The sequence below is a fragment of the Myodes glareolus genome, chromosome 20 (genome assembly GCF_982192425.1).
Source record: "Myodes glareolus chromosome 20, mMyoGla1.1, whole genome shotgun sequence".
In the NCBI taxonomy this organism is placed as follows: domain Eukaryota; kingdom Metazoa; phylum Chordata; class Mammalia; order Rodentia; family Cricetidae; genus Myodes; species Myodes glareolus.
The window spans coordinates 62071649-62215827 of NC_142045.1; the positions used below are offsets into that span (position 1 = coordinate 62071649).

Genomic DNA, 144179 nt, shown 5'->3' on the forward strand with positions numbered 1-144179 from the left:
AGCCCTCAAAGTTCAGACATAATTATGCTTGAGTTCTAAGCCAACTTGATGGCCACAACAATTAATACATGGTCAATTAAAAGTTATCTTTGCTCCATTTTTTTTCTTTCTGCTATTGTTTTTTTTTATTTCCATGATAGGGAGGGTAGGAAAGAACTAGGCATCATGGTGAAAAATTTTGCTTCAGTATCACTCCTGGAATTACCTGGTTTAAGTTCCTTTGTGTACAATAGTTCTCATATATCACCTAGATATCCCCCATCCTGTTTCTTTCTCTGGAGGTACAATAAGCAACTCTGTGTGACAATTTCTGTAGTACAGTTGCCAGGCAGCAGAAAGAGAGCTACAGCAGGAGATGGGAGAGCTGGAAGAAGAAAGGAAGAGGAAAGCTAGCAGGAGGGGAGCAGGACTGAGGTAGTCGGGGGCAGGGCTCCAGAAACTACTTATCTAGAATTCCATCTCCTTGTCATCTTTTATGTTTCCAGCACAATAAAATGAAGCTGAATGGGGAAATAGAAATGTAAGAAACAGTGGGATATTGTTATTAGATGGGTGTCAGTGATATTCCTTATTTTGTTAAAAGGAGGTTTCAGAGAGATTTTGCTTTTTCTTCCAAACTTTGCTACTTTGTAAATACACTGTACATGTTTTCAGTGGATTGGCTTTGCTCTAAAGCAACAATGATTAGCACCTAATATTTCCCAGATATTCCAGTACTGTACTTGGGGAAGATTCAAGAAATACATAAATAACTGGAAAGGTTCTTCACCTTGCAGCTGTCAAATATGGATGAGAAAAGCACAGTCAAGTAGATCAATTTTTCCCACTTTTTTTGAATATACAGCGCTGGGAGAAGGCTTCGGACTTCCCATTCTGCATTTTCTTTAGCATTCAAAATTATGAGCCACTGTTAAATTTCTTCTGCTGCTCTTCTCAGCTTGACAACAATCCTACTCTAACCTAAAGTGTTTGTTCTGGCCTCCTAGCAAAGGGATGAGTGTAGGGGGTATACAGTTCTTCCAGCCTAGTGCATCTTGTATTATGCCAGTCTTCCATGCTTCATGGGACTATGTTGGACACTGTCCAATGGCAAAACAGAATGATTTCTACTTAGATGTTTGACTCTTGTTAATAAAATAGAACAATAACAGAAGGTTTACTGAACAGTGCATTTAAAGAGAACTTTGTGTGTATATGTATTTATATTCTTAGGCTCTGAAGTTTCTAGTTACTCCTCTCAAAAGCTGCAAACCAACCATCTGGAAGAGAAACATGGGACAAAACTTGCTAAGCATCAAGATGCTAAAAAACAACTCAACTTTGGATAATAGTTACTGTACTTTCATTTCACCCACTGCAGAGATGGAGGCCAAGGTGGAATTGGAAAGCCCAGCTTTGGAAATACAGTGTATGGCAGATGGTGATGCTTCTTCAACACCTTTTTTTTTCTGTGTTGTTGACTGTTTCACCCAAACTCAGCTCAGTGAGGTCTCAATAAAGAATAGTGGTCACTTTTTGCACATCCTGGGCAGAAGATGAAGTGTCACAAGGATGGTTTTCTTTTGCACATAGCGCAGAGAGAGGTAAAAAGAAATGAGGTCAACACATGCCTTAGTTCATTCTACCACAAAATCATGAGAGCCTGAGCCCAATTCTCTGGACCCATCTATAAGAGACCAGTCTGTGATGTTATTGTTTATACACTCAGGCACTGAGAAAACACAGATGGAAACCTGGGGCTTGTTACTTAGCTAGCCTAGCTGAATTGGAGAGTCCTAGGTAAAAGCAAGAAACCCTTTCTCAAAAAACAAAACAACCCCCCCCCAAAAAAAAACAAGGTGAAACAGGGCAGTGGTGGCACATACTATTACATATTATAACAGGAGGTATAAACAGGAAGATCTTTGTGAGTTTGAGGCTCACCTGGTCTACAGAGTAAGTTCTAGGACAGTCAGGGCTGTAACACAAAGAAACCCTGTTTGGGGGAAAAAAGAAAAAAAAACAAAGACAAAAACCAACTAAACAAAAAAATACCCCAATGTGGAGAGTTAACAACTGAGGAATATCTAAGATTGATCTCTTAACTACACACACACATACACACACACACACACACACACACACACACACACACACACAAACACACCACTCAAAGAAAGAGTACAGAAAGGGATTAATTAGATAAACATGCCTGAGAGTAAGAAAACAGGCAATATCTGTCCACCAGAAACTAGGGTTAAAGGCAAGGGCAGTCTTTTCTGAAGGGTAACACTTTTTCTTAAGAATCTGCAAAATATTTATAGACACTTGACAAATCCCTAGGAGGCACAGCTAGAGTAGGAACACTAGTGTTCTCTGAAATATTCTATGATTGGGCTTTTTGTCTTCTCAAATGGCAGGGGACACTAATCAGGGAGGCTTCTGGTTTGCCTGACAACACCAGTTAACTACAGTCTCCACAGTGCTTCCCTGGAAACTGGAGATGAAATATCACACTATTTTCTTCTCATGTGAAATTGTACTTTTAATAAAAGCAAGGAAAAATACTCTTGAATCTGTCTCATAATTGTGCCACAATGGAAATTTCCTGCAAAACCTTCAGTTATTACACAGTGTGTATTTAAACTCTTGAAATTTGGTTTTATCAAAACTATAATGGAGTTACTGAATTTGGGAGTTTGTTCAAAGTCTCATTTGAGCCGCAGTGTCTGCATACTAACCCCTAACTTATGTCCTAACAGTAGAAGCCAGACCGATGTACAAGACATGAGAGAGGTGAGTGTTACTCAGACCCATAACCTTCTGGCCATCATTTCCTCCAGCTGGTATTGGAGACGATACTTCATAGTAGAGGACACTTTATGATGGAGCTGACTTTAAGATGTGAATGCTTAACATTCATGGATTTTGCTTGAAATATCTATGAAGGTTCCATAGGATGTTTATCACCATAGGAGTGGGATTTGGAGAAGGCTGACCTGTGTATTTTGGGGTTTGGAAAGCCTATGGGTGAGAAGCATCTGATTTAGTGTATTTTTTTCCTACCTAGTGAGATAAAAAAAAATATTGTGGCAGACCATGAAGGAAGTAACATAAGGGGATATGTAGGAGAAGGCCACTTGTTTTTCCTGGCTGCCTGGCTAGCTTAGGCTTGAAATAACCACACACAGAAACTGTATTAATTAAATTACAGTTTGGCCCATTTGCTCTAACTTCTTATTGGCTAATTCTTACATATTAATTTAACCCAGTTCTATTAAACTGTGTATTGCTATGTAGCAGTGGCTTACTGGGTAAAATTCTCAGCGTCTGTCTAGAGCAGATCCATTGTGTCTCTCTGACTTTCCTTCTCCCAGCACTCAGTTCTGTCTTCTCCACCTACCTAAGTTTTGTCCCATCAACAGGCCAAGGCAGATTCTTTATTCATTAGCCAAGAAAAGCAACACACAGAGGTGACTCCCATATCACCTCCCCTTTTCTGTTTAAATGAAAAGGAATGTTTTAATGCTAACATAGTAAAATTACATATAACAGGTATCAAGCAAGAATTATAGTTACAATATTTCTATTTACTTTGTCTGTTACATAATTAAACAAAACTATAGCTATATCTATCTATCTATTCTTCACCTCCATCAAAGACTCCAGAAGGATATAATATTACCTAAGTAAACAGGATGTACATTTTAAGCCACTTCCAAAACTCTAAAATTGACAGAGACATCTTGCTATCTGGAGAGTCACCCAAAGTTCTTCTGTACCTTTGGGGCATTCATCTTCAGTCTACTGGCCCATAGTATCTAGAAGACTTTTCCATGAAACAGAAAATTTCAAAGGCTGCGTATATTGGCAGTTTGTCAGTCACTTTCTTCTGTATCCTGTAGAATGTCTCACAGAGTTTTTCATGAAGCAGGAACCCCAAAGGACAATCTCCCCTTTAGACAAGTTCAGCAGTCACATCTCTGTGGATCCTGCATGTCTAGTTTCAACCAACTCTATAAGGAGCCTCTTCATAACCATCTTCCTCTCAAAGTAATTGGTGCTGACAGGAGCAGATGTGTCTCAATGTCATTAAATGTCCTAGGTTCTTAAAACCTTTTACGTGTCATATTCTGTAGTCTTTGAAAGATATGAAGAATGCCTATCCATCTGAAATATATCTATGCACATCTAGAATATCCTTATTAACATGACTACAAGCTTGACTATTATAGATGATTATTTATTAACCTGTATTTCTTCATTATATACTACATTTTTAAATGAATTACACAATCACAATACCTTAATCAATAGCAGAAATATACATATAACAAAATTGACCTTAAGTTGTAATAATAAACCAAGATCCATAACAAGATTGACCTTAAATTGTATCAATAAACCAAGATCCATACCAATGCAAATGTCTATAACATATTCCTCTTTAAATGTAAACAAATATTTATAGACAATATTTGGGAATATGGGCATAGTTTTTTCCATACTGCTTTCTGCTGAATTGGGGCTCTAATAATCAGGCCTTTTATGGTGTATCCTATGTGCTAGGTTCATTTCAGTTACCAGTTGGGCAAAGAAATTTTTTAGAGTGTTCATGGCAACCTTTTGGGAGGACTTGGTTTATGAAACCATATTCGCCTGGAAGCAATCCACACATTCTCATCTTCTGTAAAAACCAAAGAAGAACCTATTTTCACAAGCAACATATCCTTAGACTCAAATTATGAAGTCAAGATACCTTTACAATATACAATGGTTTAGCTTAGCAGCCAATACTATGAAATGTCTCTCCGTACTTAGTCAAAACTTTAAAGAAAACAAAATAATATATATAATCCAGACTCTCTGTGAATTTTTCATCTCTATGTGGCTTATTTTTCTTTATTCCCTTTGATCTATAATTGTGTGTACTCTGTCGCTGTAAAGATTTTACCCTTTTTTAAAGCACTAACTTTATTTTATGACTCTCTATACTCTTTCTTCTCTCTCCCAAGCTTACATACATTTATCCAACATTGTGACCAATATAGAGTTCTTTCCATCTGAATTTGTCTTTATTGTATACCTGTAATTATTATTTTGATCAGAAACATTTTCTTAAAATGCTAAGCAGCATAATAAGTAAATAAATAAATATTTTTTTAAAAAATGCTAAGTGGCCCTGGGTGCTGACTCCTCCTCTCACCTCTCTCAGGTTTCAAATATGGTGGAGGTAGTTCACCTCACCTCTAGGACTGCCAGATGGGAGCCATACTCACGACCTAAACTCTGGATAGCATCATGCAGCCTATAAACCTTTTTTTTTTCCTGAATAAAAGCTAAATATCTCATGCAGTACACTGTGTGTCCTGGAAACATCTCTGTGTATGGTGGTAGGAATTTGCCATGCTCTCCAGCCTGTGCAAGCCTAGTAGACGTGATCCCACCACCTTCCCAGGCAGGGAGCGCTGAGCCACGAGCATGGTCACAGCCACTTTCCTCCCAACCCCGAGTGGGCACACAAACACCTACAAACGAAACTGAAATGTTTCATGGCTGGAGTTTGCACTGGCAGCCAGGAAGTCACATTTTAAAACCTCGCATCTTTTTTTCTACTAAAGCTGAATCAGGAAAACTCTCTTAAAGTAGCTGCAGCACACCGCCAGCAAACAAGAAGAAGCTGTGTTTAACTCTGTATTTTTGTGTCTAAAATTACTTTTCAATCTCTCAGATTTTAAGTGGATTTAGCTAGCATACATTGGAGTGCCAATCTGTAGGAGTAGACCACTTGTTTGTCCCAGGCAGCTGGCTAGCTTAGCCCCCAAATAACCACACAGTAAAAGCATCTATTACTAAGACAAGGGTCTGGTCTAGTGGAAATTACAACTGACTTGTATTTGTTTGTTGAAGTCAGTTGGTATAGACTTGCAAGTTTCATTTTTCTGGTACTGTTGAGGATGCCTAGGGCCTAGCCTCTTTCCAAACGATTGCAGGCAGTACTTCTAACACGGAGATTATATCTGACACAGCCTTTCTTGAAAGGTCTAGGTTGTTGAAAAGGTGTTAAAACAATTTATTATGAAGTTGTGTTTTTTATGTGCAGTAGTAATAAGAAAAGGTTTTTGATCCGAACCTTTCTTGGACAGAAGCCAGACATAATTTTCAAGCCAGATTTAAAAAAAATAAAATCTGTACCTTCCTTTGAAAAATGAAATCCAATCTCAACTGCTAAGAAAGGTGGAGTAACAGAAAAAGTAGATTCCTCTGAGCAGATACACACCTTCTCCATCCTGGGAGCATTGCCATTTTTCAAAGCTGGTTCATTTTTCATAGATTGCAGTAGTGATCTTAAAGTCAATAAATAGATCTGGTAAAAAGCCAGTTCATTCCCACCTCATTCTTTTCTTAGAAATAGCAGATATCCTTCGTGAGACCAACATACAGCAATGGTAGGCAGAGAAGACAGATGTACCATCTGAAAAGGAATGGATTTCAAAATGAATTCAAATGAAACATAGCTTTCAAAAGCTTCTTAAGTTATTCTTGTCACAGCACTAGAAAAGCAGTGTGTTCTCTCAGTCTTTCATTCTCAAAAGTTTTGCTTTTGTTTCTAAAAATACATGTACAAGAAACACTCAGGGAATCTAGACTAACTCACAAAGGAGTTTCAATGTCATTTAAAAAGATTTAGAGAGGATTCTAATCTGCCAAATTTTGAACTTGTTGGAGGAAATTAGTCATGATGGAAGGAAGGCAGATGAATTTCCATGGCTTTTCCTTTAATCCAATCAGCTACTAAATCATTGGCAAAGAAATGTGAGAAAGTAGCCATCTTGAGCATTATTAAATTTTGTTAAATTCTTGCCCTGTGCTAATTCATTTTTTTAACCTTAATTTTAAAACACCCCCTAAGAGGTGGATATTAGTGTATCTCTTAACAACAAAGGATGAACCCAGTGCCCCTTTTCTGGAGGCTACCTTGACTCTTCTCTTCAGAAGAATGTCAATACACCCTACCCATTAGGAGAACTCGGTGGCTAATAATGCACCACACATATTCTCCCCATATTGTTCTCCAAACTTCCCCATTAGAATGTACTTTGTATACAGAGTCTTTTGAGAAAAAGGAATGCATTGATTGTTGGGCAGTGTTTGTGCATGCCTTTAATTCCAGTACCTGGAAGGCAGAGGCAGGCAAATCTCTGTGACTTTGAGACCAACCTGGTCTCCTAGAGCTAAGTCCAGGGCAGGCATTAGCACTACACAGAGAAACTCTGTCCCAAAAATAACTTTAAAAAATGTGCATTTATCAGGATTTGATAGGAATCCTTACAAAATGTTTACAACATAATTTACAATGATAGTTTTAGGAACACATACTATAAATTTAAGAATTTTTGTTGAGAGAAAGGGAAGGAAATCAGGGGCACTGAGCTAGGTCATGACTTTAAAACATGATATTTTGAAACAGAAAAATTAAAACAAAACTAAGTAGGCCTCCATATTTCAAAGGTATATATGGATTATAAATTTCATGAACATTATGCATGTTTTAAAAAATATAATTCACTCCGAAAGACAATGAGTACAGTTTAGCACATTTAAGTTGGGTAAATCAATCTACATGTCAATTTACTATACCACAAAGGAACGTAAGAAAATCACTTGGGTGTTTAGCTTATGACTTGAAATGAAAATGAGTAGACCTAATCTAACCTTGCTCTCAAGAATGATCAAAAAGTATTTCATCTGAGTTTCTTGACTGTACTTTCCCAGGTATTATACAAAAATATACTTTAACATGTATCACCATTTATGAGAACTATGATGGCTAACATTGTCATCTTAGCAGGATCTAAAAATCATATAGGACACAAACTCCTGGGCATATTTGTGGGGGAGTTTCTAGATTAGGCTGAGATTAGAAGACCTACCCTATTTGTGCCTGACACTATCCCAGAAGGCTGAGATCCTGTACTAAATTAAGAAAGCAGAAAGCAATCCAAACACTAGCATCCATCTCTTCATTTCCTGGCTGTGAATGCTGTGTGCCCAGCTCTTTCACACTCTGGCTGCTATGTCTTACATATCTTGAAATACCTTCAATATGACCCAGAGTATTCCTCAAATTGTTCTTTTTTTCACATATTTTATCATAGTAATGAGGAAAGTCAGTAAGAGAAGTACTAAGTAACTGTGCTCTTGTTGTTAAATGAATTCTTAAAATTAGGAGCTAAATTCCATATTTTTTCTAATGCCCCACAATGTTTGAACATTTTAATGTTGATCATAGCCTAATGGCGAATCAATCCCACACCAATTAGATTTTAAAGGGGTATTTATTTTTTGGGGGTAAAACTTACATACACACAAACCGTCAGGAAAAGAGCCTAGTCGCTGGAGCAGGAGCTGGAACCAAGGGCTGGAACCAAGAGAGGCCGAGCCGAGACTTGAGGCTCTTTTTAAAAGAGAAATATACCACACCCCAGTGGGCTGGTATTTCAGCAGCTATTGGCTGAAGGAGTGGAAGGCGCTCCCGCAGCATTGTGGGCTCGTACTTCAGCAACTATTGGCTGAAGGAGCAAAAGGTACTCCCGCAGCATCTCCCCCTTTTGTTTAAGTAAGAGAGTTCTAAGCCTACTATGAAATTATATGCAGTAAGTAGAAACCTATAAAATTATATAAAATAAGTGCAAATATCCTATTCTAACTAGCTTAAGTCATGTATAATAAATAACTTGGCCAAGTCATGAGAGGAAAGTAGCTACATTTATCTAGTCTTCAACCCCATAGAAGATCCGAAAAGGGAAATAATGTTACCTGAGTAATTACGAAGTGCAATCAAAGAACTTCCAAAACATTCAAAAAATCACAGAGATAACTGGTTACCCGGGCAATCACCAAAGACCTGTTTGCAACGTTGGAGCAACCAACTTTGACTAAGGCCTAGAATAACTGACAGATTATTTTTAACAGGCAAGAGATTTTTCAAAACCATCTTACCCTGTCTTGGCAAGATTTAACAATTCTGTCTATCCATTTCTGGATTTTATCCATTTCTGGATTTTAACAGGCAAGAAATTTTTCAAAACTGTCTTACCCTGCCTTGGTAAGATTGGACAGTTCTGCTTATCCATTTCCGGATACCGTGTATTTGTCAGTAGTTGAGGTATGGACAGTTCCTTGCCAAGAGGCCGGTTTTGTCAAGAAGACAAGCTTCAAGTGGAGTGTCTTTGGTGCTCAACAATTTCTCGGGAATAGATCGGTGTTGCCAGGAATGATTGTGCCTCACTACACAGAACTCTAAGATTAAATTAAATGCCATTTTCTACAGCTCTTCGAAGAGGTTAAAGACTATTTATAGAGAATATAATCTCTATGTCTAAAGAACCTGATTATTCTAACCATAAATATGACAGACATAGATGACTATTGATCTACAACTCTTAACACATATTTAACTTAAAGACTAAGAGAATAAACAACTGTGCAATAAGTGAGGACAATGACCTCCAAATGTAAACAATAAATATCAATACCTAAACAATATATAAGTATCTTAATCAGAGGTAGAAATGTACACTGCAATATGGTATACATATATCAATACAATATATATCAATACATAAAAAATGTTTTAAACAGGTAGAAGCATGCATACATACACTATTCAATATAATTATCTTTGTATTCATATACAAAAATCTATGCCTATGTAATTATCTATAAACAATAACTCACAAATACCATTATCATCTATCCAATTATCCCTTTTTTTCCCAAAAAGATCCCTGAGCTTATAAAATTCCTTTCTCAACTCTCAACTGTATACTAATTATAATCAATTCCTAAATAGTCTTCCTAAACCTGAGGACAAACTTTGCTGAGAGAGGGGACATCATCCTCTAGAATTACTTCCAGCTGTCATGGGGGTGAGGTTCTTTCTGGAGGATCCTATGAAAGTAAAATGATGGTTAAATTTCAAGATCAATGTCTTTTAAAATTGCAAACAGTCTCTGAGTATTTTGTGGAGGTCTGACCAGAATTTTGTACAAGATATGCACCATTTCAGCTAACCAAGCTGGAATCATCTGTGCAGCTGATACCCGAAACAGGACTTGTAGCACTGTCAGTATCATGATGTCATATCAGCTGAGTGGAGTTGTTGTTATGGGGGTCCCATCTTCTTCCTGGAAACTTCAAATGTCAGGGCAGGAAAAATTCTTTGTTCATTGTGGAAAACTTAAACATTAATTATATAGATATATACAAACATATATTCAATGAAAGGTATGATAGACATATTCAATGAAAAAGATGATAGATATGAAGAAAAGCAAAGATGTTTTCTAAACTCGTATTTCTTTCTGTCTCATATCATGGCTCTTGACATAAGACAGAAATTCCAGAAACTCTGGGTTTTTCTCTTAACAACAGGCTTGGAATTAGAGAGGGACCGAGCCAAGAGTCCAACTCCAGAACCAGCTCTATAAATTCAGAAATATGATTTAGTATATTCCAGAGCTTCATACCCACAGAACCTATTCAGTTTTCTTGATAGTCCATATTGGGTAGTTGGACCAATCTGTCAGTATTTTTCCATCTGTCAGTATTCAAACATCCAGGGTCCCTTGAATTTTTCAAAGACGAGTGTTTTCCAGTGGAGACAAGAACAGAACCCTGCCCCCATTCTATGTTTTTCTTACCACCTGTATGGTCATCATCATTGTAGATGCTGTCATTTCTCTTTCCAAGGGGTTTCTTCTCTTCAAATCTAACCTTTACTAATTTTGATGGTATCCACAATTTTTCTTCTCCTGTGGAAACAAGAATAAAACCCCTTCCCCAAAGCAGCCCATCTCTTGACTTCCATTGAGAGGTCAGCACATCCTTGATATAAACTGGTTGATTTAGTTCAGCAGACTTTTCCATTATCCAATGTCTTTCTGCCTCTGTTGTTCCCTTCTCATTAGCGTTAAGAAAATTCAAGGTTAATAAGGCATTATGTAATCTAGTTCTGGGGGCATTTCCACCCCTTTCTGTTTATTTAACATATCATTTATAGTTCAATTTGACCTTTCTATGACTGCTTGACCTGTAGGATTGTATGGTATACCTGTAACATGCATAATTGTGACGCGCTTCCTGACCAGCAGGAAAGGACGATCACAAAATCAAGAATCCTTCTCAATCACAATTTATTAGAGCTCCTTGCTTGAAAGGGGGAATGGGGAACAGGGATGATGAGAGAGAGAGAGAAATCCAAAGACAGCCGCTTTTCTAGGGTGAGAGGCTCGAATGCTGATTGGTTGATGCCATTCTACTAGGACCCAAGGCCACGGGACAGGTCAGGAGACCGAGTCTCTTGAGATGCAAAATAAGGCTCTGAGCACACCGGCCTAAGGCGGCAACATCAAAGGATATGTATACCTCCAGGCTGTAGGAGTGCTGGCACTATCTGGCCAAGGCCACATCCTGGTGGCTCCCTACAGCTCCTCCTTTTATTGTCTTTTAGAGCAATAAGGCAAAACTATTTTCCAATCTGGTCCCCACCTCATGATGTGTGGACTGATTAAAGAAAAGAAAAGCAAGACACACCCTTCCCGTGCAATGGGACAATTACTTCCCTGGGAGTGCTAGGGCTGTGTCTGCACACCCTCCGCCTATGCATACCTTCCTCTGTGCCGTGGGACTATCTGGTCCCTAGAGGGTGCAAAGGCTATGCATGGCTAATTGCCTGTGAGCTCTTTTGAGGCTGAGAGCCAAACCTGGGGTGAGGATACACATTCCAAGACTGCCAAGGCTTGTGCCACAAAGACCTTGTCCCTCCTCACCTGGGCTAGCAGGTAGCACACCAATCAAAGACATACAGCACTTCCACCTAGACACAGCATGCCAAGGATATCTCTGCTCCCACCCATCCCCAAGGAGGGAGAAAGGCAGAATAGAGTCAGTCAGAAAATTGTTAAGAGATAAGAGGTTGCACAGGGTGCTGCTCAAGGTGATAACGTGAAACAGTTGCTCTTGACACCGCCCAGGGTGTCATCTCTGCTGTCTCCGCACGAATCTTCCACAGCAGGACACTCAGCATCCACTGGATCATCTTTCTTCTTTATTTCTCTTGTCAGTCTCGTTGGCACCCAGATTGGATCTTCACGATTCTGAGGGAAAATGCAAATTGCTCCCCTGGATCTGATAATTACCTGATCCGGTCCACACCATTTATTAATCAATACATCCTTCCACATGACCAAATCTCGTTCTGTAGAGCTTTCAAACAGGGCATGCCTGTCTGCTGCTGTTTTTCCAGCAATATTTTGAATTAAAAAATTAAGTGTAAAGAGTGCAAGAGAAATCCTTTCTCTGGGGGAAGCTGCTACAGCTATTCCCCCTTTTTGCTTTCGCAAAATTTCCTTTAAATTTCTATTTGCTCTTTCTACGATACCCTGGCTTTGAGGATTGTATGGTAGGCCAGTGGTATGTTCAACTTGTAATTGCTTGCAAAAGGCTTTAAAGCCCTGTGAGGCATATGCTGGGCCATTGTCGGTTTTTAAATGACTTGGCTTTCCCCAAGCTGCCCAGGCCTCTAAGCAATGCATTTTTACATGAGTTACCTTTTCCCCTGCCAGTGGGGTGGCATGAATTATTCCAGAGCATGTGTCCACCGACACATGAACATACTTTTGTCTGCCAAACTCCGAGATGTGAGTCACATCCATTTGCCAGAGTGAGTTTGGCTTTAACCCCCTGGGATTTACCCCAATATGTGGGGGATGTAACATGGTCACGCAGGAGGGACAGGCTTTTACTATCCTCCTGGCATTTTCCCTAGAGATCTTAAACTTTAAGCAAAGTGTATTCGCTGGAACATGATAAAGCTGATGGAAATCTCTAGCTAGCTGGAGTGAATCTGTAGCCACAAGGGCAAGTGCTCGAGTAGCACCATCAGCTTGAGCATTGGCCGCTGCCATAGGTCCTGGCAAGAGAGAATGGGCTCGAATATGAGCAACATAAAAGGGATTTTCTCTTTTTAAAATATGTTTTTGTATTTGTAAAAGAATATTAGACACTGTACTTGAGCTGCGAATTGAGGCTGCAACCTCAAGAGAGGCCACAGCATTGACCACATATTGTGAATCTGAAATTAAATTAAATGGCTCAAGAAATCTCTGAAACACCTCCAAAACCACCAAGCACTCAGTGACTTGGGGGGAATTAGGCCGAAATTGAAAGACCACAGGTTTAGCATTTCCTGCCACCAGAGCCCCTTTTCCGGTCTTTGAGCCATCTGTATAGATAGTTAAGGCTCCTTCTAATGGGTGGGGTGAGGTAATCCTGGGAAAATACACCAAATTTTTCTCCACAAAATTTATTAAGGGGTGCCTTGGCACATGATTGTCAATAACATCAGGGAATGCACAAAGCAGGATAGCCCAGCCATCTACTGTGGCTGTCAAAACTTCTACCTGTTCCCTCGTATAGGGAATTATCAACTTGTCAGGCATTCTCGCAAAGTGGGCTAAGCAAAGCTTTATTCCCATTAATGCTTGGCCAGCCACCAATTCTGGATAATATTGAACAGGTCTTGCTCCTATGGAATTTCCATGCATCCACCAGAGGGGTCCATCTTGCCATAACACTCCAGTGGGATAATTTTTTGTTTTGAGAATGCATAGCAAAATTGGTAAGGATGGATTCACTCGCTGTAATTGAGCTGTAGTAATAGCAGATTCTACCCTCTTAAGGGTCTGCATTGCAGCCGGGGTCATGGCTCTAGGTGAACAGATATCAGGATTGCCTTCTAAGATGGAAAACAAAGGCAAGAGCTCAGATCGAGGTATATTTAGATATCCTCTAATCCAATTTATATCTCCCAGCAACTGCTGGAAATCATTAAGAGTTTTAAGGTGATGGGTGCGAATAAGCACTTTCTGAGGCCTGATGCTTTCAGGGGTGATTATAGTCCCCAAAAATTTCACCATGGAAGATGTTTGTACTTTATTTGAGGCTATGTGGAGTCCTTGCTCCTCCAAAAGGGATGTAACCTTTTGGAAAACTTCCTTCAGGGTTTCCTGATGTGGGGCAGATAATAATAAATCATCCATGTAGTGAACAATTTTTACCGTAGGAAATTGTCTCCTAACAGGACTCAATGCTGCATCTACATATAACTGACATATGAGGGCGCTATTGGCCATTCCCTGAGGCAAAGTTTTCCATTGAAACCGAGCATTGGGTTGCTCATTGTTAACAGATGGAAGAGTAAATGCAAACCTTTCCCGGTCCTGAGGGCACAGGGGAATTGAAAAGAAACAGTCCTTGATGTCCAAGGAAATTACAGGCCAATTCTTTGGTATTGCTGAAAGCAATGGAAGACCCTGCTGGGCTGGGCCCATGACCTGCATCTGAGCATTGACTGCCCTAAGGTCATGCAGTAACCTCCAACCTCCAGAAGCCTTTTTAATCACAAAAATAGGCGTATTCCAACGCGATACAGAATGTTCTAAATGTCCTAGTTCTAACTGTTCTTGTACTAATTGCCTTGCAGCTTCCAGCTTTTCCAAGGAAAGGGGCCACTGAGGGACCCATACCGGCTTATCTACTAGCCAAGGGATGGGCATTGTTTTTTGTGTGGAAGCTACAGCTTCAGTGGCCCCTATGAAAAACCCAAGCCTTTTCTATCTAACTTGGAGACAGTCTCAATAGGATTCTGTCTACCTTGGAGACATTTACCAAGTCCCTTATTGGGAACATAGCCCTGACGTGTCATCATTTGCTTACTGGTATCAGAATAATCATTTGTAAGTCTCAATCTCATTTGAGACTGCACATCCCTGCCCCATAGGTTGATGGGCAAATCAACCACAAAAGGCTGAAAAGTCCCTCTCTGATCTTCTGTTCTCCAGACTAACTCCTTAGCACTTATATGCGGTGTTTGTGCATACCCCAGCCCTTGAAGGGACTGGGAGGCCTGTTGTAAGGGCCAGCGTTTTGGCCATGCTTGGGATCTGATGATACTTTTATCTGCTCCAGTATCCACCAGGCCTGAAAAAATCTTTCCTTCTATTTCTAAATTTAAGATTGGTCCCTGATCAAGCTCCAAGGATAAACAAGCCAAATCTACTCCCATGGGAGCAAGGCTTTTGTCCTTTAAGACAAGCCCCTCTGCTGGAAGCTTATTACGCCCTGAAGGCAGAACTAAGAGTTGAGCTATTCTGTCTCCTGGGGCGATGGAAACTACCCCGTATGGAGAATGGCAAAGAATTTTAATGCAGCCTTCATAGGCAGGGTCTATGACTCCAGGATGGACTATCAGGCCTTTCATAATTGAGGATGAATGTCCCAAGACTATGCCAACAGTATCTTTTTCTAATGGCCCAAACACGTCAGTTTCTATGACCTGAACTCCCATATCCTGAGTTAATAGCAGTTTGGAGGTGGCACAGAGGTCCAGCCCTCCGGAGCCTTTGGCTGCCCTTCTTGTTGGGACGATGGAGTCATCTCGGGGACTGCCATCGTGTTCTGAATTGCCCCAAATATTTTTGGGCCCTGGGTGCATGGGCCCCTCAATCCGTTTTTTGACAATGACTGAATAGGCATAGGAATAAGTTGTCCATTTATATCCCTCACTGATCTGCACTCATTAGCCCAAGGTTTCCCTTTCTTGCATCTGGGACAAATGTCTGGCTGCCTCTGCGATGTTGCAGCTGAGAGCCCTGAAGAATCTGAGGCATTATGACTATTGGGACATTGTTTTTTGAAATGCCCCAACTGTCCACATTTAAAGCATGCCTTTCCCTTATCTCCTCTGACACCTCTGGCAGCAGCAAGCACAGCAGCCGCCAGCCCTGCATTGGTTAGAGGCCCCCCAACTTCACGGCAGGCTTTGATCCAGGCTTCTAATCCCTTTCCCTTTACTGGACCTATTGCTCTTTGACATTCCTTGGTGCTCTGCTCAAATATTATTTGCTGTACAAAAGGCAATGAAATATCTAAATTCCCAAACATTCTTTCAGCTGCCTCTGTCATCCTAGCCACATAATCAGAGAATGGCTCTGCAGCACCTTGAATAATCTTGGTTAAGTTACCAGCTGTTTCACCTTTATTAGGGAGTGATTTCCATGCTCTATAATGAATCTCACTAACCTGCCTATAAACCTCCCAAGGATAATGATTCTGATTTCCAGCAAATGCCCCCTGTCCAAGAAGCATATCAGCCGTCCACTCTGGGTGGCCACTTTGTATGTTAATGCGCTCTTGGGTCTGAGCCTTGTCCTGGACTATAGATTTAAAATCCAGGAACTGCCCTGCTGGAAGAGCTGCTCTTGCAATCTCCTGCCAGTCTGTAGGAGTCAGCGCTGTTGTAACAATCCTTCTCAATAATGTGATTGTATAACTGGCATTTGCTCCATAATTTCTCGCAGCTTCAACCAAATCCTTCAGCTGTCTGTATGGGATTGGTTCATACCACCTATTGTAATTCTGTGGCTCCTCAAAAACAGGAAAGGCAGCAGCCAGTTGCGACCAAGTTTGCCTTCCTATGAAGCTGTGACCTTCTGTAGCTACCTGCTGGTACATGGGTGGAGGGGCGGATGGGGGGAGGGCAGCAGGAACTGGCGCCTCGTCTCTTCTGCCCTTTGTAGTAAACACATCAACATCGCCCCGCCTCCGGCTACCTTGCTGCTCTTTCTCGGATTTAGCAGCCGTTCCCTCTAGTTGTTCTTCCTCCTCTGATAAATCTAAATCTACAAATTCTTTCACTACTAAAGCTATGGGGCTTCTCTTCCCCTTTTCTCCTTTTTTTATTTCCGGATCCTTATCTTTTAATTTTTCCTTTTTCTTTCTAGGCCTACACTCTTGTTCCTCCTTCTGATCTGATTCTGAAAAGCTGTCCTGATGTTTCTGTAATGCCTTGCGACCCTGTTTTAATATCTCTATATTACGTTCTTCCTTCAAGCAGTCCCGCACCATCCTCCAAAAAGGAAGTGTGCCTCTCCCAATATTTCCTTCTGCTTGTTCCAAATCCCTGCCTAGCTTATTCCAAGATGGTAAAGTTAGGTCACCTGAAGCTGCAAACCAAGGTGAGACATCAACAATGTCTTTTACGATGTTAGCAACAGTGCTAGAAGAGATCTTTAAATCACGCTGTCGCAAAAGTGCCTGGATTGAGCGATAAATCTCCCTGGGGTTCGAGCTGGCTCCATAAGAATTGCCCATGGTGCGCACTTACCCCCTGGGCTAAAGAAAAAAACCTCCTTTTTACTTACAAGGAAGTCCTTTTAGAAAAATGCCGCTTGATCTACTGCGGACTTATTTTTACTTTTGACTAGAGCTGCAGTCACAGCAGCAACAAAGGCACTCACCACCTGGTTAATCACAGCGCAACCCAAAGCAACATAGAAGAAGGAATGCAAACATTACCACTCTGGACCAGCCTTAGCAATCAGCATACATCTGGAGGATTTCCTGACGTCAGTCACAGCTCTTTGCGTTGAGTTCTGAATTCTGCTCCCTCCTTGGCTTGTTCAAATCCGGCGTCCCGGGTTATCAGCACCAAAATGTGACGCGCTTCCTGACCAGCAGGAAAGGACGATCACAAAATCAAGAATCCTTCTCAATCACAATTTATTAGAGCTCCTTGCTTGAAAGGGGGAATGGGGAACAGGGATGACGAGAGAGAGAGAGAAATCCAAAGACAGCCGCTTTTCTAGGGTGAGAGGCTCGAATGCTGATTGGTTGATGCCATTCTACTAGGACCCAAGGCCACGGGACAGGTCAGGAGACCGAGTCTCTTGAGATGCAAAATAAGGCTCCGAGCACACCGGCCTAAGGCGGCAACATCAAAGGATATGTATACCTCCAGGCTGTAGGAGTGCTGGCACTATCTGGCCAAGGCCACATCCTGGCGGCTCCCTACACATAATATTATAATAAGCAAAAAAAAAAAACGTTTCATTTTCCTAGAGACATAAGCTGGATCATTATCTGTTTTTATTTGTGCAGGTATACCCATAATGGCCATAACTTCTAATAAATGTGTGATTACTGAGTCAGCTTTTTCTGAGCTTAAAGCAGTTGCCCACTGAAAGCCTGAATGTCAATCGTGTGATGTACATATTTTAATTTGCCAAATTCTGGAAAGTGGAACACATCCATCTGCCAAATTTCATTCCTTTTAATACCCTTTGGATTAGTCCCTGCAGGCAATGGTGTTTGGTTATAAAAGGAGAGAGTAGGGCATTTCTTTACAATCTCCTTAGCTTGTTGCCATGTAATAGAAAACTCTTTTTTCAAGCCTTTGCTATTGACATGATGTTTTTTATGAAATTCAGATGCCTGCAGTACACTACCAATCAATAATTGATCAATATCTGCATTACCTTGTGCTAGAGGACCTGGCAGAACCATATGGGATCAGATGTGTGTTATATACGTAGGACAGAGCCTGTTCCTGATCATGTCTTGTACCTGGATAAACAATGAGGTCAGCTCTGTATCATCAGGTATAAATTCAGCACTTTCAATATGCAAGATAAGTCTTTCTGCATATTGTGAGTCAGTAATTATATTAGGAGGTTCTTTAAAATCCCTAAGCACCATAAGGATGGCATATAATTCTGCCTTCTGGACATAATCATAAGGACTTTGTTCCACTTTACTCAATTCTTCTGATTTGTAACCTGCTTTCCCTGATTTGTTAGCATCAGTATAAAATGTACAGGCTCTGGTTGTTGGAGAATCATGGACGATTTGAGGAAGGATCCAAAAAGTTCTCTTTATAAAGTTAAATCTCTTGCTTTTTGGGTAATTGTTATTGATTTCTCCAAAAAAATTAGCACAAACTCTTTGCCATGGTTCATTGTCTTCCCACAACTTTTTTTTAAATCTCATCAGCAGTGAAAGGCGCTATAATTCCTGCTGGGTCTATACCTGCTAATTGACGAAGTCTCAATTTTCCTTTTATTATCAAATCAGAGACTTTTTCCACATAAGGTTTTAATTTTTTACTTGGTTAGTGTGGTAAAAATATCCATTCCAAGATAATATCATCTCTTTGCATCAAGATTCCTGTAGGAGAAATTCTGGAAGGCAATATGATGAGAATACAACTAAGCTTTGGATTTACCCTGTCCACATGAGCCTCCTGTAATTTTTCTTCAACCACTGTCAGTTCTTTTTCTGCTTCAGCTGTTAATTCTCTGGGACTGTTTAAGTCTTTTCACCACCCAAGGCCTTGTTTAAATGAATTATTAGATCAGGAGTTATCCCAACAGCCAGTCATAGGTTGGAGATGTCTCCTAATAATCTTTGAAAGTCATTAAGAGTTTGTAACCAGTCTCTCCTGATTTGTGCCTTTTGAGTCTTAATTCTTGTAAACCTATTTTATAACCTAAATAATTAACAGAATCTCCTCTCTAAATTTTTTCAGGAACAATTTGCAATCCCCATTTAGGTAACACTATTTTTACTTCTTCAAACAGCCTTTTTAAGGTATCTTTGTTTTGATCAGATAGCAGGATATCATCCATATAGTGGTATATTATGGACTTAGGAAATTGTTTGCGTATAATTTTCAATGGTTGGCTTACAAAATATTGGCACAGGGTGGGAAAGTTTAACATTCCCTGTGGGAGGATGGTCCACTGGTACCTCCTTGTAGACTGAGAGTTATTATAAGTAGGCACAGTGAAGGCAAATTTTCTCTCTCTTTTTCTTATAATGGTATAGTGAAGAAACAATCTTTCAGATCAATAACTATAAGAGGCCATCCCTTTGGTAACAGGGAGGGCAGAGGAATTCCAGATTGCAGAAAACCAATAGGCTGAATAACCTTGTTGATAGCTCTAAGATCTGTCACCATTCTCCATTTACCAGATTTTTTTCTTAACAACAAATACAGGAGAATTCCAAGGGCTGGTAGATTCTTCTATATGTCCAGCATCTAATTGCTCTTGTACCAGCTGTTCTAAACCCTGTAACTTTTCCTCAGCTAAAGGCCATTGTTTAGTCCATATTGGTTTCTCAGTCAACCATTGTAGAGGCATGGCTGTTGGTACCTCTGAAGGGCCATCAATTGTGCTGTGTCCTTGTATAGCTCTAATGTCTGGTTTCTGCCATCTGTAATATTTTGTAATATTTTCCTCAGAAATATAGGCTCTGGAAGCAGCAGGAATGTTAATTTGGGTATTCCATTGCTGCAATAGGTCATGGCCCCATAAATTCACTACAATATTGGTTACATATGGCCTTAGGTTTCCTATTTGTCCATCTGGACCTATACAATTGACCCATCTCATGCTTTGTCTTACTCAAGATAGGGTTCCAATTCCTAGGAACTGAATATCTACCTCCTGAAGAGGCCAATGAGGATGCCAAGATTCTGGAGTAATGATACTTACATCTGCACCTGTGTCCAGTAAGCCAGTAATAAATTTGTCATTTACACACACTCTTAGCTGTGGTCTTTGTTCATTTATAGAAGTCTACCAGAAAATTCGTTTACTTTGTCCTTTTAGATTTCTTGATTCATTCACCACATTTAACTCATCCTTCAGGCTGTTATTGCTTTTAACAGCAGGCATAGGTCATTCTAATTTCCCTGAAGAGGCATGTTCTCTGCTGTGACCGGAAATGACTGGTCCTCATTCGCCATGGGGGCCTGTGAGAGGCCCCTCATTGCGTTTCCCGATGGCAACGAGTTGCCCTGTTTATCTCTTGTTGACCTACACTCATTCATCCAATGCCTGCCCTTTCCACATCTCCTACATAAACCTGAAGGCTGATTCCTGCTATTCCTGTTATTCCTAGAAGAGGCATTATTCCTGGAATTCTATTGTCTGCAGTCCCTTTTCATGTGTCCCATTTTGCCACAATGAAAGCATTTTGTAATCTGATGTCTCCTTTTACCTTTGGAAATTGCTTCTTGTACCCATATTTCATTGCCATAATCAAATGTATCAACATTCATTGTATGTAATACCCATTGATCCAAAGGCGCTGATCTGATCTTTAAAGGCCCCAGGATCCTTTTGCATTCTACATTGGCATTCTCATAAGCCAAAGACTCAATTACTATATTTCTTGCTTCTGGATCAGGTATCCCTATTTGTACAGCCTTAGTTAGTCTTTGTAAGAAGTCACTAAAGGGTTCTCTCTGACCCTGTTTGACCCTGATATATGATTCTACTCTCTGACCTGAGTCTTGAACCCTGTCCCAGGCCCTTAGAGCTGCTGTGGCACATATGGATAAAATGTTTTCATCAGAAAGAGCTTGTTACTGAGGATCAGAGTTAAGACCTTCCCCTAGAATTTGATCTAGAGAAACCTCAATTTCTTTCGCTGATTCTTGTTGTTGTAAAAGTCTGGCCTCTTTTTTCAATAGGCATTTGAAATGCCATAAAGGTTCGTTCTCAAGGACAGCTGGCATTAATTGATTCCAATCATGAGGTGTGACCCTGCTGCTCAGAGCCCAGGATTTTAACATTTCTCTAACAAAGGATGAATGTACTCCATAATTCACAATTGCTTGCTTAAATTCTTTCAGATCACTCATACGTATAGGCTCCCATGTATGTTCTTTAATGACCTTAGGGTTTTTGGAGCCAGCTATTTTTTTGATGTTATTACTGGAAAGGCACATATAACTCTGTGTAAACTGAGAGTTGTCGGAGGTAAATGATGCCTTTCTACCTTTTGCTCCTGTTCATCAGAGTCTAGGATTTCCTCAGTCTTATTAATTCTGCTCACCATTGCCTTCTGTAAGTCCTGAATCTCCTGTCCAGTATTATGCTCCAAAGCCTTCATTAACGATTCTAAGGCATGGAGCTTGTCTGTCAGAGACACCATTTCTTTCTTGGACACAATCGCCTTCATTGATAATTCTAAGGCATGGAGCTTGTCCATTAGAGATACCATATTCTCCTTAAACATAATCCTCATGGCATGTACTGTGCCCTCTTGTATGGAAATCCTGTCAATTAATCTATCATACCCTTTAGATAAAGTCCAATTTTCAAATTCAATGGTTTTAATCCTCTCAGCTAATGTTTCAGTACTTACAGTCATGGACTGGAGGTTACGAGTCATTTTGGTTGTCCCCTCCTCCAGAGCAGTGAAGCTCCCTTCTAAAGAAGCAATATCAGACTGTACCTTCTTGATATTTTGGTCAGTCAACCAAGTCATATCAGACAAAGATCTAGTCTCCTCCTTGAAAACTCCAAACTCTGATCTAGTCTCCTCCTTGAAAATTCCAAACTCTTTTCTGAGGAGGTTGGTGTCAGTCTGAATTGTCCTTAAGGTTTTTATCTCTACCATCAGCATTGTGGATTCAATCTGTAAGGACTGTATCATTTTTATAAAATAGCCAAACACCAGAAAAGCGACAGATCTCAGAAATAACCAAGTAAGAGGAATATCAGAGACATCCTTCAGAATATCATCCATAGTGCAATTTAAAAAGCCATTGAACTTTTGGATAGTAATATTTTCTGACATTTTCAATCAAAAGAAATCGTACTTGTTTGTATGTATGTATTTATTTATTTATATTCAACCGAAAAGAAAGATCTTACCTGTAATGACCATTGCCTGCCAGTAGGTGATGGGGGCGCACCTGAATCCACGTCGCAATGAAGTCAATCCAGGAAGTAAGCTCTAAAATATATACACTCAAATCCAGAGGTTAAATTCACAGATCTTGTGCTCCGGCGCAGGTTGAGCGCTGGACTCAGCCGAGCGGCAGGAAAGACAGTGCCTGATAGGGGTAGCAGAAGCCAAAAAGTTCCCTCCCTGATCTGTCCGAGGTCGGGGTAAGTTCGGAGCCAGTAGCGGTGTGCAGCTCTGGTTGCTTGGCCCATACCACGAGGGGGGAAGAACCCACACGTTTGGGAGCCAGATAAAGGTGAATCAATCCCACACCAGTTAGGTTTTAAAGGGGTATTTATTTTGGGGGGGGGTAAAACTTACATACACACAAACCGTCAGGAAAGGAGCCTAGTCGCTGGAGCAGGAGCCGGAACCAAGAGATGCTGAGACGAGACTTGTGGCTCTTTTTAAAAGAGAAATATACCACACCCCAGTGGGCTGGTATTTCAGCGGCTATTGGCTGAAGGAGCGGAAGGTGCTCCCGCAGCAATAGCCACATTCTAAATTTCTTTAAAAGCTATATAAAATAATATATAAGGACAAATGAGTGGTCTTTTTCAAGTTTTCTGCCAAGGATGCATGAATATGTCAAACTTTCCTGGTTAAACAAGTATGACTAGAAATAGGACATCAGATGGAAGAGGAAAATGGCATTGATTCACCAATATGACAGCCCCTTGCCTGAAGGCTTCCATTAATAACACCTTGTAGTGCAAAGATGGTGCAGAGCCAGGATTCAGCAGATAGGTAGGATCTATTACCGATTCCAACACTAAGGAATTCAGAACCCTTGACTGTATGTTTTTTTTCTCTGTCTCTTGGATTCTTCACCTATGAGATGAGTCACAGTATATTTGTCTTAATTAGGGTTTCTGTTTCTGAAAAGAGACACAATGACCACAGTAACTCTATAAAGGAAAAGCATTTATTTGGGGTATTTTTAATTTTCAGAGGTTTATCCCTCTATCTTCATGGTGGAACATGGAAGGATTCAGGCAAACGGTGCTGGGGACTGAGCTAAAAGTCCACATTTTGACTTTCAGACATCAGAAAGTGGTCTGAAACACTGGGTGCGGCTTGAGCACATTTGAGACCTTAAAACCCACCTCCACAGTGACATACTTCCTCCAACAAGACCACGCCCACTCCAACAAAATCACACCTACTATTGCTGCTCCCTTTGGGGCCCATTTTCTTTCAAACCACAATGTTAATATAGAAGTAGAAATGCAGCTGAGCCAAAGTAACTAGGGTCAGCAGGGAAAGCAGGAATTTATGGAAAATCCACATCATGAACAAAAGTACTATACTGTTCAACAAGACAGAGATGTTGAAGCCCAAACAAGTGTAGTAAGTAGAAAGGGGGGGAGATGGATGTTGAAATATTCTAACATTTATCCATTAGCTAGAATAACCTCTAAAGAAAGTCAGATTTTTGCAAAGAACTGTCATCTTAGAAGTATTCTATTTTGTTTGTTTCATAACGTTAACCATATTTCAGGAAGTTAGGTTACAAAAGAAAAGTACAGAACAAGATAGCAGATAAATTCAAACTTTAATATGACATCATTTGTCAAAAGAATATATCTGACTTATATTGAAAGATTATATTTAAAAATGTATTGTTACAGTAGTTGTTGGAAAGATGACTCAACTTGGAAAGTATTTGCTGTACAAGAATGAAGGCCTGAATTCAACCCCTTGGTCACATAAAAATACAACTGTGGTATCATGAGTTTATAGTCTCAACCCTGGTGAGGCAGAGACAGGAGGCTTCCTAGGGTTCACTGGTCAATGAACCTAATCAAAATAGTGAGCTCCAGGACAAATGAGAAACCCAGTCTCAAAATATAAGCTGGAGAGTAGGAGGCTCAGTGTTGACATCCACAGAGCTCCACATTTGTACACACAGGTGGACACATATACACAAAATATTATTATACTAAAATGACAACTTCCAAAGCAGTGCCTGGGCAGATACATAGTACAAAATATAAAAGTTTACTTATGTTCAAAAAAAGTCTTGAAGAATTATAGACACTTATCCCCACTATGAGACTCCTTAGATCAGATGTTGAGATGGGGGAAGTTGTTCTAAATGATCTGCACACTTAATACACACCTCCATGCACACATACACAACACAGTGTTATAATAATTATATGCAATAAAAATATATTCATGCACCACCATGTATCATTTAAAGTAAGTTTTGAAGCAGAAGGAATGAGAAAATAAAGATGAGAGGAAGAACATGATGCATAGGATCAGGCAACAGTGGGATTTGATCTGACCTGCAATTGTTAGCTCTGTATATTTGAATAAGTTAATTAACTTTTCTCACCAAAGTTTTCTCATTTACAGAGCAAAGATAAAAATAGGTATCACACAATGTTTTCACAAGGATTAAACATGTATATAAAGCACCTGGCATATATTCAGAATGTAATAAATTGTTATCATTAAAGAAACAGGATAGATAATATAACCTAGGTTTTATTTTGTGTATCACTGAAGTGCTTCCTTTTTTGAATTCTTTATTATCTGCTACAAGCTCCTCTCCTTTAATTCTCCCCCATTTAAATAGGAAATTAGAAATTAGAGAAGAGGAAAGAAGTCAAAAGGAAGACCTGATGAAATGGATGTCCTGTTCTTGCAGATGCAACACTTTCTTTCATAGTTCTGTGTGTGTGTTGAGTACCACAGAGAACAAACACAATTAAAATGGTATTTTCTACTGAGAAATCTGGAATTCAATAGTTCAGTAGATGGAAGGACTCATAACAAAAATCAGGCAAATATTTGGTATCCTAGAATGTTTCCTAGACGCAGATTCCAAGATCCCAATGGGCAATTCCATTCCTCTTTCTTCTTTTGGTCCCTCCCTCCATTATCTCTTGGAGATGACCTTGGTATGAAAGAGAAGGTCTTTGAGCACGCAAAATCTCTTTTGTCTCTGGGGAAGTCTTGAAGGAAAATTGTTAACAATTTTGTGTGTAGCTATCAGTGGGTGGGACTTATCTCCTGAAAATAGGTGCCTTGTGACTAACAAGAAAGTAATACAATGAAAAATGTTTGAACTTCTTGAGAATTGTCTTTGAGTATTGTAAATCAAGAGATGCAGGTGGCTGAGGTTCCCTGTTCATAAAGAACAGGGGGATTTATAATGCTGAGCCTCATTGAAATGCCACTTACTGTTGGATTAGGCCTACATAGTATCTTTCACATTTCTTGTTGTTTCTAAATAGAAATTTGTTCTGGGACATTTGAATATAGAATTAAGGAACAATGCACACAATTTTCTCTGGGAAGATACTCTTGCTATATGAAGCCCATTCCATACAAGCAGGACATGCCTTGACTTTTGAGTTCTCCTGCCTTTTTTGGTTTGGAATCCTTGCATAGTGGACAGTTTGTTCAATTGTGTAAACTACTCTTTTCTTAAATGTCGAAAGTGTCAATCAATCTAGAGTGAATACTGTTTTTTTTCCATCTGTTTTCTTTTTATGCCTTCCTCTTCTGAGCTCAACATTAACCTGTTTCCCAAGGACTACTAATTTCAATTGCAGATAATTCTCTGAATTAGTCAGGTTATCATGTATATCTTCGAGATAAAGGAAGGGGTTAAAAAAAAAGCAGGAAAACCACTTTGTTATGCCAAAGTGTGGCTGACATTAAGCTGTTAAAATGAAATAAATGAATTTAAAATATATTTTTTAAATAGGGGAAGCTTCTTCTTCCTTTTAAATCTCATTAAAAAGCATTTGTATCAAAACATCCTATGGAGGATCAAGAGACACCGTTCAGCAATTAAGAGTGCTTGGTATATACTTGTGAGGCTTTTCAATAGGAACATCATAGACTCAAATTGGTAATGAATGAAGTAGAGCTCACAAGATTGCTCAAAAGGTGAAAGTTCTCTCTCTCTCTCTCTCTCTCTCTCTCTCTCTCTCTCTCTCTCTCTGACTATGAAGTCTTATCTAAGTAATAATGAATCCATTCTTCAAATCACTTATGGCCATGGTATTTTTTTAAAAAAAATGAAGCCTAGAAATTTATTTCCATAGAAACTCAGCATTTATAAATTAGTGTTTTAAATAAATAACAAAGGGGAAAACAATAATAATAGTTGCTTTTCCATTGCTGTAGAGTTGGATGTAATAGTCACAAAATATGATAATAATAACTACATTAATGGTTTAAGTTGATACATAAAGGTGGACTTTTATAAAATCAGTATCTTTATTTTTTACAAACTTGATTGTGTATTTCAGGCAGACTTTATGCCTACATATTCATGGTTAAGCCACAGCATAAATTCCAGGTTTTATACAAATTATTTCCATCTCATCCCTGTAGGAGTGTTATTCTGCCAGGACTATCATGATATATTTTTAATTAGACAAATATAGATTTATTATGAATTAATCACTGTTAAAACTAAGTTATATAAAGTATTTAATCACTTTTTTAGCATTGGTGCTGCTAAGTCATGATAATTAATACAAGCTAGGATCACTTTTCATTGCATGGTGATCTTATTTCTCAATTTTTGGTTGAAACCATACTTCACCACTGTCGAAATCTAAAATTTCTACTTGATACAACTTGGAGTCCCAAAGCCATGAAAAGTCAAATAAACAGAAGTATTTTTAGGTTTTTGGGCACCAAAGTCACGTGATTTAGTTAGGCTTTTAGTTGGAGTCATATTGTCAGCAGTAAAATTCATGTTATTATAGCTACAACTGATAATATTTAATGGGTACTGAGCACATAAATTGAGCAGAGAGTAAAAAAAATAAAGTCTTTTAAGGTCTACACAGTAGATTGATGGCACTAGATACTATAAAAAATTGTCTGCTTCCAAAGCAATTTGAAGTATCCCTTGTGTTCCAGACATCGTGTTACACATAATCACAAGTTTCCTAAAAATTATAAATAAAAACATCCCATGATTGAAGGAAACTTACTGAGTTATAAATATATTACAGAAATGTGATTTATTTAAAAAAATCTTCATTTGTTTGCCTATAAAAGTCTAGACAGATTTCATAATAAAAAATAAATTTGGCTGTAAAAAAGAATTCAGATTTTAGAAGAGAAAATACAGTTAACACCAACCTAATTTCACATAATTGTGTATGTTTATCATATGAGAATGAGATCTATGGTCTCTTACATATTGGTAGTGACCCAATGACATTAACAATTAAGCTGCTTCTCCAACCCTATTATTTTATATATACTTATATATATATATAATATATATAAGTATATATGATATAATATAATTATATATAAAATTATGTTACATAAATGTTTCTTCAAAACAGTAACAAAAGAATTTTGAATATTTCTTAAGCAGTAGACTTCTTGAATAAAGCAAGGAAAATAATTGTATTGCACATCTGCACCTTTTAATAAAGGAAAGTGCACACAGGGCAGGCACGACACATATTTAGATCCACATTTCTGAGTAAATTCAGTTTAAGATTCAAGGTTGTAAGTTTTTAACACACACATACACAGAGAGACACACCTTATCATTCTATACACTAAAGTAATTTTTTCATAGTACTTTTTTATAGTTTTTATTGCAGTATACATTTTTCTGTATACTATATTTATAGACAGGTCAACTTTATACACAAAAAATTTTGTTAAGATCACCCTTCCTTTGGATCTTGTTTTACAAAATATTTGATATTCATTGTATCAGAGAATTGGTGAGCAAAATCATGTATTTGAAATCTTTTATTAAATATGTGGCACAAGGCTGATTCTTTCAGTCATTCTACACAAATATGCTTTCATGTGTCTCTGCCTGCTGCAGTTGTCTTTAGGAATATAGTCTTTACTGTTGATATCTGAAGAAAGACCTTTTAGGGTACTATTGAAGTGGGGAGTCTACTGTTTTCAAAACCGTTTAATGGGTTTCCAATATTCTTATGTTTTATGTTTATTTATTAAATTTTATGTTATAGTTTTGACTATATGTATATATGTATACCACATTGTGCCTGGTGCCCAAAGAAGACCTCTTCTGTAATTGGGTCCACTGAAATTGTAGTTACAGATACTTGTGAGCCATTGACTGGATGCTGAGAATCAAATCCAGGACTTCTGAACGAGCAACAAATTGCCTTTAACTGCCAAGTCTTATTTTTTTTTTCACTTAAAACTATTAAAAAAGAACCAGCCAAGATCTCAGAATTACTGACTGGCATTCTTTCCAGTGATCTTGAGTAACTTTCATATTATAGCAATGAAGTTTAGGCCCAGAAGCATTTATGGCATCTTCTTTCTGAACTTGTAATGATCTTCAACTGAGCATGCTCAGAAGTGTGCATCCATGGACTGCCTGTCTTACATGAGTAGGTGCAGCTCTTCCTGTCAACTGCTTCTGATGGCTCTATTAGAGAAGGGCTTGTGCTGCAAATACCTCCAGTGCCCTCTGGCCACTACGTCTGTCTGTGTTTCTGTTTTTTTTTCTTGTCAAGCTCTTTGACTTGATACTCATTGCAGGAGAATCTGCTACAATTAGGCTACCCATTTACTTCTTCCAGTCTGGATATAGGAAATTCCTTCCAGATTTGCTGTCGTTTTCTGTGATCTTAAAGAATTATGAACATATGCACTTACAGGGTCCCTCCCCCACATGTTTTCAGCTTTGATAATCAGCTTTTCCCGTTGCCTCTGGGCCTGAGATCTTATTTATTTGAAAACTGTTCTTGGAAAGTTTTCTCCCCACTCCACATTAATGTGTCATTAATAGACCACAAGTCATTAAGACAGCCAGCCTATTATACAACACTAGATGATCACTGTTGTAACTATAGTAAAAATTTAATTATTCAAAGCTGGTCACATGGTGGCATTTACTAAGTGGAAAATTTAAATTGAAGAAGGTCTGTTTGTTGTTGTTTAGCATTTCTTTTTTAGGCAGCAGAAAACTTAAAATCTCAGAAATCCTCATGCCTTTGAACACAAAGTTGAATGTTTTAAAGAGGCGACAAGGTTGCGTTTGCTAAGGATGGTAGTAAAGACCTGAAATGAATTCAGTGCAAAGTGGACCAATGAACTATTTTTTTGTTTGTTTGTTTTTGTTGTTGTTATTCCTTACTGTAAACTTTTGTGTTGATACCAAGAATAAAAATATTTGTAACATCTATGGCCATTGGTCTTTGGAAATACGTTATACAAATTAAGGGTAATTACTGCACTAAGTTTTCAAACACATTTTCATGCATTAATGATGTCTCATTTTTTAGTCTATATTTGGCTCAATCACTGACACATCATCTGACATCAGCAAACTTGCTGTGGAGTCCCATTCCTCGTGGAAAGAAATGTTATACTGAGAGCCAAGAAAGCAAAAACTGTGGGAATAGTTTCAGTCTTAGGAAATCTATTCATAAGCTACCAGAAATAAATTATCATAAATTGCTAAATTAATAATACTAACTGGTAAAAAGATTACATTTTTATGTCCAAGGAACATACAAGAAGCTTAGAAATGAACAAGTGTTGTGGAATATTATTTTAAGATATGTTATATTTGTTTATGCTGTGGAACTTTTTTTTTAGTTTGGAAAAGATGTGTTGCATTATTTATGTTCAACTCTATGAAGCTGTGTTTCTTTGCCTGTCTAAGATACCCATTGGTCTAATAAAGAGCTGGACAACCCATACAAAGACAGGTAAAAGAATAAGGGACTGACAGGTAGAGATAATAAATAGGAGAAAAAGAGGGATCAGGAAGTAAGAAAGATCAAAAATCAGGATCAAGGATCAAGAAGAAGGAGAGGAGGAAACCAGGGGCCAGCCACTCAGTCACATAGAAAGAGGTAATAGTGAAAGTAAGGTTACAAAAGTAAAAAAAAAAAAGCACAGAAGGAAAAAGTAGACTCCATCCCCAATCCTCCCTCTCTCCCTTCTCTCTAACCATCTCCCCTTACTTCCACCCCCCAGCTCCCCGTTCACCCAAGTTTGCCTGGCAATCTTGTCTACTTCCAATATCCAGGAGGATAACTATATGAGTTTCTTCAGGTTCACCTTTTTATTTAGCTTCTCTAGGATCACGAATTATAGGTTCAAAGACCTTTAACTATGGCTAGAATCCACTTATGAGTGAGTACGTACCATATTCCTCATTTTGGGTCTGGGTTACCTCACTCAGTAAAGCGTTTTCTATTTCCACCCATTTGCATGTAAAATTCAAGATGTCATTGTTTTTTACCGCTCAGTAAAACTCTAATGTGTATATGTTCCACACCTTCTTTAACCATTCTTCTCTTGAGAGGAACCTAGGTTGTTTCCATGCTCTGGCTATTACTAATAGTGCTGCTTTGGACATACTTGAACAAATGCTTTCGTAGTATGATAGGGCATCTCTTGGGTATGGGATGCGGGGGGAGGAAGAATGGATATGGGAGCAGGGAAGTATATATCTCAACTAAGGGAGCCATTTTAGGGTTTGCAAGAGACTTGATTCTGGAGGGGTTCCCAGGCCCAAGGAGAGGTCCCCAGATTGTTCCCTGGGCAGCAGAGAAGAGGGTGCTTGAACTGGCCTTGGCCCATAACCATAATGATGAATATTTTGCTTATCACCATAGAACCTTCATCTGACGATGGATGGAGATAGAGACAGAGACCCACATTGGAACACTGGACTTAACTCCCTAGGTCCAAATGAGAAGCAGAAGGAGGGAGAATGTGAGCAAGAAAGGCTGGACCAGAGGGATCCTTCATCTGACGACAGATGGAGATAGAGACGGAGTCCCACATTGGAGCAGTGGACTGAGCCCCCAAGGTCCAAATGAGGAGCAGAAGGAGGGAGAACATGAAAATGGAAATCAGGACCGCGAGGGGTGCGTTCACCCTCTGATACAAGGGGACTGATCTAATGAGAGATCACCAAGGCCAGTTGGACTGAGACTGAACTAGCATGTTCAGAGACCGGAGTCTCTGAATGTGACTGACATGGGGGCTGACTGAGAAGCCATTGACAAAGGCACTGGGTCTTGTTTTGTCTGAATGTACTGGCTTTTTGGGATCCTAGTCTGTTTGGATGCTCACCTTCCTAGACCTGGAGGGAGAGGGGAGGTACTTGAACTTCCCACAGGGCAGGAAACCCTGACTGTTCTTAAGACTGGAGAGGGAGGAGGAGAGGGAGTGGGGGGCAGGAGGAGAGGGAGTGGGGGGAATGGGAGGATATGGGGAGGAGGGGAGGAAGTGGAAATTTTTATAAACAAATAAATAAATTAATTAAAAAAAGAAAAAGTAGATGGCATAATTTTAATTAAGAAAAACTGGCTAGAAACAAGTCAAGCTAAGGCTAGGCATTCAAAAGAAATAATAGGACTCCGTGTATATGAAAGACTAAAGAGAAAAAAATTTAAAATTTTTAAAAATTTTAAAATTTAAAAAATATCAGGAATATCATCATATAACCTTCATCCTGCGATGGATGGAGATAGAGACAGAGACCCACATTGGAGCATTGGACTGAACTTCCATGGTCCAGATGAAGAGCAGAAAGAGGGAGAGGATGAGAAAGGAAGTCAGGACCAGGACCGCTAGGGGTGAGTCCACCCACTGAAACTGTGTGACTGATCTAAGCGGAGCTCACCAAGTCCAGCTGGACTGGGACTGAACGAGCATGTGATCAAACCGGACTCTCTGAATGTGGCAGGCAATTGGGGTTAACTGAGAAGCCAATGATAATGGCACTGGGGTTTGATTCTATGGAAGCCTAGTCTGCTTTGATGTATACCTTTCCTAGACCTGGATGGAGGGGGAAGGGCCTTGGACTTCCTACAGGGCAGGGTACCCTGACTTCTCTTAGGACTGGAGAGGGATGGAGAGGAGGAGTGAGGGGAGTAGGAGGGAAATAGGAGGACGTGGAAATTTTTAATAAATAAATAAATAAAAGAAAGAAAAAACCTAACCAGTAATAAACAAGTAATAGAAAGTTATAGTTAGACTTTATCTCTGAAGCTTTATTTCAGAAATTCAATGACAAGAAATGAGGAAAGTCAAGCTCCAAGAATAAGCAGGAAAGTTGTTTTGATATTGTTGTTGTCTGGGGCGGGTGATTACTGCTGTCATGAGGCTGTTTTCAGATGTCTACAGTCATGAACTGCACAAAGCATTGTTCCTGATGCTGCTGACAAACTCTAGCAAGAGGTCATAGACATCGTGTTCGTATGCTATAATTCTACTGCTGGGAATAAGTGAAAAGAAAATTTTATGTGGGTTTTTTTCTTTATTTTTTCCTTTGACATTACTTATTTTTCTTATTTCTAAGACATCACCTGAATACTACTTTACTGAAGAAGGGTTGTTTACCATTTCACCCAAATTATTTTAAACTGAAACCTTTTAACAATAGAGCTTCTCTAAATCTGAAAGCTGTTCCCATCTAAAAGACCTGAAATTTCTTCTCAGTTATTAGTTCTGTATGTTTGATTTTGTCAGGATAGTCAACACAACTTCAAGCCATGCTAAGCAACTTTCTTGGGAGCTTTTGTTTTTGTATTCACTTAATGAAGCCTTGTAAGACACCTCTACTCTGTTTCATAGTTTTTAAATAAACAAACAAAAATTACCCAGAGTATATTCATTTCAAAGTAATTAAGAAAAGACAATTAGTATTAATGGAAAATTTTACACTGGGGTAATATTGAATTCTTAACAAAATGTACTTTGATAATAAACCTAAATGGAAATTTGCTCAGCAAATATCTACTGCACTGGGTAGGTTTTCATGATGATTATTCTTATTTGGATGATGTAATTTTTATGCAGTTTTGTTTACCTGCATATTTACTTAATTTCTTTTTGTCTGTTTGGCTTAGGTGTGGGTAATTTATAATTATACCAAATGATCTGCCACTTGGGTAGACTGGGCTCTGAGCTTTGTGGTAGACACTGAGAGGAGTAAGAGTGAATTTGGAATGCTGTTTTCTTGATTCGCAGACACAGTCATCTCACTCAACTGTTTCACCCAGCCATTGAACATACACATTTATTCCACAGGTGAGCAATTCAAGGCCAGAGGCAGCAGACATAGAAATGAGAGGAGTGGATTTTCTGTCCTGTGATTTAGAATGGATTCTACATTTACATGCACGTGCATATCAAACAATCGTCTTTGTTTATTTCTTCAGGGGATCCATTTTAATGTTGCTCAGGGATCTTGAGAGCTTACATAAGTAGTTAAAGACTCCTAAATCTCATTTGATTGCATTTAAGATTGTTTTCCTCCTTTCTTTTTTGTTTGGTTTTGTTTTCAGAATTTGTTTCCCATTACTTTGGAAAGAGAAAAAAAATTCAAGTTTATTGTTTACTGTCTTAAAGAAACTATTTAGCTATTTCCTGATAATGAATGTACTGTTTAGTAAATTAAAATACTGACTGGAAGAAACATTTCTGAAGGAATGTGTTATTTTTAATGTAAACCTCAGATTTCTTACAGCAATCTTCAAGGGAAGGAAGTAACTGGCGCACTTTTATATGTGCTGCTGTATTCTGAAGGGAATTTTTTTATTTACAGTTTATAAATATGAGACTTGCTAGAATGCATTTCTAAGACACTGTATATAAACCACTTACTTCTAATAACAAGCAAATGATGCTGCCCTTCATCCCAATTTCACAGGCCAGGGAACAGAATTAAGAAGAAATATTCTTAAAGTCTGCCTGGCTCTAAATAAAGCCTGATACTTTGAGCAATCACTCCATGAGGTTTTTGAAAAAAAAAAATTGCTTGGAAATGGTTAAAGAACCACCCTGCCAATCTGAAAATTCACTTATTTTCTCTGCACATGTGAGGATCACAGTATTTTTATTTATTTATTTATTTATTTATTTATTTATTTATTTATTTATTTTTACCAATTCTGTCCTTATAGAGGGGGAAGTATCACACAGGAATTAGCTCTTTTGTTCACATTTGGACTAAATTTGCATCTTAATTTCAGTTTTCTTTATTCTGGTATTGATCTAGATGAAATTTCTTAATTTTTCCAAGCATCTCTTTTTTTCATCTATGAAATGAGAAATGACAATTCTTATCTTCCTGTTTGTTTAAAAGATATGCTTAGATATTGCACGCAAAATATTTATTAGGATGCCTTCAATATGAGGAGCCTTTACTAGGAGTTAGATGATATAATTTTTTTGTCTGGGTGTGCCTTCTGACTCCAATAGCATACTTGTTATTGTCAATTACTGACTCTAAATTCTTTCGTTAGTCTGTGGTTCAGAGCTCTTTTCAAGACTAGGTCTTGATGCCAATAAGGTGGTCACCACATGCCTGAACAGAGGCACCTCACAGGAGTCACACTCTCCATCCAGTGCTCCAGTGCTCCCTGGGTTCTTTGCTGACTTCAGTCTCGCCCTTTCTTTTCCTACTCTCCCATGATACAGAATAGTTATTCTTATTTATTCTATTAACCTTTCTTATAATTGCCCTCCATCTTGTTTTACAGCATTGCTTGGAATAATATGTTTCATGAATATACAAAGTTTATTAGGAGTCAAGAAGAAAGTAGGAGAAATCTTTTTGTTTTATTATTTATTTCTTTCTAAAAATATTTATGCATATTTACTATACCAGAGTAAAATAACACAGGAGCTTAGAGGGTGCCTCAATCAGTAAAGTCCCTAGCAAGAAAGTGTGAGAATTTCAGATGTTTCTCTAGTACTAACATTAAATACAGGTATCACGGTGTCCATAACTTCAGTCCTAGGAAGCCTGATATCAGAGGATTCCTGGAGTTTGCTGGTCAGCCAGTTTAGCCAAATTAATAAGCTCTGGGTTTACTGACATATCCTATATCAAAAACTAAGGTGAACAGCAATTAAGGAAGGCATCAATGTTTCCACACACATATGTATATACACACATGAATATATGTATATATATATATGTGTGTGTGTGTGTGTTATGTTATGTTACACACATATGAAAGCAAAAATTAACATAAAATAGTTTGCCTGTGTGCTGATCAATGTTACATACAGATCAACTCTGCTAGCCTGCAGTGTTCTTATGTATCCTAGTGATCTGAGTATTCTATGAAGGTATTTCTTAGATGAGAACAATATTCATGTTGGAGTAAATCTTATTATCATCGGTAATGTGGACGAACTTCATATTGAATACTCGAAGAACGATACCAAACCCTCTACTTAAGGAGAATAATCTTTTGTTTGAGCAGACTGACTTTCTATGTCAACTGTGATATCAACATGTCCAGGACCTTGAAATTTTCAGACTTGACAGCACCACAATCATGTGAACCAATGCCCTAAAATCTGTAATCTGTTTCAATTCAATTCTCTCGTTTTCTCTGTCTCTGCTGTTTCCTTACAAATCATTAAAATATACATAACGTGCTCAAAATTTTTTCTCACATTTTAATTGTTTGTTCACATCTTGTACTTATGACTTTAGCGACTTCTGATGTCTATATGCTTTAACAGGAAAAGTCTAACATGAGACATGATACCTGCCTCATTCACTAGTTTCTCTACTGTACACCACAACATACGTAACAAATGCACAGTCTGTGCCACATACCACAACTCAATGTCTAGTCTCTTTGCCAAATGCCACAGCACAGGCACAAAATGCCTTCCATCCAACAGCACCCAGGATCTATGAATACTAAAGACTGTATTGATACATTTATGCACGTTTTATTCTCATTCTTCCCTTACTCCCACCTGGATCTGAGCTAGTACTGATCTGCTGAACACCTGTGGATTCTGCTCATGTTCCCTGTAAACAGAGATGGAGCTTTTCTTTTGTCTCAACCTTGCCTGGTCCCAACTAAGCACACAAAGTTTATATTAAATATAGAACATTTGGACTATTGTTCAGACTTATTACTAAGTAGCTCTTACAACTTTTTTATTTAAAAGTTCTTTTTTATTTTGCATAGCAACAACAGTTCCCCCAGCCTCCCATCCTCTAAGTCATCCCCACCTTTCCCTCACCCAAGCCCCCATCCACTCCTCAGAAAGTGTACGGCCTTCCATGGGGAGTCAACAAAGGCTGGCATAACAAGTTGAGGCAGGATCAAGCCTCTCTCCCATGTATTTAGATTGAGCAAGGTATTCCTCCAGAGGGAATGGGCTCCAAAATGCTAGCTCATACACTGGGGATAAATTCTGGTTCCAATGACAAGCAGACTTCCCAAGCCACGTTACGGTCACCCACATTCAGAGGGCCTATTTCAGTGCTATGGAGGTTCCCCACTTGTCAGTCTAGTCAGTGAGCTTCCACTAGCTTAGGGCAGCTAACGCCTTTGCTCATATAATTCTCTTCCCTGCCTGCTCTCTTTGACTGGACTTTGGGAGCTGGGCCCAATGTTTATCTGTGGATCTCTGCATCTGCTTCTATTACTTACTGCATGAAGGTTCTACGATGACAATTAAGATGGTAATCAATCTTATTATAACAAAATGCCACTTTAGGAACCCTCTCCACTGTTGTTTGGAATCTTGGCTGGGGTCAGCCTTGTGGATTACTGAAAATTTCCCTAGCACCAGATTTTTCTCTAACCCTATAATGCTTTCCTCTATCAAAATATCTTTTTCCTTGCTCTCCTATCTGTTCCTCCCCTCAACTCTCTTATTCCCCCATGTTCTCCTCCCTTCTCTCCGGTCCCATACTCCCAGTTTAATTTCGAGATCTTATCTATTTCCCCTTGGGCATCCACTCATCTGTCTCTTCAAGGTTCTTCTTGTTACCTACCTCCCTAAGGATTGTGGATTGTAGCCTGGTTATCCTTTTCTTTATGTCTAATATCCACATAGGAATAATATTCATCTTTCTGGGCCTGGGTTACCTCACTCAGTATGGTCTTTTCTATTTCCATCCATTAACCTGCAAACTTCAAGGTGTCATTGCTTTTTATTGCTGAGCAATATTCCATTGTATAAAAGTACCACGTTTTCTTTATTCATTCTTTGAATGAATGGCATTTAGGTTATTTCCAGGTTCTGACTTAAACAGTGCTGCTATGAACATAGTTATGGGAGTCCACAGAAATGGGTCCTATCTACCTTTACTGAAGGTTTGAGAGTTTAAGTCTATCTTGCTCTTTCAAGGTTATTGACAGGAGGTATGAATTAAGATGTGGCTACAAACAAGATATTTTGACCTACAGTATAGTTACTTAGTGTTTTAGGCATGGATATGGCCCACAGAGGTAGGTCTGCTCCATCCTGACCAAAAGTCAGAGAATTCAAGGTGATTCCTGCTCCTTCAAGGATATGACAGAATGTTTGACCCAGGAAATGCTGCTTACAGGATACTTGGTCTAATGGTGTAGTTGCTACATGTCCTGCCTAAAACAACAAAATGCTTTACTCAGGATATAGTGGTTTGATATTTCAAGTATTGAAGTAAGTATTGGTTTTTGTTCTTTGTGTCATGTTAAAGCAGTCTTTTGCCTTCTCCTCCTTTGGATTGGGGTATAAAAGCATATGAAAATAAATGTAGGCATACTCAGTATTCACTGGATTGCTATCTCAATTCTATTCATTGTCTCTGTATTTCTTTTCTATCTCTGTTCCTCCTACCTAATTTTTCTAATCCACACATTCTTATTCTGAAATATATAAACCCTGTTGAAGCTAGCCACATAGTTAACAACTGTCCTTCTGGTATGAATTTGTGTCTTTTGGGTATATGACCAAGAGTGGTATTTCTGAGTCTTGAAATAGATTTGATTGTCAGTTTTCTGAGAAACCACCATACTGATTTTCAAAGTGGTTCACCTACGAGCAATGGAGAAGTGTTCCCCTTACTCCACATCATCTCCAGAATAAACTGCCAACAGTGTTCTTGATCTTATCCATTCTGACTTAGATAAAATGGCATCTCAGAGTCATTTATATTTGATTTTCCCTGATGAGTAAGGATGTTGATCAATTCTTTAAATGACTTTCAGCCATTTGAGATTCTTCTGTTGAAAATTCTGTTTATATCTTTATCCCATTTTCTTTAAAATTTGATTATTTGTTTTTATGTCTAGTTTCATGAGTTCTTTATATATTTCAAGATCAGCCCTCTATCAGATGTGGGGTTGGTAATGATATTTTCCCATTCTGTACCCTGCTATTTGTTCTTGTTGACTGTGTCCTTTGCCTTACAGAAGATTTTCAGTTTTATGAGGTTTCATTTATTGTTACTCTCAGTGTCTGTGATAGTGGTGTTATATTTAGGAAGTGGTCTCCTGTGTCAATGCATTCAAATATAATTCTCAATTTCTTTTTTGTCAGGTTCAGTGTAAGTGGATTTATGTTGAGGTCTTTGATCTACTTGGACTTGAGGTTTTTTCATGGCTATAAATATGAATCTATTTGAATTTTTCTACATGTTAGCATCCAATTATGTTAGCACCATTTGTTGATGATTCTTTTTTTTTTTCCATTTTACAGTTTTGGCTTCTTTGTAAAAATTTTATAGGTCTTCATAGGTATGTAGACTAATGTCAGGGTCTTCAACTCAATTACATTGATCAATATCTGTTTTATGCCAATATCAAGCTGTTTTTATTACTATACCTCTATAGTATAATAGTTAGCTTAAAATCAGGAATGGTAGTCCCTATGGAGGATACTTTATTGCACAGAATTATTTAGGATATCCTGGGTTTTTGGATTTTTCTTATGAAGTTTAATATTGCTTCCATATGAAGTCAGCTGTTGCTCTTACAATTTAAATTAACTAATTTCTATTAGTCTTACCTTTATCATTTGACTGCAGGGCTTTACCTGCTCTCTAGCAAGCCTTGTTTCTTTGGAAGCTGGCTCAAATCTTTCTTAACACTTCCCTTCTTTTTCTCTTTATCACCATTTAGATTTCCTGTCTAGACTTATTCTGCCTGGCTATAGACCACTTCAGCTGTTTTGTTTACCAATGAGAGGAATACATATTCACAGCAAAGAGCAGAATCATCCCACAGCAGTTCCCTCTTCAGAAATTACTAAACATTCTCCACATACTTATGTAATCTTTTCTGACACCATGTTGTCTGATATATACTTAATTTATCCGAATAATTCTATCTATCAGCATTCTTCTTCATTACATTGTGAAATTATTTTCTATCAGTATTCATTTATTGTAATTAGTGTCAAATTATATACAATAAATTCTTTCAAGTATGTTATTTACTTTGACCATATCAACAGTAGCAACACCATTATTTTATTTATTTATTTTTAAGTAAAATTGCTCTAACTCACAAATAAGGACATCACATAGCTGCTTTCAAGAAGCCATTCTGATAACATGTTTTCTCGCAAACTCTGTACATCTCAGTGAACTTCTGTATAATTAGAATAGCCATTACAAAGCCTTGAACAATGATTAGGGGTTTACAATTCACTATCTATTATATTTTTATTCATTTATTCATGGTAAAAGAGAAAAAACCTAATGGAATTGAAACTAGAAAAAAATATGGTGTCAAGTAGCTGCTACATTCAAGTTTTCTTGTCTTTAACCCAAGATTAGACCCATAGGACATTCGCTTTCAATACAGTCCAGAAATAAACTTGTTTCCTCAGCACAAAGTCAGTTTCCACAAAGACTAAAAATCCATTCAAAGGGGAAAAGAGTGTGTTTCCAATAAACAGTCCTGAGATGACTGGCTAGTGAAATATCTATTTTCATTCTTCTACAGATTGAAATCCAGTTATGCCAGCAACATTTATTAAAGATGCTTTCTTTCCTCCATTGTATAATTTTAGCTCCTTTATCAAAAACAAGAAGTTCATAGGTTTGTGGGTTAATATCTGAGACTTTGATTCGATTTCATTGGTCAACATCTCTGTTTTTATGCCAATACCAAGCTGTTTTCATTACTGTAGCTCTGTAATAGAGTTTGAAGTCAGGAATGGTAATGCCTCCGGAAGTACTTTTATTGTATAGGATTGTTTTGGCTATCCTGGGTTTTTTGTTTTTCCATATGAAGATGATTATTGTTCTCTCAAGGTCTGTGAAGAATTTTGTTGGGATTATGTTGGAGATTGCATTAAATTTATAGATTGCTTTTGGTAGAATTGCCATTTTTACTACGTTAATCATCACAATCCAAGAGCAAGGGAGATCCTTCCGTATTCTGGTATTCTCTTCAATTACTTTCTTCAAAGACTTATAGTTCTTGTCAAAGAGATGTTTTGCTTCCTTGGTTAGAGTTACCCCAAGATACTTTATGTTATTTGTGGCTATCGTGAAAGGTGGGTGATACTTCTCTGATTTCCTTCTCTTCTACTTTATCCTTTGTGTAAAGGAGGGCAACTGATTTTTTGGAGTTGATCTTGTATCTGCCATATTACTAAAGGTGTTTATCAGCTGTAGGAGTTCTTTGGTAGAGTTTTTGGGGTTGCTTATGTACACTATCATATCATCTGCAAATAATGAAAGTTTAACATCTTTCTTTCCAATTTTAATCCCCTTCATCTCCTTATGTTGTCTTATTGCTATTGCCAGCACTATTCAAGCACTATATTGAAGAGATATGGAGAGAGTGGACAGCCTTGTCGTGTTCCTGATTTTAGTGGAATGGCTTTGAGTTTCTCTCCATTTACTTTGATGTTAGTTGTTGACTTGCTGTATATAGCTTTTATAATATTTAGGTATGACTGTTGTATCTCTAATCTCTCCAAGACCTTTATCATAAAGGGGTGTTGAACTTTGTCAAATGCTTTTTCAGCATCTAATGAAATTGTCATATATGTTTTTTTCTTTCAGTTTATTTATATGATGGATTACATTGAATGATTTGCATATGGTGAACCAGCCCTGCCTCTCTGGGATGAAGCTTACTTGATCATGATGGATAATTTTCCTAATGTGTTTTTGGATCCAGTTTGGAGTGTTTTATTGAGAATTTTTGCATCGATGTTCATGAGTGAGATTGGTCTGTAATTCTCTTTCTTGGTTGAGTCTTTGTGTGGTTTTGGTATCAGGGTAACTGTAGCTTCATAAAAGGAGTTTGGTAATGACTCTTCTGATTCTATTATGTGAAACACATTAAGGAGTATAGGTATCTGCTCTTCTTGGAAGTTCTGGTAGAATTCTATATTGAAACCATGTGGTCCTGGGCTTTTTTTGGTAGGCAGGTTTTTGATAACAGCTTATAATTCTTCACGACTTACAGGTCTATTTAAATTGTTCACCTGGTCTTGAATTAACTTTGGTATATGGTATTTATCTAATAAAAAATGTACATTTCTTTTACATTTTCCAATTTTGTGGCATATAGGCTTTTGTAGTAAGATTCAATGATTCTCTAAATTTCCTCTGTGTCAGTGGTTATTTCCCCCTTTTCATTTCTGATCTTATTAATTTGTGTGTTCTCTCTCTGCCGCTTGATTAATTTGGATAGGGGTTTGTAAATCTTGTTGATTTTCTCCAAGAAACAGCTTTTTGTTTCATTGATTCTTTGGATTGTTTTCTGTGTTTCTATTTTTGTGGGGGTCGCCGTTCCATGCCACCCACCTCCCAAGAGTTCCATATTGTCCTAGGGGTTAAAACACAAGACACACACACAGATACAGAGTTTGAGTCATCCTCAAGAAGAGAATGCCCAATTTATTCAACTTAATCCAGGGTTAAATACTTTCAGCCCCAGTAAAGAAAAACTCCTCCCACCCAGAGGGGGCTGGGGAAACTGGCGCCTTTGAGAGCTTCTCCTCAGGCAGGTGGTCGAGCGTGCAAGGCAGTGCCAGACAGGGTAGATGGGCCTTGGCGCCTGAGCTTCTTTCAGGCAGGTTAAGAAATTACCATTTTAAAGTAAAATAGACCCCTCAGGCTATTGTACCAGGCTGTAGCAGAAGCAAGCACGGAACTTAGCAGGAAGCTTAGCTGGTTAGCATAAACATTACTTGCATCCTGTGTTTTGGCCTCAAGGAACAGGGAGGACAGGGCCTCACATGTCCCCCTTTTATATAAAATATGATGACTAGCACCTGTCTTAGGCATGCCGGTAGTTGGTTTAGATCTCGAAACCCGTCTACGAGAATGTGTTCAGGTTGAAACACACCCCAATGTCTTAGGCAAGACCGCCCCCCCCCGTGCAATAAACCCATCATTGACTCACTATTCATGCATTGAGTCCAGCCAGATTTATGCTGAAAAATATTTTGAGGTGAATGCCAAAGGGACTTGAACTGAGTAGTCCTGACTCTGGCTTCATGAGATCATGAAGGTCATGCTCCAGCATATACAAGCATTCCCAAATGAGATTGTGCTTTGGCACAATCCTGAAAAGTCTGCTCAGAATAGAGCCCCTTTAAGTAAGGTCTCAAATAGCACTGGTGTAAGGTCCCTGGAAAGCTAACTAGAATAAATGACAGCCAATTAGTAAATTTTGTATTCCAGGGTTCAAGAAAAAGCAGCAAAAATCTTTTCTGTGACCAGCAAAGGTCAAAAACCATATCCAATCTGTAAAGATTAACCTTAGTATCCAATTTTAAATTTGAATGACCATGGCATTTTGCACCCTGCCTTGAAGATACCCATAGTGCTCAGCAGAAACAGCTGAGAGGATGAGGGAAAACCCAGTAGTACAGAATGTACAGCAATAATAGTACAGCAATGACTGATAGATCAAGGGTAGGATCTGGGGGAGGTGGATCCAGGTGTTGGATAGATTTTCAGGAATCCGCCAGCTCCACAGTAGACATGTTAGACAGCTCCATAGCAGAGGCTTTGTCCTCAGGTCTCTGGACAGATGAATTCACAGCCAGCATAGCAGCAGTACCCAAATGGATGTCAGCGTTTCTGGAAGAGACATAAACAAACTCCTTCCCCAAACTAATGCATGAACTGGACCACATTGTATATTGGGAGTAACAAAATACTCAGAACAAAACGTAGTTCAGCCAGCATTGATGCTGGTTGGTCTTAAACTTAGAGACCTGTAGGTCTCTGTTTCAAGGAGCAAATCCTATTGGCCTGCGCCACTGCAGCAGGCCTTTGAATTGGGCTGAATGGCCAGCCCCAAAACATCCCCTAGAATCAGCTCTGCCTGGAACTTTTTCAGGGGCAGAAAATAATTATCTGATCCAGTACATGAGCATTCATACAACTGGATAGAATTATTAAAATTGTCATTTTTATGGGGCCAAATAGCCTCCCATCAACATATAGAGAAATAATTAATAGGATCTTTAGAACTGAGAAGCTTCTGTATAGCATAGAACAGTCAACAAGACATATAAAAAATATAAGGACTCCAGAAAATAGTCCTCCAGAGAATAATTAAATAAAAATATATGCAATAAACCTAAACTGAAAACTCTCAATAGATAAACTTAAAAATGACTGAAAGACATTTTAAAAATCCTCAAATATAACATCTTTAATCATTGGAGAAATGTGAATCAAAGTAACTCTTGAGACTCCATCTTATTCCTACGACATGACCAAGATCAAATATTGCTCATAACTTATACTTAAGAGAAACTCCTCCACCACTGGAGGAAATGCAAACTGGCACAGCCTCTTTGGATCCTAGTATGTTGAAATCTTAGAAAATCAGGCAACAAACCATCCCAAGACTTAGTTATGTCTCTATTGGGTCTGTATAATTAAGGAACCTTTGAATCTATTACAATGTCTAACTTTAAATTGCCAAGGCTGTGCTGCACAGCGGGAGGCGGGACACAGGCCCGCTCCGCTCCATCTGCAAACTGCCACCTGAGCTCCCATGGGCGGATTTTTAACTATCCTTTTGTACCGCCAAGGCCTGGTTATTGTGGCTCCTTGTGGGCTGCGCGCCCATGTCTCTCTGCCCTTGTCTTGGGGCGTGCACCTAGCGTTTCTTTTTGTGCCACCCGGCAGTTCACCTGGTCCTGTTTGTAACTCTCTCTCTCTCTCTCTCTGGCTCTTTTGTCTCCTTTAGCAAATCCTATTGGCGTGTGCCACCACAACCGGCACCGCGCCCTTTGTTGCCCTGCGCCTTCCTCCCATAGCCCCTGCCCGGGAGACGCCGAACTCCGCCAGGTGCCTAGCACTCCCGCCACGTCTGTGTTGCAGTCAGCCGCTGCCAGGGTCAACCCCAGTCAGGCAGCGCCGCTTTTTTTGGCTGCCTAGAACTCTCTTTTTTATCTGTCCACCCAGGCGCCACCTTTTACGGCCACCTGGAGTCCGGCCCATGTATGGACCCTGTACATTCCAGTATGGTCTGTTGGCCTCCGGGGGCACTCCTTGTCTGGGCAGCATGGCCAGCGGCTCCTGGACGAGTTTGTACCCGGGCCTGTCTGTCACGGCCCGCCGCTCATTTGGCAGGGTCCCGTGACCGCCTGTGCTCCTCCCCGCACCATCTGGCAGCCTGTCTCTCTGTTTTTAAGTGCACCTTGCAGCACCGAGGCTGTCTCAGCCGCTGTGAGGGCCCATGCACGGTTTTGTGACCAGCATTCAAATATGCATGGGAGCTTTCTAGTCTCCCTGAAAGACAGGCTCTGTGAAGCTGGTTTTTTTTTTTTGTTTCTCAAAAACTCTTAATAGAAGCTACTAATATATTTTTTGAATCTTTTCTCAGCCCGAGGCCCACACTTTCATGGGCCCTCGGCTACTTTATTTGCTAGTTGCCAGCTACACTGGGCCCTGTTGCCTTGGGAACAGATTCCCACTGGGCGCTGGCTGCGTCCAGCCTGTTCTCTTTAGTAAAAGTTAAAGTTCCCTGCATGTGAGAGCCAGGGACTGAGCTCTCTCATAAAAATTCGGCAAAAAAAATATCACCTCAAAAAGCAAACTGTCTTAATGAACTCTCACGTGGTGCGTCTACATTAAAATATTGGTACTTCTCCAAAAGCACTGTCAATTGACCTTAATAGGCCTCCCAGTTCTGAACAAGAACAGAGATACTTGCATTTTCAAAATCCCAATTCACCCTTACCTTTACATAGCTGGCCAGTCTTTTTCCTCAGGATGACCCCATAGGTTTTTTACCTTTCCAGAAACTAATGGCTGCTTCTTCGCCTCCCAATGGTGCCTCCATCTGTGGGGGTCGCCGTTCCACGTCACCCACCTCCCAAGAGTTCCATATTGTCCTAGGGGTTAAAACACAAGACACACACACAGATACAGAGTTCGAGTCATCCTCAAGAAGAGAATGCCCAATTTATTCAACTTAATCCAGGGTTAAATACTTTCAGCCCCAGTAAAGAAAAACTCCTCCCACCCAAAGGGGGCTGGGGAAACTGGCGCCTTTGAGAGCTTCTCCTCAGGCAGGTGGTCGAGCGTGCAAGGCAGTGCCAGACAGGGTAGATGGGCCTTGGCGCCTGAGCTTCTTTCAGGCAGGTTGAGAAATTACCATTTTAAAGTAAAATAGACCCCTCAGGCTATTGTACCAGGCTGTAGCAGAAGCAAGCACGGAACTTAGCAGGAAGCTTAGCTGGTTAGCATAAACATTACTTGCATCCTGTGTTTTGGCCTCAAGGAACAGGGAGGACAGGGCCTCACATATTTTGTTGATTTGAACCCTCAGTTTGATTATTTGCAGTGTTTTACTCCTCCTGGGTGAGTCTGCTTCTTTTTTTCTATAGTTTTCAGGTGTGCTGTTAAGTCTCTAATGTGTGCTTTCTCCGTTTTCTTTATGTGTGCCTTTAGTACTATGAACTTTCCTCTCAGCACTGCTTTCATTGTGTCCCATAGGTTTGTGTCTTTATTTTCCTTAAATTCAAGAAAGAATTTAATTTCTTTCTTTATTTCTTTCTTGACCCAGGGGTGGTTCAGTAGTTGACTGTTTAGTTTCCATGAGTTTGTAGACTTTCTGGGGGTAGAATTGTTGTTGAATTCTAATTTTATTCCATGGTGATCTGATAGTACACAGGTGGTTACTACAATTTCTTTGTATCTATGAGTGTTTACTTTGTTACCAATTATGTGATCATTTTTTGAGAAGGTTCCATGAGATGATGGGAAGAAGGCATATTCTTTTCTGTTTGGGTGGAATGTTCTACAGATATCTGTTAAGTCCATTTGGTTCATTACATCAATTAGATCTCTTATTTCTTTGTTAAGTTTCTGTCTGATTGACCTGTCCATTGGTGAGAGGGAAGTTTTGAAATCTCCTACTAATAGAGTGTGTGGTTTGATGTATGCATTGAGTTCTAGTAATGTTTCTTTTACATAAGTGGGTGTTTCTATATTAAGGCCATAGATATTCAGGATTGAGACTTCCTCCTGATGAATTGTTCCTGTTATGAGAATAAAGTGTCCTTCTCCATCTCTACTGATTGATTTTACTTTGATGTCAATTTTGTTAGATAGTAGTATAGCCACACCCACTTGTTTCTTTGGACCATTTAATTGGAAAGCCTTTCCCCAACCCTTTACTCTGAGGTAGTGTCTGTCTTTGATTTTGAGGTGTGTTTCTTGTAAACAGCAGAATGTTGAATCCTGTTTTTGTATCCATTCTCTTAACCTGTGCCTTTTTATAGGTGAATTGGGTTCATTGATATTAAGTGATATTAATGACCAGTGGTTGCTAACTCTGGTTATTTTTCCTGGTGGTAGTGTTTGTGTGCTTTCCTTCTTTAAATTGTGCATGTGGAGGGTTGTCAGATGCTTGTGTTTTTATGGGTGTTGTTGGCTTCCTTGATTTGTGGTTTTCCTTTCTAGTATTTTCTGTAAGGCTGGGTTTGTGGCTAAGTATTGTTTAAATCTGTTTTTGTCTTGGAATATCTTGTTTTCTCCATCGATGGTGAATGTGAGCTTTGCTGGATATAGTAGTCTGGACTTGCATCCATGATTTCTTAGTGTCTGTAGCACATCTATCCAAGACCTTCTGGCTTTCATGGTTTCCATTTTGAGAAGTCAGGTGTAATTCTGATATGTTTCATTTTATATGTTACTTGACCATTTTTGCTTGCAGCTCTTAATATTCGCTCTTTATTCTGTATGTTTTGATTATTATATGGCGATGGGATTTTTTTTGATCCAGTCTATTTGGTGTTCTGTATGCTTCTTGTACCTTCATAAGAATGTTCTTCTTTAGGTTGGGAAAGTTTCCTTTTATAATTTTGTTGAATATATTTTCTTGGTTTTTGAGCTGGAATTCTTCTCCTTCTTCTATCCCTATTATTCTTAGATTTGGTCTTTTTTCACGGTGTTCCAGATTTCCTGGATGTTTTGTGTTAAGTTTGTTGGATCTGTTATTTTCTTTGATCAGTAAGTTTATTTCCTCTATAGTATCTTCAGTGTCTGAGATTCTTTCTTCTATCTCTTGTATTCTGCTGGCTATACTGGTCTCTGTAGTGCTTGATCAATTACCCAGATTTTCTATATCCAGCCAGCCCTCAGTTTGTGTTTTCTTCATTACTTCCATTTCATTTTTCAAGTCTTGAACTGTTTCCATTACCTGTTTGATCGCTTTATCATGGTTTTCTTGGGTATCTTTGAGAGATTTATTCGTTTCTTCTACCCTTTTATTTGTCTTATCCACGTCTTTACAGCAGTTTTTCACATCCTGTTTAAGGTCCTCTATCATTTTCATAATGTTACATTTAAAGTCGATTTCTTTTACTTCTGCTAGAATAGGGTGTTCACGTCTTCTTGTTGCGTGATCCCTGGAATTTGGTGTTGTCATGTTGCCTTTCAGTTTGTTGGAGGAATTCTTGCATTGACACCTGCCCATCTCTTCCTTCAAATTCAGCCAGGAGAGTCTTGGTGTCTTGGTCCAATCTTTGCTGTGACTGACTCTGGGTAGTTCTCCTCAGTGCAGGATCAGGAACTGTTCCCCTTTGGATAGATAGCCTCAGTGCAGGGGTAGGCACTGTTCCTGAGCCAAGGACCTTGCAACCAATAGGGCAAGCTTGGGAGTGGTAGGCAAGGATGTGTGGAACCAAAAAACCCACCTAGTGCTCCTTTCCCGGATGTTCCGCCCTGCCCGGGGATGGCACCCACTCACTGGTCTGAAAGGCTGTCCTCAGCACAGGGACAGGACTCTTGGAAGTAGAAGGGCCCCACAGACAAAAGTCCGAACTTGGTGGGGAGGGGAGTTGTGTGGAGCCAAGAAGCCCCTGCAGCAGGAGCTGGATGTGTCCTGCACTCCCCTCCAGACCGACGGGTGTACACTCACCCCTCTGGGTGGGTAGCCTCAGTGCAAGAGCAGGAACTGTTCCTGGGCCAAGGACCTAGCAGACAATAGGCCAGGCTTGGGGGAATGGGGTGGGCAGGGATGTGTGGAACAAAGAATCCCCTGCAGCAGGAGCTGAAGAGGCTCAGTCAAATTTTGTGATATTTTTATCTTGTGAATAATAATAACTATTATCAAAGTAATCCATTTCAATATAAATTCAACTCATTTAAAAGTCACAAACATGACTCTGTGGCTTTCAGCAAGAAAGCTGATTTGTTGCCAATGAGTGGGAAATAGGACCACTCTCAGCAGTTTTTGGTAAATATTACTTTGTTGCACTTAATGAAACTGCTTTTCTTACATTTAAAAAATGACAAGACATACCATTCATTTTCACTGGTGATTGCAATAGAAAGGGAGCATTTTAAAATGGTAGAAAATGATCCTTCAGAATGCATGATTCGGCAAAATAACAACAGGTAAGGGCAGGAGGTGTGTACTTCCCTTGGCACTGGCAGTCTGTGTCTGCACCAAGTACCGAAGACTTGCCAGCAACACTGGCCTTTCTTCACTTCATAGAAGAAATGAAATAATTGACCCGCGCCACTTTATACTTCCTCTCTGCATCGAGAGATCTGTGATATATGATCTGTCCCCAAATCTTTGTCAACATGTGTCCTCTCGTTTGTAATTTTAATAGATTAAGGCATGTATACTTCTTTTGTTCTAGGCACTGTTCAGACTTCAAACTCAAGAAGCTATTTTAAAAACACCAAAAATATCAAATCAAGTACCCACAACATTATCATGGAAACCCGAGTTCAGTGTGTGTCTGTAACCTTAGCATTAGGGGTGGGGAGAGGAGCAGAGACAGGCAGGTCCCTAGAACTCAATGACCAAATAACTGATTTCAGTGAGAGCATGTCTGAAAAAATAATAACTGTTGAATGAAAACACATAAAATTAATTTCTGGCACATACAGGCACATACCTAAATAGATGTATGAACACAAACACACACACACACCTCACACACCAACATTAATTTTAGATAATACTTTGATACTATTAGTATATTATTTGTTCACAGGTTTTTATAAAGAGTGAATCATATCCTCTCTTATTCCTGAGGCAGAATATATGATACAAAAACATAAATCATATTATAATGAGATTAATTCTAAGAAGAAACAAATGATATGCATTGTTTATTTACAAATTAGCTGTTATGAGTTTATTTTTTATCCAGAGTAATTGCATTAATTATAATAAATTTGTTTTATATACAGGCAGGCATCCTATTCTTCTAGAATCTGGCATTTAAACTACATGAATAAATGGCCACTAGCTTTTTACACTTACTTTCCAGAAATAGTCGCAAAAATGAATAGTCACAAATTAACAAGCTATATATCCAGGGGGAAATCAGGTACTTTCGTTTATTGATTTTGTCACAATGTTGAAATACGTAACTTCTTACCTCTGGCACTTACTTAGTAATTTTATGTAATGAATTCTTTATTAGCTGCCAGTGGCCTAACTGGAAATGACTTTTTAATCTGGGCTTAGTGCTTGAGGAGGGGATGTATTATGCAGAGAAACTCTCACTTCTTGTAAAATGCACTCTGGTGCTGTTTGTTTCTCCATATCTCCAGTACACAGAATTAATGGTAATAAAATGTTGCAATGAATTATAACTGAAGGATCAAACTACCAGAAAAGTACGGCTCAGAAGATCTTACAGGAGATCATCTAGAGATCTACTAGGTTTCTACAGAACAGAATTTATTTGACTTCTATAGAGCTATAAAAGTAGAGTTAGTATTCAAGAAAGATTCCAGGTACAGATATTCTTGGAACCCTATAGACCATAAGTCAATACTAATAATAGGAGTTTGCATTGTTTGACTTTAGGTTAATGCTCACCTCTATCTCCTGAATCCTTTCTTGTACATTTTTTCTATGAGATAAGAAATCTACTCCCTGTCACTTCCCTTTGTAGTACAATTAACAATCTGTCCAGGTAGTCTTTTTTTTTCTCTGCTCTGAATACAGTCTCCCAGTTCTACCACAGTGGGGTCCATGGGTTCTGTCTCTGAGCCATAACTGTCCAGTCTTCCTTAGGCATTGCTTGAAACACCCTGGCTGTCCCACATTAAATGAAAATTTAATGACACTGAAAATCACAGAATGATTTGAGGGAAATTCTATCTATATCTAGCCCTGTAGCTAGCAATGAATGACTAAAACATCTCAAGTGGGGCTCTCTATTTCCTACATCTCATCACTGCCACTGTTGCTCCATCCAGATTCTGATTTACTTCCTAGCTAAAACATTGTTACTGTTTCTTCTGGGAAATAGGATAAAGTCTATACTTACTTGATAGGCCTTAATGACATGCATTAACTTTCATGTTTAATTTGCAAAATTTTTATTCTAGTCAAATTGAACTGTTGCTTTTATGCCCTCTACATTGAACCTTAATGACGTGAACATACTGTCTTCACCAAGAACATTTTTCTTCCTGACTCAAGAAGTACCAATCACAAGCAATTTTCACATAAAATTCAAGTCCCACTCCCCTAAAATTTTCCCAAGTCATTGTGGAGAACATTCCCTTTCCTGTTCATGGTGACATATCAGCAGTGCACATAACCATTTTGTATGCATGTATTTTATACACTAATGGGTTCAATAATTGCTGAATCCATAGTGAATTAAGTCATAGACTTTTAAAGAAACATAATATAATGATGTAGAAAGAAGATTCATCAAAAATATGAATGAAAGAAGACCATTCAACCTTATTAGAATGTTGTTTCCCAAGTCCACACACTTACAGACACATGATTTTTTTTTAATCAAGAAGTCAGAAATACACACTGGAAAAAAGACAGCATCTTCAAAAAATGGTGCTGGTCAAGGTGGATGAATGCATATAGAACAATGCAAATAGATCCATACTGATCACCATGCATAAAATTCAACTCTAATGGGTAAAAGGCCTCAACACAAGACCAGGTACATTAAATCTGAAATAAGAAAAAGTAGCAAGTAGTTTTGAACTCATTGGCACATGAAAATACTTTCAATAAATTATTAAAATATTTAACAGCATGAGCATTAATAACAAAAATTAATAAATGGGACCTCATCAAACTGAAAAGCTTCTGCATGGCAAAGGAAACTATAATTTGGACAAAGTGGTAGGATACAGAATGAACAAAGGACATTAGTATTGATAAAAGGCTAATAATCCAAAATATATAAATAACTCAAAAACTGAACATGAAGAAAACAAATAGCACATTTAAAAAATGGAATGCAAACATAAATAGAATTCTCTATAAAGAAAACCCACATGGCTGAGAAACACTTAAAGAAATCTTTAATATCTTTAGCTATGGCTGTCGTTCCATGCCACGGGGTCTGCATCACCACCCACTTGGTATGGACCTCGGTTCCATACCTTCCATGAGCTCTATAATGTCCTTGGGGTTGAACACAAGACACACACGACACAGACAGAGGGTTTGAGTCATCCCCCAGAGGAGAATGCCCGTTTATTTAAACTTAATCCAGGGTTAAATACTTTTGCCCCAGAAGTGGAGAGCCCCCTCCCAGCTAGGAGTGAGATCAAGGTGTTGAGTGCCTGACGCCCGAGTGGCAGGAGCTTTCAGGCAGGGGGTAACGAGCTGGGATCCCAGACAGACAGATAGGAGGAGATTCAGGGCACCTGTGAAAACCCTCCTTAGCAGGTGAAATTACCATAGCAAAGACAGAAACAAGGTTGTGAACTAATCCCCTCCAGCTGGCAGAATTGAGCAGGGGAAGCTAAGCTGGTTAGAGTAAACATTTCTTGCATCCTGTGCTTTGGCCTCAAGGAACAGGGAAGACAGAGCATTACACTTAACCATCAGGGAAATGAAAATCAAAACTACTTTGAGAGTTCATCTTACTCAAGTCAAAATGGCCAAGATCAATAAAACAAATGACAGTTGGTGAAAATGTGCAGTGAGAAGAACACTTATCCACTGCTTGTACAAGTACAAACTTGTACAGTCACTATGGAAATCCATATGGTGGTTTTTCAGACAGATGAGAATTATTTTGCCTCAAGATTCAGATATACCACTCTTGGTCATATACCCAAAAGATGCTCCAAAACACAGAGACACTTGCTTGACCATGAGCATTGCTTCTCTATTTCAATAGCCAGAAATTGGAACCAACCTAGATGTTCTTCAATGGATAAGTTGATAAAGAAAATGTGTGCACTTACGAAATAAAGTTTCACTCAGTCCTTTAGAAAATGAAATCATAAAATTCACAGGTAAATGAATGGAACTAAAATAATCTTGAGTAAGGTCCCTGAGAGACAATATGACATTTATTTGCTTATATATGGATGTTAGATGCTAAGTCATTGATAAGTAAAATACAATCTGTATAATCACATAAGCTGGGTAATGGAAGTGGTATTGATCCTCCTAGGAAAGGGAAACAGAATAGCTAGCTATGGTTGAACAGGGTAAACAAACTGGAATGGAAAGATCAAATGGGAAGGCAGAGTGGAGAGAGAGCCAAGAGTGGGGGGGGGTGATACTTGGAGGGAAAGCTAAAACTAAGGACCATTTTAGAGGTCATATGGAAACTCAATACAGTAGAAACCGCCCCCCCTCTCTCTATCTATCTCTATCTCTGGGGGGGGGGGTAAAATTGCCAAATAACAGGGGAGATAGATAGAGCCCTAACTGGACATCTTTTGTCATCAAATGAAGCTTCCAGTATTGGGAATAGATTGCATATAATTAAGTTGTTGGCTAAGGAAGTACCATGGAAACACCCAAACAACCTAGGCTAGTGCTAAGAATGTAGGTAGCTCTCCACAAACTGATGATAAGGACCTATTGCTGAAAACACCCACAGAACTCATTTAACATGCAGAAGTAAAGCTGGTGTCTACTCAGAGCCTTCATCCCTATGGACTAGTAGTCATGATACTAGAAGATATTCTGCATGCTACTAAAGAAGAAAGGTAAACACCAACACTACTACAATCCCTTCACTCTACAAGCCTCCAAGATATATTGCTACAATCCTTGAACTGAAAGGGAGAGCAGATTCATGCCCATTTTTGTCCTTCCTTCTTGTGTTAGGCCTCAAATAATGTAATTAATTTATCTTGAAAATTGTTGTAGTATATTATTCTTTTCTTAGTCATTTGGATCCATTGCAACATTAAAAAAAAACTGAATGGCTCAAGCATTTCCTTATAAACTAAAATTTAGTGTGACTAGACAAAGACTTGGGAAAGTTCAGTGTCACCATCAGGGTATCAAGACTTTCCTACCTTTTCAATCCTTGGATGCAGGCCTTTATCATGTCATGTGGACTGGCTTCTGTGAATTTGAGTGCAGGCCGGTGATTCAAACCACAAATCTGAAAAAAAAAAAACAAAGGGCCAGATTATGGTACACTAGTTACAATAGCTAGAAAGTGTAACCAGACTCACTGTTCATTAACAAAAGAGGGATTTTTAAAAATGTGTTACATATATGCAAATGTACAATAAATTTTTTACTTAGCTGTAAAAAAAGTGAAATTATAACATTTTTAGCAAACCTACAAATACAATCTCCTTTTCTCACACACATTGTCTACACTATACACACATGCATGTTGGGAGGAGCATGCATGCTGTGGGATAATGCTCCTGTACCCTGTAAAGATTTGTCACTCTTATTAGTTTAATAAAATGCTGATTGACCAGAAGTCAGACAGGAGGTATAGGTGGGATAACCAAACTAGAAGATTTCTGGGAAGAGGAAAGACTCAATCTGCAGTCACCACCCAGATACAGAGGAAGCAAGATGGGAATGTTGTGCTTAGTAAGGTATCAAGCTATATGGCTAAGCATATATAAGAATTCTTTGCTAACTTAAGTTATAAGAGCTAGTTAGGAATATGTCTAAATTGTTGGGCAAGAAGTATTGCCATTAAAACAACTTTTTGTGATTATTCAGGTCTGGGTAGCTAGGAAATAAAAGCACAGTCTCCATATGTACATGTAGGCTATGAAACTAGAAAGGAAACATTGAGAAAGGAAGACATGTTTCTAAGGGAGGAGAAAAAGCAAGAAAAATGGAAAGAGTAATGGAGTATGCTTGACATGAAAGCAAGAGGGCTACCAGTTGGAGGAGAATACCAGGAACAGAGGTGGGCAAATGGATGATAACCAGGAGGGTGAAGAATTAGAACAAAGAATTTATGAAAATATCATATTGACATCCATTATTCTGTGTGTTTCAGATTCTAAAGCAAGAAAGGCAATGAACAATCTAGGCCTGTCAAGGGTTATAAAGTGAGGCCTCTCTATAATTTATTTTTTAAATAAGGAATGAAGAAAAGGCATTCTTGGTCATATACATAGGTTGAAACCACCATGAGCCACAAGAGATTGTGTGTCAATAAAGCAAAAGGCAAAACAAACAGTTTTATTTATTTCATACTTCCCCACACATACAGCAGCTGATCTGAAAAAGAACTGGATTCTCAGAATTGCTGACCGGCCACACAGCTAGTGTGAAATACAGAGATTCAAACACACTTTAGATCTCAAGATTGTAGTTTTTGCAGGTATCAACCTTTTAAAAATGAAGGAACTGTGTTTTGGGAATGTTCTTCTCTACACATGTGTACATGTTGCCTTTTTCAGTACAGATACTGTACTCTGCTTTCTTCATGTTTCTGAAATTATAGCAAAACCATTTCCCCTTGTGTGTGTGTGTGTGTGCATTCTTCAGAGTTCATTGCCACAATTTGTATGTGATACTTGCTCTTAGAAATTCTAAAAGCATTTGTCTAATATTGGGAATATGTATTCTTTGTAGTTATCTTTCTGATAGTCATAAAGGTAGTCAATTCTTTCTTTTCTCTCTTTCTATTTGTTTCCTTCATCCCCCATCATTTTTCAACAATTTTATAGGCAATCTCTGAATAGATAGCCGAGACAATCTCAAATTTTCATTGTTCTTTATCCACTGAACTCTGGAGGACTAAGATTGCAGATGTGCACCCTACACTTAGCTTGCTATTAGTGTCCTTAGATCCACAGTAATTGGAACACCCCTTCAACTTTTGCCCTTCTTTCAGTTTTCCTCTGCACTAGGCTCACTCACCAATGTAGAAATTACCATTGTCTTACTGAAATATCTCAGAAATTTTCTGAATTGTCGGGAAATAAGAGCAAAACAGAATGTAACCAGAATTAGTAAGTGCATTTGTGTTTTGTTTCCCTGACAATATTTCACCATAAAGATTCCCAGAAAGCAAAACAGTGGATCCTTAGGCTTTTGGGGGGAAAAAGAAGAACTTTGGAGTTGCCCAAGAAATTTCTGTGGTTCTGTAAATAAATGAGAAAATGCCTTCTTTGAAGATCCTTCTAAAATAAGGGCATTCAATTGTTATTTGTGGATATTTCTTTGCACACATATGTGCATGTGTATGTATAGGCAAGGAATTTGTATTAAGTTACTCTCTGCCTTTTTTGAGACAAGGATTCTTATTGAACTTGGTTCTCACTGACAGGCTAGGTTGACTGGTCATCAAGTAACAGGGATTCTCTTGTCTCTGCTTTGCATCATTGGAATTATAGGTGCCTTCTGAAATTTCCTTTGTGACCCACTACATGAGGGTAAGACTCACATCCCTATGCTATGTTTCCTGACAGACCTTTAGCCACTGAAACATCTCCCCAACTTCAGCAGTGTCTTTTTGAAAGTTATGTGACAATTTTTAAAAATTCATCATGTTCATTCTTTCTTGAAGTAAATAATCCAAAGAGAACCTTCTATCATGACAGATGGCATCTACTATGGTGATAACAGCCACAGGAGCTAGAAACAATGATCTTTGCAAAATGTCATATGACAAAATGAACAGAAATGCATATTTAGGTGGACAATTCTGATACCTCTATTCTACAAAATATACTACTCTACAATTATTTAAATGGGCTTCTACATTCATAGCAAGCTTGTTAATCTTCCTTCTCCTGTATTATATTGTGCAGATAGACACTGATTTTTACATGTCAAACTACCTGGATACCACATCTAGGAATGTATGTCAGAGAAAGTAGGGACAACATTTGTTTATATATGCCTATAAAATATTACATCCAGGCTGCTAGGGTAAAATATTGAGATATCATAATAGTGACTTTCTGTCATAATTATTTTGTAGAAAAATGTCTCATTTCAGAGCTTTCTGGAAATCAACAGTAAATCTGAGCGAGACCAATGACTACAGTATGGATACACATTTGCCTGGGTTTGATCACCTGTCTGACAATTTCCAGTTATCATACTTAAGAAAAGAAGCTTTCTCAACCTGGTGGAAATGAGAGGAGTCCAGAGAGATTTGCACCACCAGCCTTCTGGCAAACATCATTTCCATTGACTTTCTCTTTGTAATAAGTGAGTAAAATGAGACTTTTGAGAAAATAATGTGAACACCATAGAAAGAAATATTAACCTAAAGACTCACAAAGAACATGATTTGGGAGTCCCCTCTTTGTGCTGTGATTACCATTAATGAATAAAGAAACTGCTTTAGAGCAATAGCAAGGCATAACTTAGGTAGGCAGGGAAAGCTAGACTGAATGATGGGAGAAAGAAGGTTGGAGTGAGGGAGATGCCATGGTGCCACTGTCAGAGATAGACATGCTGAAACTTTACTGGTAGGCCATGACTTTGTGATATACAGATTAATGGAAATGGGTTAAATTAACGTAAGAGTTAACCAATAAGAAGATAGAGCTAATGGGCCAAGCAATGATTTAATTAATACAATTTCTGTGTGATTATTTTGGGTCTAAGCTAGCCAGGTAACTGGGAACTAACAATCTGCCTTGACAACAAATTGGCACCAGCGTGGCTATCTAAATCCACATAAAACATGAGAGGCCTTGGAAAGGAATTCTAGACACAAAAGTACAGAGTTTAACACAGCTTCCTACTGTTTGCTGGCAGTGTGCCACAGCTTCTTTAAGAGAAGTTTTCTTGTTTCAGTGGTAGCAAAATACAAAAAGCTGAACCATTTTTGAAATGCCAGCTTTCTCGGCCATGCTGCTAATCAACCTCTGGCTCTTTTAGGAGACAGAGCAATTGGATGGGGTATGTGAGAAGCATGCTATGGTTTGCTTAATGTCAATGTGAATTGGCTGTGTGCCTGGAAGTGGGGTGGTGTGTGTGGCTCTCGGAAGCAACAAGCAGTTCTGCCATGTTGGAATGGGTACAGCAAGCAGAAAGTACCATATGTAGCCTAGTAATATCACAGCATAGATTCCTAATTACTTAGCATTTTAAGTAGTACTTCTGGTCAGAAAACAATTACAGATATGCAATAAAGAAAATTTCAGAAATAGAGACCAATAAATCAGTCACAGTGTTAAATAAATGTATTTAGACTTGGGAGAGAGAAGAAAAAGAATATAAACAGTTATTAAAGAGACAGAGTACAGACAGTCATAGATTAAAAGGAGTAAACAAAGAATAAGCCATGTAAAGATGGAAAATTCACAGAGAGTCTGGATTATGTATATTATTGTGTTTTCTTTGAATTTTTTGACTGTGAAGGAGTTAAGTACAGAGATACATTTCATTGTATGGACTGCTGTGTTAAACCAATATAAAGGTATCTTGATTCCAAAATATGAGTCTAAGGATATGTTGCGTTGGAAAAGAGGATTTTCTTTTGTTTTCACTGAAGGTGAGAACCTATGGATTGTTTCTAAACCAATATAATTTGATGGAACAAGACCCCCTGAAAAGTTGCTGTAAATACCCCAACAAAGAAAATACTTCACCCAATAACAGCAGGAAGAAGTTGGGAGAAACCACACCCATTTTCTCAAATACTGTCTATAAATGTTTGTTCACATTTAAAGTGGGATATGCTATAGAGATGATTAATTTGTTTTGGTATAGATCTTGCTTTATTAATACAAACTTAGAGTAAATTTTGTTACATGTATATCTGATTTTGATTAAGTTATTGTGTTTGTATATTTCATTTAAAAATGTAATGTATATTTAAGAAATATAAGTTAATAGATGCTTATCTATAATAGTTATTCTTGTAGTCATGTTAGTTAAATTTTCTAGATATATAGAGATATATTTCAGTTAGATCGGTATTACTCAAATCTTTCAGAGACCTTCAGAATATGGTATTTAAAATGTTTTAATAACTTAGAACTTTTCATGACAATAAGGCATATCTGCTCCTGGCAGCGCCAAGCTACTTCAAGAGGAAAATCAGCATCAAAAAGGCTCTGTTTAGAGTTGGTTAGTGATTTGAGCAAGAAACTTCTCCTGCCTGGACTGCTGAACTGGACATGAAGGACGCACAGAGAAATTACTACTGAACTTGCCTAAAGGTGTGATGATCCTTTGGGGTTCCTGCTTCATGAAAAAAATCTGCTAGACCTTCTTCAGGACATAGAAAAGTGTGATGGAAAAGCTGCCAGCTTAGGTGGAATTGTCTTTAAAATTTCCTGCTTTGTGAAAAGTCTACTGGAGACTATGGGCCTGTGTACGAAAGGTAGCCGCCCTAATTCAACAGAAGAACTTTGGGTGACTGTCTAGGCAGTGAGATGTCTCTGTTAGTTCTAGAGTTTTGGAAGTTGCTTACAATGCACTTCCTGTTTACTTAGGTAATATCATATCCTTCTGGAGACTTTGATGGACATGAAGAATTTATAGTTATAGTTTTTCCTAGTTATGATAAAAGATAAAGTCTGTAATTCTTGTTTGATACTTGTTTTGTTAAATGTAATTTTACTATTGTAAAGTTAAAACCTTCCTTTTTATTTAAACAGAAAAGCAAAGATGATGTGAAAGTCCCCTCTGTGTGCTGTGATTACCATTAATGAATAAAGAAACTGCTTTGGACCAATAGCAAGGCAGAGTGTATGTAGGCAAGGAAAGCTAGACTGAATGCTGGGAGAAAGAAGAGTGGAATGACGGAGATGCCAAGGAGCTGCTTCTGGAGATAGATGTGCTGAAACTTTTCTGGTTGGCTACAACTTTGTGGTGATATACAAAACAATAGAAATAGGTTAAATTAATGTAAGTGTTAACCAGTAAGAAGCTAGAGCTAATGGGCCAAACAGTGATTTAATTAGTGCAGTTTCTGTGTGATTATTTCAGGTCTAAGATAGCCAGGTGGCCAAGAACCAACAAGTTGCCTCTCTAATAAGAACAGATTTCTAAAGCAGATATACTGAAACAAACAAGATCTCGGTATACACAATAGTATAAATGTGTGCATCAGTTTCTTTATGGTTAAGACAAAATATATAACAAAATGTGCTTAAGAAAGCCAGTGGTGGTGGGAAAAACCCTGACAACTGGATCACTTTTTATGATGCAGGGAAAGATGAATGTAATTTCTAATCTCACGTTCTCATTCATTCCCCCAAAGGAAGTCTGGGACCTCTGTCACTGGTATGGTGCTACCCATACTCAGGGTGGTTGAGTTAAACATTTCTGGAATCATCTTCATATGTATTTTCAGAGTTAGGCCTTCACTGTGACTTCAAATCCAGCCAAGTTGAAGATGAAAATTCCTATTATACCATAGTAAATAAAGTAAGGAAATTCACTTATATGGAAATCAGATTTGAGAAAAAACAGAAAAACATATGCAGTGAAAATGAATGGAGAATAGTGCCCTCACCACACACACACACACACACACACACACACACTCACACACACACACACACACACACACAAGAAATCCAGTTGAAAAGCATGGAAATTGGAAGCAAGATTTAAGTGGAAATAAACATTCTTGAAAAAATACACAGTCAGAACCAGAAAGACAAATATAATATCTACTCACACATAAGCAGCTTTTAGATATAAAACAAAGAAACACCAACTTACAAATCACAATTCCAGAGAACCTAGACAACAAAGAGAACCCTAAAAGAGACATACATAAATCTAATCTGCATGGGAAGTAGAAAAAGATAAGATCTCCTGAGTAAATTGAGAGATTAGGGATCATAGGGGAGGGTAGAAGAAAATGGAGAAGGAAGGGAGGGGAGCAGAGAAATATAAATAACTCAATACAATCAATTTTAAAATCAAAAAAGAGAATATACAGTCACAATAACAAGAAAAATAATGGCATGAAACATGGCTGCTTCATGTCTGAAAGTAATGAGAAAAAAAAAAAAACAAAGTGATTTAGAATTCTGACAGACCAGACAAGAGTTAAATGCAAGAATCATAGATATTCCTCGGAGCAGGCTAGAAAAAATATTACAAAAGCTGTGAGTGAAAAGAAGGCCCGATGCAATGAACTACACCTTGGGCTAGAATTGACCTGAGGTAACAAATTCCACAAGAGTGGGACTGAACAATCTACCTAGGCCAGAGTGGGCCTGAGAAAGAAAGCTTCACAGAAGTGGAAGCCTACCCAATTCCTGGACATTGGCAGACCAGGATCGAGCCTGCCACCTAGTCCAGAGTAGACCTGAGACAGGAAACTCCACAGGAACAGGGGAGCAACAGCTGAGTGAGTGAGCCAGAGCCAGAGACCTCTAGGGTCCAGATGGGAATCTGGGACCTTCAAGGGAGTAGACCTAAGCCAGGAACCCTACGGGTCTTGGCGTGAGCCTAAGACTTCTGAGGAACTAGGCCTGAGCCAAGTCCCCTGTGGTTCTGGGACTGAATCTGGGACCACCAAGGGAGTATGTATGAACCACATATTTCTGCAGGTCCAGGCATGGGTCTGGGACCTCAGAGGAAGTAGGCTTGATCCAGATCCTCTGTGATCCTCGGCCCAAGCATAGGAACTCCAAGGGAGTAGACCAGAGTCAGAGACCTTTGCAGGATTAATTCCAAGCCAGGGATCCATATCAGGATTTACAGAAACAGGTCAAATCCAACAACCTAGGCTAAAGCAAGCCTGAGACAGCAAAATCTAAGGGAGTGGAGCAAGGCCTAGGAACACTGAACAACCTTCAGGAAAACAGAGTGACCAAAGGGGTCACTAGAACTGTGGAACTAACTGTACCATGAGGAACAAGCATCTGAGCCTTTGATTTACTGGCACCTAGAAGATTAAACAACACAATCACTGATAGCCCCAAACACACCTATTAGAGGAAAAGATGAGTAGAAAAGGTAAGAACACACACAACACCACAAAGAGCAACACAACACCAGTAAAACCTAAAGACCCTACAACAGCAACACTTTAACAAACAAATATAGATGAAGGAGAAGAAAATAACCTACAAAATAACTTCAAGAGAATGTTTGTAACTCTTAAAGAGGAAATGAGACATTCCCTCAAAGAAATGAAGAAAAAAACAAACAAAAAATTGGAAGAAATCAGCAAATTCCTTAAAGAAAACCAAGAAAAAGCAATCAAACATATGAAAGAAACTATTCAAGACTTGGAAACTGAAATAGAGACAATAAGGAAAACACAAGCTGAGGGAATTATAGAAACACAAATCATGAGGAAGTGATCAGGAACCACAAATGCAAGCATGAAAAGCAGAATACAAGAGATGGATGAACCTTAAGCACTAAAGATACAATATAGGAAATAGACTCACCAGTCAAAGAAAACATTAAATCTAACAAAAACTAAATCCAAAATGTCCAGAAAATATTGGACACCATGAAAAGGCCAAACCTTGAAAAAGTTCAATTCAAATGCACAGAAAATACATTTAACAAAATCAAACTTTAACAAAATTTAACAGAAAGAAACTTTCCCAACCTAAAGAAAGACATGCTTATGAAGATATAAGAACCTTACAGAACACCAAATAGACTGGATCCAAAAGAAAAGTTCCCTTAATACATAATAATCATAACACACAAAGTAAAGAAAAAATATTAAGAGCTGCAAAGGAAAAAAGGCCAAGTAACATGCAAAGGCAGACCTATCAGAATTGCACCTGACTTTTCATTGGAGACAATGAAAGCCAGAAGGTCATGGTCAAGCGTTATGCAGACATTAAGAGAACATGGATCCCAGCCCAGACTACTATACTGAGCAAAAATTTTATTCACCATAGAAGAACAAAACAAGATATTCCATGACAAAACAAAATTTAACCAATACCTACCCACAAACCCAGCCCTACGCAAAATACTAGAAGGAAAACTCCAACCCAAGGAAGTTGACTACATCAACAAAAATACAGAAAATTGATGGTCATATCAGCAAATCCCAAAGAAGGGAAAATCTCACAAATTAACATCACCAACAATGAAAACTAAATTAGCAGGACTTAGCAATCGCTAGTGTAATGGAAAAATTAAAAATTGCTGTAGGATCCCCAGTGGCAGCAGGCAGCAGAAATGCTGTAGATCCCAAGTGGTGACAGCAGGCCATGTGGTGGCAGGCAGCAGGCCCTGATAGCAGCCAGTCCCAGGCAGAGATGGCTTCCAGTACCCGACTGGTGGCTTGTCCCAGGCAGGGAGACACGCAGTGGCAGGCAAGAGACACGGATAGGCACAACATGCAGAATGAGGTTGGATATTTATTTAGTGAGGTTGGATATTTATTTAGTGGTTATGGAAGGGAGGGGAGAATGGGAGAAGAGCAGAGAGGGAGAGAGAGAGAGAGAGAGAGAGAATGGAGAGACAGAAGCTGCCTCTCCAAGAGGGAGACAGAAAGGAGAGAGAAACTAAGGCTACAAGCAGAAAGGAAGATCTGCCTGCCTCAGTGGATGGGGAGGGAGTAGGAGTCTGTCTCTTAAAGTGACAGACCAACCATTACATTCCCATCTCTTTTTTATAAAATGGCAGGAGGTTAGGCACCGCAGGTTAAAGGAATTGAGGCAGCAGATTCTTAAGACTTCTTCCTGCTTATTTGTGGGTGTTGTCTTTGGGGAAAACCTGAGATGGCTGGGAGCTGGTCACATTCTGGCATAGTTGATCTCTTTCCTCCTGTCCAGTGTTTGTGGTATGGAAATGTCTTATGTTTCTTACAACTGTTTAAGGTATTGACAGAACAGAGGACAAAGATAAATTAAGGAAAAAAATTAGGACCAGGGAATTGAGGGGGATGTATATGACCTGTTTGAGGTGGATCCTTCAATTTGGCTCCCTAGAACTCACAAGAATTCTTTGGGTTTGTGAAAGCAGAAGTTTTAGACATATACATTGTATAAAGATGTAGCATATTTATGTCAGAATGACTGTGACAAATATTTTTGCACAATGAAAAGTATTTTAAGACTACGGAAGGTACAATGAGAGAAGTTTGATAACTTGTATTTGTCCTCACACCTTTTTAACTTTCAGGTCTTGTATTTGTATTTTATTGAAATTTGTTTGATGAGGTTATCCTTTTAAACTGACAAAACCTCTCAGCTTTCAAACTGCAGCAGAGATCTTTGAGAAGGATAAAATTTTACTTGAGTTACTGAATAAAAAATGACAGATAACGTACTTGATTGACACCCAGAGCTATCCTTCAGGGTCCTCCATGGTCACGAAGGGTTGCATTTGACTTTTGTTGCTTAGCACCGAGCCTGCCAGCCAAAATGGCAGCAGTTACATGTTGTATGGAAAAGCCACAACTTTTGAGCTGTAGGGATTTTAAGCTTAATAACTGGGGGATAAGGCAGGGTATACTTCAGTAAAGATGGGAGAACTTGGTAACCTGACCTGACTATCAGTTAAGATGGTGGTAAGGTCACCCATGTAACAGAGTTACCACTGGGGAACCAGGCAGGGTGTACCACAATAAAGATGGTGAAACTTGGTCAACTGACCTGGCTCTCAGCCAAGATAGCAGTGAAATCTCATGACCCCAGTCAAAATGGCAGCTGTCACATCTTGCATGGAAAAGCAACTCAGGTAAGATGGCAGTGAAGTCACATGTTGTATGGAAAAGCCACAATTTTTGAGCTGCAGAGATTTTAAGGTTAATAATAAGAGAGACCTAGAGGTGTTGTCTCTCCTGTCACTAAGCCACCATGCCAGAAGTTGCAGCAGGGAGCAAAGGACTAGAACTGAAAAAAGCCACACCATGCCACTAGCCACGGTGGGGAGCAAAAGGTTGGAAATGAAAAAAGCCACCTCATGGATCTGACCAATCTTGTTGGCAGTAGTGGCAGGGACAGTTTGAGAAAACTCCTTCCATTTGCCTGTGGGCTTCACACTGGTGGAGTGAGGGTAAGAGCTGAAGAAGTACGGCATTAAGGCATGGAGTTTTGGATCCTCTGAAAGGCTTCCATCTCAGGGGGGACAGACATGGATGGCTTGCTACTCACAGGTGAAATTGTGAGATCCTGAAAAATGGCAACACCACAAGGCCTATAACGGAATGTCTCCCCCATAGGTGGGGTACATATGTGACCTGTGACCGGGTGTCCCCTGACCCCGGGTGAGGTGCTTTGGCCTGGCTGGATTAGATCAGGGTGATTCAGAAACCAGAGAGGTCAGAAGCTGCACCAAACAGCCTTTTATGGTGAGGGGAAGAAAAAGAAAAGAAATGGGAAAAAAAGAGAAAGAAGAATCTCAGGGACCCTGGGCCCCCAGTCGAATGCCCCCAGTGCTAGCATGGGCAGACTGATCCCAGGTCAGTCCAAACACAATTTTAGCTAAGAGAAGCAACTATAGCAGAATGGGGGAAGCTCAACAATTGAAGCCAGTGGTGTGACTAGAAATCACGCTGTAGAAATCTCACTCAGGCATATGGAACACCTGGTTGTGGGAAAAAAAAAAATACCTGGTTCAGGATCCTAACCCTGGGAGAGGAGTTGAGAGTGGGAGAACTTCCCAAGTCTTGCGGCACCAATGTAATGGAAAAATTAAAAGTTGCTCCAGGATACCCAGCATCAGCAGGCAGCAGAAATGTTGTAGGTCCCCAAGTGGTGGTTGCTGGCCATGTGGTGGCAGGCAGCAGGCCCTAAGAACAGCCAGTCCCAGGCAGAGATGGGTGCCAGTCCCTAAGTGGTGGCTGGTCCCAGGCAGGGAGACAGGTGGTGACGAGCAAGAGACGGAGACATGGATAGGCACGACATGCAGAATGAGGTTGGATATTTATTTAATGGTTATGAAAAGGAGGAGAACAGAGCAGAAAGGGAGGAGAGAGAGAAAGGGGGGGGGGGGGAGAAGGGAGATACAGAAGCTGCCTCTCCAAGAGGGAGACAGAAATGAGAGAGAGACTAAGGCTGCAAGCAGGAAGGAAGACCTGTCTGCCTCAGTAGATGGGGGAGTGAGTGGGCATGGCTTGTCTCTTAAAGAGACAGAACAACCATTACAACTAGTCATTAATATCCCTTAATATAAATGGACTCATTTATTAATTGTTTCTGTCAGTGTCTGTGATACTAGGGTTATATTTAGGAAGTGGTCTCCTATGCCAATATATTCAAGTGTACTTCCCAATTTCTCATCTATAAGGTTCAGTGTGGCTGTCTTTATGTTGAGGTCTTTGATTCATTTGTGCTTGAGTTTTGTGCATGGTAATAGATATGGATCTATTTTAATTCTTCTACATGTTGATATGCAGCTATGCCAGCACCATTTGTTAAAAATACTTTCTTTTTTCATTTGATTTTTTTTTGTTTCTTTGTAAAAAAATAATCAGGTGTTCAAAGATCTGTAGATTGATATGCAGGTCTTCTATTTGATTCCCTTGGTCCCCCTGTCTGTTCTTATGCCAATGCCAGGCTGTTTTCAGTACTGTAGCTCTGTAGTGCAGTTTGAAATAATGGATTGTGATGCCTCCAGAAGTTCCTTTATTGTACATTATTGTTTGACTATCCTGTTTTTTTTTTTTTTTTTTTTTTTTTTGCTTTTTCATATGAAGTTGAGTATCATTCTTTCGAGTTCTGTAAAGAATTTTGCTGGGAATTTGATAGGCATTGTATTGAGCCTGGAGATTGCTTTTGGTAAGATTGCCATTTTTACTATGTTAATTCTACCTACCCAAGAGCATATGAGATCTCTCCAGTTACTAGTGTCTTCTTCAATTTCTTTCTTTAAATATTTAAAGTTCTTGTCGTACAGGTCTTCCACTTGCTTGATCAGAGTTACTCTGAGATATTTCAAGCTATTTGTGGCTATTTTGAAGGGTGATGGTTCTCTGATTTCTTTCTCAGCCCATTTGTCATCTGTGAAAAGGAGATCTGATTTTTTGAGTTAATTTTGTATTCTGCAACATTACTGAAAGTGATATGCAGAAATTCATTGGTAGAATTTTTGGGATTGCTTATGTAAACTATCATATTATCAGCAAATAGTGAGACTTTGACTTCTCTTTTGATTTCTATTTCCTTGATATCAATCTTTGTCTTATTGCTCTAGCTAGCACCTCAAGAACAATATTGAATACATATGGAGAGATTGAACAACCTTATCTTGTTGCTGATTTCATTGAGATCACTGTGAGTTTCTCTCCATTTAGTTTGATGTTGACTGTTGAGTTGCTCTACATTGCCTTTTTATGTTTAGGTGTGTTCCTTGTATCCCTGCTCTCTCCAAGACCTTTATCATGAAGGGATGCTATATTTTGTCAAAGGCTTTTCCAGCATCTAATTAGATAATCATGTGCTTTCTATTTTTCAGTTTGTTTATATCTTGCATTACATTTACAGATTTTCATATGTTGAACCATCTCTGCCTCACTGGAATGAAACTAACTTGATCATGGTTGATAATGTTTCTGAAATGTTTTTGGATTTGATTTGCCAGTATTTTATTGACTATTTTTGCATCAGTGTTCATGAGTGAGATTGGTCTGTTATCTTCATGTGGTTTTGGTATCAGCGCAATTGAAGCCTCATAAAAAGAGTTTGACAATGTTCTTTTCATTTCTATTGTGTGAAATAATTTGAGGAGTTTTAATATTGGTTCTTCTTTGAAAATCTTGTAGAATTATGAGGTGAAACCATCTAGTTCTGGGCTATTTTTGGTTTGGAGACTGTTGTTGACTGTTTCTATTTCTTTAGCAGTTATAGGTCTACTTAATTTGTTTATCTGGTATTGATTTAATTTTGGTAAGTTGTGTTTATTGAAAAAGTCCATTTCCTTTAAATTTTCCAATTTTGTGGAGCACAGGTTTTTGAAATATGATCTAATGATCTTCTGGATTTCTTCTGTGTCTGTTGTTATGTCCCCATTCTTTATGATTTTGTTAGTTCGGATATTCTCTCTCTGCATTTTGGTTAGTTTGTGTAAAGACTTGTCTATTTTGTTGATTTTATTGAAGAAACAACTCTTTGTCTCATTGATTCTGTGTATTATTTCCTTTGTTCCCATTTTGCTGATTTGGTTTCTCAATTTGATTTTTTTTGCGGTCCAGTTATCCTAGATGAGTTTGTTTCTTTTGTCTGAAGTTTTCAAATGTTCTGTTAATTCACTAGTGTTGGATTTTTCCAACTTCTTTATGTAGGCAATTAGTGCTATGAACTTTCCTCTTAACACTGCTTTCATTGTGTCCCACAAATTTGGGTATGTTGTGTGGTCATTTTCGTTGAATTTTAGGAAGTCTTAAATTTCTTTATTTCTTCTTTGACCCTTTGATGATTCAGGTGAACAACATTTAATTTTTATGTGTTTGTGTGTTTGTGGGCTTTCTGGAATTAGTGTTGCTGTTGAATTCTAATTTTAAGTCATGGTGATCAAATAAGATTCATGGAGTTATTCCATTTTTTTAAAATATCTTGATGTTTGTTTTGTTACCTAGTATGTGGTCAATTTTTGAGATGATTCTATGAGGTGCTGAAAAGAAGGTATATTCTTTTTTGTTTAGATGGAATGTTCTATAGATATTTGTTAAGTCCATTTGAGTCATAACATCTATTAGTTCCCTTATTTCTCTGTTAATTTTTTTGTCTGACAGACCCATCCAGTGTTGAGAATGGAGTATTAAAGTCTCCTACTCTTAGTGTGTGGTGTTTAATGCAAACACATACATTTTACGTAGTCTCTGAAATCCAAATCAATACTACAAAGAAGAAGGGAGACAGCAAATGAGGAATGATCAGAGACAAAGCAAAATAGCCAAATAATTCTGATTACAAGAATTTAATGTCTATATACTTTGAGACAAATTTTTTCATAGTGATATATGAGAAAAATTCTTCATTTTCCTGGAAAAGTGATCATAAAAACCTCAACTCTTAACTGCATATATTCTGTTTTCTTCTACTACAAGCCTAAATAGAACTGTTGAAAAATTTTAGAAAAACTCAGAAACAGATGAAACATTTTATTCTAAGCCAATTTGATGTTTTTAATGAAGGCAGCATAAAAAGCATCAGTACAACAAAAGGGCCTTATTGAAAAACTGGGGTTAGCAAATCATTTGAAATCTTTCATTTATAATGTGACTTCATTTTGAACTCTAATATAGTTAATGTTTAGTAATGGAATTTGGTCATTTAATTTTAAGAATTCTTCTGTTGGCCATTTTGATCAAGCACTGTATCTTCTGTCAGTTTAATCTTTGTCACAACAGCAGGAGTCAACACAGCATGATAGCATTGTGGAAAATTTAAAGAACAATAAACATTTTCAATCATACCTGAAGCCAGAAGGAACCTATTCCAGGGAAGTCTCCCAAAGTTAAGTTTCTTATAAAATATTTTAATAATATATTCAAGCTAATGCTATTGCATTAAGGTCAAATGTATGATACCAAGTGCTCCAGATGCTGCGCCACACAACCTGTAAGAATATGACTGGCCACAGTGGTATAGCACCCACAGCCTGTAAGAGTGTGACTGGACACTGGACACACTGATGCAGCATCGATAACCTGTAAGAGTATGACTGGACACACTGATACAGCACCCACAGTCTGTAAGCATGTGATTGGACACTGGACACATTGATACAGCACCCACAGCCTGTAAGAGTGTTGACTGGATATACTGATGCAGCACCCACAGCCTGTAAGCATGTGACTGAACACACAAAACACTTAGAAATTCCCATTTTCTGATCATATGAGACAGTGATTATTTTTATTTAATAATTTCAAATTTTCTTCTATGATCAAATGTTTTCTATAATATGTGTTTCAAATGTGTGTGCATTAGCTTCTTGTATGCTAATACATCATAGTGTACATGTGGAGGTCAGAGAACAACTCAACAATATTCTACTCTGTCTTCCATGTGGATGCTGAGGATGGAAGAAATGTTGCCAGTCTTGGCAGAAGTACCTTTACTCATCTCATTGGCCCATATGCTTTCTTTATACTCAGAAGTTAGTTACCAAACTGTGGAGAAAAATTTTCTGTACTTAAATAACTTTTAAAAGATGCTGCATTAGATACTTTCTTATCATTGAGAAAATGGTTAAGCAAATAACTTCAGAACATAGACTGATTGTGTTACTGTCTTCAGATTTCATGGTCACTCTACTTCTTTGCTTTTGACCTGACAATGGTGAAGAAAAACTGTCAGATGGGGCAAAATGTTACCACTCAAGGTGGAGAGGAGGCAGAGTGACAGGTAGGGGCCCAAGAAAAGATATAACAAGATACACCCTTTAGTGGTGACACATGACAAGACCTCTGATTTACTTTCTGCAACTGGGCCACACATCCTACCAAACCACTACTTCAGAATTCTTCAACGGCTTAATTATTTCATGAAGTTAATGGTCATGACCCAGTCACATCTCTGTAGGTCATCAGCTAGAGAGCAAGCCTTTAGTTCATGAGCATTTGTAAGTGATTCTTCACATTCCACAATTATTAAATGAGAAAAGGTACTTTTAATGTTTAAAAATATTGTCAGGAATACTAAGTATAGAACACACTGAGTATATTTTGAAATTATATTAGAAATTATAATTTGCAACATTTTTATCATTAAAACATTTTACTCAAAGTAATTTCTCAGGAAAAATGGAAACTCCTAGCATGTTTTGTTTAATTTGAAAAGTTGATCACTAGTAATCAGTTGTAAGGAATATAATTTTCAGTGTTTGGGGTAAAATTGTTTCTGGTTACAAATTAAGTTCAGCAGATTTCATCTAATAGGTGAATACTGCTTATTATAATTGATGGCTGTTTAGTGAGAGCACTTTCACAACCAATACTAATCCTGTGGGAATTTTGTAAGTGAGATTCTAAGAATACTTGTGAGTTTAAGTAAGTAGATGAGCAGAGGGAAGGATTCTTGTTGTTCACTGCTCTTTAATTGTTTGAACACCTTAGGAATTATATACTAAGATGTGTGGTGGTCTATCATTTAAATTATATTCTTCTACGATATGATGAATAAATTATGTCTTCCTTCAGTTTTGCTAGAAATAAAATTTGGTAACTGCCTGATCTGTAATGACGGCTGTTACCACTAGATTTAACCAATTTCTTAGTACTTGAAAAGCACATAAAATATATATTTTATAAAAAAGAGGATTATTATTAATTATATCACTATTCTTTCAATAAAAGTTAACTTTGTTTAACATAGAAAATGGCAATAAGAAATAGAATTTTTACAATGCTAACGTCCTTACTGACTTACAATTTTACAGTAGCATATACATGATTTATCACATGTATAACATATATTCCTAGTCATCAGGGCTCCATCAAATGATGAATGTATCATAAGTGTTGTAGTACTACAGGCCCACATGAGTTAAAATAAAATAGCTCTATACTTGCAAAATAGATTTTTAGCAACAAAAATAAGGAAATGCTTGTACAAAGTACATTTGGATAATTGTTTTAGAATGTGCTATGTGAGAGAATGGTGGTAAGTGGCCAGAATCCATTGATGCAAGATCTTCAAAATAAGCAAGCAAAGTCAGAATGGAAGAAGAGTTAGGATGGATGATGACCTGGGCTTATCAAGGATGACAAATAGTGCTTTTTACACAACTCTAAAAATATCTTAAAACCCAAAAAACTATCCATGTTTTCTTCTTCAAACTTGGCATGGATCCCAAGGCTTTGTACATGTTAGATAAATACTATATCATTGAACCACATTCCTAGTCCCAGTCTATGCACTTTATTATATTTTTTTGTATTTTAATGCCTTTCTTTATTAAGGGAGAAAACTCATGGAACAGAAACGGGTGTTCAACCTCAGGTATGGAGTACAGGAAGCAGAGAGAGAGCTGAGTAGGATATGAGCTTTTCAGGAACCCAAAGGTCATGCCCCAACCTGGTCCAGTCTCCCAAAGGCCATTTGCTGAAAGAGGTTCCCCTTCACACCATTATCTTCCCCATAGTGTTGTCATGGCAACAGTGTAACACACAAACCTTGAGGCCCGAGACAACATACAGGCAGCCTCAGTTCTGTGGTGTGTGAAAAGTCTCCGGAGCAAACTAGCTTATATTTAAGCTCTGGAGTCTTTACTGACTTTCAGAACTACTGTCTTTAGAATATATTACTTATGCACTACAAAAAATAGCACAATCAAAGCACCATTTCCTCTACTTACTCAAAAGAATTAAGTCATGCAATGGTACTAAAGAATTTAGTACACAGTAGGTACTCAGTGAAGGCAATATGCAAAGTCAGACATTAAAATGTACCATTCTCTGTCTCACAATGTGTGTTACATAAAGTTTTCTACCTTACAGTCCTTTGTTTATATGTTATGGCTTCTGGTTTTATGTTTTCTATGGGTTTCCTGTGGGTGTGAACATGGGTGTTTCTGTGTCTTTTTGTGTCTGCTGTGCTTTTTCTTTGACTCTTTTCCTTCTGTTTGTTGTTTTTGTCCTATTCTGATTGTTTTATACTATTATATTATATTATTATGCTTTAGATGCTGTTTCTTTCTCTCACAAAGGCAGAAAAGGGGTATATCCTAGTGGGAGGGGAGGTGGGGAGAACCTGGAGGAATCAGGGGAGGAGAAATCATAATTAGAACATAATGTATGAAAAGAGTTTCTATTTTAACTAAAATAAAAGTGTACTTCCATAGGAAAAAAATAAAGTACTACTAGATGTTTTAGAAAGATTTTTTTTATCTGAAATGTATCTTGCTTTTATTTTCTCATGTTTTAAACATGATAGTCTTCTTTGTAAAACATTTATCCATTTCTATAAAAAAGTTGCTTAAAGGATCTTTAGATCTTTAGAACTAGCCTGGGGGGGGGAAATCTAAATTTCTCTTCTAAATATCCTTCCTACATTTTTTTAATTTTTTTGTTTTGTTTTTTATTATTAATTTAAAAAATTTCTACTTCCTCCCCTCCTCCCAATACCCTACCACTCCCCCCACTCCCTCTCCTCCTCCCTCTCCAGTCTTAAGAGCAGTCAGGGTTTCCTGCCCTGTGGGAAGTTCAAGTTCCTCCCCCTCCCTCCAGGTCTAGGAAGCTGAGCATCCAAACAGACTAGGATCCCAAAAAGCCAGTAAATGTAGACAAAACAAGTCCCAGTGCCATTATCAATGGCTTCTCATACAGCCCCCATGTCAGCCACATTCAGAGAATCTGGTTTGATCACATGCTTGTTCAGTCCCAGTCCAGCTGGGACTTCTTGATCCTTCATAGGAATATCGTTCTTTAGTTTGGGAAAGTTTTCTTCTATAATTTTGTTGAATATATTTTCTGGGCCTTTGAGCTGTAATTCTTCTCCTTCTTCTACCCCTATTATTCTTAGGTTTGGTCTTTTTATTGTGTCCCAGATTTTCTGAATGTTTTGTGATGAGAATTTGTTGGATTTGTTGTTTTCTTTTATCAGGGCATTTATTTTCTCTGTGGTATCTTCAGCATCTGAGATTCTTTCTTCTATCTCTTGGATTCTGTTGGTTATGCTTGTCTCTGTAGTATCTGTTCATTTACCTAGATATTCCATATCCAGCCAGCCCTCGATTTGTGTTTTCTTTATTGCCCTCCATTTCAGTTTTCAATTCTTAAACTGTTTCCTTTTTCTGTTTGATTGTTTTCTCTTGGTTTCCTCGGGTATCTTTTACAGATTTATTCATTTCTTTAAACTTTTTGTCATTCTTCTCATCCATTTCATTAAGGGAGTTTTTTCACCTGCTGTTCAAGGGACTCTATCACTTTCATAATATCAACTTTTTCTACTTCTTCTTGATTATGGTGTTCAAGTCCTCCTGTTGTAAGTCCACTTGGTTCTGGTGTTTTCATGTTGTTTTTCAGATTGTTGGAGGAATTCTTGCCTTGGTGCCTGTCCAATTGCTGTAGTTAAAGTTTGAATGTGATGTGTCCCTCACTCACCTCCAAGGTAATGGTGCTGTTTGAGGAAGCCACTGAAACTTCATGAACAGAGACCTGGGGCCTTGGAGTTGATAACTGACTTTCTTTTAGAGCTGAGCCATTTGCCAATCTGCCAAGATGTGAGGAATCTCTACAAACATTCCTGCCACCACAAACTGAAGGCTCACCCTGCCGTGCCCTCCCTCCAATATGAACCAAAGCAAAGATCCTTACTCTTTTAGATCATTTCTGCCACAGCAGGAAGAAAACTAATGGATGCAGACAGTTAAAGTACTTCTCTTTCATGGTCCACTCAATTTTAAACATTTAAGTACCTAAAGGTACTTCACATATCTAATTTTAAAAACACTCATCAAATACTCTGAAATTAATGTGTCAATTTTTCTAATGATAGCAGCAGATGGCCCATGATAATTGTTTCATTTTTTATTATTTCCTTTACAGTGGTGAGGGATTGAAATTAGGGATTTCTGTGAGGTAGACAAGCCACTGCAATCAAACTATATTACCAACCCAACACTCAATATATCAGAAAATTTGTATAAGTTTTTAGGGAGTATAAATTACATTGTCTTTCATTTATATTTTCTTAATTTGTGTCACTTCTGTAACACTGTTTGTAGCTTTCGGCTGAGGTATCTGGTACCATCATAGTCTTTATGGGGCTCACTTAGAAGTTCCATGTGGTGACTGCAGTGAATGTGTTAGTCCTGCAAAGAGGGTGTTTTCCTTAAGGACATTTCTCTATGTTCTATGTGTTATGATTAGAGGGATCTCAGGATCTCACCAGCTTTGCTTTGGCTTGTGGACCATGTGGTATGACAAACATGGTCTTACACTATTACCAGCCTTTGGAATCATGGGTAGTGTGGTCCATTGCTTTCTTTCCTAAGCTTAGAAAGTTTCCAGTCACTGCAGAAAATATTCCTGAAGGTTTTTGTTTTGTTTTGTTTGTTTGTTATGTGTCACTGTTGTCTCAAATCCTTTACACAAATGTTAACTGTCTTTATCTCCATGCTCCAGGCTTTTGTGTAATGATGGCTGGTGTGGTACAATTGTCTATATTCTGTCAATCATGTTTTAAATAAACGCTGATTGGCCAGCAGTCAGGCAAGAAGTATATGTGGGACAACCAGACAGGAAGTAGAGGTGGGACAATGAGAACATGAGAACTCTGGGAAGGAAGAAGCCCATTCCTTTGCAGTTCTGCCCAGATCATAGAAGAAGCAGGATGTGACCTGCCCCACTGAAAAAGGTACCGAGCCTTGTGTCTAACATAGATAAGGATAATGGGTTATTATATAAGAGCTAACATGAAGCCTGAGCTAATGGGTCAATCAGTTTATAAGTTATGTATACCTCTGTGTAGTTTCTTTGGGAGTTACCAGCTGTGGGAACTGGGCAGGACAGAAACCCCAACAAGCAGCCCAGACCTCATGTTACAGATGGCTGTTTGTTCCTTTTTCCCACTCCTTTCCTTGTGGCAGTCAAAGCTAGCAGAATCATAGGACCAGCATTTTCTCTCTCAGTAACCATGTCCTGTTCCATCTGCTATACTCTGACTCCTGCTCACTTTACACAGTTTTGGTTTCCTAGATCTCAAAAAGAAAAGAATACATCCACTCTACTTTGAGAGAATGCTCCCCAGACTTGTAAGGAACAACTTTTATTATCACTCCCAATTTCTTATTTTCTACTTTTGAGGGGAGACTATGTCCTAGTAATAATAATCTAGATACTTGCTTCTGTCAACACTGAATCTGGAAACTCTGTCCTCCTTCCCACTGACACTCACCTTTCCATTTCTGGGCAACAGATATCCAGCATTACCAAAAGTTACTCAGGTCAGCCTGCAAATAACAATTTGTAACTATTAAAATTACTATTATTATCATCACTATCATTATGATATGTGTGTGTGTGTGTATACTCATGTGTGTCCATATGTGTAACAGTGCATTCATATGAAACTCAGAAGAAAGCATTGGGGTGCAGTAATCCTTTCTGTCTTTTTTTCTACTAATTTTTTTTTACTACTTTTTAAGTAATACCATTCAAAAATTTGACTTCCTCCCCTCCTTTCACTTCCCTCCTGCTCTTCCCCTTTCCCTTCCTCCACCTCCAGTCCTAAGAGAGGGCAGGGTGCCCTGCCCTGTGGGAAGTTCAAGGCCTTCCCTCTCCATCCAGACTTAAGAAGGTATACATACAAATAGAATAGGATTCCCCCCCCCCAAAAAAAAAACCAGTACATCCAGTAGAGACACATCCCACTGCCATTATCATTGGATTCTCAGTCTTCCCCAATTGTCAGCCACATTCAGAGGGTCCAGTTTGATCCCATGTTCGTTTAGTCTCAGTCCAGCTGGCTTGGTGAGCTCCCACTAGCTGAAGCACACTGTCTCAGTGGGTGGACCAACCCCTCGTGGTCCTGACTTCCTTGTTCTTATTCTCTCTCCTTCCGCTTTTCAACTGGACTTGGGAGCTCAGTCCAGCGCTCTGATGTGAGTCTCTGTATCTATCTCCATCTGTCTTAGGATGAAAGTTCTATGGTGATATTCAATAGTCATCAGTCTAACTATGGGACAAGGCCAGTTCACGCACCCTCTGGGTAAAGCCTACTTGATCATAATGAATTATTTTTTTTGATGTGTTCTTAGATTCAGTTGCCAACATTTTATTGAGAATTTTTGCATCAATGTTCATGAGTGAGATTGGTCTGTAATTCTCTTTTATGGTTGAGTCTTTGTGTGGTTTTGATATCAGCATAACTGTAGCTTCATAAAAAGAGTTTGGCAATGATTCTTCTGTTTCTATTATGTGAAACACATTATGGAGTATAGGTATCAGCTCTTCTTGGAAGTTATGGTAAAATTTTGCACTAAAGCCATCTGGCCATGGACTTTTCTTGGTTGGAAGGTTTTTAATGGCAACTTCTATTTCCTCCCGACTTATAGGTCTACTTAAATTGTTCACCTGGTCTTAATTTAATTTTGGTATAATGTATTTATCTAAAAAAAAGTCCATTTCTTTTACATTTTCCATTTTTGTGGCATACAGGCTATTGTAGTAAGACCTAAGGATTCTCTAAGTTTCCCCAGTGTCTGTTGTTATGTCCCCCTTTTCATTTCTGATCTTGTTAATTTGCATGTTCTCTCTCCACCTTTTGATTAGTTTAGATAGGGGTTTGTCAATCTTGTTGATTTTCTCAAAGAACCAGCTCTTTGTTTCATTGATTCTTTGGATTGTTTTCTGTGTTTCTATTATGTTGATTTCAGCCCTCAGTTTGATGATTTCCAGTCTTCTACTTCTCCTGGGAAAGTTTGTTTCTTTTTTTTTCTAGTGTTTTCAGGTGTGCTGTTTAGTCCCTAATGTGAGCTTTCTCCATTTTCCTTATGTGGGTATTTAGTGATATGAATTTTCCTCTTAGCACTGCTTTCATAGTGTCCCATAGGTTTGGCTATGTTGTGTTTTCATTTTCACTGAATTCAAGGAAGACATCAATTTCTTTGTTTATTTCTTCCCTGACCCAGAGGTGGTTAAGAATTTGACTTTTAAGTTTCCATGAATCTGTAGGCTTTCTGGGGGTGGAATTGTTGTTAAATTCTAACTTCATGGTGATCTGATAAGACACAGTTGGTTACTCCAATTTTTTTGTATTTGTGGATGTTAGCTTTGTTACTGAGAATGTGACAAATTTTTGAGAAGATTCCATGAGGTGCTGAGAAGAAGGTCACTCAAATTTCTTGTTTGAGTGGAATGTTATATAGATGTCTGTTAGTCCATTTGATTCATTACATCTGTTAGTTCTCTTATTTCTCTGTGAAGTTTCTGTTATGGTCGACCTGTTCCTTGGTGAGAGGGGAGTGTTGAAATCTCATACTATTAATGTGTGGGGTTTGGTGTGTGATTTGAGTTCTAGTAATGTTTTTTTTTTACATATGTGGGTGCTTTAATATTAGGGGCATAGATATTCAGGATTGAGACTTCATCTTGATGAATTGTTCGTGTTATGAGTATAAAGTGTCCTTCTTCATCTCTTCTGATTGATTTTAATTTGAAATCAATTTTGTTGGATATTAGGATAGCCACACCCACTTATTTCTTAGGTCCATGTGCTTGGAAAACCTTTTCTCAACCCTTTACTCTGAGCAGGTGTCTGTCTTTGATGTTAAAGTGTGTTTCTTGTAAACAGCAGAATGTTGGATCCTGTTTTCGTATCAATTCTCTTAACCTGTGCCTTTTTATAGATAAATTGAGTACATTGATATTAAGTGATATTAATGACTAATGGTTGTTAACTCCAGTTATTTTTTTGGTGGCAATGTTTGTGTGTTTCACTTCTTTGAGTTGTGCTGGTGGAGGGTTGTCAGATGTCTATGCTATTGAGGGTGTTGTTGACTTCCTTGGTTTGAGGTTTTTCTTCTAGTACTTCCTGTAAGGCTAAGTTTGTGGATACATATTGTTTAATTCTCTTTTTGTCGTGGAATATCTTGTTTTCTCTTTCAATGGTAAAAGAAAGCTTTGCTGTGTATAGTAGTTGGACTTCTATCCATGGTCTCTTAGTGTCTGCAGCACATCTATCCAAGACCTTCTGGCTTTCATGGTCTCCATTGAGAAATCAGGTGTAATTCTGATAGGTTTACCTTTATATGTAACATGACCATTTTCCTTTGCAGCTCTTAATATTCTTTCCTTATTCTATAGGTCTTGTGTTTTGATTAATATATGGCGATGGAATTTTTTTCTTGATCCAGTCTATTTTGTTTTCTATAAGATTCTTTTACCTTCATAGGAATATGCTTCTTTAGGTTGGGAAAGTTTTCTTCTATAACTTTGTTGAATATATTTTCTGGGCCTTTGAGCTGAAATTCTTCTCCTTCTTTTATCCCTATTATTCTTAGGTTTGGTCTTTTCATGATTTCCCAAATTTCCTGGGTGTTTTCTGTTAAAATTTGTTGGATTTTCTGTTTTCTTTGAACAATGAGTTCATTTCCTCTCCAGCAACTGAGATTCCTTCTTCTCTCTCTTGTATTCTGTTTGTTATACGTGTCTCTGTAGTACCTGTTCATTTACCCAGATTATATTATAGTCTCTCACAATTCATTTTACAGTTTAACAGGTTTGGATTCACATAGCAAAGTATGCACCCGTACCTCATTGTGAATCACGAGAGTCAAAGTCATACAATGTGATATGATTAGCAGAGTGCTTCAGTGTGGGTAGCCTGTACAACAGCTCAGTGCTATGCAATGGTAATGATCTTATTTAAAACTATTTGTAAGAATACTGAGAAACACTAGGGAACATAGTTAATAAAAAAATAGTGTATTTCATAAAATAAGCCATATTGTGAAGCTTTCAGAGAATATGTGTAGAAAAAGATTCTGATATAGCATTAAATAAACCAAGAAGAACATAAAATTTTGGGGTGTAATGAACTGAATTTTATTTGAAATTGTTAAATAAGTGAATATAAAATTAATAGACTATCTCTGAGAGAGACTCCACATGTGTCTTTTCTCAAACCTATATTTTTATGATTAAAAAATAAAAAAATGTTATTAGATTTTCTGATCATGAAATAGAAAGATTTTCAAAACAAATAAACAATTGTTTAAATAAATGAAATGATGATTACAATGCTGAAAAGTTGTCTGTATTTGTATTATTTAACTTATATGTAATTAAAAGAGAATTGTACAAGTATATCTTAGATACTAAAATATTGGTAACATTTAATTTGCCATGAACTGGTAATGATACATAAGGTAATACCATAAGAACAAAGTATCTTTATAGAAAAATAAATAAATATTAAATAATTTTAAAAAAAGGAAACTTGAAAAATTATTTGAAAGTATAGCTGTTACAATTAAAACAAACTCTAACTAAAATAAAACAAGTTCAACTATTGTAATAAAAAAATTAAATAAAACACTGACAGTAGAAAAGAATATGTTCCACTATTGTAGTGGCTTTAGAAAAGTAATCAAATATACAATAATATATTTTGTATAATAATATACAAAAAGTATATTGTTTGAAATAAGGGAAAGAGCACATGTATTACTGCCACATTCCCTGGGCGGTGCCCTGGCTTGGTTCGTTGCCATTTGGAGACTTGTACAGCTTCCAGTTTGTGCTGTCTGCCCGTGAGTTCTGGGTTTCTTGCTCCATATATGGAATTGGTTTGATTGCTTTTAATTTGTCAAGCAAAGCATATTTCTCAATATTTAACCAGTGCCAAGGCAGGAAACTAAAGTGGCTCAGGACCATTCCTGTTGCCACTGGTTTCATTACTGCTAGTCATGAATCTACAACCATGACATCTGCTGGACAATAAATATTATTACACCTAAAACAATTTGTCAGATCTCAAAACAGGTAATTAATAAATCAATATGGCAGACTACATTAATATTGAAACTTTTAGTAAGTTTTTTGCTAATACTATGAATTTTATTCTGCGAAGCTTATATGGATATGGTGATACTTCAATTTACTGGATATCGGGACTCAGTTTTTTCTTCATTTTATATCATTAAGAAAGAATGTGGCACTTTTAGGAATGATACAGTCTTTACAGACTAATAATAGCTAGTTGACAGGAATAATATCATTGAAAATAGTTAGGTAAAAAATTAATACTATTAAAAAAATTACATTAATTTGACATATGAGACTGAATCCATATCTAAGGGTACTGAGAAGTTATCTGAAATAATTTATACTTGAATTTGACAATCACAAGTTGTTAAAAAGTTATGATAGGTTAGCAGATAGAGTATCTCTCCAGGATGAATGGCAATCTTCATGCTATCTAAGTAGTAGGATGAGCTGTTATCTTTAAAGGAGAAGCTTCAGACCTTGGAATCACATGTGCAGAATGAGGAGGCTAGGTGCCTCAATAAAATCACTAGAAATATATACAGGCCAGGAGATTCGGGCTTTACAAATGATATTAGTAAAAAGATTTGAAATGATTGAGAAAATTATTGGAGCTGATGAACAGCAAAAAAAGACACAAGGGCAGTATTCAACATTACCAGTAGCTGTCAGAGATGACTTACCCAGGGTTTTAGCTTCCTATCCTGTGATCTACTATGACAAAGCATCAAATTCTAAAGGCCCAAAAGGATCCAAAAAGATAGATGAATACCTAAAGGAATGGGTGATCTAAAATAAATTAAGCAAGCTTTTGTAACTTATGGCTTGCATTCAGCATTTCTTAGGGGATAATAAAGACATGGTCTTCTGGTATCAAGGCAATACCACATGACTGGATTCAATTAGTTTCAGCAGTCCTGGATTGGCACCAATCCAATTTAAGTTAACTGGCACCAATTGAAGTTTAAATGTTATTTCAGGGAAGAGGCAAAAACTTTGAAACAGCAGGTAAAAGCAAAGGACTTGATACTTTCCATGTTCAAACTCTTGGTGAGGGCACTTATGCTGACTCACAGGTTAAAGCTCTTTACAATGAACAAATCTTGTCCCTATGCCACAAAGCAGCCTTAAATGCTTGGGACAAGATGCAAAAACCAGGAAAATAAATTTAATCATATACCAGGATTAAACAGGGCCAGAGAGAAGCCTTTAGTGACTTTTTACAAAGATTTACTAAGGCTGTACAAATAGAAGTAACAGGCACAAATACTGGACAAGTACTCATTGAATCTCCAGCTTTTGAAAATGTCAACTTAGAATGCAAAAAGCTACTTGGGCCTTTAAAGTTAGATCAGCACCTATGGAAGAATGGATCCTGCATAAGATTAACACTGAGACATTTGACTACAATACTGAATCTTGGGTAGGAGAAGCAATTCCCAAAAGAATCAGGAGATGTCAAAATGCCAAATGTTTTAATTGTGGTAGAGTAGGACATCTGAGAAGGGATTGTAGACAAAAAATTCCTAAGAATAATATATCCTGTGGGGATGGCAAAAACAGGAGGACTCAACCTTCAGGTATATGTGGAAGGTATGGTAAAGGCTGATATTGGACCAATGAATGCAGATTAATAAAAGACAGACAAGGCAACCTGATAACATAGGGAAATTCCTGGAGGAGTCTCTGGTAGGCCACCAAACCAAAAGTGGCCCAGTTATTCCCAGTCATTGTGAGGGACATGTTGCACCAGGAAAATTAGAAAAATCTAGAGCCTTCTGTAAAAGACCATACTGTTGTAGATAATGGCATAAAATGGAGGATAAGTCAAAAATTCCAATAAGAAATAGGAAACATATATTCTGGCAGACTTCTATAAATGATCAAAGACCAAAGCTAAGAGTGCATATAAATGGCATTGTAATTGTTGGTTTGATAGACACAGGTGCAGATGTGAGTATCATTACTCCAGAATCTTGGCAGCAAAATTGGCCTCTTCAAGAGGAAGATGTTCAATTACTAGGAATTGGAACCATATCTCAAGTTATACAAAGCACGAGATGTGTTTACTGAAATGGGCAAGAATGTAAGAGGGAAACTGAGGCCATATGTGGCTATTATTGCAGTAAATTTATGGGGTCATAACCTGCTACAGCAATGGAACACCCAGATTAATATTCCCACAGTCCCAGAAACTCATAATACTGGGAAAGATATTATAAAGTACTATACACAAAGGTCATCAGCCATTCAGGCTGTACAAGAACATAAAGAAACTAGCAAACATTTAGAGGTACCAACAGCCCTACCTTTAAAATGGTTAACTGAAAAACCAATATGGGTTAAGCAGTGGCCTCTAACTGAAGAAAAGTTGCAGGGTTTAGAACAGATGGTATAAGAGAAGCCAAATGCTGGACGTATAGAAGAATCACCGAGCCCTTGGAATTCTCCTGTATTTGTTGTTAAAAAGAAATCTTGTAAGTGGAAAATGGTGACAGATTGAAGAGCTGTCAATAAGGTAATTTAACCTATGAGCCCTCTACAACTGGAACTCTCCTGACTTCTCTATTACCAAAAGGACGGCCTCTTATAGTTATTGATCTGAAAGATTGTTTCTTCAGTATACCTTTACCAAAAAAAAGGATAGGGAATAATTGCCTTTACAGTGCCTACTTAAAATAATTCTCAGCCTACTTGGAGATATCAATGGACTATTCTCCCATAAGGAATTCTCAATAGCCTCTCTATGTGCCAATTCTTTGTAAGTCAGCCATTGGAAATAATATGTAAGCAATTTCCTAAGTCTATAATTTACCATTACATGTATGACATTTCGCTATCTAATTCAAACATAGATACTTTAGAAAGAATGTTTGAAGAAGTAAAGAAAGCTTTTAAAACAGGTTTGCAGAAAATTAGAAAACAAAGGGCACAAATTAGTAGAGACCAGTCGCAAACTCTTAATGACTTTCAACAGTCTATCTATGACTGACTGTTGGGATTACTCCTGATCTAATAATTCATTTAGACAAAAACCTTAGATGGTAATAAAGACTTGAAGAGTCGCAGAGAATTCACAGTTGAAGCAGAAATGGGATTGACAATTGTTGAAGAAAAATTACAGGAGGTACATGTGTACAGGGTGAATTCAAATCTTCATTTTATTCTAGTCATATTCTCTTCCAGAATTTCTCCTATGAGAATTTCAATGCAGAGGGATGATATTATCTTAGAATGGATATTTTTAACACAGAAACCAAGTAAAAAATTAAAAACTTGTGTGGAAAAGGTCTTTGAATTAATTATAAATGGCAAATTGAGACTTTGTCAACAATCAGGTATAGACCCAGTAAAAATTATACTGCCTTTTATTACTGATAAAATAAAAAAGTTATGGGAAGACAATAAACCATAGCAAATAGCTTGTGCTAATTTTTTTTGGAGAAATTAATAGGAATTATCCCAAAAGTAATAGACTTAACCTTATAAAGTGAACTTCTTGGGTTTTTCCCAAAGTGTACGTCATGTTCCAATAACTGCTTATTTTACGATATCAACAGAAAAAAACTGAATTATGATATGAGACAATTTCTGTTGTGACAAAATTTTATTTTGTCTAACAACTGACAGGAATTACCTGAACATATCCACAATCATGAGGTTTTTCTCCCAGCTGGTCCTCTGTCTGCATGCATGGGCCTATTTATTGTTTCTGTGCCAGTTCCTGATGTTGGTGCAAGTGTTTAATATTGTGAGACTAACACTTCCCTTCCATAATGGTACAGAGAAGATTGGTGTTTATGGAGGTTCTTCCTACATTAGAACTCTCCATGAAAGTTACCACAAGCCTTGAACATATACTGAATGAATCCCCAGTCTAACTACCCTATAGCTTTATCTAAAAGCCAAATGTTGAATGATGCTTGAATAACTTATCTTATAATCTTAGACAACATGGGAAGATCTATTTTTGCAAATTAAAAATCTGTATATATTCATCAATGAATAGACCCCAAGAATCCTCTTAATATTTTACTGGGAATCAAAGTTCACTGAGCTTTTAAGCAAGCATGTCTGCAGAAAATGCAGAATGTTCTGTTGGGCCTTCCAAGGAAGAAAAAGTTCTGAGAGCATGATGTGGAACAAGAGTTAGCAACACACCAACAAATGTTGGTTATGGATTCCAGTATGGATGGATATAATCTAGACCATGACACTCAGCCTGTTTTACCCTTTGAGGGTTCACCTCACCACGGAATTGGCCTTTCCCATACTCTTTGTCACATTTTCATCTACCAACAACTACTGAGGGCCTTACTTATAACTACAACACACATCTACCTTAGGGTTTGCTGTCATGGTATTCATTGCTGCATCATGATTATACCTTAGTCCCAATACTACATTTTGAATTCATTTCAAGGTTGTTGTGGATGTTAGCTTGCTGTCTAAAATCTCTTGTATCTTTAAGACAAAATGCAAATCTCATACTATGGTCCACGAATACCTGAAAATTTTAATTCCTGCTTTTATTTCTATCTCATTTTTATCCACTCTCCACAGTTCTGCCTGATGTGGCCTCAGCATTCTTTCTGTACCCCATGATTGTCATGTTCTTTCCATCCTTGAAGAACTTTACAGACTCCTCCCTCCAGGAAGGAACTCCTGGTCTTCCTTTGAATAACTTTTTCTTGTCAGTTGAAATAGCAGATCTTTAGAAAGAAATAAAAATTGAGAAAGAAAAAAATGTCTGGATCAATTTAAGATGTACTTATAAGAACCAGAGAAATGTCAAATACAAAAAAAAAATAAGCAGATGGGAAAGTGACAGTGGTCTGCATTGCAAGTAACAGCAGTGAGGAGCAAAGAAAATCCCTCCAATCACAACAGTAACAGGCTTTGCCATCTTCAAACATTGGTTAGTACTTTTGGTTTTATTTTACAACTTAGGAGACAGAGCCCACCTGGCTTACTGCTTCAAATACAGGGAATGAATGCTGTGTCCTGAAGCAAGAGTGATGGACATTCTGTAAAATCAGTGTTGAAACCAATGCTAGTTTCTAAGCAAAGTTAAAATTTAAAACTAGATTTTCAACTTTAGATTCTGGAATCCAGATATTTCATTTGTTTTGGATGCAGCAATCATCAAACTGAATGTTCAATCTCATGCTGTTTAGAATATTAGGCCATTGGTTAATTGTGAATTACATAAACATTCACCGATTTCGCTACAATGTTCATTCAGATATACTGACTACCCCAAAGTGATTTTTCTCCAGTCTGCTCCCTTCTCCCCTGTCATGGTAATCTGTGCTGAGACATTCTCTCTACTAAAATTAGGCAATATTTCCTATTCCTTACTTATTTCTTGAAATCTTTCAGGCAGTTGACATAGAAGTAAAGTAGAATATTTTTCTGAATGTGTGAGACTAAATTTTGAAATCTGTGCATTGATTCTTTCTATTTTTCAACACTGGTGGATTTTATTATAACAGGATCAGGGAAATATTTTCAGCTCATGTAAAAACACCAGACTTTCATTTTTCCTTCAAATCAAGCCTTTGAGCTTGTAGTAGTTGCATCACAACATGTACAAGCACCATCTTTTAATGAAATTCCTGTCCCATGGCCATCATCATCAGGATGGAAACACATCACCTCATTGCTGTAACGTTTTTAAAGACCATGGACACTTTTGACTCTCTCAAACATACATTAGCATTTCCTCATCATCTCATCACTTGCATTTTGTGGTTGTTTTTATATGAGACTAGCTACCTTCTGATCACTAAAATGTCAGAGTGAGAAAAAAAGTCATTTTATACAAGAATGAAAAAGTTAAATATTCTAGGAGTCAAAACTCCCACAGAAATCATTTTTAAAAAATCTGCAGAAGTGATTCTTCACTGAATGTACGCAGGTGACTACTGTCATTGTCAGTGGCAGTTAGAGATGCTGTGATAGGCATGTCTGGCAAAGTCACAACCCAAGCAGATATCCCCAGTTTGTACTTAAAGGAACATTAGTATCTCTTGATTTTGAAGAAAAAAACATAAATAACAAACAACAAGAAAAGTAACACAGAAAACTTTTGTCTGCCTGCAGAAATGTCTACATCTAGAATCTCTCTGTATAGCATTTTTCTCATTTCTACAGTGAAAATCAAGTGAGAAGTTGTTAAACCTTGTTTAACAAAAGAGCTCTTGCTGTGGCTTCATATTAATATACCACCATTCTTACCGTGAAAATTGTATCCAAGACGAAGACATGCATATGTGAATGCCAACTCTTCATCATACCAACAATTCGGTAAGCATTCTCCTCCCACAGGAATCCTGGAAGGCAATGAAAGATTAATAGATGATTTCAACTTAGCACACCTAACAGTTCATAAGCCTGTAGGGATGGATAAGTGATGTGACACTGTTAAAAATAATTTCTTTTTAAAAACTGGTTCCAAAATAGCATAAAATTTCAATCATAATTAATTTAAATAATTTAAAATCCTTTTTATGGTTGCTTGGATTACCTTTGGATAGTTGGGCTTAGTCATTTTGCTTTCTCTCTCTCTCTCTCTCTCTCTCTCTCTCTCTCTCTCTCTCTCTCTCGGTGTGTGTGTGTGTGTGTGTGTGTAGGTGTGAAGCATAGGTGAGGTGACCAGACTAAGAGAATTCTGGGAAGAGCAAAGACAGAGTGTCAGTCACCAGGTCAGCAAGATGAGAATGCCTTAATGAGAAAAGGTACCAAGCCATGTGGCTAAATGTAAACAAGAATTATGGGTCAATTTAAGTTGTAAGAGCTAGATAATAATACCCGTGAGCTTATCAGCCAAAGAGTTTATAATTAGTAAAGGCCTCTGTGTGTTTATTTGGGACTGAACAGCTGCAGGATCAGTAAAATAATGATGTCTTTTTAAAACTGATTTTAAAATAACATAACATTTCAAATTATAATTATCTGAAATAATTTTCAATCCCCTTTATGGTTGCTTCAATTACATTTGGATAGTTGTACTCAGTCATTGTGTTTGTGTATGTATTTGTACAAATGCACAATTGAATATCCAGGTGCTTGGGTGTGAAGGGACGAAAGAACAAATTCTGCTGCTCTTTGTTAAGTATGGTTTGACTTGTCTACCAAGACAGGCTCTCATGTTATGGAACTTCACAAGGAGGTGAAGCTGGTTAGGTAGGAATCCTCAGGAATCTACTGTCTTTGCCTCTCAGGATTCAGATCACAAACATTAATGATCACATCCAACTTTTTTCTGTGCAATATAAACATTGAGTTCAAGTCTTGAAGTTTCCCCAGTTCATACTAAATCTAAGGAGCCTCTTTCCCAACCATTTATTATGTACCGCTTAATAACCAATAAGGCTCCCAAGAACACATTCCTATTTTGACACTAAAGAGACTAACAGAAAAATCTTATACGTAAACCTCTATCTAAAAATTATTAAAAAATTAAAGATACTTGAGTGTTCAATACACACGTAGACATATATTTCTCTCAAGTCTCCTTTCAAACTGGAAATTGTTTTATCAATGATGAAATTCAGAGAAGAAATACATATAGCTTTTAAAAGAGAGTAAATATTGGTTCCTTAGATAAAAAGAAGAAACATGTAATTTCCTAAGTATAAGTTTAATAACTCTTGCCCTAGTGATGATGTAATATTGTATGTTGACACTATAATCATAGACATTCAATAAATGTTACTTTTCATTAAAATATATACTAATAGTCTTATTATAAATTATATATGGCTGTAAATTAAGAAAAAAAATTAGCCACCACTTTACTGGTATATGTATATACAAAAGCAATCAATGATTCTCTATAGAATATGGTATAGCAGGGACACTGACAGTGACTAGCATGTGTCCAAATAGCCTGATCTTCAATGACCTCTTTTGGGAACCAATTTACATCTTCCCAAAACTATTATTTTTCTGACCACTTCTAGAACTCTTAAAATTCTTTTCCTGGTAGTTTATGAATCATCCTTTGGTCAAGAGAGAATTTAATATCATAATTTTATTTTAAAGCAATATTTTCTCATTATACATGCCATACCAATCAGTTTTCACTCCCTTCCATCCTCCTGCTACCACCACTTTCCCCCCACTCCAAACTTCATCCACTCCTCAGAAGGTAAAGCTTCCCATGAGGAGTCAAATCTGACATTTTATTTTATTTTGAGGCCTGACAAAGGTCCTCCTTTCTATATCTAAGATGAGCAAGGTATCACTCCAAATAGAATGGGCTCCAAAAAAGTCAGTTCAATCACTAGCAGTAAGTCCTTTTCCCACTGCAAGTGACCTCACGGAGTACCCCAGTCATGCAACTGGCACCCACATTCAGATGGTCTTGTTATGTTCTATTCAGGTTACCCCACTATCAATCTGGACTCAGAGAGCTTCCACTAGCTCAAGTTCTTATGGGTATCCCCAGAATGATCTTGATCCATTTGCTTATACTATTGTACCTCCCTTATTTCCACTGTACTCTCAGACTTCATTCCAGTGCTGAGCTGTGTATCTCTGCATTTGCTTCCATCAGTTGTTGAATGAACAATGACAATTAAGGTAGTCATCAATCAGATTATATGTCAGATCAGGTACCCTCCCCACTATTGCTAGGAATCTTAACTGGGGTCATCCTTGTTGATTCCTGGGAATTTGCCTACTGCCAGGTTTTCAGCTAGCCCAAAAATGACTATCTCAATCAAGATATCCCTTTCCTTCCTCTCCTTCTCTGTCCTTCCCCAATCTTGGCCATCCCATTCCTTCATGTTCTCCTATCCCTCTCCTTCTCCCATTCCCAACCCCTCCCTCCCTCTTATTCTCCCTATGGTCCCAATTATCTCAGGAGACTTTGTATATTTCCCCTTCTCAGGATTTATGTGTTTTTCTTAGGTTTCTCTTTGTTAACTAACTTCTCTGGGGTCCTGGACTATAGGCTCATTATCCTTTGCTTTACATGTAATACCCATTTATTTCTGAGTACATACTGTGTTTACATTTCTGGGTCTTGGTTACCTCACTCAAGATTTTTTTCTAGTTCAATCTATTTGACTTTAAATTTCAAGATATCATTGGTTTTTACACCTGAATAGTACTCCATTATGTAAATGTACCACATTTTCTTTATAAATTTTTCAGTGAATAAACATCTAGGTTATTTCTATTTTCTGGATATTACAAATAATGCTGTAATAAACAAAGTTGACCAAATGTCTTTGTAGTGTGAGTATGCATCCTTTGGATATATGTCTAAGAGTGGTATTGCTGTGTGTTGAGGTAAATTGAGTCCCAATTTTCTGCGAAATCACCATACTGATTTTCAAAGTAGCTGTATTCATTTGCATTTCAACCAGCAAAGGAAATTTGCTGTTCCCTTTACTCCACACCCTCTCCAACATAGGCTATCATTGGTGTTTTTGATCTTAGGCTTTCTAATTGGGATAAGATGGTGCCTCATATTCATTTTGATTTGCATTTCCTTAGTGCCTAAGGATTTTGAGCAAAAATCTTAAGTGTCTGTAGGTCAGTTGATATTCTTCTGTTGAGAATTCTCTGTTTAGATATGTACCCTACTTTTAATTGGATTATTTGGTATTTTGGTGTCTAGGTTCTTCAGTTCTTTATATATTTTGGAGGTCAGTGCTCTATCTGATGTGGAGCTGGTGAATATCTTTTTTCATTCAATTGGCTGTGTCCTTTGTCTTACAGAAGCTTTTCATTTCCAGGAGATTCCATTTATAATTGTTACTGTCAGTGTCTGTGCTACTTATCTTATATTGAGGAAGTAGAATTCTGTGCTCATGAGTTGAAGGCTATGTTCCCCTTTCTCTTCTTTGAGGTTCAATGTCACTGGATTTATGTTGAATCCTTTGACCCATTTAAATTTGAGTTTTGTATGTGATAGAATTCTTAGTTGAAACCATCCATCCCTGTGCTTTTATTGTTATGTCCTCCTTTCCAATTCTCGTTTTTTTTAAATTTGAATATCTCTCTTTTTTTTTAAGTTTGGATAAAAGTTTGCCTATTTTGTTGATTTTCTCAAAGAACCAGTTCTTTGTTTTATTGATTCTTTGCATTGTTTTTCTTTGTTTCTGTTTTATTGGTTTTAGGCCTCAGTTTGATTATTTCCTGTTATCTGCTCCTCCTGATTAATTCTGCTCCCTTTTTCTAGAGCTTTCAGGTGTTCTGTTATGTGTGAGATTTCTAAACTTTCTTTATGTAGGTACCTAGTGCTTTGTGTGGGAGAATTGTCTGTATTCTGTCAATCATATTTTAATAAAACGCTGATTGGCCAGGCAGGCAGTATAGGCAGGAAAGCCAGACAGGAAGTAGGGGTGGAGCAAAGAGACTGGGAGTATTCTGGGAAGCAGGAAGCTTCCAGTTCTGCCCAGACCACCGGAGAGGAAAGATGAAAGCTGCCCCACTGGAAAAGGTACTGAGCCATGTGCTAACGTAGATAAAGATAATGGGGTAACATAAGTTATAAGAGTTAACAAGAAGCCTGACGTAATGGGCCAATCAGTTTATAATCTTATGGAGTCTTGTGTGTGATTTTCCTTGGGAGTTGCCGGCTTTGGGGTACCGGGCGGGACAGAAACCCCAACAAGCCGGCCCCTCATGTTACAAGTGCTATGGACTTTCCTCTTAGAACTGTTTTTATAGTGTCATCCTATGTTCTTGGCTATGTGGTACCTTCATTTTTATTGAATTCTAGAAAGTTTTAATTTCTTTTTTTTTTATTTCTTCATTGACCCAGGAATGATTAAGTTGAGAATTGTTCAGCTTCCATTAGTTTGTAGGCTTTCTGCTATTGCCAATGTTGTTGAATTCTAACTTTAAGTCATGGTAAACTGATAAGATATGGGGCTATTCCAATTTTTTGTAATATGTTGAGGTTTACTTTGTTATTAAGCATGTGGTCAACTTTTGTGAAGATTCCATGAGGTGCTGAGTGGAAGGTGTATTCTTTTGTGTTTGGATTCTATAGCTATCCTTTGAGTCCCTTTTAGTCATGACATCTATTAGTTCTCTTATTTCTCTGTTAAGTTTCTGCCTGGAAACCTGTTCATTGATTAAAGTGAAGTATTGAAATCTCCTATTATTAGTGTGTGGGATTTATGCTTTAGTGCTGCTTCTATTTCATTGGGGTTTAGAAGCTCAGAATTGAGACATCTTTTTCATTGATTTTTTCCTATGGTGAGTATGAAGTGTCCTTCTCCATCTGGTTTGATTAACTTTAGTTTAAAGCCTATTTTGTTAGATATTTGGATAGTTACACACACTTGTTTCATAAGTTTGTTTCTTTGAAAAACATTTTCTCAATGCTTTACTCTGAAGTAATATCTGTCTTTAAGTTTGAAGTGTGTTTCTTATATGCAACAGAAGTATGGATCCTGTTCTTTGCATCCAATCTATGAACCTATGCCTTTACATAGGTGAATTGAGTCTACTGATATTGAGAGATATTCATGACCAGTGATTGTTAACTCCTGTTACTTGAGGGGTCAAGTACAAGTGTGTTTCTATTTTTTTTTTTTTTTGTGGTTTGCTGGTGTGAGGTTATCTGCTCCCTTTTTTTTCATGGGTGCAGCTAACTTCCTTCAGTGGAATTCTCCTTATAGTACTTTCCATAAGGCTAGATTTGTTTATAGGTATTGCTTAAATCTGGTTTTGTCATAGAATATCTTGTTTTCTCTGTCTATGGTAATTAAAGCTTTGCTGGGTATAGGATTCTAGGTTTGCCTCCATCATCTCTTAGTGTTTGCAACACATTTGTCCATGACCTACTGGGTTTCAAAGTCTCCATTTAGAAGTAGGGTTCAATTCCAATAGATCTTTCTTAATATGTTACTTGACCTCCTTTTTCCTTTGTACCTCCTATATTTTTCCTTTATTCTGTATTTCAGTGTTTTGATTTTTATATTTTCAGAGATTATATATATTTTAGGAGATTATTTTTTTGGTTAAGTCTATTTGGTGTTCTGTAAAGTTCTTGTACCTTCATAGGCACATCTTTTTTTGGTTGGCAAAAGTTTCTTCTATGATTCTGTTGAATATATTTTCTGTGACTTTGAGCTGCATTTCTCCTTCTATGCTTATTATTTTTATATTTGATCTTTTCCTGGTTTCCCTGATTTCTTGGATGTTTTGTGTTAATAATTTGTTGGATTCAACATTTTCTTTAACAGATCAATCTATTCCCTTTATCATATCTTCATCTCCTGAGGTTTTCTCTTCTTTGTCTTGAATTCTTTTGGGTATGTTTTTATCTGTAGTTCCTGCTAATTTAATCAGATTTTCCATTTTCATAATTCTTTCAGTTTGTGTTTTTTATTGCCTTTATTTCAATTTCCAAGTCTTGAATTATTTCAACTATTTGCTTCACCTGTTTGATTTTTTTTGTTTTCTTCGCATTCTTTAAAAGATTTATTGATTTCTTCTAATTTTTGTTTGTGTTTTCCTCGATTTCTTTTACTGATCTTTTTTATTTCTTTTCTAAGGGTCTCCATTATCTTCATATTGTTATCTTTAATGTCATTTTCTTCTGCTTCTCCTGGGTTAGGATTTTCAGGTCTTCCAATATTAGGACCACTAAGTTCTGTTGTTGCCATCTTGCTCCTTAGGTTGTTGAATGTATTCTTATATTTGTTACTACCCATCTTCTCCTCCAATTGGTGCATGTGGTGCTTTGATCTCTGGGTTCAATCCTTGTAGTGGGTGTCTCTGTCTCAGGGATCCTTTGTTGGGTCAAATGTCCCTTTTGCTGTCTGTATCACAGGGTCTTCAAGGATGGGAGTGGTTGAGGGTGGAATGGAACTTGTAGATTACAGGGTCTGATGGTGGGTTCTGTAGCTACCTGCCTGTAGAAGGCCTTGTCCAGCTGAAGGACTGGTTACTTGCTCCTTTGTCTGCTCTGTGAACTTGCAGCCTGTGTCTAGTTATTCATGGGGAATAGGTAAGTTTTGGGGTGGAGTGGAGTTGTAGATTACAGATTCAGAGGTGAGGGTGCTGGAGTAGTCAACTACCTGCCTGCTGGCAGAATACTGCAGCCAAGGTTGGTGGGGAAAGGTCCCAGGGTTTTGCCTGAGGCCTAGAGCCTAGAGACTGAGCTGTCTAGCTGGTTAACTGGTCACTCACCCCAGATCATAAGTTTTACTATCTAGTTTACTTTCCAGATTTGTTTCTCAATGGCTATTGAAGAGATGACTTCCAAAGAATTTACCACTATTTTGGTTAGGGATTCTATTGCTGTGATGAAACACAAAGTTGGGGAAGAAAGTGTTCATTAGCCTTGCGTTTCAACATTGTTGTTCGTCACTGAAGGAAATCAGAACAGGAACTCTAACAGGGCAGGAGCTGATGCAGAGGCCATAGAGGGGATCTACTTACTGATTTGCTTCCCATGGCCTGTTTCAGTCTAACTTCTTATAGAACCCAGGACCAGCACTAATCACTAAATGAAAAATAAAATCTCACAGTTGCATCTCATGGAGTTATTTTATCAATTTAGACTCATTCCTCTCTAATGACTCTAGTCTGTGTCTAGTAGATATACAAAAATGTACAACTGCCTTATCGTGGACTCTGAGGACACTACACTCATACAGTATATACTCACATAGACATACAAACATGTATACAAATCAAAATCAAAGTGATTTTAAAAAAACACTATAATGTAGAACCCAAACTACAAACAATGGAAAGTTTTGGGCCATTGAGACTGCATAGTGTATGAGATGGCTTGTTATCAAGCCTGATGACAGGAATTGTGTTTTTGGCATTGTAATTATAGAGTGAAAGAACTGACTTCAACAAATTGTTCTCGATACTCCTCAAATGCAATTTGGTACACAAGCCCCCTTTCACAATACCAGATAAACAGATAAAAATAAATACATACATGCATACATACACACAGAGAGACAGAGGCAGAGAGAGAGAGAGAGAGAGAGAGAGAGAGACATTTTTAAAGAAAGGGGCAGGGAGAGAGAGACATTTTTAAAGAAAGGTTTTTGTTATTATTCATAATATTCACTAAAATACCATCTAAATTGTGAAGCTAAAAGAAGCCAATTCTCCAAAAATTTTGTTAGTGCTTCCCCCAGAAACCTCTGGAAAGGTCACTTAGATGAACTTCAAGGATCCTTATAGTCTAAATGTATTCATAACTTCACTCAGTAATCAGGATGTAAATGGATAGTTTCTCCATAGATGCCTAAAAATGGACAGAATGTCTGTATTTGAAAGCACCAATGTTTCAGAATAAATATACAGGAAGAGCTGTATCTAGTGTTATATCACTAAGCTACAATATATGAAGTACTGGGTTTAATCCTGAATACTTACAGAATTAACTTCTATGTTTACCATTTCCACACAGCTCAGAAGCCACTTTCTGAACACAAATTCTATCTTAACTTCTGTTGACAGGAGCTAACCTAGTGCTACACATTCTCTTGACAAAAGAAGGGCAACTTTCTCTCTTTGTGGTTATCAGTATCAGCAATGGTATCGCAATATATTTGCTGGGTCTCCATCCACTTGAATCTTATGAGCATTTCCCCAAAGTCCTCCCCTCTTACATTTCCAAATATTTAGTACTTTTCTTTATAAATTTACAAAGTTATAAGTCATATAGTAATTGATGCCAAGATAAATATCTTTTAAATTGCAGTATTTGTAAATAATGTCGGTAAATTGAAGTCAATCAAATCTATTGTCCCAAAAGAGAAATAATTTGGAAGGCAAAACTGAATTCATTGCTAGGAGCACTGTGCCTTAGCACAGCAAGAACTACCTATTTAGTCATAGCATGATGGGGTCATCCTCTTGACATTTTCTAGTCAGAAAAAAAAAAACATTAAAGAGTAAGGAACCAGGCAGAGAGTAGCAATCTAGGATCAGAAAATATCATTTTAAGTTCCCAAAGGAAGAAAAAAATGAAGGCAAAACAAGCAATATTTGAAGAACTACTGGTCAAGAGTGCTTATTGTTTTTAACTAATTGAATAAGCTTTAGATTCAATCATTCTCACGTAACAAACAAATATAAAAGAAAACAAGCAGATTTGTCATAGTAACTGCTAAATAAAACAAAATATTACTATTCCTTTAAAGTGGTAACAATCAACAATAACAAAACTGAGAACTCACTTTTCATTGAAAATTATAGAAGCCAGAGCACAGTGTTGGAACATATTTTAAATAAAAAACAAACAAACCAAAACCAAAAATACCTGTCACCCTTGTTATTCAGATTTCAAAGCATATTATAAATTAAGGGGAAAATACAGTTATTTCAGACCAAACAGAAAACTTCAGGAAGGAATGACAAAATAAGAAGTGTGTTGATGAACCTGCATTTACAAATTGGATCACTTGAGGTCCTCATAAATTCATTATTCAAATGCTTAGTTGCCAGTTGGTGGACTGTTGGGATGTACGAGAAGATATGGGCCTATGGATAAGGACACAGTTCTCAGATGCTCAGATACTTATCCAGCACCATTCCAACCTTCCTGCAACCATACTCCATGTCATGTGAACTAACCCTTTGAAAATGTAGGTAAGCATTCAATGAATCTTTTTGTAAGAGTTACCTTGGTCATGGTGTGGCTTTCACAGTAATAGAATAGTAACTAAGATAGAAGTTGGTACCTAACCATGACTTATTGGATGAATATGGAAGACTTTGTGACTTTGGACTAGAAACTGTTGAATACTTAAAGTAGGGATTGTATAGGCAATTGAATGAGCATGCACAATGATTCTCAGAGTGATATAACCTGAAGCATTCCAGCTCAAGAAGTTTAAGAGGGAAAGAATATTAGCAGCTGAATTAGAGAACATTGTAATATTTTAGCAAAGAATATGGCTACTTCTGGCCCTTACCTAAAAATCTGCCTTAGACTAAATCAAAGAGTTTTGGGTTAATGGCATTGGCAGAGAAGATTTCAAAACAACCTAATGTTAACTGTGCCACATGACTATTAGTGATTACTTTTTGCAAAGCTATCATGAAAAGGAGTAGATAGCTCAAAAAGAAATACAAAATGTGCAGGTCCTGGACAAAAACTTACATGTTGGAGCCAAGTTCAGTGCTCAAAGAGATAAAAAGTTTAAAGAAAAAAAATTGAATAAAAACAAGACTTCATGAATCTAAGCTTCCAATTTGTGAAAAGCAATTAAAGTATATGTAGCAAGTTAAACATCAATAACTGAAAGAGTATACAAATACAGTAGTAGAAATACCCAAGTTCTGGCAAGAAGAATGTGGCTTCAGTCACGTGGTTCTCATTCTAAAGTTAAGAATAACAGGAGTTATGGGATCGTTTTCTGCATGGAGGAAAAATAACATTGCATGAAATTCTGAAGGTGAAACCTAGATTTTGGTGGCAACTTCAAGGTGTTGGAGATACCAGAATTGTGACAATGAGTGCTGATAACAATTTAAGAGATAAAAGAATTTTGTAGTCAACAAAGGTATAATGAGTTGGAGATAAGAAGAACATGTTGACATCAGACATGGAGACCGCAGAGTGTAGAGTTTGTCTTGTGGATTTTCAGGCTTGCTTTGGTCCAGTATTCCCTTCCCGCTTGTTTAACATATTCTTTATATTTTGGTTTGACCTTTATATAACTGCCTGACCTTTATCATATAATTCTGTCTTTTCAACAGAACTGTAAGTGCTTTGTTTCATACTACTTACAACAGTTGACTTATAAAGCATTCACACAGGATGGGGCTATTAAGCATTCCCTGTTTGAGGATAGTCTGTTGATATCTCCTAGTAGGCTGAGAATTATAAGTGGGCACTGTAAATGCAACATTTTCTATTTCCTTTTCTTGTAAGGGTGTAGTGAAGAAACAATATTTTAATCAATATCTATAAGAGGTCATCCTTTAGATAACATGGAAGGCAAAGGAATTCCAGATTATAGAGGAGTCATAGGTTCATTTATCTTAGTGACAGCTCTTAGATAGGTTACCATTCTCTACTTTCCAGATTTTATTTTATAAACAAGTACAGGAGAATTCCAAGGGCTGGTTGATTCTTCTATATGGTGAGCACCTATTAGCTTCTGTATCAGTTGTTCTAAAGCCTGTAGTTTCTCTTCTGTTAAAGGTCATTATTTAATCCATACTGGTTTCTCTTTTAACCATTTTAAAGTTAGGGCTCTAAAGGTTTACTAGTTGCTTTGTTTTCTTGTACAGCTTAGCTGGCTGGTGACTTTTGCCTATAGTACCTTATAATGGTAATTTTAAGGTAATTACGAAGGAATGTAAAATTGGATATTCTATTACTGCAGCAGGTAATGACCTCATAAATTTACTGTGATATGAGCCACATATGGCCTCATGAGCCTTCCCTCTGTCCTTCTGGCCCTATGCATTCAATCAATCTCATGCTTTGTTTCACTTGATATAGGGTTCCAATTCCTAGGAATTGAACATCTGCCTCTTGAAGTGGCCAATTTGAATGCCAAAATTCTAAAGTAATGATAGTCACATCCACATCTATGTTCACAAATCCCTCAATTACAATGTTATTTATATGCATTCTTAGCTTTGATCTTGGATCGTCTATAGAAAACTGCCAAAATATACCCTTCCTATTTTCATTGGAATTTTTGATTCATCCTCCATGTTTATTTCATCGTTCAGACAGTATGTTTTTTGTTTTGTTTTGTTTTACAGCAGGCAAGGGATATTTTCATCTTCCAGGTGAGACATGTTCTCCACAGTGACTGAGAATGACTGGATCATGTTTAACTTGGGGACCTGAGAGAGGCCCCTCAAGGGGTTTTCTGATGGTATCAGGATTATATATCTGTCTTTTGTTGGTATACATTTGTTGGTCCAATGTTGGTGTTTGCCACATATTCTACATAATCCAGAAGGTTAAGACTTCTACTTTTGTCATTTCCAGAGGAGACATTATTTCTAGGAATTCTACAATCTTTTCTCAGTTGTCCTATTCAACCACAATTAAAACATTTGTCATTTTGTGTGGGAGTCTGCGTTTCTCAATGGATACCCACGCCCGACCCAGGCTGCGCGCTTCCTGAACTCGGGCCCACGAGAAGGGACATTGTCCTGAGGGTTGGGAAAGAAGACACACACACAAAGAAACCCTGCTCATCTACAAGAGTAAATGGCAACTTTATTAAACTCAAGTCAGATATTTATACCAGTGGGCAACCAGGATCAAAAAGGCAAAGCCTCCTCCCAACCAGAAGCAGGAGGAGAAGATTAAAGCTTCCCGGCCCCTCGGGCAGGGTCAGCCAGGGGAGGCAGGCTAAAGGCTCACTGCTAAGACCTTGAATACAAGTGGAATCACCATAACAAAGAGAACCAGGTTCTTGCTAAGTTATCCGCTCAAGTCAGAGCTAGAGCAGAGACTCCAGGAAGCCGGAGGTCACACGGCCCTGCGAATCGCCAGGAGAGAAGGGAAGAAACTTTGGTAGCCACAATTTTGTTGTCTTTGGAAATTACTTCTCCTACCTAAGCATTAGTACTATAGTCAAATGTTTCAACAATCATTGTATGCAGGATCCTTTCATCCATTGGTGCTGATCTATCCTTGAAAGGTCCAAGTATCTTTTTGCATTTGAAGTTGGCATTTTCAAAAACCAGAGTTTCCAGCATTTGGATCTGTTACTCCTATTTGTACACCCTTAGTTAATCTTTGTAAAAAGTCAACAACGGGTTCTTTTTGGCCTTGTTTAACCATAAAACATGATTTAGTTTATTTCCCTGGCTCTTGAATCATGTCCTAATCATTTAAAACTGCTGAGTGGCATAGGGACAAAATGTGTTTATGATAAAAACTTGATCCTGTGGGTCAGAATAAGTGCCCTTGCTAAGAATTTGAACTTGGGAAGCTTCAAATCCTTTTGCTTTTCCCCATTGTTCTAAAATTTTTCCCTCTTCTCAAATAGTATTTCCTCAGTACTTGCAGGTCATTTTCCAGGATGGTAGAAACTAATTGAGGCCAAACATGTGGAAAAGCTATATTGCAAGAAGCCCATGTCTTTACTCTCTTACTAAAAATAGTGACTACAGGCCATAAGATATTACTGCTTGCTTAATTTCTTTTAGTCCATTGAAATCTATAAGTTTCCATCTATATTCTTTGAATCCTTTCAGGCATTTAGAACTTGAAGCTTTTCCAGAAGTGATTACAGGTATGGAAGCTAAAACCCTGGGTAAGTCATTTCTGACTCTAATAAGTACTGGTGATGTCAAATCTTGTCCTTGTACCTTCTCTCCCTACTCATGAGCTCTGATAATTCTTCAGTCTTTTCAAGTGTTTTTACTACTGTCTTTTGTAAAGCCTGAATCTCTTGACCTGTATATATTTCTAGTGATCTCATTGATGCACCTAGTTTTTGGTTTTTATTCTGCACATGCTATTCCAAAGTATGAAGTTTTTCATTTAAAAATAACATCTCTTCTTTGGACATTATTTGGATAGCAAGCAGATTCCCTTTCTGCAGAGATAATTTATCTGATACCCTATCATAAACTTTTAACAGATTTTTATTGTCAAATTCGACAGTATGAATTCTTTCAGATAATTTCTCAGTATCCTTTAACATGGATTGATTTTTTGTCTGTCAAAGAAATGTTATCCTTTTCAATGGTATTATTTTTTTAACTAACTTTTGATTTTGATGTTATTAATCCTATAATCTAGCTGTTCATTATTAGTCTGGAAAGACTGTTTCATTTCCAAGAGTGCCTGATTCTTGGCTCTGTCATCAAACAATTTTTAAGGATATATTATGAAAAGCAAAGCTAAGTTTCAATATTCAATATATGGATATATCAGAAAAATCATATAAGCCTTGCAGAATATGTATAGTAGAAACAAAAAGGATATTAATTCCTCAGTTATAATATTTTAGCCATTGTATAACTTTCAAATTTATTAATTTACTTACCTCCATTAGGAGATTTCATTAAATTGCTGTAGGTGTAATAATCTTTATTAGCCAGCAGGTGTTGGTGGCAGCCATGTGGTGGACTGATGTGACTGGCAGCTGAGAGACATGACCAGTGGTGGAGTAACCAGTCCCACACCACTTTGGTTCTGTGTGTTGGCACCTGGTTAAATACTGACAAATATACTTTACTTGACAAATTAAAAGCAATTAAGTCAATTCTGTACATGAAAAGAGGTATTAGGTGATCAGAATACTAAGGAGCCCAGAGCTCATGAGCATGGAACACAAACTGGATTGCACAAGTTTCCACATGGTAGCAAAAGTGGCAGGAGATGAAGCATGCATGAGCATAGAAATTGCCAAGTTACCACTTGGTAGCTTCTTTGTGGCATAGTATTGATACAAAAAAAACACTTAGTAGGTGAAATCAAGACAGGAGTGGGAGACCTTCTGGGCTGTGGATCTTTTGGGCTTATCCCAGTAGGCCTGGAGTTGGGATTCATGTGGGTAACAGATGAAGATGGATACTATAACTTCACATTAGCTCATAATTGAGTATAATGAAGGGTTCTTTATTTAGGAGTGGACTCAGAGATCACAGTCCTCAGCACAGACTGGGAGCAGAAACTGAATTCAGCAGCAGCAGCAGAGAGAGAGAGAGAGAGAGAGAGAGAGAGAGAGAGAGAGAGAGGAAGACTGGATTTGTGGCTACATTTATAGTAATAGTATAAGAGACCATGCCAAAATGGACTGGTATCTTAAAGGTTTTGGTGGAGGGTGTTCCCACTGCAATGAGGTAACACTTATCTTGTTACCCAAACCACACAAAGATGCAAATAAGAAAACAAATTACAAGGCAATTTCCTTCATGAATATTGATGCAAAATTGCTCAATAAAATACTGGCAAAACAAATGAAAGATGATATCAAAGCATCTACCATGATCAAATTGATTTCATGCCAGAGATGCATGGAGGGTTCAACATATGCAAATCTATCAATGTAATCCACCATATAAATAAACTGAAAGAAATAAAACATGTCATCATTTCATTAGATGCTGAGAAAGCAACATTAGACAAAATCCAACACCTCTTCATGATAAATGTCTTAGAGAGATCGGAGATACAAGGAATGTATCTAAACATAATAAAAGCAATATACAGCAAGACAACAGACAGCATTAAATAACTCAATGTGATTCCTCTAAAATCAGGAACAAGATATGGTTGTCTTCTCTCTACATATCTATTCAACAAAGTACTCAAAGTTCTAGATAGAACAATAACACAACAGAAATAGATCAAATTGACACAAATTGAAAGGAAGAAGTCAAAATTTGCTATTTGCAGATGATATAATGGTTTTTACATAAGTAACTCCAAAAATTTTATAAGGGAACTCCTACAGCTGAAAAACATTCTCAGTAATGTGGCAGAATACAAGACCAACTTAAAAACAAGAACCCTCCCATATATAAATGATAAAGGGGATGAGAAAGAAATCAGAGAAACATCACCATTTAAAATAACCACTAATAACATAAAATATCTTGGGGTAACACTGACCAAAGAAGTGAAAGACTTGCATGACAAGAAATTTAAGTCTTTGAACAAAGAAATTGCAGAAGATATCATAAAATAGAAACATTTTCCATGCTCTTGGATAGATAGGATCAGCATAATAAAAAGTGACAATTCTTCCAAAAAGTGATCTATAGTTTCAATACAATCCTCATCAAAATCCCAAAACAAGTCTTCACAGACTCAAGAAACAAAACAGACTCAAGGAACAAAACTCAACTTCATATGGAAAACCAAAAAACCCAGAATAGCAAAAACAATCCTCTATGATAAAGGATCTTCTGGAGATATCACCATCACTGACATCAAGCTCTATTATAGAACTATAGCAATTTTAACTGCTTGGTATTGGTGTAAAAACAAGCAGGTAGGCCGATGAAATTGTATCAAAGACACATTGATCCATAAATGTAATAAACACCTGAGTTTTCACAAAGAAGCTAAAATTATACAATGGAAAAAAGAAAGCTTCTTCAACAAGTGGTGCTGACATACCTGAATGTCTACATGTAAAAGAATGCATATAGACTCATATCTATCCTCATGCAGAAAACTTAAGTTCATATAAATTCAAGACCTCAACATAAATTCAGATACACTAAGGCACATTGAAAGGTAAGTGGAACATAGTCTTGAATGCAAAGGCACAGGAGTCCACTTCCTAAATATAACACCCGTAACACAGACACTGAGAGCAACAACTAAAAAATGGGATCTCCTGAAAATGAGAATCTTCTGTAAGGCATAGATCAGAGTACTAAGACAAAATTGCAATCTACAGAATGAGAAAAGATCTTCATTAACCCCACATATGACAGAGGTCTGAGCTCCAAAATATATAAAAGACTCAAGAAACTAGACATCAAATTATCAAACTCAATCAAAACTGGGGTACAGATCTAAACAGAATTCTTAAGAGAATAATTGGAAATGGCCAAAAGACACTTAAGGAATTGTTAACTATCCATCACCATCAGGCAAATGCAAATTAAAACATGAGATGTCATTCTACACTGATCAAAATGAATAAGGTCAGAAACACCAATGATAGCTTATGCTGAAGAAGATGTGAATTAAGGGCAATACTCCTCCATTGCTGGTGAAAGTACAAACCTGTACAGCTAATTTGTAAATCAGTATGACAATTTCTCAGAAATTTGAGAATCAATCTACCTCAGAACCCAGAAATATCAATTTTGGGCATATACCTAAAGAGTGCACATCCATACCATAAGGACATTCGCTCATCTGTGTTCGGAGCAGTATTATTTGTAATACCCAGATCTTGTAATCAACCTAGATGCTCCTCAACTGAACAATTGCTAAAGAAAATGTGGCATGTTTACACAGTAGGGTACTACTTAGCAGTATAAAACAATGACATCTTGAAATCTGTATGCAAATGAATGGAACTAGAAAAAAAAACACCCTGACTGAGGTAACCAGACCCAGATACACAAACATGGTATGTATTCAGTCATAAATAGATAGTAGACATATACAATGGGGTATTAAGATAGGACAAAATTAGACCCACTGAATGTGGGGTTTAGGTGTGACATTTGGGCAGACTGTGTGGCCCCTGGCATCAGACCAGGATTTATCTCTAGTGTTTGAACTGATGTCTAGGAGCACATTTTTTGGAGCAGTACCTTGCTCAGCCTAAATATACTTGGGGTAGAATGGCAAGAGAAAGATGTAAAATATTAGAATAAATCATGTCTAAAATTTCCAACATTAATGTTAGATCTCAATATGCAAATCAAAAATGTTCAGAGACTATCAATAAGTGTAAACAGCAAAATTCCTACACAGAGGCATAATGTTATCAGTCAATTGTTTCATCTGGATAGAAATTATAATTGATAAGAAGGCTGTCTTGAGTTTGTAGTCATTTTCCTTGCATGTACAAAGCACTGGAATGTAATGGAGGGCCCAGACATTTACAACTCAGAGAAGAGGCCTACACCTCCAGGCTGTAAAGGAAATGAAATTAATGCTCTAGATATTCAGATTGATGGAGTTTGACATGGTCTTTAATAACCACTGTAGCTATTATAATATTTGGGTCTCAGCAACACTGAATAGAAGCAGTTGGCAGCCCTGGTAGAGTTCCTGCTCATTAATAGAGATGAATACTTTTCATTGGTATGAATGTTGCTTTATTGAGACAAATTTAAGGTCAATTTTGTTATTTGTATATTTCTGTCCTTGATTAAGGTATTGTGCTTGTGCAGCTCATTTAAAGCCATAATGTATAGTTAAAAATACAAATTAATTTGGAGGGCAGAACCCCAGTGCGGGGGGACAGCTCCACAGATCGACCTTCAGGGAATGTGGCTTGGGGAGACAGTGAGCCTTGGCAGAGCTCTGCCCAGCTTTCACAGGATGGACAAGACAGTGTTATAGAGCGGGAGAGGATAGGAGTCCCCACAGAGCCCGACTCTGCAGACAGCCACGCCTACCCCCCAGCTGTGGTCATTTATATGGTGGACCCATATATATTTCTATATTCAATACTTGAAATCCATGAAGTTTTCAGTGTACTGCCAGTGCAGGCGGCCTCTGCCTACACAGATCCACATTAAATCCCTCACAGGCTTTGGGCCTGCAGCCAGCATTGAGATGACCCTCAAGAACCCGGAGCAGCCCGACCCAATCCAGCTTTATTCCCCTCCCTTTATATTGGCCCCAGTCAAGGACAAGCAGACAGAGCCAGGAGAGACTTTTGGTGAGGTGACCCTGAAATACAATGTACTCTTTGTGGGCTAGTGTCTGTCTCATGACCAGCGCTGGCTCTTGGCATCCTGCACTGACCTCCATGGGGAATTACTGGAGACCTGTGTTGTAAACATTGCTTTACCAAGCAGGTCACGGAAGAGTAAAGTGTCTGCGTGTAAGATTGGGCTGCAGAAGTTATGGGAATGGTGCCTGGGGATTGTCCAGATGATATCTCTGATCTGGAGAGTGGTCATAGGCCGCTTGGGGCGTCTTGGCCATGGGGAGCTTAAAGACTGGGGTATCCTCCTTGGAGAATGTTCGCTACAGACAATCAGCAAACAGCTCAAAGATGTGTTCTGGATGTGTGGGATCTCCGCCGCATACACTCCTTCTATCCTTAGTGCCTGCCTGGTTGCCATGGAGCCCGAGGGGTCCTTTGTTGTGATGCCAGATGCTGTCACAATGGGCTCTGTGTTTGGTCAAAGCACTGTTGGATCCCAGGGTTTTCCCCTGCTCCTAGAGGCCAAAGCACAGAATGCAAGAACTGTTTACCCTAAATCAGCCCAGCTTCCTGTTAACTTCTCTGCTGGATTCTACCAGCCTGGCAGATTAGCATAGAACCTTGTTTTGTCTTTGGTATGATAATTTCACCTGCAAAGGAGGGTTTCCACAGCACCTAAATCTTCTCTTAACTGTCTATCACAGCTCCAAACCGGGTACCCCCTGCCTGGAAGAACCTGCCACTCTGCGCCAGGCTCTCAAAGCTGTGATCTCACTTCTGGCTGGGAGGGGGTCCTTCTCTTCTGGGAAAAAGAGGTATATTAACCTGGTGAAAGCAAAATAAAACTTGGCATTCACCTCTTGGTGAATGACCCGGACTCTCTATGTATGTCTTGTGTTTAACCCCTAGGCCCTTGCCCAAGCTCATGATGGTATGGAGCCGTGGTCCATACCCGGAGGGTGGTGATGCAGACCTCGGGTGAATCCCACAAAGCATTGCGCTGAACATGCAGTCATCTCAGCTGAACACACCTCAGGATGCTTCCTGCACCCATATCTTGGTGTTCCCAACATTGTCCACCATTCAAGTGCCTCCTGCCAACTACCCCAATGAAGACGGGTTTAGCCCCAAAAATGATGATATGTTTGTAGACCTTCCATTCCCAGACGATATGGACAATGACATTGACATCTTAATGACTGGGAACCTCCATTCCTCCCCCAACTCGTCCCCAGTTCCCTCCCCAAGCTCTCCCTCTGGAATCAGTGTGGGCTCTCACTTTCAGCACAGTCGGAGTCAGCGCGAGCGACTTCGGTCTCGGGAGGCCCCAGAGGAGCTCAAGCAGCAGCCGCTGGCCCTGGGGTATTTTGTGTCAACTGCCAAAGTTGAGAACCTCCCGCAGTGGTTTTGGTCATCGCGTCCCCAGGCCCGGAACCAATGCCCTCTCTTTCTAAAGGCTTCACTCCATCACCACATCTCCATAGCGCAGACAGATGAGCTCCTTCCTGCCAGGAACTCCCAGCGGGCTCCACACCCTCTGGACTCCAAGACCACATCTGATGTTTTAAGGTTTGTACTGGAGCAGTACAACGCCCTATCCTGGCTCATGTGCAATCCGGCCACCCAGGACCGCACTTCTTGCCTTCCCATCCGCTTTGTGGTGCTCACGCAGTTGTACAACGCCATCATAAACATGCTCTAACCAGGAAGTGGGTCCCTCTGCCTCAGCTCTCCTGCAGCCTTGGCCAAGGAGCCAGCTCCAGTCTACAGATGCCCGGCCTTTTCCAGACCACTCCCTACAGCCCTGCACTGTGACGCCTTCTGAGCAGGCACTTGTCATTCTGCAGTGTTCATGCCACAGTGACTCCTTGACGTGTTTCATGAGGACCTGGAAATTTCCTTAAGAAGTGACTTGAGCCAATGTGTGATGTATGCAACCCGCAGTCACCAGGAAGTGGTGGCTGTTGGTGGCTTATGAGGGAAACAAAAGAGACACTGTCCTTTTGCACAAGAGTCTGCTCCCAGGCTCTGTTAGTGTCAGGCTGTCCAGCCCTCTGGATGCAATCCTGTAGCCAATGGTGGATGCCTGTGGGTCACCCGGACTCCATAACCTGGGACGTGTCACAACTATGAACCAGCTCCATCCAGTACAGGATTTAGTACTAGGGTCTCCGCCTCCCCAGCCTGTCAGGAGGGCTTTGTTTGGTTGGCCCCACACCCTTGTAGACACAGGAGGTCTGGAGACAGCTGCATTTTGTTTATTTATTTTTAATTTAGTTGTAAGGTTTTTGCAACTTTATTTTTTCTAATCTTGAGGACCAGGTACAGTAGCTGAAACCCACTGAGACCCACCATAGGATTCTCTGACCACATATCTCTTATCCTAGAAGTCAGAAAAGGAGCGAGAACAGACTGGGGAGATCATGCCAGACACCCAGCAGTAGATTCTGGTAAGAACCATCAGGGTTCTAAGTGTTCTGCTGTGCTGTGTGGCCCACATCGTGGGTGGATTACACTTGTCTACGAAGGCGGTCAGGCTCAGCTCCAAGCTGGGGGCGGCAAGGACCAGAATCACTTCTCTATACAGTCACAGGGAAATACCTTTTCTAGAGAATTCTTTAAGAAACCCAGGTCTCTCCTTTCATTTGATCAAAAGGGACTTTTGTACATATCACAACCAAACCAGTTACAAATATGGTGAATTTTCTTCTGGACCATAGGAATATCATTTCAAAGAAACAAATAGTACAACTCAACCATTAAATCAGTACTTGAAGCTGAGCCTCCGAGTGGGACTTTAAAACAAAACAAACAACAATGCCTTTTTAAAGCATTAACAGCTGACTGAAGTATTTTGACTCCCCCTCCCAGACCTTAGGGTTGACTTTGAAGCCTTGTTTCTAGCCCATATGTCACATGTTTCTGCTGTGGGTGGTGGTGTGGACCGGCTTCCCGGAGCCCTGCTGGGCAGTGAGCCTGACTTCCGTGGAGAGTCCTGCAAACCAAGTTCTTCCAAGAGACTCTCATGTCCTGGTTATTAACAAAGAAAAAAAGGAAAATGCAATAATTGATATGCTTTTGTAAAAGTATTTTTCTTGAGATAATCTAACGTTTAAAACATTATATTAAATAACAGATGGTGGGGGGTGAAAGCAGAGAAATAACTTGTAAACGGGTGACTGTTCTCTGTCCCACCAGCTGGGGGGTTGACTTTCCAATGTATAGCTTAAAAAATCTGATATATCAAACCATTTGTATCTAACGTGTACAGTGTAAAATTGACTTAAATATCGCAGTGCTATTTTTTCTTATCAGAGAGGAAACCCTCAAGGTCTTTGGAAGAGCGTGAGATGAAGGGGATGTATACTTGTATAAAGTATCCCTGGCGAAGACGGCTGTAAAGTAGATGTTTGTAGTCTTTTACCACTTGGGGTTGCTTTTTCTCAGAATTCATCAGAACTTTGGATCTCTCTCTCTCTCTCTCTCTCTCTCTCTCTCTCTCTCTCTCTCTCTGTCTTTTAAATGGACTGTTTTTACTGCAGGGGCTTTTCTTCCCTAGAAACCCAACTCTACACAGGAAAACAAAAAATGAAAAAAATGAAAAAAAAAACCAAAAAAATCAGAAAAACACTATAAAAAGTTTTAAATGAAGGCAGCAAAGGGTAGTTTTCATCTGGTGTCTTTTATTTAAGTTTTTAAGTTAAGAAAGGCTGGTGACATATTTATACATTTTTGTGCAAAAAAAATGAATGGCAATAGATTTTAAAAAATCTTATTATGTACTTTTGTGTGAAAAAGTCTGTATAATATTTCCCTTAAATATGCATTATTTTACTTGTGAGTTTTTTACAGAATTAATCTGAAATGTACAAGCCCTGGATTTGCTACAGAGTGAGAAGTTATTTTATTTTTTTTTAATTTATAATTTTGAAAATTCTGCAGAAATCAGAACTCCTACCATGGTTTGAAATGGGGAAGCGGGAGGGGAGCAGGGAGGGCTTGTCCAGCATGCCTGTATGTATATTTCAGAGTCTTTTTTAAATGTAAAAGCTGTACATTTCTGGGAAGTTAAGGTTTTTTGTTTCCTTTTTTCTACAAGCATTTTTGCAGTGAGCTTCTTTTATATATAGTAGACAATTGGAAAGAATACAAAAATATGTGTTGTTCATTTAAGAACTACAGCACAGCGCTGGTTCAATACACTAAAGACTTTGATAAAAAGAAACAATGATAAAGGCCTCCATTTTAAATGTCATTCATATATACCTTGTGGATGAGAGCTATATACTGATACACACTTTTTTAGAAGAATAAATTATTGAATTACTGAAAATAATACAACTTAATATTCATCTATAATAACAAAACTTTTAAATATGTTACTTAGGTTTTTTACATCTGTAAATATATATTTCAGTTATATAGATAATCTTCAATACTCCAAAGACCTACAGATTGTGGCATTTCAAAGATTTTAAGAACTTCGACTTACCTCAATAGTGAGACATGTCTGCTTCTGGCAGCACCAATTACTTTAAAAGGATGATGAGCATCAAAAAGGCTCCTTATGGATTTTACTAGCCATTTGTGCAAGAAACTGCTCTTTACTGGATTGCTTGATCATATGATGTATAAACTGGATGCACAGAAAAGTGACTGCTGAACTTGCCCCAAAAAATTGAGGCACCGTTCAGGATTATTACTTCATGAGAGAGTCGACTGGACATTCTGAAGGACACAGAAGAAAGTGACTGAAATATGGTCAAGATAGATGCACCAGCCCTTTAAATTGTCAGCTTCATGGAAAAGGCTGCCAGATACTACAGGCTGGTAGGCCAAAGATCGGTGCCCAAATTCTACAGAAGAACTTTGGGTGACTGTACAGGCAGGGAGATGTCTCTGTCAAGTTTAGAGTTTTGGAAGTTGCTTGCAATGCACTTTCTGTTTACTTAGGTAATACTATATCCCTCTAGGTTCTTTGATGAGTTGAAGACAGTTATAGTTTTTCTTACTCATGAAAAAAAAGCAAATTAGATATAAAACTTTAGAATCACAATGATAAGATAGATGATATTTTTCTTATTTTGCCAAATGTAAATGAACTAAATATTGCAACTATAATTCTTGCTTGATAACAGTTTTGTATGTGTAATTTTACTATGTTAAACTTAAAAATCTTCCTTTTTAATTAGACAGCAGCTACATGGCATCACTGTAACTCCATCTATTCTCTCCCTATATCTCTGTTTGGATTTCTCACCTGGCTTTATTCTGCCCTTCCTTCCGTAGGCCAAAGCAGGTTTATTCATTAACTAATAAAGTAACACATATACATAAGGGCATTTTGGAACCTTACTGGTAAGCCACAGTCTTGTGGTAATACGCAGATTAATAGTAATAGAAATGATTTAATTCAAGATGAAAGAACTAGCTAGAAATACAACTAAGTCATTGTCCAAACAGTGTTGTAATTAATAGCTTCTATGTCATTATTCATGTCTAAGTGTCCAGAAAATGAGCAAGCAGTCTCTGTCTACAAATAAGCCTCATGTACTGGGATGCTCTAACCTACAATAATCTGTGTTGCGGTCCATGGGACAGGCATTTGAAACCTTTGGCCCTTAAAATTTGGCGCAACCCTGGCCTTTTGAAGCCACTGGGCTCAAAGATTGCTTTGGTTTGGCTTGACTTTGCTTGGATTTTATCTGTGATTTTTCACAAGTTATTGATTGATTGATTGATTGATTGATTGATTTCCTGTCTTTGGCTTCTGTTCTCTACTCTTCCTCTGTCCTGTCTTTAACCTGTGCATCTGTTCTCTATTGCTTTCTATAACCCTGCAGCATCTTCTTAATATTACTGCTACCATCTGGCCATTGACAGTTCTGCTGTCATTGCTACTATCACCACTTAGAGCAACATTTTTTAGTTCTCCTCATGTAATCAACCATTGCTGCCCACTATGCTAAAGATAAAAGTGGAAAACATCACTCAAGAGAAGTCTTTAGTGATTAAATACTACAGCACCGTGGAACATGCCTGAAGGATTTTCTACTATCTCGAACAACAAGATTAACACCTTGCTCATATAGTAGTATTATGAAGGTGCCTATACATGGAAGAAATTTGGACAAAAGTAAATAATGGCTGTACCAATTATAGACTTTATTTTTGATTGATGGGGGAGTGCTGTCCTCTAGTCAAGGTGAAAAAGGCTTCAGTGTTATCTATCATTCAAAGACATATGTGATTTGAAAAAGAAAGACCAACACAAGTATAAAACAGTCATAAGTGGGACAATGCCTGCTCAAGTGAAATTATTCTTCAACAGCAGCTATTGCTGTATTTTTAGTAGGTTTTGTAAGGCACCTTTTGAGTAGTCAGAGCAGAAAGACTAACAGGGTATGACCAGCTGTATGATTCAAAGTCAAGGGAATTTAGGCATCAGAAAGAGCTATTAATTTGGTGCAGGATATTCTTCTATTTGTGCATTGCTTTCATTAGTTGAATAAAGAGACTGCCTTGGCCTTTTGATAGGGCAGCCCTTAGGTGGGTAGAGTAAACAGAACAGAATGCTGGGAAGAAGGGAAATGTGGCAGACGCCATGGATCTCCTGCCTGAGAAGAGCGCCGGTTAGACTCATGTCGATAAGCCACAGTCAAGTGGCAATACACATTAATGGAGATGGGTTAATCAAGATGTGAGAGTTAATCAATAAGAGGCTAGAGATAATGGGCCAGACAGTAACGTAATTAATACAATTTCTTTGTGGTCATTTTGGGAGTTAAACTAGCCAGGCGGTGACACACAGCCCTCTCCTCCTAAAACAGAGTAGCTCCCAACGTGGTCGACTAACTCCAAGTAAAACTTGAAAGGGCTTAAAAAAGAATTCTAGACACAAATATAAACTTTAGCACAGCTGGCAGCATGCCATAGCTCCTTTAAGAGAAAATTTACTGACTCAGCAGCAGTACCAAAAGAAAAAAAAAGCTGCATAGTTTTAAATGTGGCTTTCTGGGCCTGCCGCAGGTGCAAACTCCAGTTATGGAGGATTTGTGGACCTGGGTGTTTGTGTGTCTGCTCAGGATTGGGAGAAAAGTAGCTGAGACCATGCTCATGGATCAGCTCTTCCTGCCTGGGCAGACAGTGGAATCAGGCTTGGAAGAGCATGGCAGATTCCTGCCACCATACAGAGAGATGTTTCCAGGCTGTGCAGTGCTCTGCATGGCAGATTTGGCTGTAACTCAGAAAGAGTTTATGTGCTGCATGTTTATTCTCAGAGTTAAAGTGCTGGATGTGGCTCCCTACCTGGCAGCCCCAGAGCTAGCAGAAATGGTATGCCCACCATTTTGAAATTGGTTAGAAGTGGAGCCAAGATCCAGAGCAGCTGCAACCTAGCTGCTTAGCATTTTAAAAGTTCTTCAAGACAGTAGAGAATTAAAGACAATGCAATAGAACAGATTCAGACATAAAAGACGACTAATGGGTCATAGTGTTAAATAAATGTATGTAGACTTGAAAGAGAAAATAAAAGGAGTATAGAAAGTCATAAAATAAAGTTAATGTTTTTTTTAAAAAAAGACAGGTAAAGTCTTTAAAGAGACAGAGTAAAGTAATAGAGGAAGAAATAAGCCATGTAAAAATGGAAAATTCACAGAAAATCTGGATTTTGTATATTATTTTCTTTGAATTTTTTACCTGTGAAGGAGCTAAGTATAGAGAGACATTTCATTGTGTGGTCTGCTAAGCTAAACCAGCATATATGTTCTAAAGGTATCATGACTTCAGAATTTGGGTCTAAGGCTATGATACTTTGGAAAAGAGGTTCTTCTTTTGTTTTCACAGAATATGAGACCCTGTAGATTGTTTCTAGACCAATATGGTATGATAGACCACACCTTCCTGAAAGGTTGCTGTAAACACCCTCATAAATTACTTTGCCCAACTGATGACTGAGATGTACCTAGCACACAGGATACACCACGAACCTGATTAGTAGAGCCCTCATACACCAAGAAGCAGTTTGGAGAGAAAAAAATCTGTGCCCATATTCCCAAATATTGCTTATAAATATTCTTTTACCTTTAAATGGGGATATGATATAGATATGAATAATTTTTATTGGTATAAATTTTACTTTATTGATATAAATTTAAGGTCAATCTTGTTATATGTAGATGTATTTCTGATCTTGATTAAGGTATTGTGATTGTGTAGTTCATTTAAAAATGTAATGGATAATTATAAAATATAGGTTGTTAATCATTGATAATAGTCAGGCTTGTAGTATGTTAGATTTTCTAGATATATAGAGATATATTTCAGTTAGATAGATATTCTTCATATCTTTCAAAGACTACAGAATATGGAGTTCAAGAAGTTTTAATGACTTAAGGCTTTCCATGAGAGTGAGACTATCTGCTCCTGGCAGCACCAAGCTACTTTGAGAGGAAGATGGATATCGAAGAGGCTCCTTATGGAGTTGGTAGCTATTTGGGCAAGAAACTGCTCTTACCTGGACTGTTCCATAAACTGGACACAAAGAACCCACAGGGAGAGGACTGCCTAAAGGTGAGATGTTCCTTCAGGGTTCCTGTTTCATGAAAGAGTCTCCAAGATATTTTTCAGGATACAACAGATAGTGACTAAACTCTCTTTGGAATTTCTTGCTTCATGGAAATGTCAGCTGGATATTATGGGCCTGTAGGCTGAAGATGGATACCCCCATGGTACAAAAGACCTTTCCAGGCAGCGAGATGTCTCTGTCATTTCTAGAGTTTTGGAAATTGCTTTCTTCTTGTTTACTTAGGTAATATTATATCCTTCCGGAGTCTTTGACGGAGTTGAAGAATAGAGAGTTATAGTTTTCCATTGTTATGATAAAAGATAAAATAGATATAAATATTATAACTGTAATTCTTGCTTGATAACTGTTTTGTTATATGTAATTTTACTATGTTAATGTTAAAGCCTTCCTTTTTGTTTAAACAGAGAAAGGGGAAATGGTGTAGGAGGTTCTTCTGTTTGTGTGTTGCTTTCACTGGTTGAATAAAGAGACTGCCTTGGTCTTTTGATAGGGCAGCCCTTAGGTGGGTGGAGTAGACAGAACAGAATGCTGGGAAGAAGGGAAGTGTGGCAGGCACCATGGCATTCCTGCCTGAGATGGATGCTGGTGAGACTTATGTCAGTAAGCCATAGTCAAGTGGTGATACACATTAGTAAAGATGGGTTAATCAAGATGATGTGAGAGTTATCCAAAAAGAGGCTAGAGCTAATGGGCCTGGCAGTAATTTAAGTAATACAATATATTTGTGATTATTTAAGGAATACGCTAGCCAGGCAAGATGGAACAAAAGGGCCCTTGCGTTCATACTATAGATTTCACCCAATCAGCATATGCCCCCATACCTTACTTTATTTTTAGAGGAAAAGTAAATGTTTAATGTTGAGTTAAGTAGTGTTGTGAGGACTCACCATGACCACCATGATCATAGCAACTCTAATAAAGGAAAACATTTAATTTTGGCTACTTAGAGATCAGAGGTACAGTCCACTATCATCGTGGTGAGATACGGTTGCTGGTGAGGTAGATGAGAATTCTACATCTTGTGAAAGCAACAGGAACTAGTCTCAGACACTGGGTAGTATTGTGAGCATTTATGAGACCTTAATGCTTGCCTCCAACAAATCCAAACCTATTCCAACAAGTCTACCCTTCCCTTTAGTGCCACTTCCTTTGGGAGATCTTTCCTTTCCAACTACCACAATTCAAATGCCTGCAATAAGTTACACTCTTATTATTATCAGTATTTTAACAATACTCAATAGCATATGACAATGTTATTCCCTGCAGGGTTCCAGGGAGAAGTAAAATTCCTTTAAAGTTTGACAAATATGATATGATTTTTATTTATTGTTTCTGAACATGGTTATCAGTGCATGAGTGTAATTACCTTTTGAAGCCATAAGAGGATGGCTGACCCTGGAGCTAGAGCTATGAATGGCTGTGATTCTCCTGACATGGGTGCTGGCAACCGAACCTGGGTACTCTGCAGGGTAGTATGAACTTTTAATCATTGAGCTATATATCAAATTTCCACAGTATGTATATAATTTAATTGAGGAAAAATTAAAACCCTGTTGGAGAATAGTATTTAAAGGTATGTGACATTTGTTTATTTTACATTTGTTTAACTCTCTAGTTTTGATTCTTTATCTGTCTAAAACATGTGATGGTCCTAATAAAGAGCCGAATGGCCAATAGTGAGGCAGGATCAAGGAAATGCAGAGCTTGCAGACAGAGAGCATAAATAGGAGGAAAAACAAGAAAAAAGAAGGAACAAGATATAACAAGGCATGAAGAGGACTTCAAGGGTCAGCCACCCCAGCTGCCCAACCAGCCATGGAGTAGGAAGGAAAGAAAAGGTATATAAAAACAGATAAATATCAAAACTTCCAAAACCAAAGATATATGGGAAATTTTAAGTTTAAAAGAAAACTGGCAAAAATGAAACCAAGCTGGGCATTCATAAATAAGAATGTGATATCTGTGAGTGATTTTTTGGGAGCTGAGTGACAGGTCCCCAAAATGAGTAAAGAATAAAGAGTAAAATATCAAACTATAAAAACCTGATGAACAAGATAATACTATGTAAATAATCATATTTCATATATTTCTATAAATGAGCATATTCTGTATTGAATAATTAACTATATAATCTCTCTCACTTGTCAACTTGGTATGTTTTACTAAGGTACCAGTTCTTATAAATATCAATCAGACTAAATATAATGTCTTTCAAAATCTGACCTGATGAAACTTTGTAAAGTCACTTCAAATTTCTGATGTATAACACATAGCTAAAATATTAAAGTAGAAATACCTATTTACTGCCTTGTTAAAGTCATCAAGTATGATACTGATTAAATAATAATCAAATAATTTACCATAGCACAATTGATGCTTCAAAAACAGCTTCACACAACAAGTGTATACTGATATTGGGTAAATACATAAAGTAAAGTAGTGAAAAAAAGTTGATTTTAATTTTAAAAATTGATAGAACAACTGGACATTTAAATGTAAGATAAAGAATCTCCTCAGAACTTGCTTCTCTGATAAGAAAGAAACCTTGAACATAAATATAAAATAAAAACCTTGAAATTCTCTGGGCAGTTGGAACAAATTCATGATGAGTTCTGGGATGCATTGAAGAGTTGTTAGATAAAGAGCAAAGATAAAATACTTGAAAGAAATTATGGTAATTTTGACTGCTGAAAAACAAAATCTTCATTCTGAAAGATACTGCTATGATAACAAAAAACATAAGCCACAGACTGAGAAAAATATTTTCAAAGCATATGTCTCATTAAGAGCTGTATCTGAAACTTGGGGCAGAAACTCTTAAAATTTAACATAAGGAAAGTGCATGAGGGACAAAAGAAACTTTGCACTGGAATAAACCTTTCATCTAAGTGATATGTAGATATAAGATATATATCATATATATATATATATATATATATATATATATATATATATATAAAGTATTCCACCTAACACATCATAAGTAAATGAAAATCTGCTGAAGTGAGTGGCCACTACTCATCTTTCACCTGTTAAAATGATAATCACAGCTATCTGAAAAAAAAAACAAAATGAAAAAGCCTTATTTGTATAACCATAACTACATAACTGTAGGAGCTATTTTTTTCACTGGCATGAAGACAAATTGGATATAAGCAACTTAAGGAAGGAAGGAAGAAAGGAAGGAAAAAAGGAAGGATGGAAGGAAGGAAGGAGGGAGGGAAGGAAAGAAGAAAAGAAAAAAGGATGGGAAGAAGGCTTTATTTTGGCTCATAGCTTGGAAGGGCAGTAAATCATCGTGAGGAAGGTGTGGTAGCCAGAGTGTGGTACAGCTGGTTACACTGAATCCACAGTCAGGAAGTATAGACAAGTAAACACTGGTGCTCAGCTTACCTTCTCCTACCTACTCAGTTCCAGTCCCAGCACATGTATGGTTCCTCCTGTACTTCAAGTAATTTTACTCTTCAGGTAAAACTTTCTAAGAAACATCATCATGAACACACTGAGAGGTGTGATGATTCTAAACTCAACAAAGTTGGTAATGAAGACTAATCATTACAATGACATTTTGGGAAATGAAAATCTACAGACATAATAAAGACACCAATTGTTGCATGGGGGTGGCTTGTTCATCCCAGCTGCTCAGCTTGCTTAACCATGAAGTAACCACATAGAAACTGCATTAATTAAATCACAGCTAGGCTCATTAGCTCTACCTTCCTATTGATTAACTCTTACATCTTAATTTAATCCATTTCTATTAATCTGTATTATTAATTGTATTAATACATGGCAGAGTATTGCTACATGGCAGAGGCTTACCAGTAAAATTCCCAACATCTGTCTCCAGCGGCTGTGGCTCCATGGCATTTCTTTGACTCTGCTTTCTTCCTCCAAGAATTCTGTTTAGTTTAACCCACCTAGTTATGTTCCCCTACAGCTCTGCTGTAGGCCAAAAGCAGTTCCTTTATTAAACAATGAAAGAAATACATAGACAGAAAAACCTCCTACACCAGCCAAAAATGGTTAGCAGTCCAGAGAGTGATGCATACAATGGGGAAAATGCAGGTGATTGCATGTGGATAAAATTATGCTCTATGTTAATGACAGAGGCAGGTAAGTTAGACTGTACAATATCAAAACCCATAGCACCTCACATCAGAAAGTCTGATTTTGTATTTAAAATAAGAATTTAAATTTTAATCATGTGCCAATCACATTTACTAACTTTACCATGTATACCACCACTGTAATATGGTCACAGTAAAGAAATGGAGATGTGATGCTGTACTTTACTATATTTTTCAGTTTTTGATATACAAATGAAGTGCATTGAAATGAATAGAAACATATTATTTTTTAAAATGGAGAGAATCATTCCAGAAATCGCATAAAAATAAGAATTCAATTTGGCCAAAACACACATAGTGAAAGCTATCCCTGGAAAAAATGCAATATAGCTATCAATATGGAGGAATCGTATAATATTTACTATTAAAACAAATAATGTTACATATGTAGAATTTTTATTAAACATGCTACTTATTTGTAAAATATTTAGTCTTCATCTCCTATTTAGTATAGACAGAAATGTTAGTGGCAATGTTTTGTGTGTTGTTTAATTTCTTTTTAATTGTTTTAATTGATTTTAATTTAATTTATTTTATTTGTCTCTGCTTCCCTCTCTTCTTCCCCCATCTGCTTCTGCCCTCTCCTATGAACACAATACTCTGTATTTACTCAGGAGATCTTGTCTTTTTCTACTTTCCATGTAGATTAGATACATGTATGGCTATCCTAGGGTCCTCTTTGTTGTCTAGCTTCTCTGGGATAGTGAATTGTAGGATGACTTTTCTTTGCTTTATGTCTAAAAACCACTTATGAATAAGTATATTTGATAATTGTTTTTCTGGATCTGTGTTACATCACTTAATATGATTTTTTCAAGATCCATCCATTTGCCTACAAATTTCAAGTTGTCCATATTTTTATCTCTCTCTATATATAGCATCAGGGTTTTAGAAACATGAATGAAGAGAGAGATAAAAGAAATGTCTAATTTATGAAGGAGAGGATATGGGAGTACTTGGAATTGGGAAAGAGACTGTAGAAATGTGAACAGAGAATTCATATATGAAATTCTCAAAAATTTGAAAACTAAATTTCAAATACCAGTCATACATTATTATTCAGAAAAGCTTTACCATAAATCATTTTTGTTGATCAGTGTAAAACAAATAAAAAGCTATAAACTATTCTTATTCTGACTTCCCATATTCTTAACAGAGCTGATTTTTTTGTGTATGTGTTGGCCTTTTTCTAAATATGTGGAATTTTCAGGCAACTTTTATCTCCTCCCTTTTCTTCCCCTCTGTTTATTCTCCAATGATAATCAATTCAAGTATCTTGCTGAAGTTCAGTTCTTGTACATTGTACTATCAAGTATCATTCAGTAGAGTGGAAAACTTTACAGGGTTCATTTTAGATGAACTTGTATATGTCCATTTTTCTCTAAAAGTGGATAAAGGTTCTAAACAAGTCATAAAACTGTAGAAGAAATTTCAAAAGCCCATCCCAATTTTTCCCACTGTGAAGTAGAAAGCAGCATCAGGGTTTCAAAAATATTAATGAACTTAAGGATATATCAGTATTTATTGCGCATCCCTCTAAAAATACATCATGTTAAGTGAGGAGGACTCTGCAGTAGTTCAAAAAATTGTTTGAAGAGTTGTTAAAGCAGGGTGTCCTTATCATGTTGGCTTTGAGTTACCTTACAATAAACCCAAAGTTACCTCAAAGCAATTCAAGACAGAACTCACCTGTAAATCTACTGTTAAAATTTGAGCTACTGTTTCTATATACCCATGGATTTCTGATTTCAAAAGAGAACTTTGGAAACACATTTAAGCACATTCATTTTTACAAAGTTGATAACTGTTTATGACTTTAAATTTTTTTATCACATATGTGATATTCACATATCATTGGCATGAAGGACACTTTCAACAGCATATGTGTGGAAGACAGAAGACAGCTTGTATACATTGGCTCTTTCCTTTTGCCCTATGGTTTCTGACCCTGGTGCTTCACAAGATGCTGTTTTAATTGTTGAATCACCTCATCAATCTAAGATCTATATGCTGCAGGAAGGTGTATAGTTAGCAACTACCTGCCTACTCGGGTGTGGCCTCATAGACTCTTTACCTGGATGTGGAAGCCTGTCTGTCCCCTTTTTTCTCTCTGTATCACCTTGGACCCCATTTGCTGTTTGATTTGCTTTGGATCTGACCTACATCTATCATACAAGCAGAGAATCCTGACTTTGTAAGTTTTACCTTTTAATAAACTTTTCTTAGTTCTGAGATAGTGTGGGATTCCTTTTATTATATAAGAGTCCAATCTCTCTGCCTTCATCTATAACTATCAATGACTGACAGGATTACATTTAAACAATAGATAAGTTAATATTTCCATCCCTTATATCTATTAAGTAGAGTGATTACTTACGTGAGTAGAAAAGAAAATTCTTGAACATCTGGCACTATGACAGAGACTTAAGGAAAGTAAATTAAATGTTAGGCAACCTGCTAAGCAATGCTGCAATGTCAGAGATAATGTGGTATGACTGACTCCTTCCTCCTCTGTTTTTTTTTTATTTACTTACATGCTTGATATTCTTGATATCCTGTGTATCAGAATATGCCTATATATGAGTATACAGACATAGAGGTATCTGTGGAGGCCAGTGGTGTCAGAGCCCCAGGAATGGGAGTTGTGTGTAGTTGTTAGCTCCCCGAAATGAGTACTTGAAAATCAACTCTTGTCTTCTAGAGGAGGACAGAATTTTAACTACTAGATATTCTTTTCAGCCTACCTCCCATCTGTTTTCCAAAAGGACAGTACTTTCATAGAACTATATAATATAATAATCACAACTACAGGAGATAAAATTCAATCCACAATGATTCTAGTAAATTTTTTTCTATGATAATGAAACATTCTACTTTGTAAAGTTCATCAAATTGCCACAATGACCATGTAAATAGCTTACTTGCAATTCTAAATGCTGTTTTTCTTAACCTCTGCTGGTTTGGGGGTGCTTGTGTTTGTTGTCTATAAAGTACCTATGGGAATCACCTGAGGTCTGCTTCACCACCCTCCCGGTATGGACCGTGGCTCCATACCACCACAAGCTTGGGCAAAGGCCTAGGGGTTAAACACAAGACACACACACATAGAGAGTCCGGGTCATTCGCCAAGAGATGAATGACAAGTTCTATTTTGCTTCTGCCAGGTTAATATACCTCTATCCCCAGAAGAGAAGGACCCCCTCCCAGCTGGGAGTGAGATCACAGTGTTGAGAGCCTGGCGCCGAGTGACAGGTTCTTCCAGGCAGGGGGTACCCGGTTTGGAGCTGTGACAGACAGTTAAGAGAAGATTTAGGTGCCGTGGAAACCCTCCTTTGCAGGTGAAATTATCATACCAAAGACAAAACAAGGCTCTATGCTAATCTGCCAGGCTGGTAGAATCAAGAAGAGAAGTGAACAGGAAGCTAGACTGGTTTAGCGTAAACAGTTCTTGCATTCTGTGCTTTGGTTTTAAAGAGCAGGGGAAAAACCTGGTATCCAACAGGTCCCCCTATTTTATATAAGATAAAAGGACTAGGCTTGTCTTGAGCGGCAATGGCGTCAGGCAAATCTCTTACTCGTTATGGGAGAGTGTCCAGGTCCAAACACATTCCTGTCTTAGGTTGAGGTAGCCCCCCCAAAAGAAACCTTTCCTGTCTTTGGCTGACTAGCCATACATCATCAAATTTAACCAGATTTACACTGATAGATATTCCAAGGCGAGTGCCAAAAGGACTTGCCATGTGGCAGCATTGACCTGAGAAGCCACTGACTCTGGCAGCATGAGATCATGAAGATGACACTCCAGCGTATATAAGCATTCCAAAAGGAGATTGTGCCTGCACAATCCTTAAAAAAAATCAATTCAGAATGGAGTCCTTTAAGTAAGGATTTAAGCACCAGTGAAAAGAGCCCCTGGAATAGCTAACTAGAATAAATGACAGCCAATTAGTAAATCTTGTAGTCCAGGGTCCATGATAAACAGCAAAAGCCTTTTCTGTGACCAGCAGAGGTAAAAAACCATAACCAATCCGTAAATATTAACCTCAGTATTCAATTGTAAATTTAGCTCAATTTGAATTACCATGGCATGTCAGCCTGCCCTAAGAAGGTACCCACAACGCCCAGCAGAAGCAGCTGACAGGATAAGGAAAGAAAAAAAAAAAGGAAAAACTTGGTAGCAAACCGCTTCTGGCAGCCACAGCAATGACTGAAAGATCATGGGGAAGGGAGAGTCCAGGCACTGGACCGCTTCAGCCAGTTTCTCAGGAACCCCGCAGCTCTAGTTGGCAGGTCAGTGTCACTGGATCTCTTTTGCCAGTCTGTTCTCACTCGCAACTCTCTATCTTATAGGCTCTATGCACACCAGCCGCTGGCACTTTTGCCTAGCCCGATGTGGCTCCCTAGCTATGGCGAAAATTCCTGGCCCTTTCCCAGGGGCTCCGCGCATCTCGGCCGCATCATGGCCCGCCCTTTTTTGTCCAAGCCGCCAGCCTCCGTGGGGCCCTCCGTGTCTGTGTAGCTTGGCCCGTGGCTCCCAGAGGGGCAATTTTAGCCCGTACCCAGGCCTGTGTGCTATCTCAGCCGCAGTGAGGGCCCGCTTGTCTTAGCTGTCAAGGATCTTGAGTTGCCCCATTTGAGCCTGCTGTGCTCTGGGAGGAACGTGGTGTGTGACCGTCCACCCTCTGAGCTCCCTCGGCTTCCTGTGCTCCTCCTTGCGTCTTCTGGCAGTCCACCGCTCTGTTTTGCCTTTAGCAAATTTTAACTTTTTGTTTCTAAAAACCCTTATTAGAACTTATAGATACTATTTTTTGAATCTCCTCTTAGCCCGAGGCCTGCATTACCATGAGCCATCGGTCATTTGCTAGCCACCAGCTGCTCTGGGCCCTGTTGCTTTGGAAACAGACTCCCACTGGACGCTAGTCGTGCCAGCCTGTCCTTTAGTAAAAATTAAAGCCCCCTGCAAGTAAAAGCTAGGGACTAAATTCTCTCAAAAAAATTAGGCAATTAGATACCTTACGCAAAAGGAAACTGTCTTAAGGAACTCTCGTGTTATCTACATTTAAATACCGGTGCTCATTCTCTCCAAAAAACCCAACCATTGACCTGTTTACCCGGCCTTTACCCTGGAGCAGAAGTCCCCGCACCCATTTGCCAAATCCTGGCCAATTCACCTTCCGTACTCACTTATTCACTTATAATGCTGGCCAGCCTCCTGAGGGTGACCCGTATGGATTCTTACATTCCCAAAAAGTCATAGGTGGGTCCCACAGATGAGTAGAATGTAGCTGCTTCTTCTTTGGGGCCACCCAGGGATGCCATTTGTGGGAATCACTCTCGAGGTCTGCATCACCACCCTCCCGGTATGGACCGCGGCTCCATACCACCACGAGCTTGGGCAAGGGCCTAGGGGTTAAACACAAGACACACACACATAGAGAGTCCGGGTCATTCGCCAAAAGGTTAATGCTAAGTTTTATTCTGCTTCTGCTAGGTTAATATACCTCTATCCCCAGAAGAGAAGGACCCTCTCCCAGCCAGGAATGAAATCACAGCGTTGAGTGTCTGGCACCTAGTGGCAGGTTCTTCCAGGCAGGGAGTACCAGGTTGGGAGCTGTGACAGACAGTTAAGAGAAGATTTAGGTGCCATGGGATCGCTCCTTTGCAGGTGAAATTATCATACCAAAGACAAAACAAGGCTCTATGCTAATCTGCCAGGCTGTTAGAATCCAGTAGAGAAGTGAACAGGAAGCTAGACTGGTTTAGCGTAAACAGTTCTTGCATTCTGTGCTTTGGCCTCAAGGAGCACAGGAAAAACCTGGGACCCAACAGTACCCCTAATTTTCACATCATCCATATCTTAGCTAGTATTGATTTTCTTCACTTAATGATAATAAAATTGAAAATCAGGAGACAATTAATCTAACTGATAAATGTTAAATGACTGGAAATTTCTGGAGGCATGTTTTCATCTTAAGTCATGATGCCAGCCAGACTCAATGTCTGAGCTAAGTGATTGGGCTTCTTGAATGTTCAATATGGAGTTATGTCTCCATCATTAAGAAGTAGTCTCTACATCCATCTGAAGCTAATTATTACCCTGTCAACTTCTAATCTCTCTGAACTTAGAAGAGTAAAATATAATTCAAGTGTAGATTCCTAACTGCAATTATGTTTTTCAATTATAACAGCTGTCAAATTAGATTTCTGCAATCTTGTATTCTGCTTGAAGAAAATGAAATTTGGTATGAGAATTTAGAGGATTGGAAAGTGACAGGAAAGGAAAACCTATGCAGAATTAAACAAAAGAAAGGCTACAGCCCTGTTCAAAAACAAAAGGTATTTCTAGAGATAAGTTAAGCACAATAATTTGAGGATACAATTGAGCATAGACTCAAAATATTCAATCTATACACAGTTAATAATATTGCTTCAAAATAATGAGGCAAAATATAATTAATTGAATTGAAAACTGAAAGAAATAAATCCATATTCTGGGATAAAAAGTTAAAAGAAAAAATGCAAATAATTAGAAACTAATAAATTAATTTCAGGATCTGGGTAAGTATCCCAATGATAAAACTAGTGCTTAATATACATAGGGCCCTACATTTTATACATCATATTTCTCCAAATACATAAAGAAAAAGTTACTCAAATTCAGAACACAAATCTACCAATGCTGATATGAAAAAGAATTATCCCACAAGAGGTCTGAAGGATATAGAAAATGATGAAAATATTATATTAGTAGAATTAAAAAATTTCCAATATACACATCTCTTCCATCAACACTGACAAAATATTTTCATTTTTGCTGATTACCTTTAGTAAGTATTTTCACAGTATATTCTTACAGACAAATCACATGTAATAAACAATAGATACATAATTATATTCCTCTTATTTAAAGAGTTGTATCATATGGAGAATTTTGTCAAAGTACAAAGCTCATGGTCTAGCTACACAACCAAGATATTATGGTTAATTACTTGACAGGGTTTCTCTGAGCAGTACAATAATGATATGAATGATATGTAGGAGGTTGCTCACAATTTAACAGAGGTTTTTTTCAAGTAGATCTTACTTTCATAAGTAGAAATGGGTATATTGAAAAATATATACTTTTTCAAAAGTATAGTACTATAATAGATACATAAACTGCTATTAGTCATTTATCAATATTGAGTGTTATATACTGTATGAAATTAGTGTATGTTATACTTTATATTAATGACAGTGTAGCATCACCACAAACAAGTGAGAGTACCTGTGTTTATGACCTACAATAATGAGTGTAACTATGCAGTAAGAATTTTCTAGATCTCTTAATGATTTTCTAAGATTATCATCATCTGCCCACTCTGCTGCTGACTAAATGTCACTATGTCACTCACCTGATTAATATGTGCAAGGAATGTGCAATAGATTAAACCTCTACTATAGTACACATGCGATACATATGTGCATATTCATACATATGTAAATTTGTCTGAAGTATATGACACCTCTTTATAAAACAGAATATCTGTGAAAGGTAAAACTATGTTACTTTCGAATCTTATTTATATCTCACAGTGAATCCAAAACTTATTGTCAGTCTAAATTATGAAAACATAAAATGATCATTTGTTGGTCTATAAGTATGACAGCTATCATAGAAGAATAAAGATTATTATACCAAAAGATCCGGGGTTAAGGGAAGTATGATACAATAAAACAATTTTTAAAGGCATAAATTTGAAGCTAAAAATCTTCTTTTCATTAGAAGAGACCTGTGTAAAATAAACAAGCAATAATAAGAAGACATATTTGCAAAGGTTAGTCACAAAGATTTGTAAATAAGGTAGATAGAAACTACCAGGAGTGTAGTTTTTCTTAAAGTCAGTTATCTTAAAACGTAGGTAGAATTCTTAAATATCCAATAATAACTGAAGATATACAAATTGCCTTTCAGACTGTGAAAAATGCTAAGTAATGAAACTACAGATGAATTGTTATTTTAAAGTAAGAAAATAGGAAAGAGAAAAGTATTTATAAACTAATAAATAACAAAATAGTTTTTAAAGAACACAAACAACAAAATGTTAGTTAAGATAAATGATGAATTTCTTACTTCTATGAAGATATAAAATGGCTAAGCTCCTGTGAGAAATTCACTAATCTCCTAAAGCTGATGGTAGCTGTGCTAACCCATCACCCTGTAATCCTATTATGAGGTGCACTCTATAGAGAATGTTTACCTGTATATACACATCCCATAAACCAAGATGTTTACAGTAACACTAATAGTAACTGACCCAAACAGGGACAGTGCAAAAACAAACCAACAATGATATGAGACAATAAGGCAAGTCATGCTCTCCCCATCTGTGTCTCAGCAATGGGGAGGCTAAAGCAAGGGAATCATGAATTTGAGGCAAGCATGGATAACACAGTGAAGCCCTGCCTCAAAAAATAAACAAAACAAATCAAAATAACAGAAGATTAGAAAAATTAATTATGGTTTATTTAAACCAAAGCATGTCATAGAGAAAGGACAAGTAAATGGCTATTCTATGAATACACATAGATTCATTCATAAAACCATGTTGTACAAAGAAAACCAATCAAGGAGTATAAACACTCTATACAAATTATTATACTGATAGAGGTTTAGAAATAAATAATTCTGGAAAGCTTTCAGATGTTAGGGTCGTTTTTACCCTGGGGGAGAGAATGTGTGGTGCTCAGGAGAATCTGCCTTACTTCTGGAGTTGAGTGTTCATCAAGGTGTCAGGGTGATGTTGATAATAGACAAGTTACTTTGAAAACGTTAGCCATGCTGAATACCACTCACACATACACAGACATACACACAGTTCATGCATACATGCATGTGTACACACACAACTATTAACTAAAATGTTCGTTAAAATAGGATCATTAGTAAATAGCTCCATGTAGCCTCCATATCAGTACACAACCAAAACATTTATCCAACTTGCAACAGGTACTCTGAATGGAGGTACTATTTGCACACTTTTAAAATCCAGCTTGTTTTAAGGATGTAATCCAACTATGTTTTCTTTTCTTTTTTTTACTTTTGTCTTATTTATTCATTTTATGGGGGTTAATACTATCATTGTGTGTCAAAGTAGGAACATAGGCAGATTAATTAAATTTATCTTAATCAATATGAAAATATGCAACTTGATAAATTGTTTAGCTGAAAAAAATTACTATTAGATGTTTATAGACTACGTTTTTCTATAGAACAAAAGATTATCTTAGTCAAACATAAGTGACTGTGTTTCAGAAATGTGGTTTCAGGTTTTCTTGAATGACATGGTCCAGTATGAAAGTAGTTATATGAAATTTTATTGCTACAGAACAGAAGAAAGCAATAAAAATCAAGGTTTTTAAGAATACATTGTTGGGAACATCTGGTATACTAGTTAGGACAAATTGAACAAAATTGCTATGGATTTTAGGTATCTGATAAGATCACTACTTCTTAGATTGGTTTAGCAAAGTTAACACCTTGTAAAAATTTTAACTTATCTACAGTCACAATGATGTTAGGTCAAAAACATAAGTAGACAATGAGTGATTGTTAAGAGGGCTAAAGATAACTTAAGAATAATTTGTCTCTGAGACAGCAATATTCCAACTTTCCACAATCATGATTTTTTTTTTAACTCAGACCATAAGACTTGCTCTCGAGGGTTTTTACTCACAGCCTCCCACTTTTTTATTCCCCCTTTTATTGTTTTTATTTTGAGTTATATATTTTCTCCTCCCTCCCCTTCTACCCTATTTCCTGATCCCTAAGCTCCAAATTTAGACAGGAGATCTTGTCTTTTCCTACTTCTCATGTAGATTACATCCATGTATGTGTCTCTTAAGGTACTCTTTGTTGTTTAAGTTCTAAGAGGTCAATCAGTCTTTTAGAATCTTTAATGTAGATGTGGCACTTTCCCTGAGAACTTCAGTTTACGGAGAAGAGTGAATCTTTTCCCCAAAATTCACCATAAACATCTCATCCAATCTCCATCTGAAGTTCAGCAGATAATTGCTGGGGTTCATGCATTCAAGGAAAACTGAAATCTTTAGATGAGGAAGAACTAGTGAATGGATGTTGAACATGTAAGAACTACCTATTTTTTTCTGTTCTTTTTACCCATGCTGTCAGCATCTGAATAGCTGACACCAGAGTACAACTCTCCTGTTATGAGAATTAAAAAAAAATTTGACTATGGAGTGATATGCTTAGATGTTCGCAGAGACTATAAATAAGGATAAACAACAAAATTTTTACACTGAGGCATAATTTTTTCTGTGTTGTTTTATCTGGATAAAAATTATAATAGGCAAGAAGGGTGTCTCAAGCTTGCAGTCCGTTGTCTTGCATGTATAAAGCCATAAAATGTAATGGAGGACTCAGAAATTTACAGTCCCCGACTCAGAGAAGAAACCTACAGCTCCAAGCTTTTAAAGGAATGAGCTTAGTGTTCTAGATATTCAGATTGGTAGCGATTAAAGACTTGATCTTTAATAATCAATGTAACTCTCCCTTTATGAGAGCCAAAGAGAAATTTGACCATGCAGTGATGTGCTTAGGTTTTCTCAGAAACCGTGATCCAGAACTTTTTTCAGATGGAATGTTTTGGAGAGCGTCATATTTTAAATGTTAATGATAACATTACCATGCTTCTTTTTTGCTTGTAATATTTCAAAAGGAAGATTTTTTTCTGAGTAAACATTGATGGATCATTTACATACACAGCTGTGAAACTACTGCACAGTTCCATTTGAACTATGTTTTCCACAACCTATCAAAAATTGTCATCTTATATTAAAGTTTGAGTTCAATAAAAGTAAGGGCATTTTGGAGTTATATATTTTCATAAAAATGTGCTGACTTGATAAAACATTAGTCAATAATTCAAGAGGGTATTAAACTTTTTTCCATTTCTGTGAAAATTGTTATACTGAATAATCTAAAGAAGAAGTAATTGTGCTTCATATGCGTTTGGGAAATAAGCTGGAATCACCATTATATATAATTTACATATATGTGCAATACATTAGTAAACATATTTAAAACTTGAGAGGTTTTGAAATACAAATGAATAATTATTAGTAAATCTTGATTCTATAAAGGGGAATGAAACAAAAAGGTTCACAATACTGAATAATTCTTAGGACAATGCCATGGGAACATATTTATCTTGACAGGTACACTTCCAAACTTTTCCAGATAAATTTTCAAATAAAATAATAATAATCTTTTTTAGTGTAGGTAGGTAATTTTTTAACTATCAGTAGTTCATTTTGTTAGATGTAGATCTGCTGTTCATGCTTGCTTTTGTAGTTCCTGATAGTTTTCTCATTATTTCTTGATGTAGGTGGGTCATCTATGTGTTGCTTTCATTGGTTAATAAAGAAACTGCCTTGGCTTTTGATAGGACAGCAGCTTAGATAGGGAGAGTAGGCAGAACAGAATGCTTGGGGAAAGAAGCAGAGTCAGGCAGAGGCAGAGAGCTGCCCGCCATGGAGCTGCCAGTTCAAACATGCTGAATCTTTCCTGGTAAGCCATGACCTCGTGGTGAGATACAGATTATTAGAAATGGGTTGAATAAATATGTAAGTGTTAGCCAATAAGAGGCTAGATATAATGGGCCAGGCAGTGTGATAAAAAATACAGTTTCCGTGCAATTATTTTGGGTAAAGCTAGCCGGGAGACTGGTGGCGGGAAGCAGCCTGCCACTCCTTTTGCGAAAATTTCTGTTTCTATAACTCCCTTGGCTTGTATTTTTTTTATTGCCTCTATTTTAGTATTCAAGTCTTGAACAGTTTCTTTCATATGTTTGATTTCTTTCTCTTGATTTTCTTTGGTGTCTTCCAATATTTTGTTTGTCTTTTTCTCCATTTCTTCAAGGGATTTTTTCATATCATCTTTAAGAGTTTCAAACATTCTCTTGAAGTTATTTAGTAGGTCATTTTCTTCTGATTCATTTTATTTGGTTGTTCAGATCTTGCTGTCGTGGGGTCTTTAGATTTTACTGGTGTTGTGTTGCTCTTTGTGGTGTTGCATTCTTACCTTTTCTACTCATCTTTTCCTCTAATAGATGTGGTTGGGGCTGTCTGAGATTCTGTTGAATAATCTTCTAGGTGCCAAAGAATCCAAAAATCAGATGGCTGTTCTTCATGGTACAGTTAGTGTCACAGTTCTAGTTACCCAATTGGTTACTTCATGTTCCTGGAGGTAGTTCAGCTTTCCTCTGCTTTGCCCTGTTCCCTTTCAGTTTGCTGGCTCAGGTCTACTTTGGCCTAGGTCACTGGCTTTGACCTGTTTGTATAAATCCTGGTTTAGATTCTCTCCTGCAGAAGTCCCCATCTGGGAGTTGGTCCTACAAACATTTTTGTCTCTGGTCTACTTCCCTGTAGTTCCCATGCTCAGGTGCGCCCAGAACCGCAGAGGACCTGACTCAGGCTTACTCCTTCAGAGGTCCCAGATTCATGCTCATACCTGCAAAGTTTCCAGGTTCCTGCCTATTCCCTTTCATATCCCACATCAATGCCCAGTTCCACAGAGGTCTACTCCCTCTGAGGTCCCAAATTCATGCCTGGCCCAGGAGAGTTCCTTGGTTCCTGCCTACTCCCTCGGAGGTCCTAGATTCAAGCCAAGACTAGCAGAGGTCCGGCTTCAGGCCTAGTTCCTGGGAGGTCCCAGATTCACGCCCAAACCCACAGGAGTCCTGGCTTAGGTCTATTCCCTTTAAGGTCCCAGATTCAAGTCTGGACCTTCAGTGAACTCTGACACTGGCTCAGTTACTCAGTGGTTATTCCCCTGTACTTATTAGGACCAGATAGGAGCAATCTCTTTAAGGAACTTTTTTACTGCTTATTGAAGAAGGAATGCAAACATTCATTTTTCACTGAATCCCACAAATGAAGTAGCTAGGCACTGTTAACAATAGGGTTTCATTCTGGTTGCTTACTTCCCCTTAACATTTCTTCTCCCCAAGTCTCATATTATTCCTGTTCCTGAATCTCTCTTGCCTTCTTACTTCTAGTGGTTTGAATCACAAGTTGTTACTCTTTCTGCAATGCCATATCTGCAATCATTTATCTTTTCTAAATCCTTTACATATAGTATCTAATTAATTGTCACAGTCACCATGTGGGATAGCTATTTTAGGTCTTTTTTTTTTTAAAAAAAAGGTAGAATATAGAGGTTTACAAAGATTAAACATTTTCTAGTGTCACAGAGATAATTAGAATGTGAAACCTGCTAGGAACATGAGATTTCACTGTCTTTCTGTCTTGTGCAATGTGTAGCTGTGCTGACTTAGAATCAGCACCACCTCCCTCCTCATTACTGTTCTATCTTAGTTCCCCTTCCATGACTTGGACTGCCTCTTACATTCTCAGACACTCTTACTGTAACCACTGAGAACAGACCAAGTCCACCTGGAACATCTTTCCCAGCCTTCCAGGTGAGTAAAGTCCTTCTTACTTTGCAACAGTTCGCTAAAAGGTTCATCTTCCCTTTTCTCTGAGGCCCCTCTTTCACTAGTGGGGCTCCAATACATTTCCTTAGATTCAGTGGGGGTGTTCATCTTCTCCCCATCCCCTATTACTCCTCAGATGCTGACATCTGAGCAGGGATGCCCTACCCGCTTCCACACCTGACTAAGGCTGGTAGATTTTAAAAGAGGTATATTGGTCTCTAGGAAAGAATAAATGATCTTTCATTGATAATAACTGTATCAATTTGTATACACAGACTCTACAGTTAGCCACATAAAGTTAAAGCATTCATGATGAAAAATCAGAAAAGACGAAGCAGTGAACCAGTTACAAAAAGGGAGCTTTCCTCTTTCCTCTTTTATACTAGATATTTCCTATTCTTGTCTCTTCAATTCTAGTGTGATAATGTGCAATCTTGCAATTTTTGCACTCATCCTTAAAGATGCATATGACACATTAAGTATATCATAATATATTTCAGAGTATAGACAAATGCTGTGATTGTGGTACTGTCTTTTTCTTCAGCACAGAGAGAAACACATAAGAATTTGGGAAATGAAAAAGTTGCAAACCTCACAAAGTCACTAATGAATGGAACTGTAATTTGGACTTAAATCCTCTGTCTTCAAAACTGTGCTTTCAGATACATTTGATTGCTTACTTATACATATTACTTACTGACTATATCATTTGCCTTAGAAAATACAGAGCTCTTATTCAAAACCCTATTAATTACAGAAGTGCTGACTTCTTATTCTAATTCCAGCTGCGGGTGAAGAGACTTAAAAACACAGAGTTTGAAAGAAGTTATTCCAAGTCATTCATGCAACTTTGAAAGAAGTTATTCCAAGTCTGTACAAATAAAATATTATTAACTCATAAAAAAAGTGATCAGAATTGTTCCAGAAGGTGACGTTTAAAAATCAGGAGACAGTAACAAAATAAAATTTGAAATAACACCATTCTCAGGTTTTTTTTTAATCAAGAAACTAAGTTAATGGACACAGAAAATGGGGAAAAAGTTTACAAATGGATACAACCTAAGCTGAGCTTGTTGTGTGACACACCAAAGTCCAAAGTAACTCTAATGTCCTGAGTCTCTTCTGTGTACTTGTCCCAATAAATTTTTTTTTGTCCTTTTGCTACTCTCAGCTTAGAACAGCTCTCTCAGACATCATTTCTGCAATAAAATTTTAAGTAGAGATATTATTTTAAAAATTGGCATTGTAATTCTATGAAAAAATAGTTTCTTACATGAGAAAAAGATGAAGCAAAAGCAGGAAGATAAATAAAAAGGTAGGAGGCAAACTGGTGAAAACTGTCCGTCAAATTGATGAGATCCTGGGTGAAGGAAAATTTGGGGAGGTGATCAACTGGAGCTGAAACAAAGCCAGTTTCCAACTTATTAGAAATAACAGAAGTATATTGCAAAGTTGAGATGTCTAATACAGTTAAGCTGTTCTCATATTTGTGTTGTGACACCAGCTGTTAATGCCTTTTGAGAGTGCAAAATAAGAAAAGAGAGATATTCTGTGAAACATACAGAAGCAACACAGTATACAAACAGCAGCTAAGTGAAGGTGTGGTAGACCATGAACTGAACAGATTTGAAGAAAATTCAAATGGAACTTCATGGCCAACAAATAAAACAGGTCCATTTCCCACATCCTGTGGTATTTTCAGAGTGTTAGGAAAGAAGAGCTTAAGGCAATTTTACTTTAAGACTTTTATTCAGGCCTGGCATCTCTACAACTCTATGATTTAACTTGTGTCTCTAAGCCTTTCCCAAGTCTGAGTGAGTGATGCTCTTCAAGAAAGAGAAGGAGTAGCCATACACCTCCCTCCTTCATCTCCTCTCCTTGCAGAGATATGTCTATTTTAATGCAGATTGAATACAATTGTATTTATGGAACTATCTCATAAGGAAATGTTTCCAAGAGTCCTGGGATCCCATTTTATAGGATGGGTGACATAGAGACTAAAGAGAACAGAGAGGCATGGTAGGATTCCACAGGGAAATCTGAAATCTGAAGCCCTCCACAGTCAGCACAGATGCACGTTGGCATGCATTTTAAGTGATAATTTGGAAGAATAAAAAAGAATAGATTTCATGAAAAAGTACTGTATAATTTCAATTCTATTAGAAATAATTCCTAATGATATAGCCTGCCCTCAAAACATCTTACTGAACTTAAAGCCTAATAAAAAAATCTTATTATACTCACCATAAATGATATAGTGACCACAAGCATAGAGTGAAATGTCCTTTAGGAAAAAAGTAACCAATTTTTGTCATAGAATGCTAATAATTTCTTAGGTGCACTATAAAATAGTGAGGGACTATGGAGCTCTTTGTTCTATATAAGAAATTACATAATATTACCCCCAAAATTAAGATTTTATTTCTGTTTCTCTATTTCCTTCAAATTGCATTGTAAAGAGCTATTTAAAATTCTGTAATCTTCCTAATAGTCAATGGTAACACCACTGAAACTGAGTTGAGGATTTTTACATCTCTGTCAGTTTGTGCTAACAGAGAAATTGGAGACCTTAGTCTAAAAAGTGGTTTTTAAAATGACAAGCTTGCAGCTCATTTTTAAATAGCTTCTTTTCATTTCTGAAAAAGCTTCTTTTCAGTTAAACCAAAATTAGTTACCCAATGGGGGAAAGAAAATCACATGTCATTTTTATGTATTATTAAGAGCGGAATTTGATTTAATGGCACCAATACAGAACATCTTCATGCAACAATTTTTAGAGTCAGATCTTGTATTTCTATGACACCAGCAGATGCTGTTATCTATGCACAAGTAATGTTGGATGGTGAACTATTCTGGTGACTCTTAAGTGTGGAAAGGACTGCTGCTTTTGAGGTAGATCTAATGGCATGGGAAAAAATAATTTGATACTCTAGTCTGGGAAGTCCTGTACAGTTATTTTCCTACAACTAGCTACGCTAAGGGCAATCTTGACCCTCAAGAGCATCTTTTTCACTCTTTCCCTTTTAGTTTTAAGGGGTTTCCTATGGAAAAATAAGAGATTCAAATGTGAGAATATCACAAGTTCAAGTCAATTATCAACATCATACAAAATGGTTCTACCTTAGGTTCAGTCCTAAGGATGCCTTTCTGCATTGTATTTTCCTTGATTCCCCAAGCCAGGGAATGGGGATTATATAAATATGTCCCCAAACTCCTTTGACTAGAAATGATGACTTATGTTCTGAGTGGCTCTGCTGCTGTAAAACCCCATTCCTGGGGTGTTAAAAAGATCTTCTCTGCAGTTCATTACTGTATTTCCATAAAGGGAAATGTTTTATTAAAACATGTGACAAATGAAACAATGGCTGGAATAAAATTGAATGCTACTTGCTCTAGTGTGCTTGTTAGGCATGCTCTCTGGGGCCATTCTGACCATGCATGTCTGGTGCATACTGAGGTTCATATCAGAGCTGTTCATCTCAGGAAGCAGAGTCAGGGTTTGATGTTGCGGACCTTTAATGTTATAGTGACCCCCCCCAAGCATAAAATTATTTGTTTTTCCTACTTCATAACTGTAATTTTGCCACTGTTATGTATCACAATGTAAGTATTTGTGTTTTCAAATGGTCATAGCAGAAATCTGTGAAAGGGTCATTCAACTTCCAAAGGGATGGTGACTGACAGGTTGGGAGCCACTGCCATACCAGGCAGTGTAATTGTATTACAAATACCAGTTAGCCAAGGCAATAAGCTCCTAAGTTCACTCTTGGCTCCCTTTTGTCTAGCCTCATACTCTTTCACATATCCTTTGAGAATGGTCAATAATGGGAAATGATCATATATGGAGCTACTGGAGTCTTTTATGACTTGTGGTTTGTCATGATCCAGTACCAGCCTGGACCATAAATTATTTCTCTGAACCAGAAGGGAGCCATGGTATTATCGGAAGGGAGTTTTCCAGTGATCCCTTCTGAAATCCTGAGTTCACATCATTAAAATTTCTGTGTTTATTCTCCAAACAGCCTTATATAACAAAACATAAACTGAGGAAAAAATTTATTAGCATTCTGTTTCTTAAGTAACCAGGCAAATGACTGTGGTCACATATATACATCTGCCTCTGCCTGCTCAGTCACATCTTCCTATCTTCCTCCTCTCTATGCCAGCTCTATCATATAGGCTGAATAAGCATCTCTATCCCAGTCATCCTCCAAATTGAAAAGAAGGAGCAGAACATTAGCATATCCTGACTTTTTCTTAGGAAGGTGACAACCTCTTGTGTGGCATGTGGACATTATGTCCTGGAAGTCTGGCCATGATTCAATGTAGAATTATGGGCCTACAATCTATTTTTCCTTATTAATTTTAATAAAACCTGTGCTTCTACAACAGGACAGATTATCACATGTGCCTTAGGCAAAGACTTTTCCATTTACCCAAATTTACCTATCCTTGGAACAGGCATTTTATTTTATGTAAGCTCCCATCTTAGGCCTCTGGGGAGAAGAAGCTTTAAATCCACCACTGACTGCTGATTTCTGTGAAGAAAAGAGATTAAGGGAGAGAAACACCTTTGGGCTCTGTGCCTTGGAGCCATATTTTTTGTCAGGTGAAATAATAATATTTTATGAATAATCATGTTCTTAAAGACTATAATCTCATATTTAAAGAAGAAAGGATAGCCTGAGTTGAAAATGTTTTTCTAGCTAATCTAGAGCACCTCTTGAATTTTTATTGTAATGATATGGGCCTACAGTGGTTCAACTTCATAGAGAGAAAACAGAATGAAGAATAGAATGGGACCTGAGATACCACCAGTTTCACTCTGCTTATGGTCATCACATGATATGCCAGGAACACTTACTCACAAAGGATTATAGTGCTCACCTGAAGTACATTCTTTTTCTTTCACTACCTCAGGTGAGTAGGTTGTTCTCACACTTGTTCTTGCTCTGGTGTCATCATTTGATTAATCACCACAGCTTAACACTGTGCTTTTGTGTCTCCAAAATAAAATAAATTTATTTTCCTTAGAACTTAGTGATCTCAGTTATTTTATTGTAGTAAGATAAAGCTGACTAACACATTGGTAAAAATATGATGAAACCATCCACTACAGCAACAGTGACTTGCAGCAACTGAGTCTGAGAAATATTTAGTCTTCTGTACTTGAGCTTTATTTTTTAGCTGTCATATGATCATCATCACTCTTTTCACTTTACAGAAGAGGAAACTGAAATCAAAAGAAGTAACAACTCTTGTCCTATGTTACTGTGTAATAAACCACCCTAAACTTACTGGCATAAAACACAAACTTCTTTGAGATTGCTCATAACTTGTCATTTAGGCAGTACTTGGTAGGGACACCCTAACTGCCAAGGAGAAGCAGTGGAAAAGTGATGGCAAAAGCTAGAGTCATCTGATAGCTGGACTACTAACACCTCTTATGGTGGTGTTGTCTGTTAATTAAATTCTCTGGCTGGAATATATATGTGGTTCTCCACAGGACAACTCATTGTTCTTTGATGGTTGCAACTAAAAATCAAGAGTCAGCATCCCAGGAGAAAAGATGTGGAAGTGGCCAATTTCTGAATCCTTAGCCTAGAAACTAAAGCAGTATCTCTTGAATGTGTTAAAAGTAATACTGTTGTCTGGCATGCAGTTGTCTGATCTCTTGAACTCTCAGCAACTGTGGTTACCCACAGTGGGGGAGGGGGTGTCCATGATGCTCTGCCCCTCATCAAGGACTTATAGATAATAACTGCTATGGGGAGGGTTTAAAGGCACCACACCTCTCTGAGAACATTTAAGGTATTAACAATTGCTGAAAGGGCCATTGTGGTACTAACTCCAAACCAGGAACCTGTGCAGAAGTAGATCCAGACCAGGATTTACATAAACAGGTGGAAGCTGGAAACCTAGGTCATAGTAGGCCTGAGGCAAGGAACTCCACCTTGGACTAGAATGAAGACTTGAGGCAACAAGTTTCACAGTTGTGGAACTGAACCAGCTCCCTAGGCTGGAGTTGGCCTCAGAAAGCAAGCTCTGTGGAAGCAGTATCCAGGAGCCAATCTAGTCCCAGGACACACTGGTGGACCAGGACTGAGCCAGCAATCTGGTCAAGAACAGACCTTAGACAGTGAACTCCATGGGAACAGGTAAACGGGAATAACCACTGAGCGAGTGAGTCAGAGCCAGAGACCACTGAGGGTCTGGGCATGAATCTGATACCTTCAAGGAAAGAGACCTAAACTAGAACCCCTGTGGGTCTACCTCTGAGGAACTAGACCTGAGCCAGGACCTCTGCCAGTCAGTACATGAATCTGGGACATCCCAGGGACAAGGCATGAACCAGAGATCTCTGTGAGTGCAAATGTGAGTCTGGGACCTCAGAGGGAATAGGCCTGAGCAAGAACCTCTCTGGGTCCAGAAGTTGACCTGGGACATCAAAGGGAATAGGTAGGAACCAGAAACCTCTGCGAATCCAAGCATGTGTCTGGGACCTCTGAGGGAGTAAACCTGAGCCAGGTTTTCTGCAGCTCTGGGCACACCTGAGCCTGGGAACTCTGAGGGAGTAGACCAGAGCAAGAGACCTTTGAAGGAACAACCCTAAGCCAGGGACCTATGCCAGAACAGATCCAGACTAGGGTAATTTACAGAAAGAGGTCTGAGCCAACAACATAGGCTAGAGCAGACCTAAGATAGCAAACTCCAAGGGAGCAGAACAAAGCCCAGAATCACTGAGCAATCTCCAGAAAGACAGAGTGACCAATGGGGTAACTAGAACAATGGCACTGACTGTACCATGAGGAATCTGAGCCTTAGATTCACTGGCACCTAGAAGATTAATCAGCAGAATCACAGATAACCCCAACTACTCCCATTAGAAGAAAAGATGAGTAGAAAAGGGAAGAACACACATAACACCACAAAAAGACAACATGGCCACAGTAAAACCTAAAGATCCTACAACAGTAAGACTTGAACTACCAAATACAGATGAAGCAGAAGAAAGTGATCTAAAAAGAAGTGATCTAAAGAGAAAATGAGAAATTCCCTCAAAGAAATGGAGGAAAGACAAAAAAAATTGGAAGACATCAGCAAATACCTTAAAGAAAATTAAAAAGAAGCAATCATACACATGAAAAAAACTATTCAAGACTTGAAAACTAAAATAGAGACAATAAAGAAGACACAAGCCAAGGGAATTATAGAAACAGAAATAATGAGAAAGTGATCAGGAACCACAAAAGCAAGCAGGAAGAGCAGACTACAAGAGATAGAGAGAGAATTGCAAGTGATGAAGACACAATAGAGGAAATAGACTCATCAATCAAAGAAAACATTAAATGTAACAAAAGTTTAACCCAAAATATTCAGAAAATATGGGACACCATAAAAATGCCAACTCTAAGAATAATAGGTATAGAAGGAGTTCAACTCAAAATCACAGAAAATATATTTAACAAAATCATCGAAGAAAATGTTCCCAACCTAAGGAAAGATATGCCTATGGAGATACAAGAAGTTTACAGAATACCAAATAGACTAGATAAAAAAGTCCCTTTTCCACATAATAATCAAAACACTAAACATGCTGAGTAAAGAAATAATATTAAGAGGTACAAAGGAAAAAGGTCAAGTCGCATATAAAGACAGACCAATCAGAATTAAACTTGACAATTGTCAAGCATTATACAGACATTAAGAGACCATGGATGCCAGCCCAGCTAATATACCCAGCAAAAGTTTCAACTACCATAGAAGGAAAAAACAAGATATTCCATGACAAAACCAGATTTAACCAATACCTAGCCACAAACCCAGCCCTACACAAAACACTAAAAGGAAAACTCCAAATCAACGAAGTTGGCTACACCAACAAAAACACAGACAATTGATAGTCTCATAGCAGCAAATCCCAAAGAAGGGAAAAACATACAAATTAACATCACCAAAAAATGACAACTAAATTAACAGGAGATAGCAATCACTGGTCATTAGCATCTCTTAATATAAATGGACTCAAATCACCTATAAAAAAGACACAAGCCAACTGATTGGATATGAAAACAAAATCCATCCTTCTTCTGAATACAAGAAACACACCTCAGTGTAAGACACAAACATTGTTTCAGAGTTAAGTGTTAGGAGAAAATATTCCTATCAAATGGACGTACAAAACAAGTGGGTGTAGCTATCCTAATATCTAACAAAATAGATTTCAACTAAAATCAATCAAAAGAGACAAAGAAGAACGTTTCATATTAGTTCTAGGAAAAATTCATCAAGAGGAAATCTCAATACTGAACATATGTGCCCCAAATACAAGAGCACCCTCATATGTAAAAGAAACACTTTTAAAACTTAAATCATACATTAAACCCCACACACTAATAGTGGGAGACTTCCACATTCCCCTCTCACCTCTGTACAGGTCAAACATACAAAAAAATGAACAGAGAAATAAGGGAACTAGCAGATGTTATGATTCAAATGGACTTAACGGGCATATATAGAATATTTTGTCCAAACAGAAAAGAATATACCTTCTTCTCAGCACCTCATGGAACCTTCTTAAAAATTGAGCACATACTCCATAACAAAACAAACCTCAACAAATACAAGAAAATGGAATAATCCACTGTACCTTATCAGATCACCATGCTTTAAAACTAGACCTCAACAGCAATGCTAATTCCAGAAATCCCACAAACACATGAAAATAAAGCAATGCTCACCTGAATCATCAATGGGTCAAGGAAGAAATAAATGAAGAAATTAAAGAATTTCTAAAATTCAATGAAAATGAGCATACAACATACCCAAGTTAATGGGACACAGTGAAAGCAGTGCTAGGAGGAATGTTCATAACACTAAATGCCTACCTGAAGAAGCTGAAAAAAATCTCACACTAGTGAATTAACAGAATATTTGAAAACTTTAGAATAAAAAGAAGCAAACTCACCAAAGAGAACTAGATGGCAGGAAATAATCAAATTGAGAACTGAAATCAACAAAATAGAAACAAAGAAAACTATACAAAGAATTAATGAGACAAAGAGTTGGTTCTTCGAGAAAATCAATAAAATAGACAAACCTTTCTCCAAACTAACCAAAATGCAGAGAGAATATCCAAATTTAAAAAAATCAGAAATGAAAAAAGAAACATAAAAACAGACACAGAGAAAATAGAGAAAAATAACAGTTCAATTTTTGAAAACCTGTACTCCACAAAGTTGAAAAACATAAATGAAATGGACAACTTTCTGGATAAATGTCACTTGCCAAAATTAAATCAAGACTAGATAAGCAAATTAATATATATTATTAATGGCTGAAGAAATAGAAACAGCCATCAAAAACCTCCCAGCCCAAAAAAAAAAAAAAACCCAGGATTAGACAGTTTCAGCTCAGAACTGTACAAGACTTTAAAAGAAGACCTTATAACCATACTCCTCAAATTATTCCAAACAATGGAAACAGAAGGAACAATGCCAATCTCTTTTTATGAGGCTATAATTACCCTGATACCCAAACCACAGAAAGACATTACTAAGAAGGAGAATTACAGACCAATCTCGCTCATGAACATTGATACAAAAATACTAAATAAAATACTTGCAAACTGAATCCAAAACCAAATCAGAAACATCATCCACCATAATCAAGTCGGCTTCATCTCATAGATGCAGGGATGATTCAACATATGGAAATCTGTCAACGTAATCCACCATATAAACAAACTGAAAAATAAAAACCACATAATAATCTCATTAGAAACTGAAAAAAGCTTTTGACAAAATACAACATCCTTTCATGATAAAGGTCTTGGAGAAAGCAGAGATATAAGGAACATACCTAAACATAATAAAGGCAATATACAGCAAGCCAACAGTCAATATCAAACTAAATGGAGAGAAACTCCCAGCATTTCCACTGAAATTAAGAACAAGACAAGGCTGTCCACTCTCTCCTTATCTATTCAATATAGGTCTTGAGGTCCTAGCTAGAGCAAATAAGACACCAAAAGGAGCTCAAAGAGATACATATAAGAAAAGAAGACAAATTCTCACTGCTTGCTGATGATATGATAGTTTACATAAGTGACCCCAAAAACCCTATCAAGGAACTTCTACAACTCATAAATACTTTCAGTAATGTAGCAGGATACAAGATTAACTAAAAAAAATCAGTAGTCCTCCTGTACACAGATGATAAAGGGGCTGAGAAAGAAATCAGAGAATCAACACCCTACAAATAGCCACAAATAGCATAAAATGTCCCAGAGTAACTCTAACGAAAGAAGCAGAAGACTCGTATGAAGGATTCCCAAAACAATCCTGTAAAATAAAAGAACTTCTGGAGGCATTACAATCCCTGACTTTAAACTCCACTACAGAGAGTAAACAGCCTGGTATTGGCATAATGACAGAGAGGAGGATGAATGGAACTGAATAGAAAGCTCGGATATTAATCCAAACACTTTTGAACATTTGATATTTGACAAAGAAGTAAAAAATATAAAAATGGAAAAAATGAAAGCATATTTAACAAATGGTGCTGTCATAACTGGATATCAACATATAGAAAAATGAAAATAGACCAATATCTATCACCATGCACAAAACTCAAGTTCAGATGAGTTAAAGACCTCAACATAAAGACAGCCACACTGAACCTTATAGAAGAGAAAGTGGGAAGTACATTGAACCCATTGGCACAGGAGACCACTTCCTAAATATAACCTTAGCAGCACAGACACTGATATTAACAATTAATAAATAGGATTGCTTGAAACAGAAAAGCTTCTGTAAAGTCAACAAGAGAAAATGACAGGCTACAGAATGTGAAAAGATCTTCACTAACCCCACATCTGACAGAGGTCTGATCTCCAAAATATACAAAGAACTCAAGAAATTGGTCATGAAAAGAACAAATAATCCAATAAAAAAAATAAAGTACAGATCTAAACAGAGAACTTTCAACAGAGAAATCTAAAATGGCTGAAAGACACTTAAGGAAATATTCAACATCCTTAGTCATCAGAGAAATGCAAATCAAAACAACTCTGAAATTCCATCTTACACTTGTAAGAATGGTCAAGTTCAAAAACACTGATAAGAACTTATCCTGGGAAGGTTGTGGAGAAAAGGAAATAATTTTGCCTTGCTGGTGGGAATGCAAGCTGGTACAGCACCTTTGGATATCAGTGTGTTGATTTCTCAGAAAATTAGGAAACTTCCCTCCCCAAAACCCAGTAATACCACTTTTGGGTATATATCCAAAGGATGCTCAATTGTGCCACAAGGACATGTGTTCATCTATGTTCACAGCAGCATTGTTTGCCATAGCAAGAACCTGGAAACAACTTAGATGCCCCTCGCCTGAAGAATTGATAAGAAAAATATGGTACATTTACACAATGTAATAATACACAGCAGAAAAATATAACAACATCTTGAATTTTGGAGAAAAATTGGTGGAACTAGAAAACGTTATTTTGAGTGAGGTAATTCAGACACAGAATGACAAGTATCACATGTACTCACTCATGAGTGGTTTTTAAATACAAAACAATGAAAACGAGTCTACAAATCACAATCCCTGAGAACTTAGACAACAATGAGGACACTAAGAGAGACTTACATAGATCTAATCTACATGGGAAGTAGAAAAAGGCAAAATCTTCTGAGTTAATTGGGAGCATGGGGACCTTGGGGGAGGGTTGAAGGGGAGAGGCAGGGAGGGGAGCAGAGAAAAATGTAGAGCTCAATAAAAATCAATAAAAAAATCAATCAATAAATAAAAAATGATGAAGAAATAGATATTTCCTTCAGTGGTATAACTGCTTTTAAGCTACCCATAATTCTGAAAATAACTGTATTAAGACTTATTGATTCACAATCTAAACTTGCATGCAATCATTCTGGGTCTGTCATTGGTTCTTTTTTTTTTTTAAGACACTGGACTGCTTCCCTCAGAGTGCTTACGAGATAGTATTCTACTGATGTTATGGAGCTCAGATTTAAGTATTTGAGAAAAACTAAAACAAAAGACAAATGAAGCAAAAGGCAAATGAATAACAAAAAATCACCACTCAGTGACTGAACTGTCAATGAATTTGGGTATTGTGATTTAAACTAGCACACTGATCACAATGCAGCTCTAAGAAAAGTAGCTGGATGTTTATCCTTAAAGGTTGACTCTTCATCATCTTCCTAAATTACCTTACAAGCCAATTCTATAGGCACCTAAAAAAATTTCATTGTTCTCAACATTGACCTTAATTAGAGGCCAAAGTGTATTGAAGTTGGAGGTGACATAAAAAAATAAAATATTTTGTTAATTCTTTTAGAATTTCCTACCTTTAACTGAGACTTGCTTATAGTTTAAAAGCTAAAATAAACATTATTAAGAGGTAAAATAAACATTATGGTCCTCATCATTATAATAAAATTAAGCTAAAATTATAATGGTGAGGACCATAATGGCACACAGACAGACAGGATGCTGAAGAAATAACTGTTCCACATCCTGACCTACAGTCAACAGGTAGACTCTGGGCCTGGAATGAGCTTTTGAAACTTTGAAGTCCTCCCCCAATGACACACTTCCTCCAACAAGACCTTACCTCTTAACCATTTTAATCCTTTCAACTAGTTTCACTCCCTGATGACTAAGCTTCAAACATCTGATCCTGTGAGGGCCATTCTTATTCAAGCCACAACTACCTATAGTAGAAGGCTTCCATATGACTTTATTAAAGACTTGTAGTAGTAATCACAGTCCTCTCCATACTCCTTCCTCTATGCCATCTTTCTATTCCCTCCCTGAGGTATTTTACATCTTCCTTTTCACTTTACAAACCTGGAACTTCACGTACCAAATGATTATAATTCATAAACATGTAACAATCTGTGTTGTTACCTCTCTGCCTTTACAAGGATGTTCATGGTAGATACCACTTCTGTTTTCTGTTCTGTGTATAAGCATCATTTTTATCCAAATAGATGGCCTCACATACAAGTTTGTAATAGCCAAGGAATTCCCTTCTTTTGATTTCATCTAGCATGCCACTCTCTCTAGTCTAGTAACAAAACTAGAAGCAAGCAGTGATTTTGAGGGCCACTCAAAACATATGAGTTCATGGATTTTATGATCTGAAATTATAAATATTCTGTGTACTTTTATGTCAAGTTGACAGAAACTAGAGTTTTCTGAGAAGAGTGAACCTTAGTTGAGAAATTGATTCTATGTGATCAGTTTGTAAAGAATTCTATAGGAAATTTTCTTAATTAGTAATTGAAGAGGTAGGTCCCAGCATGTTACATAGGCA

At 37.8% G+C, this 144179-nt stretch overlaps 1 long non-coding RNA gene and 1 pseudogene across 1 annotated transcript; one reads left to right on the top strand and one right to left on the bottom strand.

Annotated features, from left to right (window-relative positions):
• Window positions 1–11473: 11473 nt before the first annotated feature.
• LOC148118871 (uncharacterized) lies at window positions 11474–17871 on the bottom strand. The gene is made up of 3 exons (XR_015735735.1): window positions 17401–17871; window positions 11861–12140; window positions 11474–11532 (listed from the first exon to the last, which is right to left on the bottom strand). It is a non-coding gene; the product is annotated as an uncharacterized LOC148118871 (long non-coding RNA).
• A 46737-nt stretch (window positions 17872–64608) lies between these two features.
• Window positions 64609–106509, top strand: LOC125412124 (mediator of RNA polymerase II transcription subunit 13-like; annotated as a pseudogene).
• The last annotated feature ends 37670 nt before the right edge of the window (window positions 106510–144179 follow it).